Source organism: Ixodes scapularis, unplaced genomic scaffold, assembly GCF_016920785.2.
Source record: "Ixodes scapularis isolate PalLabHiFi unplaced genomic scaffold, ASM1692078v2 PGA_scaffold2__306_contigs__length_199485367, whole genome shotgun sequence".
Classification (NCBI taxonomy): Eukaryota; Metazoa; Arthropoda; class Arachnida; order Ixodida; family Ixodidae; genus Ixodes; species Ixodes scapularis.
In genome coordinates, this window is record NW_024609857.1 from 119,842,633 (window position 1) to 119,980,994 (window position 138,362).

Sequence of the window (138,362 nt, forward strand, 5' to 3'; positions counted from 1 at the left end):
AGGCCTCCGACCACTAAAACAATTTAGCAGCATCCGGTAACCCTCTTTCGAACCATTTCTGGGCTAGTTTTGGAAGCACTCTCAGGCCCCGCAACCTTCACTTTGTGCACCTGAGTAAGGAGTGCTGGCAAAACAACCCGAGAAGCAGCTCGCATTCGGATCACTCGACGAAAGAAACCACCGCTCGATTGGCTGACAAGCGCCGTTCGTTGTTCGGCAACGGTTTGGGTTCTTTGATTAATCGCAGAAAAATTGATTATCCTATTTTAATACGAAAATCGGTGGTGCAGGATTATAATGTTTAGATTCTTGGGATGCTAGAGCCTCTAGAATAACGCATGACCAAGAGTAGACTATCTCAAAAACCTCTTTAGTGCCCCTTTAGGGGAAACTCGCAGCGCTGAGCCGTTTATATTTGCAAATAATTATAACTTTTTTTTTTTAAATACTATTCAATTAAGATGACAAATTGAGAGCGATATTGAATGTATTATCAGAAATTTAAATTTTTGAGCATCCCTACTCGACATCAACTAATTATATTTTAGGCTGAAATAGGTAGAATTGGGCCTCCGACCACTTTACTCCTATTTCAAAGCAAATGTTTGTATGAATTATTTTCAGTTCTCCTTCCATGTTACACTACTTACAACTTGACAAAGATTGACAGGGGAGACTGCTACGGCAGGTAGTTAAAAAAACCTGATACATAAAATTTTCGGGAACCGCATGCACATTTCTAAAGAAATACCTCCGGACCATCATCCCTAAGAGGTGTTTTATATGTTTTTGCCATTCTTTTTGCCACCAAATCTACAGCAACCTCACGAGGTCGCCGAGAGAAATGCACGTCGTAACCGCGAACGGAACAGCCATTCTATAGATGCTACAAATGCACCGCACACTTAAAGAGAAGAGGTATATATATATATATACAGGGTGTCACAAATGAAAATTTACACGGTCTTTTTTACCGCAAAAATAAACTAGGCGTCGCCGAACGCTCATTCTCCGCCCAAAGGTAGAGCTAGAGGTCACAATCAGATGCCAAAGTTTCAGCCCGATCCGATAACTTAATCAAAAGTTATAAGTGATTTTCTGAAATTTTCAATGGGAAAATGGCGGCCGGCGGCGTTTTCAAACACATGGGGCTCTATGGCACCAGAAACCGGAAACAAGCGAAAATGGGCTCCATTTTCCCATTGAAGTTTTCAGAAAATCACTTATAACTTTTGATTGATTTATCGGATCGGGCTGAAACTTTGGCATCTGGTTGTGACCTCTAGCTCTACCTTTGGGCGGAGGATGAGCGTTCGGCGATGCCTAGTTTATTTTTGCGGTGAAAAAGACCGTGTAAATTTTCTTTTGTGACACCCTGTATATATATATATATAAATAAATTTCATGCTTTGATACTTACCATACATCTTCATGATTTGGGCTCGAAAATAGCCAGATTGGTGTCCTTCCACCACACGTCGTACCAACGGTTGGCGTTGAAGTCCGTAAGTCCAACTGCGCTCAAATTCTTTATATCGTTACACGGAATAACGACGTTTGCGTCGCCGTCCTAAAACTGGACGTACACATGCATGCTTCCGCACAAGTAGACAGGATACGATTGTTCCGACCATGGTTCCGACACACGTGTTACTTTTGTTTAACGTTCTTTTGTTGGCGGCATTAAGGACTGCTGTCAATTCGAAGTTTTGAAGGACGTGCAGTATGCTGCCGCTGCGGCGCCACCAGTGCGACAACTACCATCACGTGAATTCATCTGTTGGTACGAAATAATCTTAAAATATAATTTGTATTATAATACTTATTAACAAAATTTGCTATGTTTCAAATGCCGCCCTGCAGCCACAAGAACGAACGCCTGCAGCTACAGTTAAACCCGTTTAGAGCGAACCCACGTACAGCGAATTATTGTTGATATCGAACTCACAAAAAATTTAAATAAAAATGCGTGTAAAAAATACTTTGTATAACGAACAAAATATTGGTTATATCAAATTTTTCTTCCCGGGAAGGCTTCAAAAAACGCGCAAATAATCGCCTTTTAACCTGTCCCTCCCCCCCGCCACACACACACACACCAAAAAAAAAAAAGTAGAAAAGTAAGAAAATTCCAAAAGCTGAAGTTGTGAAGAAAAGTGAGCGAAGAGAAGCGATTCAGGAGGGGAGGTAAGCTAAAAGAACAAACTCTGCACGCATGCCAAAAAAAGAAAAAAAAAAAACTTTTCAGCGCATTGTTACAAGGCGGAAATAAAGAGATGAGAAAGAAAGAGAAGTTCTCGCCTTACAACCAACGCATCGTGAAAGTTTGTTGCAAATGGTATTTGCTATATCGAACTACTGCTATATCGAACTGATCGTAGCGTTTCTTACTGTTCGTTATAAACGGGTTCGACTGTAGGCACCAAGTGTAAAGGTGACAGGGATAATAGTCAATGAAATCCATTCTGGTAGCCACTTCTATCCATAGCCATAGCCATAGATCTTTCAACAAGAAAAATGGCGGACGATTCAGGTGGTTCCACGGCGGTTTACTCCTTGGATGTCTCGTTCACGCCAAAATGCTTGCTCATGCAAACGAGAAAAGTACTTAGAGCCTGGCGCTGTATACTGAGGAACAACAGAGCTACAACGCAGGAAAAGAGCAAGCGCTGCCGTGCCGCAGGCAAGCGCAGCGGCAGTATCGATATCGCAAGAATGTGCCGGCGACGGCGAATCCGGCGTTCACGGTCCCGACAGCCAAAGAGCCTACACATATTTTTTCTTGCAAATTTTTCTTCTCACTCTGCTGTTATTGGGCACAGCTAAGTTCCAATTTCGAACTTGCCTGTTATTTCTGGAACTCGTGGTTCCCGAAATTAATCAAATCTTCCAAACTTGCCTCATGACACACATTCAAAACTTTTATAGTACCATAGCTCCATGTAGTGACGTTTTTAACCCATCTTGTATATAGCGTTCAAGTGTTTCCTTAATTATCACTAGAATTTTCGTACCCCGTTTTGCTATATGTATATTGTACTTCATTACAAAGTAGAAAGCTGTTCATGAGCACAAAAGATAAATGGATGAATGAATGGTCCATCTTTGCCTTTTTGAGTTGTACATCGAATGAAGACAATTTGTTGTGAACATTCACTCTTATGTTTGATAAAAAAAAATTTACAATGCAGAAACTTCTGTTAGCCAGCTAGAAAGTATCGGTGGGGACCAGCTCACCTATAGACAATTAAGGTTTTCCACATCTAATAAATCTCAGTTATTTGTTCATATTTATTTGGTGGTGTCAAGTTTCAATTGTTCTAATATGCCCATTTAATATTGTAATAGAATAGCTGTGTTACAAGTAGTCTAATGAGCATTCCATTTGTTTAATAGAATATGTAAATTTGTCTAATTATTATTCTATAAAACTAACAGAATGCTTGTATTAGTCTATGAAACTTTATATTCTAATAGAAGGCATACATAACCCAATAAATATTTCTATTAGACAAATATAGTTTTGTATTAGTCTAATACACATCTTTACTCGTGTGATAAAGATGTCTATTAGTCTCATAGAGATTCCTATTGGTCTCATACAAGTTGCTATGAGCCTTATAGGGATTCCTATTAGTCTCATAGGAGTTGCTATTAGTCTCATAGGCATTTCTATTAGTCTTATAGGAGTTCCTATTAGTCTCATAGAAATGTCTATTAGTCTCATAGATATTCCTATTAGAATTTTCGCTAGGGGTTCGTCAATAAGTTTCTCGGGTTCATACCTGTCGATGCTCTTGTGGATCAATGGAAGGGGAGTCGTCGAGGCTGGCCAGCTGTTGCTGTTCCATTGCAGGGGCACTGCTTGGCTCTGCTGTCACTGCAGTTTCTTCCATGGCAGTGCTGGTGGACGGCTGCCCCGGCAGTTCTTGGAAGCCTTGTAAGAAAGCCACAGGCTGGCACTTGTCTCCCATAGCCAGGAGCCCCAGCTGGTGGCATTCGTGGGCCGAGAGAAGAGGAGCGTTGGGGAAAGTCCCTCCGTATCGGTGATGAACAAGGGCCTGGTGCTCGCAGAAGGCACCTTGCCACCCAACTGCACAGGTGCACATTCCCACGTCGCTGTACTTTGTACACCTTGCCATCAGCCATTCTGCGGGTACCTGGTAGGTATGGGTGTCAAGCGCTGTGATGGCTTGTGCAGCAGAGGCAGGCGTCCGGCTGAGCAGCCGGTCGTACTGCAGTTGGTGCATAGGTTTCCTGTTGTGGGCGTGTGCCAGGAGCTTTCTGCAGAAGTAATCCTCCCAGACGGAGGCGACGAAGTCAACGAGGGCGACAACATTGTACGCCTTGCGTCTCTGGAGTACGATATCTTTCAGTACCTGAATTGATGCTTCCGCGAAGTTGTTTGTGTTATGACCTCTTGTGGTGAGGTCACTGCGGAAAAGGAGCACCCATTCGGTCTTGCGTTTCAGGAAGCTCATCACTCGTTGGATATAGGCCTGGTGGGACTTGGCCTGCATGTCCTCTATGGCAGCCTCGAGCTTTTCAGGAGTCTCAGCGTACATGATCTGAAGTGCGACGAAGGAGTAAAAGATACATATAGTGAGAGTATTGCAGTTGAAAGAAGGGAGAGGCCACAGATATATGAAAACAAAAGACATATTGGCAGGAATAGCGCTCGGTTTAGATTGGGGATCAATTCAATTTGAGTGGGCATGGGAACAGCAACGCGATGCGGCTCGCTTACACTGTGCGCTTGCTTGTGCAGGTCGCAGCATGCATCCAGTTCCGCGGAGCCAATATGACCCTTCCTCGTTCCCAGAGCAAGTGCTGAACGACGCATGGATACAGCTGTATAGTTGTTCACGGTGACATCAATGTACTTAGCCTTCTTTCCGGCATCGACTACAGAAAGCTGCAGAGTGCCTACTTTGGCTTGCTTTTTCATGCAGGAGAGACAGACCTCTGCGAAGTGCCCTTGCTTACGGCAAAAGTTACACTTCAATTTGCGTGCGGGACAGTCATCACAAGGATGAGGTGAACGTCCGCAGAATAAACAAGAACCAGGCCTGCCCGTAGAGACGCGAGACGACTGGTCATGAGCAGCGTTGGTGGCGTTAGGCTTAGTGCCGCGGCGCTTGAGACGACCTGCGAGCTTGGTCGCGTCAGGATCGACAGCTTGACCTTCTGGAGTTTCAGATTCATCCGTGCCTGCCTTGGTTGCCTTTTCTTTGCCAGCGTCCTCAGTTTGGCGCGCTTGTACCCACGTGTCCTTGAGCGTGAGCTTCGGGTCACGTCCAAGACGGTCAGACAGCTGAGAGTCCCGAAGACCGACAACAAAACGATCCCTGACAAGACGTTCCTCGACCTCCGGGGTGCCATAGTGACAGCTCTTTACTAGACGCATCAGCTCCGCGTAGAACGCATCTACGGTCTGCTTGTTGGACCTACCGATGGAAACGCGACAATTCGTATACTTCGTTCACGGGGTAGGCGAAGTGCTCGGTGAAACATCATACCACGACGTTGTATGGCGCCTCAGTGGACAGCGACCCCGCAGGGGGCACCTGTGAAAGCAGGTGTTTGGAGAGTGGCGTCTCCACGGACCCCGAGCCATGCGGGTTCGCCCGCCCACGTCTGGCTGTGCGTGGCTTTCCCGTGTCCGAGGAAAAGGGCATCCTGGTGGTTGAGCCGAGCCCGGGGTAGGTTTGGACCCTTCGGGGCCCCCCGGGTGAGGCAATACACCACTTCGGCCCCTGCTTCTCGTAGACGGGAGTCCTGGTAAGGCCCGGCCAGGATGATTCAGTCTAGTCGCCTTTTCTTCTACTATCCCCTCCGATCTTTCACTTTTACCTGTCCTGTTTCCTTCTTTTCCTTCTCATTTCTCTTGCTCCTTTTTCTTCCCTCTTTGGCGGCAAGGGCTAACCTTGGGTGGCAATAGACCTCTTGTCTGGACCCACACTAGGTTATAGTGTCTTGGTAGCACTGATAGCGTAATGTCGTCAGCAAAACCCTTATTGCTATGGCGCATTACCTATCCCCATGTTGGGCTCCGTGGTGGGTGGTGCGCTACAGATGCCGAACGCCTTCCCATTTCTTATGGGTTCTAAACTAAACCAAAAACCTGATCGGGCCCTGAAAAGGGTCCGGACCGAAATACACGTCATAGAAGCATTTGCACCCGTGGAGAAGTTTCCCCGATTTCTCGTCATGCATTCCGAAACGGAAAAACCTTTATCCAAGTTATCCCCGTTCCTGGTCTCTAAGACTCTTGAATCTGTAATCGGAAAAAATTTTAAAGCAAAAAAAATGCCATCTGGAGATCTCCTCGTTGAAGTTGTAACCGCTCAACAAAGCTTAGACCTGCTGGCACTCAACGTGGTGTCTGACTACAGGGTTACTGTATCACCCCACCGCACTTTGAACACTATAAAAGGCATAATATCAGAAGATGACCTGCTAGAATCCCCCGAAGATGAAATTGTCGATGGCCTTCGTGACCAAGGAGTCATTGCTGCCAAACGAATTTCTTTTCGACGGGACGGCCAAGAGGTGAAGACAAAGCATGTCATTCTGACTTTTGAGCTGAGGGCGCTTCCGGAATCAGTGAAAGCCGGATATCTGAACTGTAGAGTACGGCCATATGTGCCAAACCCTCAGCGTTGCTTTCATTGCCAGAGCGCCCAGAGCTGCCGTGGGAAGACAACATGTGCCAAGTGTGGCAAAAATGATCACCCTGCAGAGAATTGCTCTAATGCACCTTGCTGTATCAACTGTGGTGAACCTCACCCTGCTTATTCCCGATCGTGCAAAAAATGGAAACAAGAAAAAGAAATTATAACACTCAAAGTGAAAGAGAACATTTCATTCCCCGAAGCCAGGAAGCGATTCTCCTTCCTGCAGAAGGGTTCTTACTCTTTGGTGGCACGTGCAGGGGGTGTGCCATCAAAGTCTTTGGTAGGAATCCAGGTCTGTCCTAATGACCTGGTGATTCCACCACCTCCCCCTGCCTCACAAAGATTCGCTCCACGACTCCGTTTGTCGTTGGAACCGAAGAAACCACAGGGGCCTCCAGATGGTGCAGAGGCAAGAGATGCCTCTGTGCCAATGGATGGGAGACAAGAGGAGAGGTGGCAACACCAGCCTCAGGGAGAAGGCACTAGTGCCTCTTCCATTCTAAAGGACGGGCCATCGAACGATGTGCCTGCCTTGGTCACTCGGACGCCTCCCAAGAAGAAGGAGGGTAGTTTTCGTTTTAAGGCTTTAGGAGAGGCCTCGACACGTAAGGAGGTGCCCGTACCAGCTGCTCCCTCAGCCGTTCCGCCTGAGGAGGAGCGGATGGAACTTGGTGAACCTCCTCCCCCTTGTTCGGTCCCACCTGATGACGCAAGGCTTATTAAAAAGTCATCCCAGAAAAAGCTCAATCCGCGAGTAACCCCACCCAAACCGCCCCAGGGCACTTAGGGCAGGTTTCCTTTTTTCTTGTGTTGTTACTTTAAACCGTTTTTAACATGAACTCGTATAGTTTTATACAGTGGAACTGTAGAAGTCTTCTGCAAAATATTGATGACATTCATTTCTTTCTGGATGAGCTACAGCCCATTGCTGTGTGCTTGCAGGAGACATATCTTAAAGGAGCTGTGCAACAATTTCAGGGCTTTGCTTAAATAATTGTGGAAGTTGCTGCCTGACACTTCTGAAGTGAACTACAGAAAACAGATTTTGCCTGGATACCGTAGTTTTTATTTAAAAAAATGAAAAAGATCCAGGTTTTTGCCGCCTCTCAACTCGTACATCGTCTTCCGGGTCACGTGCGCAGTGACGTCGCTTGGGTAGGCGCGGGGTTCCGGGAAATTCCTCTCTCTAACGCCGTCAGTGAGCGGCGAGAACTCGTCCGCTCACGACCACGTGACCGCGTCACCGCATGCTTGCGATCAACATGGCCACCGGCCTCTGGAGAGGCGAACTCAACGAGGTCGAGCTCCAGATGCTGGAGTACAGCGAGTCACTGGGGCTCGTTCCGTACGCGGGGACGCCGTCGAAATGTCTGAGTGAAGAGGACGCGCGGGCGGTGCTCGACGGAAGCCCCAGCCCGACTCCGGACCCAGATTCGTGGCGGCTGACCACGACGGCATGGTAATAATCGCACATGCTGTTTGCAGGTAGCTTTCGTCTGACACTGGCTTATTCTGATCTCAGGTGCTCGTGCAAGAGGTGCGGCATCATGCCGACGCCTAAAGAGTGCATCTGCTGCAGGGAGTGTCCCCCCGCGGTCGCGACTCGCCCGGGAGGGTGCATCACGGAGCACAACAACTTCGCACCGATCTGCCTCCAGCCCGGCGTGCTCGAAGTCGCGTTCTGGGCTCTGCAGGAGGCAGGTCGTCACCCGGCGCCGCGAGAACAGAAGTGCGTAGTTTGTTTGAAATTTCCTTTTAGGGAAGTGTTGCTCATTTGATAGACATGCTTCCTGCGCTCAGGGATTGCAGAACGCGACCCCGCTAGCACGTACTGCATACGCCAGCGCAGGTTTTCCCTTATAACCAAGAGAAAGTTATCTCTGGGAAACCTTCTCCTAAAATTTTGTTCGGTGATTTTATAAGTTCGACTAGAATGTAATAAAACGCCAGTGTGATGCACACGGCAAGTCTTTCGCGCACAGTACCGACCCCACTCCCGTCTGCAAATATGCATGCAATGACCATGCAGACGAGCTGTCCCCTGCTGTGTGAAGCTTTGCATAGTTAGGATGCTCACTGGAGTGGAACAAAATGCTTGTGGCCTACTCTGTGCAGACCTTTCTGGGATCCTTCGGAATGTGCTGGCCAAGTAAAGAAGCTCGAGTACTCAGTGGTCACGGAGCCTCTCCTTAGTCCAGCTTATACTTCCAGACCTCACTTCATACTAATCCCAAGCGAAAAGGAAGCAACGGAAGCGAGCGCAAAACTTTGGGCCTGCTAAGCACGCGTTCGTGAAGGCAAATCGTTGTCGAAGACAGCGCACTCGTGCCTGTAACATCAATTTCAGTCATACAAAAAGAAGAAGAAAAAAAAAAGGAATAGTTTATCAAGGTCTAATTTTTTGGGTTTTCCCTTTGTGAAAAAAGAAAAGGTATGCCTTATTTTTTATAATGCAGGAGTTTTTAAACATGCGACAGTCTGGGGCTGACAAAACATTTTGGGTGGCGCACACGCACGTCACCATGCAGATATTCCCATGGAAGAACACAACACTACGTTTAGGAGACTGCATCACAACTCTCTGAAGTTGCCCAGTTTATTTGAGCACAAGGTCTTGTGTAATAGGACAAAAGGCGGGTGTGCTCTGCATGAAGTGGCCCTATTACCCGCTTATATTGTTCAGCCAGAAATCGCAAAGTACAGACAATCAGTAAAACAAAACATTCAAGCTCGACACATGATGCTGTTTTTTTATTACATGCGGTCAAGTCTCCTATGTGCACAAGTAACATGGTCAGGCATTCATTGCATCTTATTGCACCGTCCAGCTTTTGAAAACATCACATCTCTGTAGTCCTGCGTTTCACTTAATTAGATACTCCAAAGTAAATCTTGATGTATTTTCATTTGTCACATGCACCTCAATTCCATAAACCTGCCCTATACTCGGAGTCCCAACTTGTGTGCAGTGTAGGCACAGGCACGAGCGCGTGGCTTCCAAACACACCCTCTGCGTGCAAGTGCTTGTGCACACAAAACACTGTGGAAAGCTGTGCCTGCACTGCACACAACTTGAAACTGAGTATAGTATCATCCAGATGTGTAGTGTGTCTTGGCTGGCACTTCAAACATTCGTATCAGTGGTAATTGACCAGCTTTGTCCTTATAAATTTTCCAGGCTTCGTTTTGCGGCCTATCACCAATTCGTGCGGTGGATGTGGCGGAGGCTGGGACGTCGCAATCGACGTGTTCTACCGGCCTGCGTGGTCAAGAGGATCCACGATGAATTCCCTTCGGAAACGTATACGGGGTTTCATGATGTAGAATAAAAATGTTGTAAACGCCACATTGTTTCACTAAAGTTTTTGCAAGCATACTACTTTATGCACCCAGACAACAAAACATTTCGACTGATTAAAACAAACATACAACTTCAAGCACTGATGCTGGTTTTCCCACAGCTTACAAAGCATTGCGATCAATTTTGCACTGTTCATGTAGTCATTCTACATTCAGTACTTCCTACAGCTTACGAAGCATTGCTGTTTATTTTGCACTATTCATGTACAATGTGCTGCAATACGAAGGACCCACTGGGAGAGCGTGACCGAGGCGGTGGCTGGCGGGGGCACTGCGGGCAATTTCATTCTGCTTCAAGGAGAGGATGCTCACTCGGGGCTCAGCACAAACTGATAAGCACATCGCACTTTAGCCGAGGCTTGACTCGAGTGAGCGTCCTCCCCTATCAGTTTGACACAAGACTTATTATGTGAAAAGGGGGCAGACGGGATGTAAACGAAACGTATCAACTAAACACACACAAAACAAGGCTGCAAGGCAAGGTCCCAAAAACATAGTGCATTTGCAGGTACTCAGATTGTGCTACATATGAAGTGGTACTCGCAGCTTGCAATCAGTGTAAAAGGTGATGTACGCTAGACAATAATGTGCCAACATCGGACACCCTGTTTCGTGTCCTTGATTTGACATGCACTAATGCAAGGAAGACGACTCCCCCCCATGAATGCTCTTGAGGACCCTTGGGGGTTTGTGTGAGAACTGCTGTATCCGAGTGTTGGTGTGCCCTGCATATGGGCACGCTGACTGGCTGTCCCAATACTGTAAAACCCTTTACTTTTGCAAGCCCTTAATTTGGTGAATTTCGCGAATTGAAGGATTAGTGAAATTTAGGAGCATGCGAAAGAAAACACTGGCCTCTAGAGGCCCTCAATTCTCACTTTTGGAATTCACAAAATTCGGGGGTATGTTCCTTTGCCTGAATTGCAAAAAAGTGGGGACTGTGAAAATAAAGCCAGACCAAGCTCATACTTCGTTCCCTCTCCTTCAACCTGGTAGGCACAAACCAGGCCATGCCTCTTTCGTCTACTGTACTGTAATGAACAGTTCAATAGTGCAGTATCCTAGGAGATTCTAACACATCCATGGACACATGATCCGAGATAGCTATGAATGTGTAATAAACATGTTTTGTTCCGAATCATAACCGGACGAAATTCATCCCTCCTAAACGCAGACAACGCTACAAATGGCCAAGAAAATGTGCAAGAACAGCATAAGGATCGCCCTGCAATGAAGTGGAATGGACCCCGACGCATCCAACAAATGACACCTGCCTAGCAAGATGGACTAAGGCGTGCTCCCCCCCATTTCCCTCCTTTGACGCTCGTGTCACTGATACCAATAATGTCGGCACTGAGTGGTCAATGTGGGTAAAACGGTTCGAGGACTTTGTGGTCGCCTGTGGAATCAAAATGATGCCAGGAACACCGCCTTTCAGTTGCACTATATCGGAGAAGACCTCTACGACACTTGCTGCATGCTACCAGAACCTCCAGTGACTGCGCCTGTCTCAACCGCAGCAAAGTTCTGCAGCGACACAACTGCTCTATACACAGCTACACGCAGGAAGCTCGACGTTTACTCCTACCCCAGGTAACTACGAGCTTCGAAGTTTACCGCTTTCAGCAGACGAAGCAGGTGGGAAGCGAGTCACTCAACCTGTTTTACGCTTGACTGCGGCAGCTTGCGAGGCACTGTGTGTTCGTTGGCCTGGACACCGAGATTAAAAACCAGATCCTCATCACGACAAAGTCCTCAAGGCTGCGCCGCTATACCATACAACACGACCTCGACGTACAAGGAATACTCAAGCAAGGCCGGCTATTCGAAGAGGCGAAGCACAACGTCAGCATCATAAAACAAAACTCTAGCAGCCCGACGAAAACAAAAGAAAGGTGCTCGCAGTGAACACCAAGCCGTCACCACCTCATCTGTCAAAGAACTGGGAAGTGTGCAACATGTTACCAGTACTTCCTAACCCTGGTGACAAAGGCTACACCGAGATCGAGGCACAACAAACAGATGCAGCGAGGAAAAGATACGACAAGGCATATGTCAACAAGTGACATTACGCACAAACGTACAACTTCATTTCAAGTCAACTCGCGCTCTGCAGAGAACAGCAGCACAACAAATCTACCCCATTTTATGACCCCAGGTCTTTCACTGTTATCTCATTCCGAGGATCCTGCATCAAGGCATCTCGAAACGGAAAAGTCGTCAGGCAAAATGCCAGCTTCCTCAAATACACAGTGCGAGCGACCAGAGCCCCACTCCATCTCATGTTACAACAGCCCCAACTGCAACAAGAACTCAACCAGCAAGTGGAGTGCGCTGGTATTGTGCTTGCAAAGCAAACCATTACTCCGTTGCGTTGGGCGCCTTCTTTCCAAAACGGCTGATTCTGGCAGCAACCAGATCCTCCTTTGGTGGTCTGTCGCAGCTCCGGTTCAGGTTTGGCAGACGCGGCGTCCTCGCATCAAGCTTGAAGACCTCCCTCAGAGGTCCGATGTCCTTGCAGATTGCCACGGCCCGAGCCACGAGCTTTCCGACGTAATCTGAAAAATTAATTTATCATATTTTTTGATAGCTGTAGTTTATATCAAAACATTTTACTTCCAGTTATTTCAGTTTCGGTGCAAAGTCGGTAGCACCGTGATACAACATATGCGCCTTCATAAATTTCTGCTCAGAATTGTATACTCTACACATCTATATCACATAAAACAGGTGTCAGCTCGCATTTAGATTTATACCCGCTGTCCCGGAAAGAAAAGTTTGCACGGGTGAAACCTTCTTCCTCCTCAGCTGCCTATTTTCCACCTTGCGTGGGTGATTATGGCCCTCATGTGAAATTAAAAAGAGGGTGCCTCTCATTAAATTAGAAGGTGCTGATGCCATGGAGTAGATGACATACTATCTTTTTGACGTATAAATCCAATGCCGTGGGGCAGACGACACATCTTGATGCATGGTGGTGTCTGATGTCAAATTCTGTGACTTTTCCAGATTTTTACCTATTTCGATAAAATACTCGGACTGTTTCGGCAACATTCAGCATGGCTTTGCTGATGTGATACCGTCGCGCCCTCTTCTGCGCCACTGTGACACTTTCATTGGTCATTTCCCTTGATTTAGTCAACTTTTTGATGATTTCCTTGATAATTCCCAGACTTTTCCTGATGACTGAAATCTTCTGAGAATTCCAGGTTCTCCCGGTTGGTACACACCCTGTGACTAATCAGTCATCAGCTGTAGTCACTACGTAAATTGATCTCCTAATAGTACAGGAATACCAATTAAAAAGACCACAGAGTAGAATTCTTTCAGAATACCATATGTGACTTTTGTCTTTTGGGGGCAGACAGTGTGATGCCCTTTCCTGGCCTTGGGCGATCTCACTGCCCACTGCCTTTCACCCGCCTTAGTAGTGGCCTGCTCCCTTTCGCTGTTCTCATTCCAGTGTAGCGCTGCTACACGGGTCCTGAACAAATAGAGAATGCAGACAAACAAAATGTGGTGCAGCTCCCACAAACAGTATGTGCTTTGAAATGCCGCCCGGTATGTTTTGATGAAACTTCTGCATTCTTAGGTCTTCCTTAGCAGTGGAGATAGCAGTCATGTCATTTGGGTCTGTGCTGGAACCTGCACACTGCCACGAATCCAACGAAGGAACGATAAACAAACAGGGTGAATGATAGATTTAATGGGGGTGAACCTGTGCCCAAAGGCAAAGAAACAAATTAGAATAATGGAACGTCGCAGGCACCGATATCGGCATGAGAGCAGGGTTGAGCACTGGTGATGAATGGCTCCATACTGTCCCGCCAACTCTTCTTTCATGTTACACTGGTTTCTTGAACATCCGAACGAACACGATCGGGCATAGAACTTTCTAAGTCGGAACTTACCACTAATTATGCAATCATTCTAGAACCTTTCAGTAAAGTAGCAAAATAAAAGCACCCATGGTTCCGGGTATTGAATCTCGGCCACCAGCGTGAGAGCCCAGTGCACTGCCCAGTAGGTCAACCAGGCTATACGTGCAGCTACATAGAGTTGCATATTTAGCAACTCCGCTCTATCTACTGAGAAACAACGGTGATTCTGACGGAGCAGGATGTTAAAAAAAAGAATTAGGCCACCATATTACACCCTCACACTGAGACTCTCGTCTTTCTGAAGAATTCCGAAACACTGAAAGAACTTAAAGGGCAACTCCGCTTCATTTTTGGTTTTGAAAAAACAATGCAGTCCTCTTCAGTATCGCCTAGGAAGACCACACGTGAAATGTTACGACGCAGTTCTGTCTAAATGTTTCTTAAACGGTCCGGCAAACTTTGCAACTCGCCAAGTTGCCGAAATCGGCTGACTTGAGCGGGCGAATTCAGGCGCAACCAACAGCGCAGTCAAGGCTACGGCATGGGCAGAGCCAACATTGAGCTAAATGTCATTATCATGGCCCCCTTTAGCTTGTTTTCACTTATCCGGGCGAGCGTAGCGCATGACGTCAGCAACGTTGCCTCTCGGCGCTTAGCGGTGTCCACGTGATTGGTGTAACGCGCCTGCGCAGCGCGTTTCTTGGGAGCCGTCCGGCCGCCCGCCGTGGTCCCGCCGTCTTCCGTGTCACAACCGCCATCATCGCCTCACCGATTGTGATTATTGTCTCTCGGAGTTTCATCCATACTACGGACACCACATAAGCCATAAGTCTGCACACCACATGTGCAGACTTATGCCGCAGTTGTGCAGACGTCGTTGAATGCCGTAGACACCAAAACGTGGCAAAGAGTGAGGTGCAGACGACACTCGCACCAGCCACACGCCCGACCCAATCCTGCCCGTTGTTGGGCTGAGGATCACGTGACATCTCATACCACGTGATGGTACGAGATGGTACCAACACTTGGCGGCCCGAGGCCAATGTTGCCGGGCGGAGCCAAAGTTTTGGTTTCGATTTCCGCTCGTGTTTAAAATTAGGTTTGAAAATATATATCCCATTTTTTGCGAAGCAAACGACGTAGTGTGTTTTACTAGGTCTTTTTAATTTGAAATTACTCATTATCCCGAAATCTTCGAAATTGAGTGGAGTTGCCTTTTAAAAGGGTTTCTTATTATTCTAAAAAAATAAATAACAGTGGACGAATGCCGAAAATGACAACATATCCTAAAACGGAAAGCAGTAAGCTGAAATGCACATCACAAATATATCACCTGCTTTCCGGTTAGCTATGTGGGTAGTCACCAACACCTCCTTTCTCTAACATTTCTCTATTTGTTCTGTGAGTACATACCTGGCGAGCATGCCTTTTGTGCGAAAGGCAGCCCACTTGGGTGCAAAGCGGTTGAGCACACTATGGAAAGATTCCAATCCATAGGTTTGTGTGTCAGGGGAAAGCTGGCGCAGGTCCTTGAGTAGGGACTTGCTGGACACGACGTCCACAAACCTGGCATGGGCAGGTGTGTCTAAAACAAACAGAAAGCAAGATTAAGGCTTGCAGCACGAAATTTTACCTGAGTAACATTTAGTCCATTTACATTGGAACAATAAACACGATTTTGAAGTTTTATTTGACGGTTATAATATGTTCCGGGCACATCCCTAACAATGTTGGTAAGTTTTAGGTGGAACTGATCCTTGTGTCAATTTAGAAATTCCATCAAACTTTGCACTAGGAGCAATGACAGCGACATCCCGAAGAGCAGGAGAAGCAGTTGGTAGGTGTGGGAGAAGACAAAAGAAGCGGCTCCTGTCCGCGCGCCAAGAGCAGAGACGTCGCACCCGACGTCTCTGCTTTGCTACCACTCGCCGCAAAAGTCATGCTTGACAGCCACTAAATGCTACCGAAACCGATTAATTCGGTGTTGACGTCACTTCTGATTTCGGAGGACCAGAAAATGAAATTGAGGATAGCTAGTTTCGGTTTCGCCAGTTTATTTGCAGGCATGAAATATGCGTCGCCGAATTCTATAAAACGTTGAGGAGCGTGTTCAGCCTCCAAGGAGTTCAAACACACTATTTTCTAAACCTTTTTTTTTTTTAATTGTGTTTATGGTCCCTTAAACATTACTGCATTTCATTTAAGTCTATATTTCTTTCATTTATACACTTTACTCATTCCAACTCAGTCTTTTCTTTAAATGGTTGGATAGTTACAAGTAAGGGTGCAGTCCCGGAAATCATACATTCAAGTCTATGTAAAATAGGTGCGGTAATTCAAAGTCTACAGTCAAACCTAGTTAATTCAAAGGCTTGTTTTGCATGCAAATATGCTGACTACGCCTAAAACACCACCATGGCTATTTGGCAACAAAGCTGTTGGCAGTTGAAGGTGTTTCGTATAACGGATATCTAGATGTCGACACACTTCATAACCTCTGGTCAATATTTTGAGAGTGAAACTGTGAATGGGGTCAGACATAAAAACTATTGCATTGCTTGTAGTTTCAAGCTGCCGAGTGCTGAAAAATGAGAAAGCTGCATTGCCTGTTGTGAAGTACTCCTTCAACAAACCGAACACTGATGACGTTTGCAGATACATTTGCGATATGCATAGTGTTTACTAAACTGCCAACAGTGGAGGACAAAAAAAAGTATTGTTTGAGTGCTTGCTCATAACTCGAAGGACATTTCATTAGAAGAATTTCATTTTTCCTGTCTGCTCCAAATCACCGAAAGTCAACTTGCTAAGTAGAACCTTTAGAGACATGTTAAACGTCTACTGACCTGGCACCAGCCATTCACCATCTTCGATGGGCTCATGAAGGCACTTGGTGTACATCCCGGGGTGGTCTGCATGGACGTCGACCACGTGCCTTGTCATGCTCGACCAGGCACCCACCAGCAGGTCAGGGTTGCCCCGGCTCGCCGTCGCACACCAGTACATGTGGTTGACCGCCGGCTGTGCCCACCCAACCAGCGAGCCACAGTCATGGCTCTTGCTGGCTGCGTTAAGGCTCTTCTTGACACCTGCAGTTCGACCAGTGTGCAGAATTAGCACTTGTCTAGTTTTTCGAACAGCTCATCTGCAAGAAAATATTCAACACAGGAAAAGGAAGCATCTCACTTGCAAAACATATTCACGCCTTTTTTCACTGCTGCCTTTATGTCAGCTGGTAATGCAAACTGCCCATCATATTTTAATAAACTAAAGAAACAAGTGATGTGCATGCGAAAAGCACAAGAGAAAACATCATGCTGCTAGAATCATAGTTTTAAGTCTGTTTATAGTTCATTTAATTGACATAATTTAGACACTACAAAGAGAAATGAATCATAGTCGAGATTGTGTAGGTGAAACCAACAGGCATAGACGGTTTATCCCAATTACAAAGCCACATCAGCTTCTCTTCAAAAGAGAGTCACAACACAAGGGTTGACTACCAACATATAAAAAGGCAGAAAGAAGTAGCACTGCTAGGCAACACGGCTTGCAGACATGCCAAGGGCATTTTGTCATCTACCTTTCTCAGGTTTTAAACATTGCCAACTGGCAACAGGTGCCCATTTATTACCAAGTGATAGTGCAGACGCTGGAGTCACCAGAACTTTGCTTCTGCCATGTCGGCAGTCAGTGTAGGTTGTCTGTTTATGTACGGTAATAGGACCATGAGAAATGCCATTTACTCTTTGACACATGCCAGATGTCGAAGAAGTGGAGGACAGCCGACTCTTTCTCCCTCATGTGCTTGGCGATTGAGCGGTGCCTGTCCGTGGCCAGGGACCGCACTGTCAGCTCCTTCTCCCTTGCAAAGGCCAGGGACCTGATCAGGCCTTCCTTCTCCATACTTCCACTGTTGGGAACCGCCTCACACTGTAATCAGAGGATAGTAGAACAAGTTATTTCCAGTTGCTCTAATCAGTACATCGTCCACTGCATGTATTGACATATCCTGCAGCATTACCGATTCAGCACCGGACGCCAGATAGAAATTTTGGTTTCAGAGCTTGGGATCAATCTGACCATTGCTGTATTGGTAATGCTGTCACGAACAGAAGCAGTGGATGTTAGTAAAACTGAAAAGCTGCTTTTTATAAGGCGAATCTGTGCCTCCAAAATGAAAATATTGTGCACCCTGCAACGGTGGCAATGGGCCTCGGCCGGACGACTGACTGTAGGCAGGCGCTATAAGTCACTTTTATAAACACGCTACCGTCTACCACATTCCTACTACACCCGTTTTCACGTGAAGAACACTAGTAAAAAAAAATCCGGCTTCTCGCTGAGCATCATTAACTTCCCCCTTTATGTAGGAGAATTTGTGGGTGAATTGTAGGTTAGATATATGTTATCTTATTAAGCCGTACACACTCCAAAAGCCAAAAGCATTGCTTTTTCCTCCGACAACTAAATCTCATAAGAACTACTTTGCGCTGCATATGAACAATGTGCAAAACTTGTTTTTTTCTTGAGGTGAAAACGGGTATAGATAGTTCAAGAAGAACAGATGTGCCAACAGACTAAAACAAGAACTTTCGAGATTGTTCTGGGTCCTCCCAGTACCCTAAATAAAATAAGAATTAAAAATGTGTCCGCTGCTGGGAATTGAACCCCACGCTACGGTGTCCAAACCATATAGGCAAACCGCCCGGCTATGCCTCAAAAGCTGCGAACGCATCAATACTATACAGTGTGGGCCCACTGAATCTGACCTCTAAACAGACCACAAAATTCAATGTATTGCACTGAGATTTAGTACTGGCAGGTGGTGTTTGCCTACTTGGAGGTGCTGCCAATGAATGGTGCAACCTGAGACACGAGGATGCAGCACCTTGCGACGCCACATCCCATACCAGAAATGGGGCTAAAACACCGCAGCTTGAATAAATTACAGACACATACTGCACTAAAGGACACATCAGAAGCTTTCAGAAGATTGTCTGTTATCTAGGCACACCCTCGATGCTTCTGACATCTGTAGGTAGCACATCCAAGTAGGCAAGCACAGTCTGCTAACACTGTCACCATAGAATGCATATAACACTGACAAACAGATTCATGCAACCTGTTTAGAAAGGCCAATTCATCGGGCCAATGCTATACATGTCTGGAACAAGAGCTTTGTGAACTCTGTGGGTCAAGTACTTCTGTGACATTCCGTAGAGACACATGGTGGGTGAAAGGGCAAGAAATGTTTGAAGCAGAAAAGGTCTACCGAAGATTGCGGGTGACCATAATACAAGAAACGAAATTTAATCTTTTTAAAAAAAACCCGAAGTATAAAAAAATAAAAGCTGCCTGCTTGTGTTTTTCAGAATCACTCCAAGTTGCCGAAAGCCACGACGACCTGGCTTTGGTCACAACAGTGCCAAATGACATTGCCAAACACAAAAAGTGCCAAAAGCATTAGGTTTAGTTAGAAGCTTTGCTGTGCAACTGAGTGTATTAATTCTGTTTCACAAAATTACATGTTATTGTAATGAGGACGATGGATCCCTTCCTTACCTCTCCTGCCTGAACCTGTTCTAAGTGAACGATCTTGTTCACGTGGGGTGCATGAAGAGAGTACGTCAGATATTTTGCGCTGTAGCCCGGGGAGTCGCACCTCCCGTCACCAGCAAGGTCAAGGGGTTGGTCACGGAGCTCTCCCAACAGCTTCTCCTGCTCCTCCTCCCACACCTGTGGGAGATAAAAGTAAAATGCTTGGTACTTTAGCAAGCAGTGTGGTCAAACACTGCATTGGGATACAAAAGCATGTCAGATAATGCTCATAAGATAGCATCATAATCACCTGTTCAACAGCTGGGATCAAAATTGCCCGCTGGTAGTTTGTGTATGTCTTCATTGAGATCACCACGATGTTCATTAGGCGGAGCAGGCGCAGCGTGATGGTTGGGGAGGCCCCCGTGAACAGGACGAAGCTGGTGATGAGGAGGTTCCCCAGAGGCCTGCCGTTGATGTAGGGCTGACTGTCCCAACGGTTCTTATGCCCAGCGGGGCAAGAGGTGTGCACCGTCAGGAGCGTGCCAATCGTGCTCAGTGACACACTGCAGGGGCTGTAGCACGTCTGGCAGACCGCAAACAACTGCCGCAGGCTGCTCTCAAACACGAGGAACTTTCGTTCTTTGTAGTCTGGCTCTCCGGACACAGTGGTGGCACTCCTGGAAAAGTTGTGAGTGCTTACTGATCAACAGTCACTTCTGTGCTTGGCTTACAAAAACTAAAGGAGCAATGCTGCCTTGTTCATTTTCTGAACCGTTCACTAATACAATTTCAGAAACATTCGGTCCAAGATGAACCCTACTTATAACAAACTTCCAAAAAGAATTTGCAAAATGGTTTAGTCAAGTTTATTTATTTGTTATTTATGGTCCCTTAAAATTCAGATTGATATTTACATAAAATAAGTTGGGATCACAATTTGATGTTGTCTTTTCGTATATTTGTTAGCATGTGAAACCATTGCAAAGCACTGGCAACTACCCCTACCTGTTCTTGAAAAGAAAAAAAAAATTCTGTGCTGTGAAACATACGACCCGAAAGGTTTGCAATCAATAGCAAAGCCACCACAGTCGTGTGGAACACTTCTCGTTCTTCTTGCTATGGCCTGCTCTTGATCCGTTGTATTGGTAAATTAAGCAGCAGTACAAGCTGGAACAAGGGTACTCAGGCAGGAGGCAATAATGCCATGCTAGGAGCACTAGGTCCCTTACTGCTGCATTGTGGTGTTTGGTTCTGTGACTCGGCATGCAAGGGGCAGCCTAAGCGGCATTTTGATCAATTCAGCTAGCACAAGACATGTGCCAGCACATATTGGTGCCAGCTGTAAATGTTCATTCATATTTAGCCTGCCTCATCCCAAGAGGAAACCATTCTTACTCGACAAAGCCTCCTTTGGTGGGTGGCTCCCACAGAGGGTCATCGTCGCAGTCGTCGCCGTCGTCGTCGTCCTCTTCTTCCTCCTCCTCCTCGTCCGAATCACTGAGGACAGGGCTCATTGCACATGCTGGGCCCGGTCTTCGCGGTGGCACTGCAGAGGTAGTGGTGGTGGAGGCGAAGGCTGCGGCAGTGGTTGTGCTGTTGCTGCCGGCAGTGGTGCTGCTACTGTCGGGTGTCTCCAAGTCCTCGGTCTGTACCCAGTGGGCGGTGATACCTTTGGCGTAGGCATTCCACTGCGTGCCTGAAGGGCAAAAAGAGGTTTACTTATCCGACTCTTCATCCTGTTTGACTAGTACAAGCCTCCACAAAATGGCATTCTAGCAGTAACATTTTTTTTCTTAACATTTAGAAAGTGGAGACACATAAGGGACGTCCCTTATGTGTCTCCACTTCCTAAATGTTTTGAAAAGCACCAACACGCTCGAATAGTAAAAATTTTTTGGTTATTCCACATTGAAATAAACGACAACCTAGACCTGGAGAGTGAAATACAATGGAAAGTCAAAGAAGGTGAAGGCCAACCAGGGCTGTGCATGCACACTGACTTTCGTGTTAGCTTTCAAGGTAACATGTGCCTTCCGCAATGCCGCCTGGATACAGGGCCCAGACCCCGGCCCCCTGCATCGGCTGCAGTTAGGCGGTGTGTGGTGTGGGCCTGGTGAGAGTATTGCGCCGGTGCTCGGCTGAAAGTGTCTCAGTCGCGCTGGCATGGCATTTGGGCTCGGCTGGAAAAAATATTCTGTTTTCCCGTCCCGAATGGTGCTGGGGGCTCCGGCACTGGGACTTTGTATCTAGGCGGTGTTACCTGCCTCTCCTTTGTTTCGTTATTTGTTTTAATTTGCATTCTATTGCTTCGGCTGGCTGGCTAGCAAACGCTGATAAGTAAGGGCTCCAGCCTATCTGTCTAGCTTTGCAGGTCACCTAGTGTACCGCTACCTTTGCTAGAGATTATTATTATTATCTAGTTACCTACAACAAGCAGCAGCACGTTTATAGGGTTTACCTGGCCTAACGACAAGAAGGAATAAGACTACATCCCTCATGTCCCAGTTAAATTAAGAAATAGTACAGTACTAAATTTGCGTAGAATTTATGCTGTTGCTGGTGTACCATCAAGTGTGTTCATATGTGTCATCTGAGGGCACTTTATGTGCTCGTTCGAAATTTGTCCACAAGTTCTGGGGGCAGTAGATGTCATGGCGTGGGCTAGTGTTACATTCTGGAATGCATTACCCCTTCCTCTCTTTTTCTTCCCGTAAACACATGAAAGGTGGAGTTTTGGACGCAATGTTCGACACTTTCCACAGCAAGAAGGAATTCAAAATCGTTTGAGCTCGAAGCAAAATGAAACCGCATAGAAAAACAAAAACACCATGCAAACGCGAAAAAAAAAAAAAAAAAAAAGCACATTCGCGCAGTATTGTCAATATTCGCGTGGAGTGCCGTCGGAAGGCACTTGGCAGAGCAATGAAGACCCTTCCTACAGTTTCTCCTGCAATATGACGTCAAGCACGCGAATACAGGCGGCTTTTTTTGATGCGTACCGGTAGATCGCTTTCCCAGCCATCGGTCTGTGCCCACAGAACTGTCCTTCGTGCCAGGCGGCCTCGGAGTCTGTGCGGGTCCCGGATTTTCATGCAGGTCGGCCTGGACCGCTGTGTCGCGTGTCGCCGGTCGGTGACGACAATGACAGCTGTGCTCGCGAGGTGTGGTCCTCTCGAAGCAATCCACCTCCACCGGCTCATCGTTCTGCAAAAGCAAAAATGTTCGTAAACCTGTGCTCGAAAGGTTCACGACCGTGTGCCGCTCGCGAACGTGCGACACTTACCTCAGTTCTTCGGCGCTTCGACGTTGGCACGGCTGGGTCCTTGGCAGGGGAGAGGCGCTTCGCAGTGGGGGGCAGTCGGAGCGAAGGAATAGCATCTGGCTTCAGGTAGACGTTCTTCATCGTCTGCCCGGCATCGCGAAGAACACTTGGCAGGCGACGGTAGTCGTGGTCGCTGTCGAAGTGTTCGGAGCACACGCGCACGTCTGCCTGTCCAGGGTCCCTTCTACCAATCCTTCCACACCACTCACTTCTGAGACGTTCTTCGCGTGGTAAACGATGGAACTGGAGCTTTTTAGCACGGACAAGAGGGCTTTGTGCAGTCCGGTTAGGACACAGGAGAACGGAGCACCCGGTCGGCATTGCCGAGCGGCGACGTTCGAAGTCGAGATCGACACGGCGGAAAACCAAACCAAAGCGCTCGTTCGGCTCCTCGTGCTAGCAGCCGCTGATGCTGCTCGAGCTGTCGGTTTTATTGACCTCGGGTAGATGGCGCCACTAAAAATTTCTGTAATTGATACTACGTTTTTCAAGCATTTATGTTGTTGGGACGGCAATATTTATGGAAAAGATACCCTTTATTGAGCAGGTATTTGCAGAACTTTATATCTTTTATACAGGCACCCAAGTGACGTCACGCGCGTGTTTCCCATGGCGGCCGCTCGCGGCTGCAGGTCTGGGAATATTCTAATTTTTACCTCGCGATTACGCGGCGAAATCGCAACATTTCGATGAAAGGGGGTGTGTTTTCTGTCATTTGTGACAAGGTGAACAATATCAAAAGCAGAAGATGCCAATTCTTTCAACGTTAAAATCGTTGCACAGCTCCTTTAACAACACCCATACAAATGTTTTTAATCGTCACCGCGTTTTTAGAAAGGATCGGGATTCAGACCACTCTTCAGGTGGTGTTGCCATTGTTGTACGGAGTGGCATAGCATGTGTGGAAGTTCCTTTGCGTACATCACTAGAAGCTGTTGCGGTACGTGTTCTTGCTGATCGTCTCATTACGGTTGTGTCCTTGTATTTGCCACCTCATCGTCAACTGCATCTTCATGATTTTAATGCTCACAGTCCCATGTGGGGCAGTAAGCGCCTTGACTCTCGTGGCGCTGTTATAGAAAGATTTTTATTGTCCTCAGACGTATGTCTTTTAAATAAGAAAGAACCAACTTTTTATAGTTCCACTCATAATTGCTTCACATCCATCGACCTCTCCATTTCATCACCTTCATTACTTCCCTGCTTTTCTTGGAAGGTTTTAAAGAACCCTTTTGGGAGTGATCATTTCCCGGTTGTAATTGAAAGCCTCGTTCCTCTGCCATCTATTTTAAAACGAACCCCTAGGTGGAAACTGGACAAAGCCGACTGGGCACTCTTTAAACTTGATGCAGTGCTTGACCCGTCAGTTCTAGCAAATTTGTCACCTGAAGAAGCGACAGTGTATGTTACGGAGCAAATCATAAGTGCCGCCCAAGACGCCATTCCTCGCACCTCCGAAAATTTACCCAAGAGGTGTAGGCCTTGGTGGAATGAAGACTGTGCCACCTCAAGGAAAAAGCAGCATAGGGCATGGGACACCTTTCGGAGGTACCCTACTCCTTCAAATAAGATAGAATTTAAAAGACTAAAAGCAAAGGCCCGATGGACTATGAGAAAAGCTAAGTGGAAGTCCTGGACCAGGTATATTTCCTCCCTAAATAGTTTTGTCTCAGAGAAGGAAGTTTGGGATAGGTGCAAAAAAATCAAAGGGGATTACCGTTGCTTTGTTGTTCCTCTATTTAGCTCCCCTGCTAACTCGCTGAAAGATGTTGCTAATGTGCTTGGACAGCACTTCGAGAATGTTTCCAGTTCCCGAAATTATTGGACGGAATTTAAACGTTTTAAAGCAAATGCAGAATGTCACCGTATACCCATGTCCGGTTGTAGCTCTGAGCCATACAACACTCCTTTTACAATGCAAGAACTAGAGGTGGCTCTGGGCTCCAAGAAGAGGTCGGCTCCGGGCCCTGATGGAATCCACTATGAAATGCTCCGTCAACTGTCTTGAGAATCGCTCAACACACTACTAGATTTGTTTAACTATCTGTGGGAAGCAGGCTACTTTCTTCAAATGTGGAAACAGGCGCATGTAATTCCTTTGCTGAAAGCTGGGAAGGACCCTTCGGACCCCCGTAGTTATCGTCCAATCGCGTTAACGAGTTGCCTTGGCAAAACCTTTGAACGCCTCATTAATAGGCGGTTAATTTATATTTTGGAGCATAACCACTTCTTTGCTAATAACCAATGTGGTTTTCGAGAAGGGCGCTCTACTTTGGACCACATAGTCCGCCTGGAAACAACAATACGTGAAGCTTTCATAAATAGGCAACATTGTGTCTCTGTTTTCTTCGACCTGGAGAAAGCATATGATACGACATGGCGGTATGGTATCCTTCATGATTTATATGCCTCTGGGGTGCGTGGTCGCATGTTGCGGTGTATAAGCAGTTTTCTCACAGGTCGCTCCTTTCAAGTTCGACTCGGCACCACACTATCCGACCAGTATGTCCAAGAAAATGGTGTTCCGCAAGTAGGTGTACTGAGTGTCTCCTTGTTTGCCGTAAAGATAAACTCGTTGTCAAAGGTAATTCCATTTTCCGTTTCATACTCCCTCTACGTGGATGATATTCACATCTCGGCCTCTTCTTGTAATTTGTCTAGCTGTGAGCGGCAACTGCAGCTTACCATCAACAGAATTAGTAAGTGGGCTGACGAAAATGGGTTTAAGTTTTCAGCTGAGAAGACTATCTGCGTGCCATTTTCTCTGCGTCGGGGGCTGTTTCTAGATCCAGAACTGACACTAAACAGGGTTCCTATTAGTGTAAAAACGGAGCATAAATTTTTGGGCATAACGTTTGATAAAAAGTTAAACTTCGTTTCCCACCTGAAGAACCTGAAGAAGAAGTGCCTTAAATCGGCTAATATTCTTAAAGTCTTAGCGCTCAAGTCATGGGGATCCGACAGAATATGTCTGCTACGCCTGTACAACTCCCTTATCCGGTCACGTCTAGACTATGGTGCTATAGTTTACGACTCAGGGAGGCCTTCTGCACTTAAAATGTTGGATCCTGTGCATCATCTCGGTTTAAGGCTCGCTACAGGCGCCTTCCGCACATCGCCCATTCCTAGCTTGTACGCTGAATCTAATCAGATGTCACTTAGGCACAGACGACGTTATCTTGCTGTGACTTATGCTTCCAGAATTTTGTCCTATCCAAATCACCCAACTTATGGTGCCTTGCAACATTCTCGGTTTGCTCGTCTTTTCGAACATAAGCCCAGGGTTGTACCGCCTTTAAGTCTTCGCCTTGAGGGCATTTGTACATCTCTTGACCTCACCCTTGACGAGACCGACCTTTTGCAGAAGGGTGAAAATGAAGCTCCGTGGAGTACGTTGCCCGTCTTTTGTGATTGGTATTTTACTAGATTTAATAAACATAACGTCCCCCCTGTGGTGATTCAACAAGAATTTCTTGAGGTGCAGAAGAAGTATGATAACTACTCCCAATTTTATACCGATGGTGCTAAATCATCGCATTTTGTAGGATCAGCAGTTTACTCTGAAGGATTCAGTAAGGTTCAGCGTCTCAAGGAATGTGCAAGTATTTACACGGCAGAGCTCTATGCAGTGTTGATGGCCTTGGAATATATCCTCATCAGCAAGACGATGAAATCTATTTTATTCGTGGACTCTCAAAGTGTGCTCACCACACTTTGCTCAATAAAGGGAAGTAAAAATAGACTGGCACAACTTGTCCGATCTAAGGTACAATGTGGTCTGCAGCTTGGCCGAGACATAAAATTCTGCTGGGTGCCTAGCCATGTGGGGATCCTAGGTAATGAAAGAGCAGACGAATTGGCCACGAGCTCTAAGCACCTACTGCCAACCACCTCACAGATTCCATTTCAAGACATGAATCCCTTGGTGAAATCATCAGTTTTCCGGCTATGGCAATCGGAGTGGAGTCTGGAATGCGAAAACAAACTTCACAGGATTAAACCAGCTCTTGGTATATGGGAGAGTGCATCCCACAAAACCCGCCGCCTTGAAGTTCTTTTGTGTCGTCTTAGAATTGGACATTCCTTCCTCACCCACAAACATCTGCTCAGGGGGAAGCCCCACCCCTGTGTGATGAATGTGGGGAGCGTTTGACAATTTTACACATTTTGTGGCTGTGCCCAGGGCTTGAGCAAGAACGACGTACACATTTCCCCGAGTTTTTTTCCCACCAGATTCCTTTTCACCCAGCGCTGCTAATTGGCGAGACTCCTATAGTACCATTTGATCGTATCATAAATTACTTAAGAAAAACCGGCTTCCTACTAGAGTTGTAATTTTTACTCTATGAATTTTAACCTTGTCATATAAACCTCTTTTCGATAATTCATATAAAAAAGACCTGAGTATGTCCCAACTAAACAAGCTTGGCGCAGTATGGCCATAGTAGCTTTGCGCCATAAAGCCCGTAATCAATCAATCAGTGGACAGTGAAAAGGACTGCAGCAAGCGTCGGGCCTCCGATCCGATGCAGTAAAGTAGCAGACCTACCTGAACATCTTCAGGTGCCGAGGAAAGACCCGATGCAAAGGCGTAGTCTTCATACTGCGATAGCCAGGAGGGCCACAGTTCCATGTTCGAAAAGTCGAAGCTGTCAGGCTGGCGTAAAGCGATGCCTCTCCAGGGTGTGGAATCGGTTGTGCTATCAGAGTTTGCCATATCCCACCACGTGCTTCTGACACCATGTAGGATTCAGAGCCTACCTCTCAAACCCTGTGAGCCAGAGCTCAGTAAAAGACACCCGACATAGACGGCTGCTCGTGGGGAACTCCCCTTCTAAAGAACACGCACGCCCCTCCGTCTACACTAAGAGGGTGCCACTAGCATGGACCAACTCACAAATAGCGACCACTACACAAGCGAGGGCCCTGGTCAATTCCAATAGTTTGTCCTAAGACTCCTCACCATGCACACCTTCCTCAACATCACTTGGACAGGTTGCTGGCCATTTAATTGAGACTTTCTACCTTTTTGTCCTTTTTGACTTAGGGCTCCCTTTGACCCTCTTCCCCTCTGTCCCTCTGGAGCTCTCCGGCTACGATTCTGGGTTGATTGCAATCCGGAGGTAACTCACTGGGGCCATGGGGGTTGGATGCTTTTGCACATGACTTCCTTTTCGTAGTCGTCTTTGGGCTCTTTTGTCCTTTGCTTCCTCCATCCCTCAACCGTTTCCCTGCTACGACTGTGGGTTGATTGCAATCGGTGGGACTCTCGAGGGCGTGGAGGTTCGGTCGTCTCAGCGGTGGAGGCCTTCCTCTCCTCCTGCTTCCTGGCTTCTGCCACTATTTCTTTCTGTTGCGGATTTCGTCGACGGCACGTACCTGATAGCAACAAGGGTGCAGCCCGGGAAAGATGCATTCAATATCTTATTGACGCCCTTCACCCCACCCCCGCGCTCTTTGCGCGCTGACCTCTCCCGTTCGAGACTCACTTTGAGGGCCGCGAATCAGTTTTTTGCTCGTCACACCACCTTGCCTTCTACCGGCTGGTGTTGATCGAGGTGTTGTACCCTTTCGGTTGGGCATGCCTGACGTGGTGGCCAAGGCCTTGCTTGGTCCGGGAGACCTTAAAGCAGCCTTCAATGCTGCATTGAGTCATAGGTACTCGCATTGTTTACCCGCGCTTTGATGAATCTCTTCACGTTGACATTCAGATCACTGTGCAGACTCAAAGCGCACCATGCTTTCCTAATACAGTCTGGATTATGAAAGAGTGTTGTACTGGGGAACTAAATTTCCCCTTAGGTTGCCGCGCATTGAATGTTATAAGCCGAAGGGCAAATCACCTTCCCCTTTCCAACAACGGTAGAATGACGAGAAGCCCGTACGAGCCATTCAAACGCAGCCTAACCGACCTTCCGCGCGACTTGACCGGAAAGCCACGGTCCGCCGAGTCGACGGCCCCGAAGCCATCTACTGAGCTGCAGCCAAAGCTCCAGCTGTTCAAATTGTTTTTTAAAGTATTTGGAGCTGCTATTAATTTTGAAATGTTAGGTTATAGAGTAGAGTTATTTTTCAAGGGTGAAAATATGTTAAATGTCTAAATTAAGTGTGTGACTGCTGTGCCACTCAATGGTCGTCGTAGTCCCTAGCTCCTGGGCTGCGAATCGGCTCGTGTGGCCGCTCTTTTTGTTTGCTGTGTTACTCTATGGCCTCTCCGGAGCCTTGCAGGGGGCACCTGTGAAAGCAGGTGTTTGGTGAGTGGCGTCACCACGGACCCCGAGCCATGTGGGTTTTCCCGTCCACGTCTGGCTGTGCTTGGCTTTCCCGTGCCTAAAGAAAAGGGCATCCTGGTGGTTGAGCCGAGCTCGGGGTAGGTTTGGACCTTTCGGGAACCCCCCGGGTGAGGCAATACACCACTTCGGCCCCTGCTTCTTGTAGACGGGAGTCCTGGTAAAGCCCGGCCAGGATGATTCAGTCTAGTCGCCTTTTCTTTTGCTATCCCCTCCGATCTTTCGCTTTTACCTTTCCTGTTTCTTTCACTTCCTTCTCATTTCTTTTGCTTCTTTTTCACCCCTCTTTGGCGGCAAGGGCTAACCTTGGGTGGCAATTGATCTCTGTCTTGGCCCACATTTGGGTATAGTTTCCCGGCAGCACTGTTAGTGTGACGTCTCCAGCTAAGCCCTTCTTGTTATGGTGCGTTACCTAACCCGTTGTTGGGCTCGGTGGTGGGCGGTGCACTGCGGATTCTGAACACTCTGCCCTCTTACTGCGCCCCACCCCTCCAAACCCCGTTCAGGGCATGCCCTTAAAAGGCACTGCCCTGAACAAAAACCATCGACAAAGAATGTGAAGTAGAAACAATTGCAAAGTTTTTCATCATTCATTCGCTGGATGAACAAAAACCTTGAAGCGTACTGAGCTTCAACTAATTTATTTACACTATTTACATTATGTTAAATCTGAGACGTGACGAGCCGATCTTGCGGGTGCCGTTGTTCCTCGATGTCTGTCTTGTCTCGAGCGCCGAGAGAGGCCGTGATCGCGAGGGCACTTCTTTCACTTTCGCGCTTCGCTGGGAGCAGCTACATGGTTCCCCCCCCCTAGCGAGGTTGTGGGTACCATGTAGCGGCTCCCAGCGAAGCGCGAAAGAACTGAAAGAAGTGCCCGCGCGATCACGGGGCCGCTACATGGTACCCACAACCTCGCTAGGGGGGGAACCATGTAGCGGCTCCCAGCGAAACTCGAAAGAAGTGAAAGAAGTGCCTGCTTGTAGCTTGCCCGCTACAACCTGTTTCAAAGCTCTCACCTTTTATCGTAGCAAGGGTGCTAGAAAACCTTGTAGGGTTTTCCTACAAGGCTTAAAAACAGCACACTGGAGACCTTCTTGTTGTGGAAGTGAACACAAAAAAAAAAACAAAGTGACGCACTCCTTAACTGACTATCATCATTGATGTGAAGGTGTCGGTGACTAAATACTGTCCGTGGAGTCCTCTCCGAGGACGACCTCTTGCACACTAGTGAGGATGAACTCCTCGAGGGACTCCAAGGTTTCGGTGTCGCTGCCGTAAGACGCATTATGTTTAGGAATGACGGCAAACAAATTCCTTCGAGACATTTTATTCTGACTTTTGAAAGGCACGCTCTCCCTGAGACAATCAAGGCAGGACACTTAAACTGTCACATCCGCCCATACGTCCCCAACCCCCAGCGGTGCTTCCTTCGCTGGCGTTTTGGTCGTGGAACATGCAGCTGTCGAAGGAAGGAGACGTGTGCGAAGTGCGGTAGTCAAGGTCACGTTTCTGATACTTGCGAGGTGGCTGTGGCCCACTGCGCTAATTGCGGTGGACCACATCCTGCTTATTATTGTACATGCCTCTCTTGGAAGCTAGAAAAGGACATCCTTACTATCAAAGTAAAGGAAATTTACATACCGTACCCAGAAGCCAAGAAGCGGTTCTCCTTTTATCAAAGGGGAGTTTTGCCGAGGTGGTGCTTGGGGATCCTGCACCACGCTCGGAGTTGAGGGCCACCCAGGTCTCTCCCGAGATCTTGGTGGTCTGATAAGAGTTACAATGAATTCCTGGAACTGTGTGAGGACATTGTTTGGGCTATGCCTCACCAACTGCTTCACTAGTTTAAATACCATGTGGAGCATGCTGCAGTTCGGGAGCCCAGTGTAGTATTTTGTCAGCTCTTCGTTATTTTGAAAGGTTTCGTCCGTGATGCTTTTCCTCTCCAGATTTTCACATAGGAAGTGCACTTCCAGTCATAGGATGTTAAACTCTTTCTGGTATTGTACTGAAGCCCACCAAAGACCCCTCTTTACTGACGACCCAGTTAAAAATAATGATTGGGTACGATTGGACGTTTCAATTGTTACCATGCATGTGAAAAGAATGCAATTCAATTGAAACTGACTCTGTCAATTGTTCATTCCAATTGGATTTATTTTTATAATTGGTCATCCCAGTTGGCCATGAAACCCAATTGACATTGGCTGCACCAATTGGTCATTTCAATCGGATTTATCTTTCACAATTGGTCATCCCAGTTGATCTCAATGAAACCCAATTGACATTGATGGCACCAATCGGTAACCCCAATTGGATTTATTTTTACAATTGGTCATCCCAGTTGGCCTCAGTCAAACCCAATTGCCATTGGCTGCACCAATTGGTCATCCAATTGGATTTATCTTTTACAATTGGTCATCCTAGTTGATCTCATTGAAACCCAATTGACATCGATAGCACTAATTAGGCCCGCTTCAGGCGGAGCAATTTCACCCAGCAACTTGACGCCGCAACACCGGCCGCCCGCGTTCACACGCAGCAACCAAATTGATCCGACTTGCCATCATCATCATTAAATTTGATTCTTCTTTCACTATTTAGACGCCCAGCTACGCGCTAGAAATGCATTCTGATATCTTTGAACGGCGTTGAGTATACTAACTCATTTTTCTGAAGCTGTTTATTTCCAAAAACGATCCATTCCCAATCAAAACTAAGTCTTTAGGTGTCATCATCACCACCACAGGGGTGTCACGTGAAAATACCGCGTCTCTGATTGGCTGCAGCCGCTTCAACTGTCTTCGAATTGCTCCGAGTTGCTTGCCTTTTCGAGCCGGACCCGATCTCAGCAATTCGTGTCGATCTAGGGAAAGCTAGGGAACAACCCGCCAGCAACCTCAAAATTGCTGGAAAAGTTTCCCCGTCTGAAGCGGGCCTTAGTAACCCCAATTGGATTTATTTTTAAGTTGGTTATTCCAGTTAGGTTCAATGAAGCAAAACTGGCAGTTACTCCACCAATTGGTTATTTCAATTGGAATTAACTTTTGAGTGGTGATCTCAGTAGAGCTCAATAAATCACTACTGACACTGAATCAATTGGTTGCTTCAATTGATTTTCATCTTTTGAACTGTATATATCAATTGTACTTAGTTGATCTCAATTAACTAGCATCGAGTTCACCAATTAGTATCCAAATGACCTGCTTATCTCCGATTGGTTATGTTAATTGCTCTCTAATTCTTGTGAACAGATTCAATCAGTGCCTGGCCTACCAACTGGTAACTCCAATGGAAATAAATATTAAGTGGGATAAACAAACAAATTTCTTAGAAACCAGAATACCCTCGTCTCCCAAGTAATACTTCAATGTTGCAGTGAAACTTCAAAGGGTCCAGTGGCAGTTTGATATAACCTTACCCGACTCATCAAATTTCTTAAGTGTATGAATGATTGTCGGGCTGCCCTGCACTTGTAGTACACAGACAACGCTTGTCACTCAAAAAATGTCCATTGAAACTGAGACATGTCTGGTTTTCACAAATTAGGTTTATGTGAACAAATGTTTTTTACACGAGCAGGGGGATAAGCGAGACAATCAACAGCATATCAAAATCAATGGTATCTCAGAACATATGCACAAAGCTGAAAGCAACATACTCAACCATTTCTCAGAACTTTACAGAAGTCATAACATAAAACTGAAGTCCGTTATACAATGACTGCATGTGGGCTTGATACAACATTGGCAGTTGATAAAAGGGAAACTAGAAATGCCTACCTGACAACAGAATTGCTAAGCTTACATAGCAGAAAAAAAAGTCAGGGCAGTATATTTTTTATTTAGAAATAAATGCCGTACTATACACAACTCATTTCATAAGGTTATTGCTTTCCAAATTTCAAGAAATGCTGCTGTCTTTTTTCTCAAAGTTCCCAAAAATAAAGTTTTCATGAAAATTTGGTTGTTTCCAGTAACCAATAAATGTCAGTAGGAGTTCTTTCCAGTGCAGCTCACAGAGAATGGGTAGTTAGCCCCCCCAAAAAAGCCTGCTGATGAATTGACACCTCTATTGCTAAAGAAATTAAAAGAGCCAAGTATGCAAGCTTGAAGTTCCAACAGAATCAAAGCAACCGCAAAAAACAGCTTAAAATAAATTGGTTATTTAAACATTTATACAGTGCAATGTCAGTCTGTTATCCAGAGAGTCAACTTGCCTCTGTGCTTTAGATGAGAAATTTTGCCAGTGCTGTACAACTAACTGCTGACCTAGTCTTAAAGGGAAGCTACAGAGCTTCTTGAAAAAAAATGAGTTAAAAGTGATTTCTAGTGTATTTTTACCCCGTGAACCCGAATACCCAAACCATTTGCTGCGCAGGTATTGTTCAACGCGAGAAAACGCGAAAGACAGTCGCTGTCTGTGACGTCCTCGACAGCTCTTTTGGCTGCCCAAGGCTAGGGAGGCGGGGCTTCAGCCCTATTTTGAAATTGCCCAGATTGCTCTCCGGCGGGTCGCATTGAACCATCATTGTGATATCTGTTATCCTAAAGGCCAAACGAATGCATTTCAAGTGTTTTTTTCTCAAATGCAGAAGTGCCCCCTCTTCCCTTTAACATACAAAAAAAATAACAGCTTAAAATGTAAGCGCACTGGGCTACATAGATGCCGTTAACGACCATGTAAACTACTGCACTCAATATTTCTGAAGACTTTGCAAGTTGAAGGTGTCGCTGTTGTCCCTCTACCCTGAACAGAGTTGCCTTTGACTTGGAATGAAAAGGGATGCATTCCGAAGGCTTCAAAATCAAGAGGGTTGACTTTTTATTGAAAACAATTTTCTCAATTACTCCGATGACACCATCAGTCAGTTTCACAAATGAGCTGTTGCTTTTCTTCTGGCCAACAAACAGTTGTAAACACCGTTCCTCCCTTCACCATACGCTGATACTCAACAGCTTGAGGAGAAATTGCCTGAGGATCAAGCAAAACACCCAAAGAGTCCCGAAAGAACCATCCTTTTCCTAGTAAACACACTCCTTCTGTGGAGAGACCTAGACACTTCTGTGTTAAGCGGGAGTTGAGAGATGAACAATAGCTGGACGTGGGTGCATTAGTAACAAGGGTTTCTAACTCCAACGCTACACTCTCTGCTGCCATTACTCTGCAAATCTGATGGGGAATTCCCTTGGCAGCTTTTATGCAGGTTTTCATTTTGCCGTTACCTGCTTCAAAAGGAAAGGCAGAGTGTGCCCACAGTGGTCCCCACAGACAAACACTTTTTACAAGGTGCTCCATCTGATGTACGTTAAACGTCATGCTCTCTTCTCCATAAAAGTGCTGAGTTTTCACAACAAACTCCAGCATGAGAAGATCGCAGAGGTCAAGGTTTCTAGCAGAAATCGTTTGCTGAAGCATCAGCTGCAGAGCTTCCACCAAGAGAGCCCAGTGCACAACATACTTGTTAGGATAAACTCCGTTAAGTACTGGGATACTGTAATACAGCACCCAGCTTTCTAGTTTCTTCGCTTTCCAAAATGTCCGCTCTTCCAGGGACCTTCCATGGCATTCTTCTCACATCTCTTGGAGGCTTTATGGCTAAAAGTCTACTGTCCATCGTGCCAATCTCTCGTCCAACATAAAAATTCTTGTTACAACTCTCGAGCCAATACTCCATGAACTGCCTTGCTACACCCAACAAGACGCAATGCATATAGTCTGGGACAAAGCCCCAGACGATACGGAAGTGTTCTAGGTTAATCAGCGGGTTTACAGTTTTGACCCCTCACACTACGGTACCAGTCTCTAAAGCTTCCTGCATGTCATCACGCATTTGCTCGTCGGTACGTTCCTCTAGATCTATAGTTTGAACAGGGTACTTTAAAGAACTCCCTACCCGTATGCCAGGGTGCAAGCACCAGTTGCAACCATAATAACCATTGAATTGCATGATCCCCTGCATCGGGGCTCGTGCAATGGAATCAACTGCAGAACAGATAAAAAACACTCTGAATGTTTCTGTTTTCCACTCTTTCCTTACACACAGATATCTCCTTTATGGGGAGGATCCACCAGTTTGTGAGCACTGTGGAGACAATCTTACTATACTTCATATTTTGTGGATCTGCCCGGAATTCGACACCGAACGTCGCGCTCATTTTCCTGAGTTTTTTAGATTTTGTATTCCATTTCATCCCGCTCTTTTGCTGGGAAAGCACCCTCTTGTTCCTCTTGATCGAGTTTTATCATATATTACTAGTACTGGCCTTATACACCAGATCTAGTCCCAGTTGTTTTCAGGATCATCTTTTTGTAATGAGGTAACTATAGGAGTTTCATTAGTTAATTTAGTCTGGCGCAGTATGGCCTCCGTTGCTGTTGCGCCAAAAAACCCGCAAACAACAACAACAACAACCTTTGAAGTTGAAGGGGAATCCAGTGTCTGAAAGGTTCTGCATTATGTCAACAAATATGCCTTTTGGAACATATCCATCCGTGGTTTGCTTTTGCCAAACCAAAGAGCTGCCAGCTTAAGGTTGTTCATGCGATCCTTTGCAGGAATTTCATTAACTGAGAGCTGGATAGGTCATATTGATGTTGCAGAAGATTTGAACACAGGGGCACCGTCCGCATTTAAGGTGACACTGATCCTGTGCCTGACACCTGCAGTCTCATTGACAAACGTGTGAAACATACTTCCATCTGTGATGTCACACAGAGGGCTCGCATCCTGCAGAGTAGCTGTCAAATCTAAAAAACCTGAATTTCCCAGGACTCTCTGCAGCTGTGACGCAACGTCAAAGGTAATGAAATAAGGTGGCTCGGATACACTTGACACTTTGCACACTTGGCTGCAATGTGAGAGCTGGAAAGAAGTGCTGTTGACATCTAGTTTACCAACAAAGAAAAAACAGTGAGGGCAGTCAAAGTGGAAAGTGACCCCGCCATTGCCAAACGTTTTGTCAAGGAGGTAGCGTGACTGGCAGAATAGGTTTGGAAAAAAACTATTTACCATCTTGACAAGATTTGTAAAGGCAGTAAATGACAGGGTATTGCTGGCAATATACCTAAGTATCAGCAAAATGTTGCCTTTGGAGACAACCACACGCCAATGCTTTGAAAAAGCTCTACAAATGATCTGGCAGCGTATGTTGCTTGCAGATCGGTCTCTGCACCCTCATCTGGAGTATCTTCATCCGAAGACGGCTGAAAATAAACATTGCCATTTTGAGAATCGATGGGGTAAAAATATAGAAGTCATTACCAGTTACAAATCACCTACATTTTATATTGTGCAGCACTCAAAAAGCAGCAATGCCAGCTGTGCAGTTACGTTTACGCTCTGCTTTTATCAATTTTTTTTTCTTGAGCACAAATATTTTAATTAGAGTGCTTGAAAATTTACCCTACCAGTGAGCATGTGCGAGACCTCGCATCATTCGAGTAGTCACCTTCAGAGGGGTCATCTGTGGAGAAGCCATGCCCTTGAAAGTATTGGGGGGGAAATTGACCGATTACAAATTTGGCAACTAATAGGCACAGTAATTGCGCACATGCCTCCGCTACCTGTCAAACAGCATTATCCCTAGGCATATTCAGTTTTCTTGCTCTTAACATCTTATTCCACTATAGTTATTTCAAGTTCTGTAACTTCATGGCTTCTTATCCCAATTGCATGTGCTAAACTGAAACAGTCTAGTTTTGGCTGATGATGCAACCCCCGCAGGGGGCACCCCCCCGCAGGGGGCACCTGTGAAAGCAGGTGTTTGGAGAGTGGCGTCTCCACGGACCCCGAGCCATGCGGGTTCGCCCGCCCACGTCTGGCTGTGCGTGGCTTTCCCGTGTCTGGGGAAAAGGGCATCCTGGTGGTTGAGCTGAGCCCGGGGTAGGTTTGGACCCTTCGGGGCCCCCTGGGTGAGGCAATACACCACCTCAGCCCCCGCTTCTCGTAGACGGGAGTCCTGGTAAGGCCCGGCCAGGATGATTCAGTCTAGTCGTCACACCTACTATCACTTCCTAAGTAATATTTATTGCAAGATGCAATACTAGATGGTCCGAAAATGGTCTGTATTCTCACTTATCATCCTCGTCACCTTGACTCTGTTACTATCCTTTCCAGTGGTACCGCTAGAGTGGTGTACACTCAAGGTGCTGGCTTACGGATTTCCAGTCAGGTTCGAACCCAGACACAGAAAAAGCATGATGTAAATAAAATTTTGGTTGCGCTTCAAAAGGTCTCCAGGTAGCCAATGAATCCTCAGTCCTTGTGGGGGCATGCCAGATATGTTTACATTTTTCATGTCACTAAAATTTAGGTTACTACTTGCTCAAACAAGTTTGTGCTGAAAAGCTGATGTGCAATAGAACTGCTTGTGATTTGAAGAGAAGGGCATGCTACAGTTTTTTACTGACAGCTTTCATCCCATGACTCATTTTTAACATTTACAATGTTGGAGCGCTAGGAACTGCCACAACGAACTTGTTCTGCAATGTAATATAGGTGCGTACGTTTAAAATTTCAGAAATAGAAACAACTTGTGAACACATCTTATCGTCCGACACTCAATGAAGATTATTATTTTGAGACTTTGGAAAGCACGGTGTTTGCAAACATTTTAGCTGCGTCAGGACAACAAAAGTGGAGCTGTCATTAACAGTCTTAAGCTTGACAACAGAGTTGCTTTCTTGTTAACACTGTAGGAGGAAGTTCTCAGTATAAACTGGTTAAACAGCATGTGTTTGGATTCGATAGCCTGGGAAGAAAATTCTCTAGGACTTTGAAGAGGACCACAAAATTTTACATATGCCAAAAAAGTCCACTCCCTCCTCAGACATAGATATTGTCTTTTGTGTTAATTGTCTGTGTGTCAAGTGAATTGCAATACTCCAAGACCCTTCTGCTGCTCGTCAGCTCGCTTCGTTTCCATACTGCAGTTTGCAATGCCAAGGGTCGACAGAGTTGATGGGGAATACCGTTCTACGCTTTTACCCGAGCTTTCAGATATCCATTTCCCCATTCAAATGGAAAGGCTGAGTGAGCCCATAGTGGCCCCCGGAGACTAACACTTTTCACGAGGTGGCTAAGCTGATGCATGTTCCAGGACATGCCCTTTTTTTCATACAAGTGCCGAGCAGTGACCACAAACTACAATCATTATGTCAACAGCATCAATGTCCGAAATGGATATCCTCTTCTCCAGCATTACATGTAGGGACTCCGCCAAGAGTGCCCAGTGACGAAGATGACGATCTGGCAAAAAGCCCTCCAAGACTGCTATACTATAATACAGTAACCAGTTCTCCAGTTCTTTTGCCTTCCAAAACTTCCTTTCTCTTAAGGGGAGACGCGGGTCTTAAAATGGTAAAAAAACGCAAAATTTCACGTTTTTCAAAATTCACATATTTGGATTAATTGTAGTCTAAGGTACCTGCCCGCAAAGTTTCAATGTCGAATTCAATATCTAAGCATGAAAAAAATGATATTTACAATGTCCCCACAGAGCCCTAACACAGACGTGGAAACCGCAAAAAAGGTGGACGCTTAAAAATGATTGCAGGGCCCCTTTAAACAACTTCTTTGAAGACATTGTAAATGGGCAAAAGTACAAGTCTTATGTAGAAGCTACAGGCCACTGTGGAAACAGGGTGAGCATGACGCCAAACACAGATGGTGCTCCTGTGTTCAGTTCGTCCTCAACTGCCACATGGCCCATTTAGCTCACAGTAATGAACGGCCCTCAACAACTCGCATGAGCAAGCTCGTCCTGCCGGCCCTGTGGTTTGGAAAGAGCAAACCAAGGATGGACATTTTTCGAAATGTCATTGTTGAGCAGATGAATGACTTGTCTCTGGAGGGATTTTGTTTGCAGCATAAGGGTGCCGTGAAAGTTTTCAAGGCATTTTATATCTGCTGCGCTGTTGATTCAGTGGCTAGAGCCCCTATGCAGGGTATTTTACAGTTTAATGGTTACTTTGGCTGCCATTGGTGTTTGCACCCTGGGAAGTACCATGAGGGCTCTGTGAAGTACCCAGCTCTGAAGGATGACCCTCCAGAGAGTACAGAGACCCAAATGGTGGCAGATAGAAGCTTTTAACACACAGAAAGTAGTTAGGGGAGTCAGAGCCATATCTCCTTTAATCAACCTTGAGCACTTCAACATTGTGTGCGCATTTGTGCAAGACTACATGCATTGTGTGCTGCTTGGGGTTGTATGTCAGTTTCTTGCATACTGGCTCGAAAGCCCAAAGTCTGAGTTCTATGTTGGGAACAAAATAGCAGAGTTAGATGAAAGACTCCTTTCAATGAGGCCGCCAAAGGACGTAAGGCGAATGCCGAGGTCCTTAACACCATTCATGGCGTCCTCTCCGAGGATGACTTCCTTCATACCAGTGAGGATGAACTTCTTGAGGGCCTGGAAGGCTCTGGTGTCATCGCCGTCAAACGAATAATGTTTAAAAAGGATGGTGAAGAAATTTCCTGCAAGCATGTTATTTTGACTTTCGAGAGACACACTCTACCAGAGACAATTAAAGCAGGGTAACTTAATTGCCGCATCCGCCCTTATGTCCCCAACCCACAGCGGTGCTTCTGTTGTCAACGTTTTGGCCACGGATCACGCAGCTGTCGAGGAAGGGAGACATGTGCAAAGTGTGGAAGTCAAGGCGACGTCTCCGACATTTGCGAGGCCGTGGCCCATTGCGCTAATTGCGGTGGGCCACACCCTGCTTACCACCGCAGCTGTCCTTCCTTTCAGCAAGAAAAAGATATTCTTGCCCTTAAAGGGGCAGTGCAACGAATTTCAGACTTTGGCCAATTAACTGCGGAAATTAATCTGCGTCACCTATAGAACGAAAAACAGAAAACTGCATTCTTTTGCGAGCGCTAGTTCTTATTTAAAAAATGAAACAAACCGAAGGTCGAAGTGCCTTTCAACTCTCCCCGATGTCCATGTCGACTTTCAAATGACGTACTCTGGAGGTTCACATATCCCTACCAAAAATAACGGTTTGAAATTAAATCGGAATGAATCCGGAGTTTCAGACCGTCATATGGAACCGGGAACTAAATCGGAGACGACCAATTCGGAAACTTAACCGGAGACAACCAATCCGGAGGCCTAACCGTACTTGGTCAAATCGGATGTGGCCAATACGGAGAATTTAACCGGAATGAATCACACCGGAGATTAGGCCGTACCGGGCCACTCCGGACAAAAAAGGAATCAGATTAATAAAGAGCTAATGCTCAGTTTCACCTTCTGGTGTACTGAGGCTGATGCTAAGAGCCTTTTGAGTCAGTCCAGTGCTTGAGAGCATGTCATCCGACTCTCTGGCAACACCCAGCGGCACGGAATGCGTTGAGCCATGCAACATATTCACTGCGCTTGGTTGGTAGGAATGGCTATAGCATCTGCTGCACTACATCAGAGGTAAAACAGAACATAGTCAGTGTTGGTTAGTCATCAATATCACTGCAAATAATGAGGTACGACACCACACAGGGAATTGTGAAAAAAACGAGAAGATTCATTTATATAGTCTGAAAACACACAATCGCATAAAATCTGAGGAATGATACATTTAAAATTTCGTAAAACATTTAAAAAAAATATGTTTAAGGCTCAAAACTCAAACATTTCACACCAGGGTTCGTACAGGCTTTAAAGAAAAAAATTCAAGGGTTTTTAAGAACTTCTAAGGACCTGTAAATATACATTGAAATACTCATCTAGTAAATTTGTAATATATCATCTTTTTAAAATGCACTGCGAAAATTCTTTATTGCACAATACCTAGGAAAAGGCGTATTTGCCGAGGAGGTGCTAGTTTTCAAAAGGACCTGCGCACCACGCACACACAAAATCCTCTACAAAAAAAATCAAGAAAATAAGGCAAAACCACATATATACAAGAGAGCCAACTAGGTATACAGAGGGGTTTAAAGCGATAAAGTGGTATTCCGTTCACCAAGCAAAACTGACCCCCTCTTGGCTGCCGCCATGTTGTTTGACCACTGGACACATGACCGTACGAAATACTGAGGTTTTTACGCAAAACTAAGCCGAGATTTTTATTGCGATTGCAGTAAAAACGTGATAAACTATTTTTTTAAATATATTTAGCCCCAGAGATCAGTGTCTAGCTTTGATAAAAAGCCAAAATACAGCACCACGGCTGACGGCACCTGGCGGAGGCATTGCGAAGCTGCCCAAGTTTTTGTCGTAAAAGCATGTTTTCGATTTAAAACAAACGAAACAACTTATCCCGTCAGTACCATTAACACATTCAAGACTGAAAAATAATTAATAAATCATAAAAAAAATATAGCTTTGTAAATAAAAATACATATTGCACAAGGTTCTTATAAGTATAATGCCAAAACACAATAAAAATTTAAAAAAAAAAAATATTGCAGCAAAAAAAAAAAAAAAAAAAGGACGAAAAGCGGAAGCGACTGGCGTTTAGGGTGGGGGAACTGCTAACGGAGATTCGTGGTCGTTCTTTGTGTTCTTCTTCGCCCTCTCCTCTTCCCTGTTCTTATCGACCAAATAGTCACCTAAGAGCTTTTTCACCACGTCCCTGACGGACGGCTCTTTGCCTTTCTTGGGACCTGGCTTGTTGCTGCCGTCCTCCTTGTCTTTCTTGCCGTCCTCCTTGTCTTTCTTGCCGTCCTCCTTGTCTTTCTTCATTTTGGCCTGCTTTTCTGCATAGCAGCCAAACGCAGCTGCAAAACCAGAGAATTGCAGCGTGTTTAGTTTTTATTGTCTGGAGTTCAGACAATAAGAAAATTAAAGTGTGTTTTAAATGGAGCGCCAATCGGTGGCAAAAGCGTAAGCTTGGTGACATCCTGTCAACGGCACAGGCAACCAGACTGGCTGGAAAAGTGCACGTGACATTAATGTGCATGCCTTTTGCCAAGTGGTTTTTGGTCCCACCTTCACCTGAAGCACCCGCTAATCCACATGCCATTCACATCTTCATAAAGAGATGTTCCAACAATTACGAACGCTGCTGGTTCTGGCTGCACCATCAACTACTGTGCCATCACCAAAGAGAAAAGGTAGCTGCAATCATGAGTTCATTTCACATATTATATTCTGAGTAGCACAAATTGGTTAAAAAATATATTTTACTGTGTTACTGAAGTCTCATATTCGCGACTCCAGCAAAATGGACGCCACCAAGCAGGAAAACCGGGGACCAGCCGGACCAGGTCGCTCCGTGCCCCTCCGCGTCTCTGGTGGCTTTCTCAGACGCGTGTTGTCGGCACTGTGGCGAACGATGTAATTTGACGAAGGTCCGAAAATTTCTTGAGTTTGCCTGAGTGTTCATTAGTGTGGTGAAGCCTCAGTTGATTGTTTCCTTCCATCACGTGGTTGAAAGTCCGTTTACTCCACAACACACGGTCGTGTGCTTTCGATTTCTTGGTTGGGGAGGAATCACGGAAAAAACGTTTTGATTTCTTGTCTGTCTCTAATCACATTCAAAGTGACGACTACTTGGTAACTGATGTGGTTTCTTTATAAGGATGTAGAACAGTGAACTGAGGACGACAGACGAGGCATTTCACTGGAGGGAACACCAATGTGGCAGTCAAGTGAATGGGAAGGTTCGATAGCTGCTTTTCTGGAGTTTGGTTGTGTTCGATTAGCTTCAAGTTTGAGCCACCCACGCCGGTCGGTGTGTTGGCTATTCATCTTGGCTGCTTTTCGCCAAAAAAGCCTCTGTACCACTCTGAAGGAGTTGGGCTGACTTTCGCACTTGATTCAGGAAAACCTGCTCGCTGCAAATGATGAATGAGGGAAATTATCTGTTTTCAAAAGGTGGGGGACGCGTCTCGCAACGTTAGAAGCTGTCACGGCATTTTGATCTATCACGCCTCCAATATTGAAATTATACCCCCATCAAAGCCAGCAGCAATATACGTCTACGTTGATCAGGTTGACCGGCGACAAAAAATGCTCATTTTCATAGTTCAGGATTCGAAGCAAAGTTCAATGCAGAGAGGTTCTGCGTGAATCTCCAATGAAGACTCTCTTCAGTTTGTCTCCGTGCTGCCGGCTAGAACCATTTGGCTAAGTTTAAGTAGTATCTCTCTGTCTGTCAAATATACTTTTATTCAGCAGTTCACCTAATAGCTAGTCAACTAAGCCCATATTTCAACCCGAAGAATATACTAAGATCGCTTTAGTGGGACATAATACGTAATATAATACATAACCCGCTCGACAAAATGACTTCTCGATTGCTACTAAAACCTGAATATGAAATACGAGTATCAGCTGCTTAGTGGGGTGCCGGCGGGTTAACATGCTCCTTGGCTCGAGAAGCGCTTGCTTAATTTTCGTAACTTTCCTGCAGCCTGTGTTGTTGACCGGGCAGACGACTGGAGCTGTTTCCTAAATGTGGATACGCACAAAAGCTTGATTTCGCCGACAGATAAGTCGCATGGTCGAGGCATGCGAGTTAGCTGAAAATTGCTCTTGGTGGAACAATACTGTAGTAATCGCCGCTTTCCTTAGACGACCAAAACTGATTAGTATAATACCGTCTCTCCGGAGCCCATAGTTTCGGTTTTGAACGAAATCTCTGAAACAAAAGTTTAACAAGGAAAGAAGAAAAAAAAAAAAAAAAAAACGGGAAAACAACACTATGCTTTGCAAGTTTATGTGCACCGGCTACACTTAACCGTCTCAGTTCAAATACCTATAAAATTGGGCATTAAACAAAACAAAATCTGTTAAATTGAACGCGCCACCTGTTCAGGCGGCCCGGCCGAGCCGACACGACCTGGACTCAGCCACCATGTTTGTTTGGTGGTGGCGCCCCCTATAGGTCGCTGGAGTCGCGAGTACTAGCTTGGGCGTAGGTTATGCACATACAAACCTAGTTGGAAACCCGTGGCAGGGTCCCTTAAATGAATAATCCACTCACCAATGACGGCATCAATCTTTTCTGGGGTGAGGGGTGTCTTCCCCACTGCCCCATTTTTGAGAAGGCGCCTGCAGGCTTGTCCGGTGACGCTCCGGTCAAACAGCGCTGCAGGCTCCCAGAGGCCTCGACTGACCATTCTCACGAACCGTCCAGGAGTGGACGCATGGGTGAGAGCGTGGGTCATCGTGGCCTCCGCCAGAGTTATGCCGTGGCCGAGATGAACCTGCAGCATGACAGGCAGTTTCAATATACAAGAAGAGGGCTCTCTCTATTCCCCTGTAGAGCTGCTGTAATTTTGACCTGTATGACTTAAGTTTAAAAAAATCGGTACCCCATTGCTGATATCAAAATAAGCAGTAAAAAAGGGAATATGCAAACAAAAGATGGGTTTTTATTGCTCTACAGTACTCGTAGCATAATGCTATTCATCAGATGACAAAACCTTCTGTAATCACCGTTTGTTAAAACTAATTATTTTAAAGTGGAAAAGAAAGACCACGTATGCCACACACTAGTATATTACTATAGTAATACAGTAGAACCTCAGTTTATTGAAAATCCAGGATAACTAGTAGAATTTCTATGGTCCCATATAGTATCAAGTGTAAATATGACCAAATAATATGTATGACCAGAGCGCACCTACCCAGTTAGTTTCTGGACTTTCGTCGGCCCGGCTCATTTTTTACATGCTAAGTGGCACAAATCAGCACCCAAATGCAATAACATGGCGAGTTTTCGTCATTCCGTTGCCTGCTTGCATGCGAATCCATGCATAAAAGTTATTTGTGTGCTTTTCTGCTTTTTCCATTGTGATCTGGGAGTCAGTGATGTCAATCTCATGTGCGATTGTAGTGCGGAGGGAACCTGCTGAAGCACAAAACCCTAACGCCGCGCCAGAAAGTGGGCCTCATCGAGAAAGCAGACAAGTTTGCATTTTCGAGAACGAAGCTTGCCGAGAAACATAAGCTGCCTCTCGACAAGGACGACAATTCTCTAGGCCTGCAACAAGACACTCACCAAAGCGTTCACTAATTTGTCTTCCTACCTATGCCGAGGTGGAAGGCGCCTTGATCACCTGGCAGACATGCTATGCAAACACTGAAAGTGATATTGCTGGGAGTGTGGCTGTTGAAACCCAAAATGGCAGCGACTACGAGTTACCCGTGCCTTTGCTCTCGGAGAAGTCGTGCAATTGCTAGGGGTTGTCTGCAGTTTTTTAGAGTATGTATATACGGTGGCTGTACGGAAACATTTGCCCAATCGTCATTTTTGAGAACACGATAAGTATCACCAACCACAGGAAGCGTTAAGCAGATTGACGATTACTTCATGTAACTGCATCATGTTTTGCAATAAAAAGTTTTTTAAGGTTTACCCGCACATGATTTTGGTTCTTTTATTTTTTTTTTATTTTTCGTATAATTTTAAATCCCGCTTAATTGGAATATCTTTCTCAGTCCAACAGACTTCGAATTAACGAGATACTACTGTATGTCCAGATACCATCAGCTATGCAAAACTTGTAAATGCATCGTATGTCAAAAAACAACTGCAACCAAAAAAAAAAAGAACTTTTTTAACAGTGCGTATACCACACGCATGTTGCAAACATGCATTTTCCTTGAAGAAACGATTTAGCTCACTATTTATGCTGCACAATGAAATTTACATTAGCAGTCTACCTCTCCACTCCTCTCTGTCGCACTTGTTTGCACCATGTTGGTATGGTTACAGTAAAATGAAAGAGGATACATGAAGGAAAACACAGATTACTGCAAAATTACTCACACCCTGAATATTGTTTTCATTTTTCTCCATGCAAAATAGATTTTTGACACAACTTTTCTATCCGGGGGGGTACAGCATCCCTCTTACTACTTGCATTTTTTATAAGATTTATCCTCTATTCTTTTGGCTTTATTCTTTTAACCAGGCAACAGTTTGCCACTGTATCACCAGTAATGTTAGCACTGGTAATGAATTTGATTAGCCCCAAAGTACCAGATTTAGCAGGACGCATGGTTATTAATTTTGTGGACTGGTTAGTCACGAGTTCTCAACCCTAACAGTACAGATTTTCAGGTAGTAGAGCTTTTGGCATTTGTCTGTGGTGTGACCGAGTAGAAGACACAATATTTTGTTACATGGAGCTGGCTGCAAGCACCCTCCGTTATGCCTATATAAGTGGTGCACCGTGCTCTCAAAAGCCCTCGATCCAACTTACCTAGTGCCGGCACTAAAAAATGCAAACTTATTTAATTAAGCTTTTCCACACCACATATTGAACTGTTTGCCACCTGAAAAAATAATAAATGCACTTCCACATCTACAGCAAATACCCATTCTGATTGGTTCATTAGACAATGTAGACATACCATACTATACTAAAAGATAGCCACCTCAATTTAAGAGCAAACTAAGTGAAAATAATGGGAAAGCTAACTTTTAGAGCTTGATAAAAAAATATAAAAATCTTGTTGCAACAAAGCCAAGAACACATACACTTTTAACAAACTTTAAAGCCTGCGGATTTGCAGTTGAGTTGGCAAGATGAACTACCTACTAGTGAATTACATTATGCTATTTTAGATGCAGTGGGCCGTCAAGCCTGTTATGGCTGCAAGGGTTAACTGAATGAAGGATAACTGTCGTTTCCAGCCCTCATGGCTTGCTCACCTCCCCTTGTGGCTTGCCCCGTTTCTGCGGAGGTGACCATTGGACTACCTTTAGGTGGTGGGGCATCTCTTAGGATACTAAGATGCATACGTAAAAAGCTTGCCTAGGTATTAGCTTTGTTAATATAATCAATAACACTTTTGTTCCGAAAACTGTCCTTTCAATGAAAACATTTAACAAAATCTTTTGTAGGCTCTCATGCATACTTGACCATCCAGGACAGCAAGAAGCGGAGGATAAGGAACATCCCCAGACTCCCCACAGCCAGCAGCCCCGGCATCACCTAGAAGTGCAAATTGAAAATTCTCAACATCAGCAACTTTAGAAACCTAGCTGGCTTTATGAAATTAAGGAGTTATATACAGAAATGAAGGACAGTCTACCCCGACTGTAACTTTACCTGCCACTCCAAAAATGTAAGAGTGCAGTTAATTTAACTTGAATTGCAAGCCTCTGCAGTCAGTTTCTGGGAGCAAAATCAAACTTTTGTGCTTGAAGCGACACAAACGTCTGTGCCATTAGGCAGGGACGCTAGGTACTTCCATGCCTCCATGGAGCTGGTCTCGTGAAATAAAATACCTGCGGCTAAGTTGGCCGCAATTGGAGCAGCAGCTGCGAGATGAGCAAACCGGCCCTGGGTGGCGATGAGAATCAAAGAGCAGACCTAGTGACCCAAACGCCGATGCGTTACTTTAGGGCTCCGAGGGGGAGCGGAACCAGCTGGGCTAAGGATGACTAGGGCGCCTCTATGTTCTCCTTGCATTATTCTTTGTAGTACCTGATCAACAGCACATACTCTTGGAGAGAACACAAAGGGATAGCACAACACAAATGCTGCTGTAGTGCAGGCAAAATATGAGCTCAAACCTGAGACACTCACGTGCTCCAGAGCAAACAGAAAGAAGCATTCCCAGTTCAAAATTCCCATTAAGTTCCAATTGGAATTTTCTTATTGGTACCAATTGGTGACTTATTGGTACCAGTTGGGTTTTTGGACAACCAATTGGTCACTGCCAATGGGAACCAACGGGAACCAATGGGAACCATTGGGAACCCATTCAGGTTCCAACTGGAAAAATAATTCCAATTGGTGAGACCCATTGGCCAGTGTGGTTCCAGCTGGAACCCACTAAAACCAATTGGTTCCAGTTAAAACCAGTTGGAATTCCAATGGGATTTAATGGGAATTTTCAGCTGGGTTGCAAAAAGTCAAATTCACAAACTTGTGTTGCATCCAACCGAGTGCGACTGCAACCACTTGCAACGCTTAAAACAAGATGGCGGCATCTGTGAGATGGCACCAACGGCAGTGTTGGGAACGCACTTACTGTATCAAAATGCATTCAGACATAACCACAGATGCCATTCACTGCATTAAACAGTAAATGTGTTGGTAACACTACAGTGCTTGGAACGCGTCTTCGACAGGTGTGTTAAGGCGTCCTCATTTTGGTCCCTCGATTTACACCTTGTGATGTCACAAAAATGTCATGCTGTTGCTGGTCGTGATCTTGGCGGCGGTCCAACAGCAAAGGTACAGTTGGCAGACGACTGTTCTACCTTGTCTGACTCTGCTGCTCAACAGTTGATGGAAACTCAAGTGAACATGAGACGGGACATTCCGATAACAGCAACTATTTATGTCCGCTCATCTTGTTAGCCGGCGCCCCTAATGAGTCGACAACCAACCGCAAGGATTGCGACACCCGATAGCATGACACTTTTAGCTTTTGTGGCAAATTTTATTGCCACTTCCGGACCATTTTGAACGCAATATGGGGGGGGGGATATAGGACAGTAAACACACCAATCGAAAACGCGTTCCAGGCACCATAGTAACACTGCCATTGGCTGAACTGCGCAGACGCCGCCATCTTGTCTTAAGTGCCGCAAGCGGTTGCAGTCGCACTCGATCAGACTCAACGTAAGTGTGTCAACCAGCCTTAAGAGGGGGCGCACCTCAGAGCCCCATAGAGAATACATGAGGTTTTTCACCAAATTAAAAAAATTCTCACATAATAACGGCTGCGCGGATCTTCTTGAAAATTTCGGCTTTAAAGACATTGAGTCATTATCGAGACACTAAATGCAACAGATGTTTCGTCATAAATTTAATTATATTCTTTAAAAAAATCATGAAAATGGTCAAAATCGGCTAATTCGGCACTCTTGCGTTCGGAGCGAATTTACAGAATTATCTAAATTCAAACATAAGAAGAATTGCGTTTAATGTCTTCTAAATTTATTACGGAATCGAATAATATTCAAATTATTCATGTAAGTCGATTTGTTCCGTAACTACAGCAAATATAAAGAACCAAGGTGTCGGTGCTTGTTTTCGTCGTTTTTAAGGTACCTCTCTCTCCCGTGCGGTGGCGCTCGCTGTCCACGAAATGCGAAATCGTCCGTTCGGAGATCGGCCGGATCGGCACTGTGCGAGGTGTTCTTCCGCGGCCGTGTTCCGCGCCCGTATCCTGTTTCATTCTGCACGCCGAGGCGTCAGTGTGCGTGTCTTGCTTTCCTGGTTCTCGCTGGGTAGGTCTCCGTGTTTTCGCAAGTGGCAAATTCACCTTGGAGCTATGGGTCGAAGACAACCGTCCTGTGGCAAGCGGACCGCGAGGTGTTCCACAACCTCGCGGTCCGTCAACGCGTTGTGCTTGTTTCTACTTTTTTTTTTCTTTTAAAAACGGGCTTTTTTTTTTTTGACGCAAAGTTTTATTTTATTGTTATCCTTCACACAAACGTCCTTCGGCCTTGGGGTCGTGGAAATTGGGGATGAAGCGTGCACAGAGTAGATCGTTGTTTGCCTCCTTTTTATTTTTCACGGACGTCCTGTGACCTCCGTACGGTTCGTGGTCACCACAATCTAACGCGGGGAAAAACGGGTCGCCTGCTCTGTGGTCAGGGTATTCCTAGGGGAGGGTGATAACTCGCTGTTCTTCTGGAAATTCACATATCACCCAAAAAGGTGACATGGGTAATGATTACGGTATGTTTTTTTCCGGTGTTTATTTTTGAGCGAAAATCGGTGCATGTTTTTCGGTGCTTATTTTTTAATCACCAGTGTATTATGGGTTGAACGTCTTGTGATGACGCTAAAAAGCGTTGATAACCAAAGAAAAATGCGATTGGACAAGAACATTTCAAATTTCCAATTCTATTCACATATCCATTACGCTCTTCTCGTGGGAGCATCTATCCTGACGAAAAATGCCAAAGTCATTGAGCTGTGAACGCATACTCAGTGTACAATCTTTCGGCCTAGAGAGGTATTGCGCACGCTCGAACGCGCTTCACAGCCCAGTAGACGAAGTTGGTGGCACCCAGAAGGCGAGTTCTTGAATGGTCTGTAGTAGGCAAAAGAAACAAATAACAATCAACGCATATCAGCTCTTCAAGCGAAGAAGCGCGTTTCTAAGGTCAATGGTTCCGGACGGCACTAATGTTGTTGGCGTTGTCGTAAGATGACGTCAGTTCATACGAACTGACGTCATCTTACGTGATGACGTGACACAAACACGTCATCTTACATGATCTCGTTACACGAAATGACGTCATCTTACGTGATCACGCTGCACGAAATGATGCCATCTTACGTGACCACGTAACACGTCATCTTGTAAGTCAACCTCTCCACACAGCAGCGCTTTCTGGGCCCGTGCAGTGCTGTAGTCGAAAGCAAGCTCCCTATGGCAAGCGAAAGCTTCTGAAGTCTCACATTGAGAATACTCGCTAGCGACCGTCTGTGGAAGCTTCGCACGTTGAGGTTTTTGTCGAGATCGAGCCATCGTGTTCCATTAACTATAGTTGAAGTTATCGTTCAATAAAGCCCTAAAAAATATGAATGTAGTTGGTGTAGACATCAAGATCTAATCAAAAATGCGGTTTGACGTCAATTAACGTGCATATACAAGTGTAGAAAAAAATGAGTTATTTGTGCATAGATGTTTAAAAAAGTGTTTATTATTCGACATAGGACTTTGGGAGAAGGATGTGTTCAGATTTTTCTTCATGAGCGCAAATATACCTGACGCAATAAATAGTGACGATTTCATCGTCCCAGTGGTGAGCAGGTGATTTCTTGCTCGAAACAATGATGCCATTTCATAAACCAAGTTCTGTGACATATGCTTTTCCAATGTCTGGTCACTATTTTGTAAACCTTTCAGTCCAAACGAGTATACTTCTGTTTGTTTTTGTTAGCTTAGGAGGGGGTCACAGAGCCTATCTCTTTGTCTTCCTCTAGGACAGACGTACAGAGTTATACCGCAACACGCATCTGTGGAACACACAGAGCTATCGCTCTCCTGTTGGCGGTACAGTAGCAGACGACACAACGCAGCTCCGTAGTCTATCGAGGGCACGGCTAGCCGCGGCCCGTAGCGCGACCGTTCAGACTTGGGAAATGGTTTTGAAGAACCGAGAAATGGTATCTTGTGTACAATAATCACATGTCGTTAGTATACTAGTATTCTACTTGCTAACCCAAATAAATATTTGCAGCTTGTGAGAATATGTTTGCGTGACGATTTACCGTTCACACTCCTGACGGATGTTAGCGAGTCCTTCATGTTCGTGGCTCGCAGTTATCGCTACCCCCTCGGAGTGACTTCACCATATATATTTTTTTCTTGCTTGCAGGACATCATAAAAATCACAAACACGCGAGAAAAAAAAAATCTTATGAGTACGCGTGATTTTGAGCTTCGCAGCTCTAAAGATGCCCGGTAAATGTCGTCCAGTCTGTTTTGTCTATACTCCGTTTCACCGTAATTTGGCAACCCTCAGTCGCGGAGCAAAGCACGTGACAGCTACTTTTACGAGCAGCACTATGGCACCTGCAGCGCGTCTCCGACTGGTGTGGTTAGCGTCTTATGCTGGCCATACATCAAAAGTTGTCCCGAAGTGCAACAAATGACGTCACAGAAGACGGAGTGTCACGCTGTTGCATCTCGCGATCCTGGCAATTCATCGTAGAAATGCTGGCGAAAACCACGAGGGAACACGAGTGTCGCTGTCGTCATGGCGTCCCAACGAAAAGCAATTATACAATTTCGACGTTTTTGTAATTCGGTAATTTAAATTACTGTATATAATTTTTAAGAAAGTAAAGACATCATAACCAAATAGGAACTTCCGTGCCAAAACATGCAGTGCGAAGTGAAGACAACTACTATCTTTTTTTTTTTTTCTTGATGTCCACAAAAAAAAAAAAGGCTATGCAGCATCGATCCTACCGTTTTTTTGTTGTTTTTTTCGCACATTATGTGATGTCCTCTAACACGAAAGTACCGACGTAAAAGCGCTGTAGAGACGATATAAAAACAAAAATTTAAGGGAATCGAGCTTTGTAGTAAACGGAAAAAAATAAATAATTTACGACTTTTTACGGTAAACACTTCACCTCTAAGTAGAACTTCAAAAAAGTGACGGTTACGCGCTTTCATGCCCATTTCAACAAAGTTGGGAGAACGATGTATTGCATCTTGTGAATAGACATGTGGAGCAGCATGTTTATGTTAGAGGCATTGTGTGTAATCGCTGCGCAGTACCTGCCAAAAGAAGATATTATTTGGGCAGTCTCAACCGTTTCCGTCTGTGTGTGCTACGAATACAGCAACTCTTTTCGTAGAAGAAGTGATGAGGAAATGGCGTGCCCTTGATGATACGATTGTGATTATGAAATAAAATTTTTAATCAGCCAATAATTGCGACCTGTCCGGTCGCCTGGAACCCCGACAACAACTCTCGTTCTCTGGAAAGTTCATTCTAATATTTACACGTTTTGTGGAGTTCATCGAGCGAATAAGAATGTTCCAACGATGAGCTAAACCTACACGAGTTCCCCAATCCAACTCGGCGCTTTTGAATTTTAGCGCCGTAGATAGTTCTGCGAACAGAGTATACTTCTGTGCAAATATTCGTCTAACAGTTTTGCAACGTTGGAAAGCATCGGAATGATTCAGAATCATTGCGGAGTTGATCCTCGGGAAGATAAGACGGGCACTTGGGAGAAACGGACCGTGGCATTTGAGACAGGGGCACAACCGGGGGACAAACGTGCTACAATCGCATACCCTTCCAAGGTCATCGCTTGGGCGACCGCGCGCGCGCCCAAGAAACCTTTCTTTTCTTCTTTTTAGGGGTGGGGGGCGGGGGGGGGGGGGGGGGGGGGAGTGGAGGGGAGTGGTGTAGGCGCTGATTGTCTTCCTCCTTTGTGGCTTTTGACAGATGCACAACGAGACTGGCAGAACAAGCGCATGATTCATTTCTTTCGATGGAGGCGTTCTGTCTGTGTATGCGAACATGATTTTTTTCCCCTTTTAGTAGTTAGTTGTTCTTGCCTTGACTCGGGTCCCAGTGGGTGCGTTGTCGTTGTATGCCCACTATTTTGTTTTTAGTTTATGGTAGTTTTTGCGCTGATGGGGTATCAAGGTAGACAAAAAGTAAAAAAAATGAAATAGCGCCTCGACAAAAAAAAAAAAAAAAAAAAAAGTTGTTGCGATCAGGAACGTTTTCAAAGCCATTTTAGGAGCCTGCGGTGTTACCACAGGTGCAGGATTGAGAGCGTAACCCACGCACTTGAAGAGAAGGGGAAGCTCTCGTCTTATTGGAACTCTCTTTTATGGGTTTCCACGTCGCGATTGTCCTTCAAAATCAACTGTCATTTATTTATAATGCAATTAAATGCAAAGGTGCAAGCGAGCTGGACAAGCATGATGAAAATAAACCTTGGAGAAGGGGATGAGGACGATTCGTCACATGCGCATTCGTCACAGGACGATTGGTCACAGGTTTATTTTCGTCATTTATTTCTCGCTCGTGGCTTTCAAGTACTGGAAGCCACGACCCGAGCCACAATAGTTTTGCGAAATCAAGGTTTCGCTGAAATGGATAACTCACGTACAGTTCGACGCGCAATACCTTTGCCGTATTGACTCGCGAGAGATGCCCCCAACACGGCTGAGTATGGCGGTGCTCCAGACCTAACATCTAAATTTTGTTGCCTTACCTGTTACTATTTCGCGCCCATTTTGAGCCATATCAAAATGAAAGCGCATGATGAAATAAAAGTCACACTCGTTTTCCGCTCGATGGAAATTTCACGCCAGCTCGCTGTCTTTGCTGGTACCTTGAGCGTTTCCCAGCAATGCGGAGAGTTAAAAAAACAAAAAAAGAAAAAAAAAAAAACGTACGATGGCATCCTTTGCGGGATGAGGACGATTCGTCACATGCGCATTCGTCACAGGACGATTGGTCACAGGATGATTCGTCACATAGGAACATTTGTCACAGGATGACTCGTCATGCGGGCAACTGGTCTCATTGATCGAGCAGGGGACGATAGTAAATTGTAAATTTCAACATCTGCCTACATACCCTGATGAGGAGTTTCACAATTTTCCACTGTCACGTAAACCAATGGTTATATAAACTAATATTACAATACTCATCCGCTTTTCCTTTCATTATATTACGGGTCTTCAGCAGGTTGATCTCAGTTGCAGGCTTGAACGAGCAATAATCCGACTGGCAGCCAAATTAGTTTTTAGTTTTGCCTTGCATACACCTATTCGACAAAACCAACAAGTATCGGAATTCCTTCTGCCGAATGTGTACGAGTACCCCTCGTGCAGCATCATGGCTCTCTCTGTTGCGATCACCTCCATCCTTTTGAATGTAGTTAAAAAATAGTCGCTCTTCTATGGCCTCCGCATTCACCGTTCAGGACGGACCCAGATAGCTAGAACGTCTGTTACAAATTCTTTGACCTCGAGAAGCGAAAGACATGCTAAGATAAGAGGTGACCGACTTTCTGAGGCCCAACCAACATTCAATGTTCGGGACCGAATCAGAAGCTAAAACGTTCCTTACAAATTCTTCGCCTTTGTCCGCCCGAACCAAATTGAACAATACATTTTTGGGGGGACGAACTATTGTGAGACCGGTTGGCCACGTGACGAGTCATCCTATGACGAATGTTCCTGTGTGACGAATCGTCCTGTGACCAATCGTCCTGTGACGAGTGTGCATGTGACGAATGGACCGTATCCCATCCTTTGCACACTCATTACTTCTATAACACTGAGCCACCTCGTATCCTTTTGTTTTTTCTTTCATGGTACTAATTTCTTTCTGTGCATTACGGCTGTTACGACGCTAAGTCTGTCTGCCCTTCGAATTTAAACTTAGGCTCAGATCAGGGACGAACCAGTTTAAATCAGGAAAATATAATTAACACTGTAGTAAAGTAAATCTATCATATCGATCGGAAATACGATTTGGCACATTCCATCTGAACACATATTGTGCACAGCGAATGCAATAGCGAGTCAGCGTGCAAAACGCCGCCACACTGAGCTACCATAACATCTCAGCGATTTTTGCATAGCACCGAGCACGGAAAAGAGAAAACAGTTATTCATTCACATAAACGAAGCAAATTTATTTAAAGCCCGGACACTCCGTACGTCCAATCTAGCTAAGGTTATCAATAGACTCGACCATGTCATTTGTCGAAACAGATAAAAGACGTTGGCAAAAATGATTAGACTGAATAAGTGAATCTAACGTACGTATTTTACCAACCGACGGTCGCGCGCCTTCAATACCCTTTCCAATTGTCATTGCGCACCTTGGACACACTTTGGGAAGCAATGCATATTTACCTCGCCGCCCGAGGTCTCCATTAAACGTGTAGTGCTGACCCAAATAAAATGCTAACCTGACTCTCAATCGCTCACCGCAAAGGACGATTTCGAACAGGCGGTACTGTAGGTCACTTGAGATAAAAAAAAAAAAAAAGAAAAACAAGCCATAGAAACGAGCGTCGTAAAAAAGGGGACCGGCATTTTTATTCCTACCTCCGAACAGAAACGAGCGCCACCCACTGCATCACACAGCGCAGAGGCCGGATTCGGTCACCGCGCGTACATACCAAGCGCGCGCGAGGGATGCAGAAACTTCCTCCGCCGGGAGAACACGGCAGATTTCGGGATCTATTTCACGCAGCGGATAACGCGGGCCTTTTCACACCTCGATACTGGCGCCATCTAGAAGTTGCGCGTTCAACCACGTTTCGAGCCGCGCGCCATCTGGTGGCTGAAACGGACGAATAAATAGAGGTACCGCGCCCTCTTAAGAAACTGCTTTGATGTCAGTACTCCGGAACAGATGCATACACATAGCAGGTGACTGATAGCACGCACAGTTGCCCTGAGAATGATTAATTGCAGCTCGGCACATGATCCCACAACTGCTCATACACTAGACTTCTGAACGAATTTAAACTTGTCTTGATCATTCTGATAATATGAGGAGAACATGAATGTGTTGTGCATGGAATGCCTGCATGAGTTTCTATCTGAAACATCTCACAGCTCCTCGTAACTGAGCATACCCAATCATACATAATGCAGGCGTAACGCACACACCAGACATTCTATGCTTCCCGAGTTTATCGAATGATCAAGGGAAGTTTGACTATTTTTTGTTTTTCTAAACCTCGACAACTGCACCGAACGAGAGATACTCGAGCTGTCTGTCCCTGATAATTAGGCAATGCCTAGGTTCATCAGGTCTCGTTACTGTTTTTGATAGAAAAAAGGGAGCCATTAAAATACTTCAGTCCTGTTAATAGGCTCATAACAGACCTACATCTCTTTCCAATAGCAAAACAAAACTTGGAGACAGAGAATCCCTCAGCTCCATTAGAAAGAAATAATAATTGTGCAATTGCAGTGGTCATACTGGCCTTGTATAGTGACATGGATGTTGTTGCTACACTCTATGTATGTTAGTACTACGAAATACATTCCTCTTTGGTGTTTATACGAAGTTGACCCACACATTATTTATGAATGAACTGTAGTTTTTCATGTTCAGCTAATTTACATTGTCAGCAAACTTACTGTGTGGTTCAGCGGGAGGAACCTCCTCAGACTCTGTAGCCTCCACAGGGAGCGGGGATAGGTTCCCTGCAGGTTGCAGATGGGAACACTCCTCGGAGTCTGTCAATTCTTGCGTGCTGCCCGATGCCCCAGTTGTGCGGTACAGCATTGTAGACACACCTGAAAACAAAAATTCCAAGGTCAAATTTGACTGATCAAAAAGCGATCAAGCGTGTAAACCCCAAAGGGAATACCTGAAAAGGGGCATAAAAATATTCTGCAAAAAAATACAAACTTATTTATTGTAATTGAGCATGGCAACCAATTCAAAACGTAGCATAGCAAGTGGCACACAAAGTATGGATATAGCTCATTGTACAATGCAAAGTATCTCAACCTGGTCGACACACAGTAAAAAGGGATAATCCAGGTGTGTGGATCCTCTACAAACGAAACAAAACAACAAGGAAAGGTGGAAAGCGGCTATAATTATCACTTTACACAACAGTGAAAAGGCAGGAAGAAGAGGGGTTTGCACCAGAGTGACGGTGGCCACCCGTTGGGCACATCATAATATTGGTTTTAGTAGGGAATTCAGCGTCACCTTGATGCAATACAGTAAATTCTCACTTGAGCGAACTCAAGGGACCCAAGGAAATAGTTCACTTATCTGAAAGTTCACTAAAGGCGGCTGGCATCGAGGCTACTTGAAGGATTATACGGCGTGCAAGTTCGTCTGCTTCCTGTGCACGTCGTGCTTAACTGAATATCTTCACTAGAACATAGAACAGCATAGGGCACAGCATATATTGAGTCAAAAGTGTGAAATGTAATTTATGAAGTCATGTACATTGATATATACAAAGTGCATAACAGTTATGATGCTGCCTTTCTCATTTAAAAAAAAATATAATTTTCATTTGCACCGGCGCTCTTAATGCGCATGAAGTAACTAGGCTGTCCAGAGAGTCTCTGTTTTTTTGCACTTCCTCGAGAATAAAAATAAAGTTTATTCTCTCTCTCTCTCTCTGGCACAGCTTGTTGCTGCGACAAAGCCATACCACAACAATATCATCCACTGACTGGAAATATCCCGTGCAGAGTCATTTGCTATTGCCATTGAGGTGCAGTTTCTCCTTCAAGCTTTGACTTTTGCTTCACTATCGTTCACAACGTTGACGGTGGAATCTCATAGTCCTTCGCAACGTCCACTTGCCTTTATTCATTGTCCAGACACTGAGGAATTTTGAGCTTGTGTGATAAAGACAACCACTTCCGTCTCGTGCTCGTTACGAAAGTGGGTGCACAAACTGCCGTCCTACTGTTGTTACCCACAACAAAGATGGCCAAATGCAACCGACGAAAAGAAAAAACAGACGCACCACATGGTTGATTTTCGTCTACCGCACCGCCGCTTTGCTTCGGCAGTACTGTAAAAGCCAGCGATAATAGGCGGGCATCGGCTACGCCAGCACTGCAGAGCACAAAACTTCAGTGAACTGATTGCAAAAATAATCCTGGGACCATCGATCAAGTTTGTTGAACTGAAATATTTGCTATTCAGAATGTGTTTTTCGTTAAACTGAAACATTTTTGCATAGAATGCATAGGAGAAGCGCCGGTGATTTTTTTAAGGTTCAATATCCTGAAATATTTGTTAAGTTGACGCTCGCTCAAGTGAGTTTACTGAATTTAGGCTGCTGTCTTATTTCGTGCCACTAAAGTGATATCGGCCATTTGTTTTCGTTTAACTTCTGATCGGAGTTTCCCTTTGGCTTCATACTTTCAGCAAGTTACATACTGTAAAGTAATGAATATTGCGAGTCTGATATGAACCAAGAAAGCATGTCTACTTTACCTCAGAGCACATGAACAGCCAGTCACTGCCATGTACAGAAATGGCCCATTGATTGACAATACACTGATAACAGATATACTTGAAAAAATCATCTGTGTCAAGACACTCAACGCTGTCAACACCTTGTCATTCGCTGCCCTTCCTGCGAACAGCAGTGACGCTATTCACATGATCTGCAGTAAAGTAGACATGCATTCTTTTTAGTATCTTGCAGTACTTTGCGCAAATGAAAAAGTATTTCTGTCCTCATTTCTTCACAAAATTTAAAGAATTTGTAAAAACTAAATTTTTAAAAGTGAAAAAAAAAAGTGTCTGCAAACCATGTTAAATACATGACGCCGACAAATGTAGCACATAAGGAACATCTCATTTTTGTAGGCACATTTGAAACCTTGGATCCTTTTTTTCCATGTAACTCCTAAAGAAAAGCTAACTTCTGAAACAATATCTACATCCACAATATAACAGCAAGAAGAAACTTGGGAATTAATTAATGGAAACTGAAATTCAGCTATCCTGCCCTTACATCCGGCCTCTGTCATCACACGATCAGGCACCGAAGTAGGGACAGCAACGGGCACAAGGACAGGAGCAGCGACGGGGACAGGGACAGGAGCAGCGACGGGGACAGGGACAGGAGCAGCGACGGGGACAGGGACAGGAGCAGCGACGGGGACAGAGACAGGGACGGGGACGGGGACAGGGATGGGTGCAGCAGGCACTGACGTTCTTCCCTGCAGCTGGTGAGTGGCCTGGTGACTGGCCTCTCTGGTGATCTCTGGAGAAGGCACAGTGACCATGTGTCCATCGATAGTCACCAGGCAAGCAAAAAATTAGGCCCACTGCAATGGACCTTTTCCGAGAAGCGTTCTGCGCACGCGCGAGCACCCGATGCTAAGCGGCGGAAGTCAGAACGAAAAATCGAGGAAATTCGGAAGGAGGCCGTATATCAGCGAGCACAACACGTAACTGAAGAATATATATAATTGTGTTACATGAAAAGAGAATGTCGACGGAAAGGAAAACACGACGTTTAGGTGGATGCCACAGATGCCCCTCTTTGAAGTCGCGTAGGGCACGCGCCGCTGCTCGGAGAGCGAAGAAACTGGTAGCCTAGCTCCCTATATCGATTGGTAGCGCAGGTAGGTCACTTCCTCAATTTTTAGTTTGTGCAGCCACCGCCTGGTGCCGTCGGTATGTGGAAAAGGTCCATTGTTAGCCATAAGGGTGCATAATCCTAAAGCACAATTGCGAAACATTCAAGTAAACATGACGGGTAGCTTACCGATCTTGTCGAGGACGACACGCATGAGTCGAAAGTTGGAATCCTCTACTTCCTTTAGTTTCTTTTGAAGCTCCTCAATTTTTCCAAGAGCTGCGTCATGTTCGGCTTTCGACACAACGCCTTCGGCGCATGTGGCACAAGACTTTTCCTCCGCCTTGCGGAGCCTCTTCCGCAGAGATCGCAGAGCTTCTTCAGCCCTATCTAGCTCCGACTTCGGCACAACTGCAGGGTCCTCGTCGTCGGTTGAGTCTCCTGCTAAAGGCCTCTTCTTACTTAGAATGCTCGCCATCTGTTTCCTCTTGGCAAGAGCCTTGCGTTGTTTCAAGTTCTTGTTGGACGCAGAACCTGATGTTGATGCCTAAAATATACAAAATACAATACAATATTGTGGAAGTGCCCGGGTCCGCTCAAAGTGGAACCGTTTTGTAATTGCCATTTTCCACTGCCCTCTTTTGTGGAACTTCGATCTTAAACAATTTATTTTCCACCTCATAGGTCTATCTACTACAAACTAGCTTTCCTTTATTTTTTTCGCTGGCTCGACAAAATACTTCTAGACATCCCCAAGACTTCTTTTCAGGTTTTTAGCATTACAAATCGCGAATAATGACTGAAGTAAGGTATCAAATGTCATAAACACAATAACCAACTCGAAACAAAAGTCTGTGTCTGCAACAGACCCACTTACTTGCACTGGTTCCTCAAAAATGTGGGGAATAACCAGTCGCTTCTTGTGGGCCATCTCCTCGAGAAGTGCCCTCTTCGATTCTGGTGAATAAAAGATAAAAACATGTTAACAGAGCCACAGAACAGATAGGTCAGTCTGACATGACAGGGTCAGGCATACTGATGGCATATCAGCCACTAGTGTTAATTTAATGCTATAGTAATTTTACACCACCAAGCTTGAACTGCACAGTTTGCAAGAAGTAAAACAACCGCCAACACTGCAGAATATGTCACGTGCAAGCCACATATAAATCCATGAATTCAATGACAGCATTTCAATTATAAGAGAAAAATAAGAAAAGTTAGCGGTCATGTGATTGTGCTGTGTTATGCCCTGTACTCTGCTGATAATCTCTGCCCAAAACATTACAATTATTTTAGTAAGTCACTGGAAGCTGCATTTACGTCACACATATTCTTCCTCTTAACAAATGCTTCAATTATTTGTAGGTGCTCAGACTACCAATCCTTGTGGCAGTTGCATCTTTTTTAATTTCAGTGAAAAAATTTAGAGTGTGCACTACCAGTGTAGATGCACTCACATTCGGTTTAAAGGGAAACCGAAGTGGTTCTGTATATTTGAAAAAACACATGGATCATCTTCTTTGGCCTCTAGGACCATGAATATCGAAATTATTTTTCAATCTGATGTAGGAAGCCGTCGCACAGCATTTTGAAAATAGCACCGAAGTCCCGCCCTCTTTGAGCATGACATCACACCCAGAGTTCTTGGAACCTCCGCTCTCTCGTGCCTTATTGAGCACCCATCATAGTCATGCTCGCACTCTTGATATTTTCAGAAAGGTCAGCAAAAAAACATCACAAATGGTGTCACGTGTGGGGGAATATACCTGGTAAGCTTGCAATTGCACGTGCTACCCACATGAGCGACATAGACTTGGTAATCAAAAGATTTGGCGGGAAATTTTTCGAGTTTTCTTGTGTTCAGTTACATCTTCAGGGAAAACGAATGTGATATTTGGATTCACGGGATAAAAATGTGCTACAATCTGGCTCTAACTCTCCTCAATGGCCAGCGACTCGAGGATCTCCCTTCCAAGCTGTTTCCGGTGTTGTGCGACGACAGTGATGTTTGTGAAGTCAGGAGCACATTTGCATTCCCGATAATGCGCCGAAAGGTGGCCCGCCGACGTTAGTGTGGCCACAGAGGCTGCATGTTCTCTGGTGCGGTCGTTTATGCACCTCCCTGTTTGCCCTATGTAGCTTTTGCCACATGACATGGGGATATGTGATATGTGAGAAGCTTTGTAAGCAAGTGCGACATAATCCGGAGAAAAATGAACCAACGAAAAAGAAACCACCAAAGCCTTTCGTAGTGGTACCATATATACACGGGATCACTCATCGTCTAAAAAAGATCGCTGGCCGACAAGGCATCCATGTTGTGTGCTCAGCCCCCAACAAGGCATACGCCACGTGCCGTAGGGTGAACCGGAAGACCGACCAGAACGTGACGACGACCTGCGGCACTGCGCATTGAACACCCTATGCCCCATGTGAAAAAGGAGTCGTATACAATACCCCTATGTCATGTGGCAAAAGCTACATAGGGCAAACAGGGAGGTGCATAAACAACCGCACCAGAGAACATGCAGCCTCTGTGGCCACACTAACGTCGGCAGGCCACTTTTCGACACATTGTCGGGAATGCAAATGTGGTCCTCACTTCACAAACATCACTTGTCGCACGACACCGGAAACAGCTTGGAAGGGAGATTACTCGAGTCACTGGCCATTGAGGAAAGGGGGGAAGAATGCTTAAGTGTCGCCTCCATTGCGCTCTTGCCTAAAAAAAAAATATATCCGCAGGGAGTGGCCCCTCGGAGCAACCAAGTCGGGACTATTTGAATGCCAAGATCCGACAGAGGAAAAAGAAGTTGACACTACCGAAAGTGTAGAAAAAAAGAAAGTTTTGTAAGATCCGACAGCTGAAGAAGAGGTAAACTCTACGGTTAGTGTCGAGAAAAAGGAAGTTTCAGTCTAAGATCTCACAGATGAAGAAGAAGACACCTTTTAGGATAGTGTTGAGGAAAAGAAAGTTTTATTAAAAGGTTGATAGTCCAGTAGTGTGGTTCTTTGTTTTTTTTCTCTCCATCGCTTTTCCTAAACGTTCAACTGGTATTCAAGTAAGCATAAAAAAGATATGCCGCAAATATTGCCAAACGCCTCGACAAAACAAAATGTTCGAGAAAAAAAAGAAAGTGGGCCCACACCGCGGATCGAACCCGCGCCCACTTGCGTATGAAGCAGAAACCTTGCCACTATGCTTTGCCACCGCTTATTAGAAAACTTTTAACTATTCGTTTTATACGAGTTTCGCGTAGTGCGTACACCCTTTTCCGGTCGAGGTGCAGGCCGGAGTCCGAATAACTTTACTCATTAAAAGTAGTTACGTCGGAAGTAACGCTGGATATTGCGTTTACCACAATCGTATGTTAAGGAAGTACGATTTCCCAGTATTGCAATCGAGTTCTGAGCTACACAAACCGCACACACTTCCTTTGAGAAAACAGATCAGCGCAGGGCAAACACAGAGGAACAGCAAAGGCCAGGTACTTACTTGCAAGAAGGACCACTTTCGCCTCGTAGTAGCCTTCTTCAAGGCCGGCCTCGGAGTGCCAATACGCTTGCACCGGTTCACTAGGGATGTCAGTCTCCGTTTTTGGATTATAATCCTTGATCAGGCACACAGGCATGATCGCCTTCTCTTTGTCGGCGGGGTAATGTACGTACGCGTAGAACATCGCGAAAACAGAAGAAACATACGAAAAGAAAGTCAAAAGAATAAAGCAACGCTTGCTGGGCTACCAGAAAAAAAAAACGCACAACGCACAAAACGAAGTGCACAAGATAGAACGCAGTAACACAAAAAGGTGAAAACAACGATACCCAAATCAAAGCAGAGGTCCTGTTAGGACTAGGAGGCACAGGCAAGAGCAGAGCCAGAAAGGAAAGCCGTTCGGGCAACTCCGAAAAATAAAGGTGGATTGGATTGGATTGGACGGGATTGTAATGAGCCTGGAATATCTCTCTTGAAAACAGAAGTGAAACTGCTGTAACATGATGGTATCTTATTGGTGTTTATTCGTTGGAAGAAAATCCTAAATATCCTCAAGGCTCATATTAATTATTAAAAATAGTAGAACTTATTAAATATTATTTTTATGACCTCTGAAACACCATACAGCCGTCGATTTAACGAAAACTTGGAACTCGCGAAGTCGTCGGAAGTAAACCCCTCACGACTGCGAGCAACTCCCGAATTCTCGGCGCGAAAAGCTCACACACACACACACGCACGCACGCACAATTCCTTAATTGCAGGGAAGCGAATTTGCGCGGTGCTTCGGGGGCGCTAAAAATTAGATTAAAATGTAACCAAACAGCGTAGCTTCGACGCTGGCCATCGCCCTGGCTTATTATAGATTCGGTCTTCGGCTCTGACTGCGTCTGCTAGTTTGTCCCACCGCGGTGGTCACTGGTCCGCTCGGCTCAGTGGCTCGGCTTGTTCCGTTTCTCGGTTTGCATTGTTTACCTTGAGGTTGTTCGTTGTTCCGCACAGTGCTCTCAGTTTCGACGCTCGGCAACTCGTACTTGTTCTTCGTCTTGGAAGTGTGGTCGGGTTTGTGTTTCTCCCATTGGCTCTTCTATTAATTGCTCCGTATTTACGTGGACCATTTTTAGGCGGAGTATTTGTGCGTGACTTTCGCTTTCGTCGTCTGCGTTACTTTTGATCGTTCGAAACTCGAACTGGTTCTTTTTTATTATTTATTTTTTTAATTTTATTTTGTGCGTCAGTCGCGTCATTTGCGTCATTCTGCTTCTCGCTCCCCTCTGTTCCTCAGCAATTCTACATTTTTCTTTCCTGTTGCCTGTTGTTCGTGCGCGTGTTCACAAGCCTGGCTTGATGGCTGCGTTTGCTCCGTGACTTGTTATCATGGCTAGTAGTGAAGCAACTCGGCGTCGACGATTTGTTTACTTAGAGAAGGGCGCGTCTTTCAAGATACCAAAGTCCACTCTGTCTCGGTGTAAGAAGGCTGTGCCAAGCGGGAACCAATCAGCAACAGCCGGTTCTCCCGTCTATGATGTCCCCAGCGATGGTGACGAGCTCGAGAGTGACTGTGATTCCTGCAGCAGTGACCCTCAGTCGAGAATCACTGCGGAAGACGCTGACTCTTCAGAGAGTAACGGAGAGGAGACTATGACTCACCAGTCACATGCAGATTCTTCAACCTTTTGGGAACAGACCGAGCAACCACCACATATGAGTGAAGAACATGCACTGGCAGCAGGCTTACGAGCTTTTGGAACCCAAACTCTGCCCCATTCGACAACTACCAAGGCAGCAGCTGTTGCGATGATTATGGCGTTTGTGGCTGGTGAAGCCTTAAGCTGGCAGGGCCTTGACAACCTTCTTTTGATGGTCAATGCATTCTTTGCTCCAGAGCAGTCTGTGCTCCCACAAAGCAAGTACCTGTTCCGAAAGCTGTTTGCAGCCGAGGCGGAGTCCGCAGCTGTACGACATTTCTACTGCCGGTCATGCAATGATCTCTTGGAGGTTTCCGCTGAAGATGGCGTCTGTCCCACCTGCGAGACGTCTAGCAACCTCAAAGATGCAAAGAAAGATGGGGCTTTCTTCGTTGTTCTAGACATCGGCAAGCAGCTGAATCATGTCATTCAGAACAACAAAGCAGCCCTTCACGAAAAGCTGAACCAGATTGCCAGTGACCGGGGTGCTACCACCAGTGTCATCGGTGACATCACTCAAGCCAAAGCGTACAAGAATCTGCAGTCATCGGGGACCCTGGGGGACAGTGACCTCACGTTGACAGTGAACACTGATGGAAGCCCCGTATTTACATCTTCCGGTGCATCCGTCTGGCCCATTCAGTTCACTGTCAACGAGTTGCCAGTGCCTCAACGATTCCAGGTTTCAGTGCTTGCTGGACTTTGGTTTGGGAAGGGACACCCCAACATGACTTTGTTTTTTGGAAAGTTTGTAGAGGGTGTCAAGAGCATGCAACCCGTCCCCTGGCAGCATGAAGGCACACAGCACTCGTCTAGAGCGTACATCTTGTGCTGCTGCGTGGATGCCCCCGCACGCGCATCTGTGCAGAATATGGTACTGTTCAACGGGTACTACGGGTGCCCATGGTGCCTAATCAAGGGAGATTACGTTGATGGTACGTATCTATCTGACCTTTGGATGTAAACGTTCTACCACTGCAAGTTTTGTATAGTCATTTCAACCTCATTTTCAGGGAGCCTCAGATTCCTCTCCTTTGAGGATGCACGTGGGAGGACGTCAGCAGGTGTCCTACGGGACATGAAGGTGGCCCTGGAGTCCTCCTTGGTCATCAACGGCTACAAGGGTCCGTCTCCAGCCGTGAGCCTTCCAGACTTTGACCTGGTGTGGGGGTTCACGGTGGAGTACATGCATGCTGTACTCCTGGGCGTCATTCGCCAGATCACGGAGATGCTGCTGTCGTCTGTAAACTCCAACGAGCGGTTCTACATAGGTAAGATGGCAGGAATACTCTTAACTTTTAGTAAAGGTTTTCATGGGAAAATTGTTGATCATTTCACTATCAACCGGGTTCTATAAATTCACAAGAGGATGTTGCAAACGATGGCTATACAAGCCATCATTTGCAACATCAATCACTATATGCATTTATAAAACTGGGGATAGTGAGATTATTGACAATTGACATAACATTCACTATCACATTTTTTGCAAATGTGCCTGTAAAATACTTCGATTTTATGTATATTATAATCCTACATTTTAAAATGTTTGTAAAACATTTATGAAAGATGCAACAGTTTATTTATTGACTATTGCAAATGTTAAGGCTTTTGTTCTTGTATTTAGCTCTATATTTGCTCAGTTACCAGACATTGTGCTCAATGTTCTGCACCAGCCCAAAGGGGGAAAAATGAATCTTGAGTTGCTAATAGGCAAACTATGCAACCTGCATATAAATATGAAGTCACCAATGTTTGATGTGGTAGGTGGGCCTAGGGCTTCAACGTTTTCTTGGAGCCAGCCTTCTGTACCAAGGATACATTCAACATAGCAAACAAACATTAATTTGTTTATGCCCGCGTAGCCATCAGCTTCAAAGGAAAGGGAAGGAAGGAACAAGACAAGCGGCTCTGATAGAGCATTTAGTTCATTGGTGAATCGCAACATAAGGAGAGTGTCAGGCAGTTTTTTAGTTACTGAGCTTTGAACTATATAACAAAAAAAAAGCAAAAAACAATTGTACTGTTACAGATCAGGCATCTTTAGTTCAGAGAGATGTAGAGGCATATGCACCGTGTGGTTGTTGAAGTTTAAAGGGAGACTTAAGTGGTTCTGTATTCAAGAAGAAAAACACTTTGTGCCCTTCAGGATCACAAATATCTAAATTATTTTTCAATCTGATGTAAGGAGCAGTCGTAACAGTGCTTTGAAAATAACGCCGAAGCCCCGCCCTCTCTGAGGCAAGTGAGAGGCGTGATATCAGATGACATTATATGCAAATGTACGGCTTGTCTGCTCATCTCTGCTTTGTTTGCTGCTATCTCCATTTGGTTTTCTGTGACTGCTCGTGGTTTTCTGCGATTGTGCGTGGTTTAATTTTGTTATTCGTTTTTGTTGTTTCGGTCTTCTGTACCATGACAGTCTCACGATTATGCCGACCCTGTGTGCGGCTGTTGGCTCCTCTAAGGCAGCATGATTAGTTATACCACAGTCCTTAGTTATACAAAGTATTGAACTAACTATTGCTTTTTGCAAAGTCGGATGTCGCAAAATCAACATGGTGAAGCAGTAAGAATGCTGGCTTGCTCAATCCAGCATTTGAGCAGAAACTGGGTGAAAGAAATCACTGCCAAGGCCCAGTGCACATGAGAGCTGAAGTTATGGTTCAATATTTGTCTCCGCTTGTGAGCTAACCCTGCCAGTGCTTTTTTTCACCATGCAGTCTCGGCTGAAATGCTGGCTCGGGCAAGCCAGCTCTGGCCGACCTCCACATCACTTTTTATAAGCTTGACGTAAATCGGAAGCCATCATGAGAGGCTAATCACGGCAATAAATTGGAGAAAGGAAATCACGCCAGCGTAAAATAGGCCAAGCAAATAAATCTGCAGCGAATCATACACGGATTTATGCATCTGGTAAGTTCTTTGTGAAAATAATAATGAATGCAACACATCCATAGCCGATATTCACCCCAATAGGAAGCATTCAAATTATAGAACGGAATTTTAGTGGGGTCAATATTTCGTAGATCTTGCAAAGTGTGCAAGGTTAGAAGCTTTTTGCTGTTAAAAAATTTTGCGATTCTGAGTGGTATGCTATGTATTTGTTACCGTTGGGTAAGATATAATCGTGATCTAATGAGGTTTCCAGGAAATTGAATCATGATGAATGTTCACAGACTCACCAACAGGTCTGTGGACGTTTGCCCGCTAGTGCCATTTGGTCAGCGAGCAAGAAGTGGCAGTCGCATGGCAGCGCCATAGTCGCGCCGAGCAAGTGCCACTGCCACTTCATTCAGCACAGTCCCACATTCTCAATTTTCTCTCTTGTGTGTTCTGACGCAACCTGAAAAGATTAGGATACGTACCAGTATGGGTTGCCCACACGTGCATAGAATGCAATGCCGCTCGCCTGGGGCTGCAAGCATTGCCACTCCTCTGGACTCGAAGCCCCCCCCCGGATGTTTTCCCCACACTTCGCTAAGGGCTAAAACGCATATGGAGTCATGTAAAGAGCCCTCTATATTTGTTAAACCTCAGGTGCTTAACGGCTCGCCATTCTTTGTGTATACAAGGTGATAAGTGATTATCAGGGTCGCCATTTGAACCTGCGAGCATTCAGGAGCAATACGAAATGACCGCATAAAGCTCTGCATATAACGTAGGGCCGATTCAGCCGATGCTGACCGGCGCTCGTTTTCGTGCTCCTTTTGCATTTAGAGGAATACTTTTCGGCCAAATGGTTGACTTATCCGAAATCAGCGTGTAAAACTACGCTAGAATCCACCTCTAACTCGTTTTTTGTTAGAACATCTTAAGTTGCCCTTTAACATACTACTGTCACTACACTGAAGCCCTTGGAACAAGTCAAAGGTGATGTCATAGCGAAATGTTTTTTTCTTGTTTGCTTAATATTGCAGGCAGCCCCTCCTCTGTTGCTGCACTAGACAGGCGCCTGCTTTCCATCACGCCTCCCCACTGTGTCACAAGGCTGCCGAGGTCCCTGGCAACTCGCACCAACTGGAAGGCGTCCGAGTGGAGGCATTGGCTCCTTTACTACTGTCTCCCATGTACACTTGGGATCCTTCATCCAAGGTACTGGAGCCACCTGGCCAAGCTTGTTGAAGGAGTGCACCTTCTCCTGAGAGAGGAGCTCACTTCGTCCTCAATTGACCGTGCAGGTGAGGGCAAACATGCTATTGCACTGTTACTACATGCAATAAACTGGCTGTGAGCATATTTTGCTCTCAGTCACAATGCTCATCCTTATTTTATTGAAGTCAGATCTGGGTGACCATTTTAAACTTCAAGGGGACATTATAATCGTTGAGTTTTGTTTACGAATGGAATGCATGCATCCTTTCTCATGATGGAAGCACTTTACCTGAGAATACTTCATATTTTGTTTATGTTGGTGGAAAAAGAAACCTTTGGGCGCTTTTTAGCTGAAGGCTAAGAAGCACCCGCAATAAACATAGAAGATTCCACAGATGTTTGTAATTGTTTTTGTTATTGCATTCAAGTCTAGATTTTTTTTCTACTTTCTTGTAAAATGCCCATGCTGCCCCTCAGCGGAACATAGATAGGGATGATGATGATAACCACAGAAAAATTGGCAGTCCAGTGATAACTGACAACACGGCCAACACAACCGCTTCTCTGCCTGTCTCCGTCTAACATTGTAAACAAAAGGTGGGCCAGATACAATATCCGTATCATAGTTTTCGTTTTACTTCGTACATTATGTCTCCCCAATAGTGCCCGACCTAATTAGATAACCCACAAAAGCCAAGAATTCACGTATAAGCTGTAACTTACCTTGAATATGTCTCCGAGGTACATATTTAGATAGTGTCAACTCCCACTACAAAAAACTTCCACCTACCACTGTCTCAATGACAATATTAAAGACGTTTATACTCCCAGCGACTATTGGCTCCATATTGGTACAAGCATTTATTTATTTATAATCTCTGTTGTGGGATTTCAGAGTAGATTTTGATAGGTAACTTGGATCAGTAAAATATGTATTTGAGAAAAGTCACAGCTTCACTCTTCAAGTCTTTGATTTTTGTGGGTCATTTTAGGTTTGAAATTTATTTTTGGGAACACCGGTAAAAAAGACTCGAGGTACATCTAAGCACTTACGAGTTGAGAATGCGGAAGCATGAATGTCATTCTTCGTGCCACGGCCGCTTCTGATCCCCTCGGCACCAAGGCTGCTTCTGAACCTCTCGGCGCCACAGCCGCATGTAATCCTTTCGGCGCCTCTTCCATTTTTGCCTTGGTGCAGGCACGCAGTGCCATGGGGTGGTCCAAATTGAGATTGACACACGTCAGCTTCATATCATAGCCGTTTTGCATGACTTTTTGCATAGTTTCAGAGCTGGGATGGCTCAGATCACGGCTTCAGGAATTTATCTGCCGTTTGGTGCGGCTGATGACGTCTGCTCGCTCCATGGGACCAGTTAATGCTTTCACATTAATACCAAAGTAGCGCCCACCCCACTTTCAGTAAAAACTTGGTTAATCTAGAGATGGGCACTTGTCCGGTCAAATCAGGTGCTTAACGCATGATTTGCAGTATCCCCAAGTTTGGGAAGTGTTAATGGTGGGCGCTTGAACGAAGTGGGTGCTTCCACGGTATTTTTTGGTACGTACAGAGTGCGACACTGTTAGCACGAACGAGCGATCGCCGGTTTTTCCAGTTTTTCTCTTTGAAACTAAAGGGCGTCATCCAAGTTATTGCTACAAAAAGAGCTCATTTAGATCTTTAATGTAAGCAATAAAATTTTGTGCTTGCTTATATTATTTAGAGGTAGAGTGCGAAAATGCGCCGATGTCGTGTTTGCGCTAGCAGTGTCGTGATGTGTACATAGTACATAGAAGTTAAGGCAATTGGCATTGAAATTGGTCTATGTTTAAACTGAGCTAAGGAACAGAAGTCTACCTTTTGGATAGACCGGGACTATAATTCTAATTGAGGTAAACCTGGATGATTGTGCCAATATGGATAACACTGGAAGGTGTAGAATATTGTAAAATGTTTCAGGCATTGCTTAAGAGCCATCAGAATATTGCATGCTAAGTGTCGAAAAGTCTTGGTATATTATTCTCAGTAAAGGTCCGAATAGACAGGGTGTCAACATCTTTTATGCATTGACGCTACATAATGCTTACTGCACAGCCAAGAAATTAGTTTTTTATCACTTAATACCAACCACCTTTTACTTACAGATGCTCTACTGCGGACCTTTGTAGCCTCCACAGCGACACTGTACAAGGATCAAGCCATGACGTTCAACATTCACCAGATGCTCCACCTGGCAGAGGCGGCTCGGCAGATGGGGCCGCTCTGGGGCCACTCTGCCTTTGTATTTGAAAGTGGAAATGGCCGCCTAGTAAAGCTTGTCACTGGCGCCAACGCAGTCCCCAGTCAGATTGTGGAAAGGGTGTTCATGGCACAACAGTTAGATTCTTTCCTGGCCTCACCACTCGTGCCTGATAGCGGCAAAGACGTGTGCCACAGAATGCTGGGCTATCCCAAGCTGGTCAACTTCGTTTCCATAGGTGATGTTGGCTTGCTTGGGTGCCCTAAAAAACTCGTTTTGTCTCCAGAAATCAGGATGGCACTTGCAGAGTATGTTGAAGAGTGCCCTGCCCTTGCTGCCGAGTACCAGAGATTTGTCCTCAAAGGGCAAATCTTTCGCAGCAGGGCAAACAAAAAACTTCTGAAGTCTGACTCATCTGTTATCCAGACACATGGCCTAGACTATCGGGTTATTCGAAAGATCCTGTGTGTAAGTTCGAAAGTATTCCTTGTTTGCGACGACATCGTGATCAACGAAAGCCAACTCCTTCCGCACCACATTAAGGAATGCTTTATATCTAGGGTGGGTGCGGTACGTGTTGTTGAGCCATCGGATCTCAAGGCATCTTGCCTTTTCTTCCAGTTTCGGAACCAAGGTGCAAGCGTGTCGTATGTTTGCGACCTGGCGAACAGCATTGAACGGGATTGAAGCAAGCTTGCTTCACCTCTGTATAGTTGCAGACTGATTTTTCGGACTCGAAAGGATTCCCCTAAAAATGTCAGAATAACCAAGCAGTTTGAAAAATTTATGTCAGCCTACATTTGAAGATTCCATGTAACCGCCATTCGGTATCGATGGCAACAAGCAAAAAGTTTGACGGCGTCCGCGATTTCTGTCAATGTTATATATTAGCTGCATGGGGTGAGTGACGTCGTGTAAAAACATCTGTGATTGGGCACGTTCCCAATTTCTACGTCCGAAATGTATATTTACCTAATTTACTTTCTGTATAGTGATGCCTATGTGGGTACCATTTTGATTTACAGTATCTGATATTTTTGTATGAGACTTGGATCTTATCACGCTGTTACTGCTCCGCCATATCCAGCCTTGTAATTAAAGCTGTGGTGGCTAACAGTATGCATGGTGTATGTAAATATTGCAAAGAATGTTTATTTGATTCCGCTCTTTTATGAATGTTATTTTTAGGGCACATCTACTACAAAACTGATGATTGTTTAATTGCACTACTCACCAGAATGGATTTAGGCGTCTGCTAACTGTACTAGTGGTTCAAATATTGAAAGTGCATTCCAAAATGACAATAACTGCTTTAAGTAGTTTTAATAGATGGTAATGCAGCAGGCATGCCAATGCAAACATTCATACTTTTTTTTTTTATTGTTGATGACCTAATTATTTGTTTTATAACTTTTGTAATTATTCTTACTAATCAAATTCAAGTAAAAAAATGTCATGTATACGTAAGCTCATCTTGGGAGTAGAAATGCATGCGTGCATTGCTCAAATTGTCTATTGTATGTCTTTCCATGTCTGAGAAGTCGAAACAACATTACCGTGCGTGAAATGCAATAATGGGCACCGACACAGACTACCTGTCATTAACCAAACTAAACACGACTATACACAATCGGTATATCAAGTTGTCTGCCGGTGGCTGAAGTTCACAGGAATGTTCCAATTTCTCAGACATGCTCCATGTTCTATGACCTGCTCAGACATGCTACATGCTCTGAAAACTTGATTAAAATGTGAGCTTGCTACATACTATTAACTTTTTCAGGTCATACTGCAGCCTTTGTATTTATGCTTTCCTGTGTATGTGTGCTTCTTTTAGGCTTTTTAAAATGTTTGTAAATAAATATGACTCAACAACTTGACTGTCAAAAGCAATAATGCATTATTATTTTCTAATGTCTTTGCATGCTCTTATAGTGAAGTCGTTTAGCACATGACAATCTTTATACTGTTAGTGAAGTTCATTTAGCACATGACAATGTTTATGCTGCTAGTGAAGTTCATTTAGCACATGACAATGTATATGCTGCTAGTGAAGTTAATTTAGCACATGACAATAAGTCTGCTTCCTCTCATATTTAATGAGTGTATTAGTGGCATGTGGTAATTTAATGTAAATTAATTAAATGTTCCAGGTTAACAGCGATTCTACACTCGTGAACTTGCTCATGAACCATATGTGTGTTGCCATACTTCAGAGGCTCACCAACCCAGTTGAAAATTCTCATCAAGTTCTAATTGGAATTATCTTATTGTATGTATTGTATGTGCGCATACTGACGACGACGACGAAAATTCCGCAAACGAACAATTAGGTTTTTGGGACAACCAATTGGTCACTGCCAATGGGAACCAACAGGAACCATTTGGAACCCATTCAGTATCCAACTGGAAAAATAATTCCAATTTGCGGGACTCATTGGCCAGTGTGCTTCCAGTAGAGCCCACTGAAACCAATTGGTTCCAGTTAAAACCAGTTGCGGTTCCAACTGAATTTAATGGGAATTTATAACGGGTTAACCTTGTTTAAAAGGCATTGAACTTCTAACTATACTAAATCTGCCGTTTTTATAGCTTCATTTGACCGCTAGGAACATTTAGCACGCAATGCCTAGGGTATCGAACAAAACGAGGCAGACATACACTATTTCAACTGGACTTGTCAATGTTTGGCTTGTGCGAACCGGAGGGTATACCTGTTCACAGACTTGACCAGTTACTTTTACTTCAACTGATTTTGTCAAACGTTTGTGGAAACGGGTGATTTTCAGTTCAGGCATTCTCCAGAGTGCATTAGAACTTGAGTTGTTGACATCCGGTTTGTGAAAACCGGATATTGTCTATCCGGATTTTCTCCGGTTTGACTTTAAATTGGAGTCGAAAAATCCCGATTTGAGCAAACCGGAAATTGTTTATCGGATTTTCTCCGGTTCGACTTTAAATCGGAATCGAAAAATTCCGATTTGAGCAAACCGGAAATTGTATATCGGATTTTCTCCGGTTCGACTTTAAATCGGAATCGAAAAATTCCGATTTGTTCTAACCGGAGATCGTCTATCCGGATTTTCTCCGGTTTGACTTGAAACCGGAGTCGAAAAATCCCGGTTTGTGCAAACCGGAGTGTGTCTTTCCGATTTGATTTTAAACCGGATTTAGATTTCCGGTTTGATTTCAAACCGTTATTTTTGGTAGGGATAGTTTCCTCTTGAGCCCTCTCTTCAGAGACCGCAGCCGCTTCCTCCGCGATTGTCTACTTTTAAAGGATTAGCCTCGTCGAATGTCGCGGCGAGCGATGGACACAAATAATGGTTCGCCCCGGGGCTGACAGCGAGTGTAGCAGCGGAGGGGGACAGCGTTTGTTGACTTCCGCGTACCCCCAGGGACGTCGTCATTTTAGTTTTCGTAGCCGCCACAGGCGGCTGCAGATTGGCAAATAATTTGCTTTTGGCCTTGTGATTACGCAGCAGAATAGCAGTTTTTCAAAGAAAGATGACGCGTTTTTGGTCACTTGGGCTTGTATAAACACTATAAAAAATGCTAACTGCCAATTCTTTCAACATTAAAACCGTTGCACTGCCCCTTTAAAGTCAAAGAAAATATCACATATGTAGAAGCAAAAAAGTGTTTTTCCTTTTTGTCAAAGGGTGGTTATGCTGAGGCGGTGCGCAGGGGCCCCTCACCGCGCTTGGAATCAAGGGCCACCCAGTGTGACAAGCATGTAGCACCTTCTCCCGTCCACCCGTCAATGGCCATCAGGCTCGGCGGGCAACATTGGTCACCGCACCAATAAACGCCGTGGAGCGCACGCCGCCCCGGTCAGTCATCGTTCACCCTCACAACCAGGCTGAGTGTCGTCTCTTCTCGGCGGGTGCTTCGGCGCCCTTCGCCCACGTTCTATCGTGACACCCAGGTCTCTCCCGAGATCTTGGCGGCCGACCTTAGGGCCCCGGCTCCCCGACCAGGGCAGCGGCAGCTTCCAAAAGCCCCTGGTGGTAGCACGCAGGCTGCCCTCCATCCAAAGACAGGCCGGCAGCAGCCGCTCCTGCCCCCTCTCCTAGGTCCCCTCCTAGGGAGAGGGAGCAAGTTTTTCGCTCCTGCTCGCTGGAGACGGCCCCCCTACCGAAGGAGCAGCATGGTACCCAAGCAGCTCCTGTGAAAGGAGGTGTCAAGACGAGCTTGGGTGACCCCTCGCCCAGTTCGTCCGCCACTCCTCCATCCGGTTGTGGCTGGGGTTTTCCCCCGCGCGTGCCAGGCCGGACCTGCTCCATCCATCAGACACTTCCCAGGACATGGAGATACCAACTGATCCCTAGCAAAAAGTCCGATGGAGATTTCTATGAGACCAAATGAGATTTGTATAGGACCGATAGATATTTCTATGGGACTGATAGAAATTTCTATTGGTCCCATAAAGATTTGTATTGGTCCAATAGAGATGCCTATGGGACCGATAGACATTTCCATTGGTCCTATAGAAATGTCTATGGGACTGATAGAGGCTTCTATAGGACCAATAGAGGCTTCTATAGGACTAGGGATGCCGCAAACTTTTTTCGAATCGAAAGTTCGATGATTGAATCAAGCGGTTCGAAAGGTTCGAAAGATTTCGAATTTTTGAACTTTCCCTGTCAAGAATTTCGACGGGAGTCGAATTTTCGAACTTGCTAAAGTAAGAAGTTCGACGCTTTTGGAAATTTCGAACTTATTACGCTGCAAAATTCTATGCTTGTCGATTTTTCGACCTTGATAGACTAAAAAATTCGATGATTTTCGAACTTTCGGATTTCTTGCACTAAAAGGTTCAAAGCTTTTCGAACTTCCTACGCTAAGAAGGATTTTAAAGGGGAAATGAGTGCCTAAAATTTCTGAAATGTGCCTAATTTCTTATCCTCTAAAATTATATAGACATCAATCGGCTTCCCACCTATAGGCCCAAATGGGAGATACTACCAATCGATGAGTTTGGCCACATATAAAAAAGTCTGTCAAGTTTCTTTTCAAATATTGTGGAAATATATTTGTTGTGCTATTTTCTACACTGAAGCAGTTTTCACATAGCGTAAGCAAAAATGCAACATTCATCAGCTTTATTGAACAGAAATATAAGTGAATTTTACAATGATTGCTGCATTTGTGAATGTGCACCTGTATTCAAGAATGCATTGCAAAGGATGTAGTCATAGTTAATTTTGGGAAACATAAAAAGGCTACTATAAAATGTTTAATAACTGAAATTTCAAGCTTACAAGAAATAATTAGGGTCCAATGTTTTCAGTTTATTTCTCTTCATATTTGGGAGTGTTTTTCCGGTGTTTTTTTTCTCCCAAATTGGGTGTATTTCGGTGTCTATTTTAGTGTCGACCTGAAATTGTGAAATCAAATGCATATTTTTGCAAAACAAAATACTATATGCACTTTTTATTACTAAATTGGGATGGAAGAACCACTCGGTAATTGTCTGTCGAAGAAAGAACATATAAACCGTGGCAAGAGCTGGCCGTTTTCACTGCTCCGAAGGAACCAGCCATTCTGCGTCCGTGTGGTATGAACGCGAGATGAAGAAGGGCTACTAACTAGGCAACCGTGTCCGCCGTACTTCCATGCTAACTCGCAGAAAGAGCATGAAAAGCGAATGAGAAAGCGATGCAAACTGGGCCCGATAACGCTATCACGTTCCACTCTTAAAGGCAAAGCATAAGCGTGTCAAGTTTTAATGTGAAAGCATTAACTGTCTCATGGAGCGAGTGACGTCATCAGTTTGAAGTGCGAAAACAGCTCCTAGTTTCCGCGACCGCCTTCGGTTCCATTGGCAGGCGCATGTCGACGGGGCTCCCATTGGCTGCTGCGCCATGGCCGCCGAGATCCCGAAGCGCATGCGCGCGCTAGTACGCAGCAGACGAGCAGACGACAAAGGGAGTGGACGAGTGGCTTGCATGCTTTCGCACTCACAACTCATGAGAAATGCTTAGGTGTACATCGAGCTTCTCGACTTATTAGCGATTTCGAGAAAAACTGTTCAGGGATTATGTTTTGGTGTTTATCGGTATATAAAGAAAACATGGAATCCTTGAACCAAATGGGAAAACATGGGCTGAACTCTGTGAAAATTAATCTCTGTGTTTGCAACAAACTCTCAAGATCAGTATTTAATTCCAACATACAACAGCATAATAAGAATTGTGCCTAGCTTAAGTGCCTTGTCAGCCAAGCCTTTCTTGCTATAGCACATTACTTACCTCCTTGTTGGGCTCCGTGGTGGGCGGTGCATCCGGGCACTGAATTTGCTTCCCATCTGTATGGGTTCACAAACTAAAAATCCTGTTCGGGCCCTGAAAAGGGTTCGCACCGAAGTACCGTTTCAATTTGAAATGCCCCTTGTTCCCGAAAAGTTTCAGAGATTTCTAGTTTTACATTCTGAAAATGAAAAGCCACTGGGCAAACTGTCCCCCTTCCTTGTAGCCAAGGTACTAGAAGGCGTTGTTGGTAAGAACTTTTATGAAAAAAAAATGAAAGCCGTTTACAATTCCCTGTAGTGCCGGTTGGAGCGCAGCTCTTGAGGAGGAGGATGGAAGCGTACTGAGGGATAGGTGACTCCTTGAGGTCACGTGACCTTGGGGGAAGGGGGTCACGTGACCTCAGAGGGTCACGTGACCTCAGGCGGCCACGTGACCTCAGGGGGTTCACGTGACTCCAGGGGGTCACGTGACCTCAGTGGGGTCACGTGACCTCAGGGGTCACGTGACCTTGACAATGACGATTTGATGACGTCATCAGTAATGATGACGATGCGGATGCCAATGACGTCACTGATAACGTCATCAGGGATGATGACGATGCGGATGACGATGACGTCATCAGATTGCATGCAACCTGAATTGCATGCAACAGGTTGCATACAAATCGTTGTATGCCAGTTGCATGCAACCTGTTGCATGCAACTCTCGAAGGAACCCGAGGTCCTCCCGAAGGAACCCGAGGTCCTCCCGAGGTCCTACCGAAGAAACCCGAGGTCCTCCCAAAGGGACCCGAGGTCCTCCCGAAGGACCTCGGGTTCCTTCGGGACGACCTCGGGTTCCTTCGGGAATCCTCGGGTCCCTTCGGAAAAATTTACCCATAATGCACCGCGCGGTTACGCCGACGGCGACGCCGCTCAAGCCGGAAACGGGCGCCTAAGAGCTGCGCTCTAAAAAATGGCATCCGGAGACCTCCTTGTAGAGATCAGTACAAAACAGCAGAGTGATGCCTTCCTGGCTCTCAACTGTTCTGGACTACAAAGTCACTGTTTCTCCGCACCGCAAACTGAACACTGTCCAAGGAGTTATTTCCGAAGACGACCTGCTAGACACATCTGACGCAGAGCTAGTGGAGGGCCTCTCTAGCCAAGGAGTTGTCGCCGCGCGTCGAATCAATATTCGTCGTGATGGCAACGAACGAAAAACAAAGCACATCATCCTAACCTTTGACAGCACCACTCTCCCTGCGACTGTAAAGGCAGGCTACCTCCAGTGCAGAGTCCGACCCTATGTGCCGAACCCCCAACGGTGCTTCAAGTTCCAGCGGTTCGGTCATGGGTCACGTAGCTGTCGGGGAGCCGACACATGTGCTAAGTGCTCAAGCAAAGAACATGTTGCCGACAACTGTGACAATGAGCCAAAATGTGCGAACTGCGAAAGTAACCACCCTTCATACTCGCGTTCCTGCCCTCTCTTGAAACAAGAGAAAGAAATACTGACGCTGAAAGCCAAAGAAAACATACCATACGTAGAAGCAAAGAAACGATTTTCTTACTTATCGAAGGGTGGATATGCCGAGGTCGTGCACAGGGGACCGGCACGACTAGTGACGGCATCGACGGGAACCCAGACGTCTCCGGATGATCTGCGGCTCTCGTTGAAGTCCCCTCCTAAACCCACAGGGGCGGTGCCAGTGGTACCGGGTCCCAAGCCCAGGGTGGATGCTGGCTCACTAGCATCCACTTCAGAGCAGGGGAAGGCCCCCCCCTGGTCGGGGCCGGCCACCCCGCACCTCTGGTCCAAATAGGCCTGGTGAGCCGTCACGGCAGTCGACCCCCGAGGGGCGGCCGTCGGCGACGCATGAGGAGCCCATGGACGAGAGTGGGCCCAGATCCGACGAGGAGGCTCCCTTTTCAGAATCGGTGTTCTCTTTCTCTGCCCTCGGTGACTCCATTGGGAGGCAGGCAGGCACGTCGAAAAAGAATAACGCTCCTCGTGTAAAAATTGATTTTAAACCATAGTGATGTCATCATATGTTTTGTTCTGTTTTTTAGTTTATTTTTTATTTTTACCTTTCTATTGCTATGAGTAAACATGGGTGTCATGCAATGGAACTGTCGGAACCTTCTTCGTAATATTGATGACGTGAACATGTTGATGAGCTCCGTCCCGTGGCACTCTGTTTACAGGAAACTCATCTCAATGACAATCATACACAGATCTTACGTCGTCACCAAGTTTTTAGGAAGGATCGCCTTTCCCCCACTCCTTCCGGTGGTGTTGCAGTAGTAGTGCAGAATGGTGTGGTGTGTGCTCAATTACCTCTTCAAACACCGCTTGAGGCAGTGGCAGTTCGTATCCTCTTTGATCGCCTCATCACCATTGTATCGCTCTACCTTCCACCTAACAGTCCATTGCATCTTCATGAACTCCAAGGCCTCGTAGATCAGCTACCCAAACCTTTTTTAATCTTAAGTGATTTTAATTCCCACCATCCTTTGTGGGGAAGCTTTCGTCGAGATTCCCGCGGTGGAGTTATTGAACGGCTCCTATCGCTATCTGGACTCTGTCTTTTGAATAAGAGAGAACCAACCTTTTTTAGCTCTGTTCATAACACATTCACATCAATAGATCTTTCCATATCATCACCATCTTTACTTCCATGTTTTTCGTGGAAGGTTTTAAATAATCCTTTTGGAAGCGATCACTTCCCCATAATTTTAGAAACAGTTATACCTCTTCCTTCGATTTCGACCCGCCTTCCAAGGTGGAAGTTTGAGAAGGCTGACGGGCTCTGTTTGGTTCAGAAGCTGTGTTTGACCCCTCTTTATTTACTAGTATGTCTGCAGAGGAGGCGACAACTTATGTCACTGAATGTTTAATTAATGCTGCTGCATCGTCTATCCCACAAACCTCTGGTAAGCTCCCCAGGAGATGCAAACCCTGGTGGAACGATGAGTGTACAGCCACTCGAAAGAAACAAAATAGGGCTTGGGGAATCTTCCGCCGATATCCGACGCCTCTTAACTTGATAGAATTTAAAAAAAGCAGAGCCAAGGCTTGATGGACGAGAAAACAAGCCAAAAAGACATCATGGGTTAAATATATTTCAGCCCTAAATAGCTTTGTACTGTTAAAAGAAGTGTGGGACCGCCTGCGGAAGGTCCGAGGAGATTACCAATCCTTTAGAACTCCTCTCTTTTCCTCCTCCTCTGTATCACTCAAAGATCAAGCAGACATTCTCGGCGAACATTTTCAGCTTATCAGTAGTTGCTCAAATTTCAGCGCAAAGTTTAAGAAATTCCAGTCTATTGCTGAAAAGCAGTCAATATCCATGTTAGGGTCTGCCACTGTTTCATACAACAAACCATTCACTAAGGGTGAACTCAAAGTAGCACTTGCTACAAAAAAGCAGGCTGCACCAGGCCCAGATAAAATTCATTATGAAATGCTTAGACACCTGTCCCCTGTATCACTTTGCCATTCGCTGACTTTTTTTAATCACCTATGGAAACAAGCGGCGTTCCCTCAGTGCTGGAAATGCGCTCATGTTATACCTCTCTTGAAACATGGAAAAGATCCCTCCATCCCCACAAGCTACCGCCCCATCGCACTCACTAGTTGCCTGGGGAAGACATATGAAAGGCTCATTAATTGGCGTCTTTATTTTTTGGAGGCTGAAAACTTTTTTGATGTTAACCAGTGTGGATTTTGAGAGGGACGATCAACCACAGATCACTTGGTTCGTTTAGAAACCCTTATTCGTGAGGCATTTGTGCACCGACAACATTGTGTTTCGGTATTTTTGATATGCATGAAGCATATGATACCGCATGGAGGTATGGAATCCTTCGAGATCTGTACAACTGCGATATGCATGGATGATTGCTTCAGTGCATACAAAACTTCCTAACCAAACAAACCTTTCAGGTTCGCTTAGGTGGCACACTTTCAGATATTTTTTGCCGAGAAAATGGGGTCCCTCAAGGAGGAGTTTTAAGCGTTACCTTTTTTGCTGTTAAAATCAAGTCTTGCAAGGGTGATACTGCCACCGGTATCTTATTCTCTTTATGTAGACGTGCAGATCTCCTTCTCTCCATGTAACCTTTCCAGTTGTGAACGGCAACTACAACTCACTACAGTAAAACCTCGTTATAACAAAATGGGATATAACAAACTAATGGATATAACAAAGCAATCATAATTCCCCTTGCTTGCTATTGTCACGGGTAGTGACTAATAAACAAGAAATAAACAGGAATAAATAAACGTTTAATGTGGCGAACTTGTGCCAAAAATAAAAGGGTACAACAGAAGGATAACAACAGGGCGTCGCGGGCGTCGAAGGCGGCGAAGCAGCACGATCAAACGCTGAGGCGAGACTGCCTCGACAAGGTCGCGGGCGGCCTCTTATCTAGAGTGCGTCGCTATCGCGAAGATTCGGGGAAAGCGGCTCGAGCGTCGCGTGATCGGGGCGAGAATGAACACGCACTCTCTAGAAAACAAAAGCAGGGATAAATGATAGAAGCTACGTGTGGTACATGAATAAACGGGAACTTTCTGGAGGTCCGTGACCGAGCGTTCCTTTCTCAGCCCTGCGCGCGGCATTACTCCCCCCTTTAAAAGTGCATCGCCCCGATGCAGTGTAAAACAAAACAAAATAAAAAAGAACGATAAACTAAAGAGTCTTTTGGAGCACATAAGGTCCTCAGTCCTATCGAGCGTAGTACGGCTTCAGGCGCACGACGTGGACGACCTCAGGTCGTGGTGGGCGGCGTGACGATGTTCGTGTTCCGTCGGGCATCACCTCGTAGTTCAGCTCGCCGAGGCGACGAAGTACCTTGTATGGTCCAAAGCACCGTTTCAGCAGTTTCTCGCTGAGGCCGCGGCGACGGATGGGCGTCCAAACCCACACCCTGTCTCCGGGCTGGAAGTGAACGTCCCTGCGACGAAGGTTGTAGCGGCCCGCGTCGACGCGTTGCTGGTCTTGAATCAGGAGTCGGGCGAGCTGGCGGACTTCTTCGGCCCGTTAAGCAACCACCTGGGCGTCGTCGCTCTCACTGTCAGCTGGCTCATGGGGCAGCATCGCGTCCAGCATGGTCGTTACTTTGCGCCCATGCACCAGTTGAAAGGCTGTCACTCCGGTGGTCTCTTGTACGGCCGTGTTGTAGGCAAATGTGACGTACGGCAACACCTCGTCCCATGTCTTGTGCTCCACGTCGACGTACATGGAGATCATGTCGGCGATGGTTTTGTTGAGTCTCTCCGTCAGCCCGTTGGTCTGCGGGTGGTACGCCGTGGTGCGACGATGGCTGGTGTGGCTGAGACGAAGGACTTCTTGCGTCAGCTGGGCCATGAATGATGATCCACAGTCTGAGATCAGGACTTCGGGAGCGCCGTGCCGGAGGACAATGGACTCGATGAAAAACTTGGCGACTTCAACAGCCGTTCCTGATGGAAGGGCTTTTGTCTCGGGGTACCGCGTGAGATAATCGGTTGCGACGATTATCCATCGGTTTCCTTGCGTCGACGGTGGGAAAGGTCCGAGTAAATCCATACCGATTTGCTGGAATGGGGCAGATGGCGGCGCAATAGGCTGAAGAAGTCCTGCCGGTCTCGTCGGTGGCTTCTTCCGTTGTTGACACTCGTGGCAAGATCGGGTGTAGTGGTGTACTGTCTTCGCAAGCTTGGGCCAGTAGTACTTTTCGCGTATCCTCGCAAGAGTCCTGCTGTAACCAAGGTGTCCCGCCGTCGGGTCATCGTGGCAGGCTTGAAAAATTTCTTCTCGAAGACTGGAAGGGATCACCAACAGCCACGCCGTGTTGTTGTCGCTGAAGTTCTCCTTGTACAGTACGCCTTGTCGGATGGAGAAGGTTGGCAGTGTTCGTACAAGACCGCGGGGAACGGCGCTTCCTTGTCCCTCTAGGTGCTCGATGAGTGCTCGCAGCTCAGGGTCGTCTCGTTGGAGTGCTGCCATGTCGCTTACATCCAGAGCGCCGAGGAAACACTCATCGTCGTCCTCTTTGGTGCAGGCAGGACCGGCCTCGACTGGAGCCCTCGACAGGCAGTCGGCGTCATTGTGCTTCCGGCCGGATTTGTACACCACGGTCATGTCGAACTCCTGCAGTGGTAGGCTCCACCGAGCGAGGCGTCCGGAGGGGTCCTTCAGATTCGCCAGCCAGCAGAGCGAGTGGTGGTCTGTGACCACGCGAAAAGAACTTCCATACAAATATGGGCGAAACTTTGTTATTGCCCATACGACAGCGAGGCACTCCTTTTCGGTCGTTGAATAGTTCCTCTCCGCTTTAGATAGAGTCCGACTTGCGTATGCGATAACTCGCTCGGCTCCGTCCTGCACTTGGACTAGTACCGCACCCAGTCCGGTGTTACTGGCGTCGGTGTGGATCTCGGTTTCAGCAAACTGGTCGAAATGGCCAAGAATCGGGGGTGTCTGAAGTCTTCGTTTGAGCTCGTCGAATGACCTCTGGTGTTCTTCTGTCCACTCGAACTTTACGGCGTCCTTCGTGAGGTGTGTCAGCGGTGCGGATAGCTTGGCGAAGTCTCGAACAAAGCGCCTGTAGTAGGCACAGAGTCCGAGAAATCTTCTCACGGCCTTCTTGTCAGACGGCGGCGTAAATGCAGCTACGGCGCGGGTCTTCTCGGGGTCAGGTAGAACACCCTTGCTGTTCACGACGTGGCCAAGGAACTTTACTTCCCCATAGGCGAACCGACACTTTGTTGGCTTGAGTGACAGGCCGGCGGTCTTGATGGCTTGAAGCACGGCTCGAAGTCGTCTGAGGTGTTCGTCGAAATCTCGTGAGAATACCACGACATCGTCCAGGTAGACGAGGCAGCTCTGCCATTTCAGACCTGCCAGCACGGTGTCCATGACGCGCTGGAAGGTGGCTGGTGCTGTACAAAGTCCGAACGGCATCACTTTGAATTCGTATAGTCCGTCGGGAGTGACGAAGGCAGTTTTCTCCCGGTCACGTTCGTCGACTTCAATCTGCCAATAACCACTCTTCAGGTCCATCGACGAAAAATATCGGGAGTGGCGCAGTCGGTCTAACGCAGGGGTGGCCAGGCTGGCCTGGCCTAAGAGCCGCAAACAAAACCACGGAACTTCTAAGAGCCGCGGGGGGGGGGGGGGGGAGGACAAATTTAACTTTTGTTCACAGTCTGACGCTACGCATGGGGGCACAAGGCTGTACGTATGGGAGTACAAGGCTGTCAAAGTGCAAGCGGCAGTGTGCTTTATTCTGAAATCCTTTCTTTTTTTTTTCCTGGGGAAACGCGAAAAAGAGGGGGGGGGGGGGGGGGGAGGCTCCCCTTACGAGGGATTCGCGAGCCGCACATGGACCAGCAAAGAGCCGCATGCGGCTCGCGAGCCGCGGTTTGGCCACCCCTGGTCTAACGTATCGTCGATGCGGGGGAGCGGATAGACGTCCTTCTTTGTCACGGCGTTCAGTCGACGATAGTCCACGCAGAACCGCAGGGTTCCGTCCTTCTTTACAAGGACGACTGGGGACGCCCATGGGCTCCTTGAGGGTTGAATGATGTCGTCGTCGTGCATCTCCTGGACTTGATCTTGAATCACTTTCCTTTCCTTTAAGGAGACTCGATACGGCGACTGGTGGACAGGAAGTGCGTTGTCGTCGGTAACAATGCGATGTTTCGCCATTGGTGTTTGGCGAATCTTTGATGTCGTGGCAAAACAGTCACTGTATTCGGCAAGGAGATCAACCAGTTGCCGGCGCTTCGTAGCTGGGAGCTCGGGGTCAATGTCGAGCGGCGGCGGCGTCGTGCTCTTCTGCTGTGGCGACGAGGTTTCCTCGGAGATTGCGGTTACCACCGCTGGCGCTTGAAGCTCCTCGACGTGGCCCACGGTGGTACCCTTCGTTAGGTGCTGCGGCTCCTCTCGAAAGTTCGTCATAAGAACAGTTGTACGCCTTTCTTGGAGATCCGTTACGCCTCTTGCGACGCCAATTCCTTTTTCGAGGAGCAGTTGGACGCTGCCTTCCAGAAGAGCTTCACCGTGCATGGCTGCGTCGGCTATAACGGTGACGAAAACACTCGACCGCGGCGGTAGGTTCACATGGTCGGCGATAACTCGGATCGCGGTTGATGTCGTGTTGGTCTCCACCGGCGGTAAAACAGGTTTTCGCAGCGTCAACTGGTTTGCCCCGAGGTCGATGACGGCGCCATACTCGCAGAGAAAGTCCATTCCGAGGATAACGTCCCTCGAACAGTCTTGCAGAACGACGAACTTCACAGGGCACGTTTCACCGTAAATCTCGACGCGAGCAGTGCATCTCCCGACTGGCATGATGAGATGTCCTCCGGCGGTTCGTATTTGGGGTCCATCCCACGGCGTCATGACTTTTCGCAGGCGGCGAGAGAGCCTCCCAGTCAAGACTGAGTAGTCTGCTCCGGTGTCCACGAGTGCCGACGAGTCGAGGCCGTCAATAACAACGTTTAAGTTGGTGGACACCGAAGCAGGAGCGTCGTTGTGATGCGTAGCGTCGGGAGAGTGGGAGCGCTCCGTCGTTCGTGGAGGCTCTTTACGTCGGTCGTCTTCGGCAACTCCACCTCCAGGGGTTGCCGCCCCTAGTTTCCCCGGCGAGGAGCGAGGGGCGACAGGCTTTCGCGTCGGGGTCGGTGCATCGGCGAAGCTGGACGTCGCGGTGACGGCGACCGGAACTCTCGGCGGGACGCAGGCTCGGGGGACTGGGGTCGTCGCAGGTACTCGTCGATCTCCCGAGGGCGTTCACCATACCGCGGGCGCGGGTCGCTTGGGTGGAATCCGCGCAGCCCGAGTCGTCGGTATGGGCATCGGCGGTACACATGGTCAGCTTCCCCGCAGTGGTAACACAGCGGGCGTCGGTCGGCCGTCCTCCAGACGTCTGTCTTCCTCGGCGCAGGTCGCTCTGGGGGAACGTGCGCCTGATCTTCCTGTCGTCGGGGGTACTGCGGCGTTGGGGCTTCCCTTCGGGGCGGCGGCGTGGCTTGGCGGGAAGCTTGCAGCGGTCGTCGGGCCATGGCGGCGTAGCTCAATGTCGGTTCCTCCGGTGCCACCGTGGTGACGGGAACCTCTGGTTGGAGCGCCCGATGCACTTCTTCTCGGACAGCCTCGGCGATGGAAATGGTTGGCGGACGGCTGGTGGTTGGCAGCAACCTTCGCAGTTCCTCCCGGACAACTTTCCGGATAATTTCGCGGATGTCCGTACCAGGCGCGTTTTCGCCGCTAAGCAGCGCGGTTGCAGTGACGCTTGGCTGCCGCTGGTAGTGGGAAGCGCGCGCTTGGAGGGCGCGCTCGATGTTTGTCGCCTCGCTGACGAAGGCGTCGACGGTTGCCGGCGGGTTGCGGACGAGGCCTCCGAAGATGTCGTCCTTCACGCCTCGCATCAAAATGCGCAGCTTCTTTCCCTCTGTGGCCTGAGGATCGGCGCGGGAGCTCAGGCGGAGCACGTCTTCCACAAAGCTCGTGACGCTTTCATTGGGGCCCTGGGTCCTGGTTCGCAGTAGGTCCTCGGCCCTCTCTCGGCGGTGGTGGTTGACGAACGTAGCCTTCAGGTCGGTCTTGAAAATGTCCCACGACGTGAAAGAGGACTCATGGTTCTCGTACCAGTGCTTGGCGGTCCCCTCTAGCGAGAAGTAGACGTTGTGCAGGCGCTGCTCGTCGGTCCAGCCATTGTGGCGGGCAACGCGTTCATACTGGTCAATCCAGTCTTCGACGTCTTCGTAGAGTTCACCGTGGAAGGGGGCAGCCGTCCGCGGTGCGACGGGCATGTAGATGACGGGAGAAGCGGCGGGGGCTTGCGACTGGTTGGCCATCGTCGTCTTCTGCGGCTTGGGCTTGTCCAGGAGCAAACCGTACTCAGGATCCTCTCCCTTGGTGCGGCGGCTGGTCCGAGTTTCAGGTGCTGCGGTGAGTGGTCTTCCCACCGAGCCGGGAATCGGACTTGCACTGCGGGCCCTTGGAGGGGAACGCTGCACGGGCATGCAATACCCCGCACCTCCACCAAAATGTCACGGGTAGTGACTAATAAACAAGAAATAAACAGGAATAAATAAACGTTTAATGTGGCGAACTTGTGCCAAAAATAAAAGGGTACAAAAGAAGGATAACAACAGGGCGTCGCGGGCGTCGAAGGCGGCGAAGCAGCACGATCAAACGCTGAGGCGAGACTGCCTCGACAAGGTCGCGGGCGGCCTCTTATCTAGAGTGCGTCGCTATCGCGAAGATTCGGGGAAAGCGGCTCGAGCGTCGCGTGATCGGGGCGAGAATGAACACGCACTCTCTAGAAAACAAAAGCAGGGATAAATGATAGAAGCTAGGTGCGGTACATGAATAAATGGGAACTTTCTGGAGGTCCGTGACCGAGGGTTCCTTTCTCAGCCCTGCGCGCGGCACTATTAGGGAAGAAATGGACATTGGCTATAACAAACTAATGGTTATAACGAAATAATTATGATCGCTCCTTCAACTTTGTTATAACGAGGTTTTACTGTATCAACGAGATGAGCAAATGGGCAGATGAAAACGGTTTCAAGTTTTCTCCCAAAAAACCTGTTTGTGTTCCATTTTCGTTGCGCCGGGGACTGTCTTTGGAACCCACTCTGCACCTCAATAACATAGACATATCTGTTCAACAGGAACACAAATTTCTCGGTGTAATCTTTGACAGGAAGCTTTCTTTTGTGCCACATTTGAAGGAGTTGAAACGCAAATGCTTAAGTTCTTTCAATGTTCTCAAGGTGTTGTCCCACATTTCGTGGGGATCGGACAGGCGATGCCTCTTACGATTATACAACTCCCTAGTTCGGTCTCGCCTTGACTACGGTGCAGTCGTGAATGATTTGGCACGATCCTCTACTTTGAAGATGCTGGATCCCGTTCACCACTTAGGTCTCAGACTTGCCTCCGGTGCATTTCGCACATCACCTGTGTTAAGCCTATATGCCGATACACATCAGATGTCGCTTGAGAAACGCAGACAGTACCTGAGTCTTTGCTATGCTTATCGGGTCTATTCTAATCCACAGCACCCAGCTTACAATGCCATTCATACCTGTCGTTTTTCTCGACTTTTTGAAAACAAGCCGAGCATTATACGGCCACTCAACTTTCGCATTCAAAATTTCACTGCTTCCCTTCATGTCCCACTTCATGACGTTGCCGTGCTAAATTACAGGGACAGAGTTGCTCCTTGGGACGAAGTCCCAATCGTTTGCGACTTGACACTTACAAAATACAGTAAGCGGGTTACCTCCCCACGAGTTCTCCAGCAGGAGTTTCTTTCATTGCAGGAGACTTATAGAGGTTACACTGAATTCTATACCGATGGATCGAAATCCTCTTCTTTTGTTGGCTGCGCAGTATATTCTGGTTCCTTCATGAAATCTCTTCAACTTAACTGTGTGGCAAGCATCTTTTCTGCAGAGCTTTATGGCATTTTACTATCTGTTGATCACATACTAAGAAACAATATAAGGAAAGCTATTCTCTTTGTTGATTCTCAAAGCGCATTACTGGCTGTGTCCTCACTGCTCCCTACAAAGAATCTTCTTACCTTACATACATGTATGAGGTAAATTATATGGAGCCCTCCGACTTGGACATGACAATAAATTTTGTTGGGTGCCGAGTCATGTCGGGATTCCAGGGAATGAGAAAGCCGATAGATTGGCTGCATATGTCATGGATTTAGTAGCAACTTGTGGATTACCTCATCAAGATTTTAAGCTGTTTTTGACGAAATCACTCTTCATGTCATGGCAGTTGGAGTGGGACAGAGAGTACGACAATAAGCTTCGTGTCATAAAACCCATTTTGGCCCTGTGGGAGAGCTCGTTTCACAGGGAACGGCGTGTAGAGGTTCTGCTCTGCCGCCTAAGACTCGGCCACACACGCTTGACACACTTGCACCTTCTTTGTGACGAAAATGTGAAGCTTTGTTCCCTTTGTGGGAAAGGACTTACAGTGTTACACATTTTATGGCATTGCCCTTTTCACCATCAGTTACGCCGGTCTAGCGTCCCTGAACTTTTTTTAGAGGTTATCTTCCCTTTCATCCAATGTTTTTACTTAGTGACTGCCCTTTAGTGCCTTTTCACCGTGTTCTCGACTACCTAAAGAAAACTGGCTACCTCTACCAGTTGTAATTTTTTTTATACTGTTATCTTAAACCGTTTTGTTTAGTGCCAGCTAAACAACATTGAATTGGCACAATATGACCTCCGTTGTCACAGCGCCACTAAAACCCTAATCGTCGTCGTAGCTCTAAGTGCCAAAGATTATATTGTATGAAACATGCCTGTATTACCTTTTTACTACAATTATGAATATATATGAGCATAGTTTTCTTAATGCTAGTCCACAGCTGTAATGTTATGATTAGACTGGTTGTTTCTCAGCATATTTTTTTCATGTGTGCATTGAGTTGTTTTTTGTAATTCAGAGTGTCTAACGATGGTTCCAGCACTTGTCTGGTGCACTGAGTAGCAACACATGAATATGAACACTGTGGCAAGAAAGATAACAACTTCAACCATAAAAGAGACAAAAAGCACTCAATAGTGATTGGACAGTAAATCGTGAATAGCAATACATGAATATGAAAATAGCTGTAGCAAGAAACCATTTCGTCGTTTACCCTGAGACGGGGTTTTTTTGAAGAGCAGAAGTAACAGAAAAAACAGACAGTTCTCAAACTCAGCTACAAGTTTATTTCAACAACCTCCTCTTATATAGTTCGTTCTCGTCGTCATCAACCAATCACATACGACTTGTCCTCTGCACCGTGACTTTACAGGTTCCACTCTATCACAAAAGAAGCGGACACTCCCTAGCGTTTCCAAGTGAAAAGGTTCTAGCAGAAGATATGCCTCACAAAGACTTCAAGCAACTCTTTTGTGTCCTCACAATAAACAGGACAACAGCCCACAACAACATCCCACTCAAAACCGGTCACCTCCAAAATTATAGAAAACAGACAATACCCTCTAATACACACCACAGACAATACACACCAAAAAAGCCTTTCAGGATGACTAAAAAAAGAAAAAAACACTTAAAGCTGTAAAAATTGCTTGCAGCGGTTCCCTATTTGCATGGAAGGTTGACTAATGCAATTTCCCAACGATCTAATTCTAATTGTTTCTCTCACCACCCTTTTAATATCGTTGCTTTCCTTAACAACTACATCCGTTCCAGACCAATCCGTTGTGCAGTTCCTACACTCCTCCAGATGCTTAGCCAACTCCGAATTTGCTGCATTATTTTTAACATTCCTTTTGTGTTCTGTTAAACGATCGTTCAAACACCGAGAGGTTTGGCCTACATACTTAAAACCACACGCCAAAGGAACCTCATACACCACGCCTACGCTACACGGCACCGACTTTTCCCTATGCGCCTTCTGACAGCACCTCTGAACCGTTTCAAAAGGTGTCAATCTATCTAACCTAAAATCCGTGCTGAATACGACATCCACGCCATATTTTTTTGCACATGCTCTAAGATTGTAGGACACCTTGTGAAAATACGGAACCACAGCGTACCTATTCCTGATTTCTTGCGTCTTCCCCTTTTTCTCCCTGCACTGAAGGGCAATCTGCCTTTTGATGTACTCTTCCCCATAGCCTGCCATTACCAGTCTTTCCCACTGGTTTTTTAGTGCCTCCGGTCCGAAATGTATGCATGATCTCACCAAAGCATTACGAATCAAAGATCTGACTACCCCGGCTTTTACATTTTTCGAGTGACAGCTACTCTTTGACAGAACCGGTTTTGGGTTTTCCTTCCCATACTCCCAATAAAGACCTCGTTCCAAATGTAAACGCAGGTCGAGAAATTGTAGGACCTCGCCCCTTGGCCTCTCTAACGTGAATCTCAACTCTGGCGCTGCTGACCTTACTACTTGTTCCAAAACTTGGTCCAACCCTTCCTGAGCAGAGCAAACTAAAATATCATCCACAAATCTTTTCACAAAACACTTTGGAGACACCTTCTCTACCTTGTCATACACTTGTTGGTCCACCGTGTTTAAGTATATTTCCGCTAACAAAGGCGCTACAGACGAACCTATACAGACTCCCTCTTTTTGCACAAAATTTCGACCTTCGTATTCCAATACCGTTGACTTTAAATAAAGGTCTAGCACCGAAAGAAAACTATCCACCGCTAATCCTGTTCCTGATTGAAACTTAATAAGGTTCCCTTCCAAGGCAATCCTCACTCTATTCATTAGTCTGTTTTTCTCTAAAGAGTAATATAGGTCCTTGATGTCCATGGAGAATACCGCGCACTTCCTTCCGTGAAACTTTTCCATTACTTCAATCAACTCACTAGAGTTCCTAAAGGCAAATGACTTCTCCAAATTAGCTAACTTCAAACCCCGCTGTAGGAAGCATGAGACCACCCTCTGCCACGTCTGTAGCAAGAAATATAGTAATTTCAAACATTCCTCAAAACATCAAAGACAAAAACATACTCAATAGTAATGAACCTTGAAGGCTCAAACTACTATGTGAAAAGTAGATTTTCACTTCCACCATCTAATCTCGCTCAATCATATTTGGGATAGTAGACAGATAGCCGATATGAGTCATTGACACACAGAGTTGGGACACCTGACTTGTCATGATTATCTTCATACGCGAAGTCCTGTGTACTGGAGAACATCTAAAGAGGTGGGCAACTCTCGGGTCCTTCTGGCAGGAATGTGGAGAGCAACATAGTAGATGTTGGCCACTTTTCACCTCCCAGATCTTCTCCAGTACATAGTGCTGGTCATCAGTAGCCGTGAAAACCGAATACTGGTTTTCTTAGGTCGCCTGTATGAGGCTGAATGGTACTGCTGACCACATATGGAGATGCGCTGGTGCTCCACAGCCACAACAGGAATCCGTCCTAGCTTCTCATGTTGGGCAACTAGTTCTGACTCACTGAAGGCTATGGACATTTTACCAGTTCCTAGTGTGTGCGTCGACATATCTCTCGAAGGAGCAGCCATCACAGTACAAAAAGCAACTGTCGCCTGGGTCAGCTCTAGCCTGCTCGAGATCTTTTTGAGATGCTGCTGCATCACAAAACGTTCCAGCACTTACAATGGAACGCCATTGCCTCCACTCACAAGTTTCAAGAGGTGTCCATTCCCCGACTCAAAAATAAATGTCGAGTGTGACCACAGAGGTCCTAGCTTGTGCACACTTTTTGCCAAATGTAGGAGTTGGTGCACGTTAGAGGAATTGCGGCTGCATCATAGAGCAACTGCATTTGCACAACAAACTCTGTGAGCTGGTCAGATGCCGTTGAGATGTCCTGGATTGTCACAGCATCCTTCAGGAGGAGGAACACCGAGTTGACCAGCAGGCAGAGGTGGTCCAAGTACCTCTAAGGCAGAATGCCCCTCAAGCAGGTGACCACATAGTGGAGAAGCCGACCTCTCCACTCACTGGCCTTCCAGTACTGCTTATCTAGCAGTGATCGAGGCAGCCTGGTGAACCATTGTGGGGGTTTCACCTGAACGGAGGCGTCTGTCGATCCTTGCCAGAGTTGATGGGGCCCCAACATAGAACTCCGACCCTGTTGAGCTGATCCACATCTCACACAGCTGCTTTACAGTGCCCTCAAGGACACTGTGCATGTAGTCGGGGTTCTCGCCCCAAACGAGGTCAAAACCTGGCAGGTTCATCAGTGGCGTAGGCCCTTTGATGCCCACGGTGTCCCTTGTTGTAGGGCTGTGACCATGTCCCGCTTGACGCCCTTTGATGTCCTCTCAGGCGGCATTGCTTGATTTGCAATTACTGGATACTTCATCGAGCCTAAAAACAAAAGGAACCTATTATTTTCTACTTTTTTTCTGAATAAATCTGCTGCCTCACAATTTCAGAAATGGAATGAAATAATACCCCAGGGTATTAAAATGCATTAAAACAGTTACTGAGGTTTACAAGTTTACACAAAATATCCAGTTAAACATAAAATTTTAGGCACCCCTTAGGTTTGCACATCTTGTGGTGAAACTGCAAAGAGCAAGGGCTCGGGAAAACTTTTTTTTTAATTTTGATTTTTCGCAATGCGTCAGGCATCAGGACATATAGAACTGGAGTGTCAGAGGTACTATTAATCGTGAACAATATGAGCATGAACAGAAGTCTGCAATTTTTTTTACTCATCTACATGTTTTAAACAAGTTATTGTTGAGACGAAGGTTAGAGATACAAAGTTTAGACCCCCATCTATGTGCAGTCCGAAGGTTGAGAATTATCAAAAAGTATGGGAGCCGGAGACATAGTAAGAAGCCAGATCAAGCGTTCCTTTTCAAATTGTTCCCGGTAGTACATGTGAGTACTTTTTGTTCTGCATTATTGTTATCGAAACTTCAATCATGTCCAGTGCCCCATGAAGAACGCATTTTACTTACCATTAAGAAAAGTTCCTTCTTGTAGGCAGTAGCTACCACCGAAGTATCCGTTATACTGCTTGGCACTCAGCACTGCTGCACGTGCAGGCGCATCGACACAGCAACATACAACTCTCACTCTTGACTGGATAGCTTGCCCTTCGCAGTCCCCCGTGATGACGCCCACCTGTCCAACCTCTTGCACAAACTGTTCAAGATACATAGTCATGTCTGGGTGGCCAGGCCCAAACCACAACCCACAAAGTAGAACGTTGCTCCACCGTAGAGCAATTGGGAGCTCGTTCACAACACACTGCAGTGGCCACAGGGACGACTTAGAGGAGTTGAAGACTCGTGCCCCATCCGTGTTCATCGTGAGAGTGAGGTCACTCCATGAGCCTGCTGCCGCTTCTTTCTGGTATAGAGTGCCATCCACAATGTCAGTCATTGTGCCATCCACACATTCTCTTGAGTGCAACAAGCAAGCTCTTCGCAGTTGTCTTGTTCTGAAGGAGGATCGCTATCTGCTCCTTCAGGTCGACAGTTGTAAAAAGATTTCCCTGCGTGAGATCATTTCGAATGCTTTCACTACAGCTCGGACACTTGAGGTCTTCTTGTGGCTTACCAATATATGCGTTACACACTGTGCAGAAGAGGTGGCGATGGATCATACGACCTTTCAGACTCGACCAGGTCTTGCGCAGGAGATATGTCGTTTCAGGCAGTGCATCTTTGCCAACCAAGAAGTTTGACAACTTCAACAACCCCTCCATTTGGGACCAGTTCAGCCCGGACTGCGCGCCGTATGACACAATACCTATGATTGCTTCTGCCACTGTGAGTACCCCATTGGGCAGGATCACAGTGGAGTACTTTGCAAAGAAGTTCTGCCAGTCCCTGTCACTTTCGTCAGGGTCGCAATCGCCGTCTTCACCGTTGCGAGTACCGGTGTCATCAACGCCGCGGGAGTCGTTGAAGTGGTAGCTCCCGTCACGGTCGCCACTCTCTTCACGGTCGTGTGTTTTGTTGCTCGCACCACCGTTGGCGTCCCCGAGGCCTTCATGTAAAGCCTCTTGCTCTTCACTTTCAGAGCAATCGGCCCGCGCATCGCCTTCCCCGCCATCTTGAGTCATCTGCATCTCATTGTGTTGCACGACTTGGGCGGCAGAAGCAGACTCTGTTGAAGCGGCAGCGTCAGCAGCATTGTGCTGTTTTCTTTGAAACAGTGCAGTTGTTCTTGGAACATTGTACTAGTCATTTCCAGGTTCAAGGTATTGTTTTCTTTTCACTGAGCGAGCACTCATATTTCAGCCACTCAGCAGAATCGCCATATACCAGCACGAAGCCCCACCGATGAATGCTTGGATTGGATTGGATTCTAACATGTAGACGGTAGAGTTTACTTCTGACATTGTTGCCAAGTGAATGAGTAACAAATTGGTAATTAATTATTTAGATTCTTAGTAAAATTAAAATGTGTACATATATAACCATTCTACTAGTTTCTTAAAATATGGCTTCGCTGTATAACGTAGTAGGTGATTTGCCGACATACACATTACGAATTTAAACGGAACAAAATGTGGAACAAAGTATTCGGTGTCTTCAGAATTAGATAAGCAGAGATCAGTGTTCTGAATATGTGTAGTATATAAGGGATCTCGGGTGTGCTCTAGAGTGCAGTCTAGGGTTTGGAACCGCCGGTACATACAGAGTGAACTCGGACTGCAAGAGCGTTCCGCTCATGTGCACAACATGTGGCGACGTGGCCTAGAGAAATGCCATTTGAGAGGCCAGTTTACGATAAGGAAAGAATTACTGGCTCGACTTCGCCTCCTGAAGCTCGAGGGAGGCGCTCAACCATCTACAGATGTTAGACCTCATACTTTCACCTTACGCCAGTATATCTTGATTTAGCATGTGGGCCTGCACACCATGCGGCATTTTGTCCCGTTCGGATGCTACAGCTCATACCGCCGATCAACCAACCTAATGAGAAAGCTGCTAAATATAGTCAAAAAGATCCCTCTCATTGCACTTCTCGGTACACCGTAAAATAAACACGACTAAATAGCTTTTCAGCGCAAAATACGCAATAGGTTCCGGCTTGGCCTAAAGCTGAAGAATGTTCAGCGAATGACGGATATATGTCAGCTCGCTAGAGCTAAGGAGATTCATTCGAACTAAAAGGCTTTATTCCACTGACAGCATAGGAACGGCACAACAGGCTTGCTACAATTTAGGACAGCGACTGAATTACTGATGACATTTCACGTACGTGCACGAACACACGCCGCGGTTATGACTTAGTTCGATGCCCCCAGATCGTAATCTTCAGCTGGTCGGCGATGGCATAAACGCGCAACCGGCGCGCTCTACGCGTCTACTGCACTGTTTAAAAAAATTCACCATGAAATATGATCATTCACTATGTTCATGTCGCGGAAGCCGAGCGGCGTTGTCAAGCTCGTTTTAGCGCGACCAGTTTATAGAACCTTAAAGCTTCGAGAAAATGGCGGCCGCCGGCATATATCCTCAAATTTAGCAGCCCAGCTTGCCGAGTACTCTTGGCAATGCATGCAGTGCACGCTCGAGCTTGAGATGACATTTATCTTACCAACAACGCCGTTTCAACGAAGCTCGCTTTAGCGAAGAGGCACGTTTTATCGAAGCATGGTTTAGATAATGCAGAGCCTCAGTTTAGAGAAATGCGGTCTGCAGGGCAAGCTTAGGTTCCGAATGGACCTCCCTTCGCGTCGCTCACTATTGACTGGCGAAAGCTCGCGCTGCAGAACCCAGAAATCCTGGGTTCGAGCCCCACCCCTGCCCATTTTGATCTGGATGAGCATCGTACCAGCGTGCGGTCCCCGCAGGGGGCACCTGTGAAAGCAGGTGTTTGGTGAGTGGCGTCACCACGGACCCCGAGTCATGCGTGTTCGCCCGCCTACGTCTGGCTGTGCGTGGCAGTTCCGTGTCTGCATCCTGGTGTTTGAGCCGAGCCCGGGGTAGGTTTGTACCCTTCGGGGCCCCCGGGTGAGGCAATACATTACTTCGGCCCCCGCTTCTCCTAGACGGGAGTCCTGGTAAGGCCCGGCCAGGATGATTCAGTCTAGTCGCGTTTTCTTCTACTATCCCCTCTTTCTCTTTTCTCCCCTTCCCTCTCCCTCACTTTCACTTTCTTTGGCGGCAAGGGCCAACCTTGTGTGGTGGCAGATACCCTTATCCTAACCACACTTGGGTATAGCACCTGGGCAAGTGCTAGTAGATCAGCGGTTCCAGCAAAGCCCATTTTGTTATGGGCTGCTGACCACTCCCTAAGTTGGGCTCGATGGTGGGCGGCACACCGCAGGTGTCGAAATCTTTTTCCCGTTCATATGGGTTCCAAAACTAAATCTTTCCTTGATCGGGCTCCGAAAAGGGTCCAGACCGAAGTGACAATATCGACAAACTCTACCCTGCCAGTCAAATTTTCCTAAATTTTTAGTAATGCACTCGGAGAACGAAGATCAACCACTTGCAAAGCTTTCCCCGTTCTTGGTCGCAAAGACTCTAGAAACTGTGATTGCAAAATCTTTTAAAGCCAAAAAAACTTCCATCTGGTGACCTGCTTGTGGAGGTCACAAATGCTGAGCAAAGCAAAGCACTTCTGGCACTCAACCAAGTAAGAGATAGCAAAGTATCCGTGACTCCACATCGCTCACTTAACAGCACGCAGGGTGTCATCTCTGAAGATGATCTCCTTAGAATATCTACCGACGAAATACTTGAGGGACTACAAGATCAAGAGGTGGTCGCTGTGCGACGAATCACTATCCGTCGCGACGGTGAAGAACGGGACACAAAACACATTGTGCTAACGTTCAACTCGACGACGCTCCCCTCCACAGTTAAAGCCGGGTATCTCAACTGCAAAGTTCGCCTCTACGTCCCCAATCCAAGGCGTTGCTTCCGCTGTCAGCGCTTTGGACATGGGTCACTAACCTGCAGAGGAAAAGCCACCTGTGCAAAATGTGCAAGCACTGACCACCCTTCCGACAACTGTGGCAACAATACCCATCTTTGCGTCAACTGCCGAGGGACACACCCAGCATATTCTCGCAGCTGTCCCCTGTGGAAGAGAGAGAGAAGGATATTCTCTCACTAAAGGCGAAAGAAAATATTTCTTACCCAGAGGCATGCAAAAGATATTCTTTTATTTCTCAAGGCTCTTATGCCGAGGCCACGCGCAGGGGACCGGCGCGATCGACGGCATCAACGGGAACGCAGACGTCAACGGACGACCTGCGTCCCCCCGCTCAGCCCCCCTCAACCTCGTCTGGAGTGGCACAAAGCACTTCAACCCCAAAGCGAAAGGTAGATCCTATCGCTTCGGGGTCCATTCAAGCGCAGGGTTCTCCAATCCCTGCGCCATCCAAAACCCAGGTGCCTCGAGGTCGAGGACTTCCTTCTCGTCCCTCTGAAGGCGCCCGAAAACCTGGTGAGCCGTCGGGGTCACAGGTCCTTAGGGATCAGCCTGAGGCGGCCCCCGATGAGCCGATGGACGAGAGCGGGACCAAGTCCAAGGACGACAGGCCCTACTCAAGCTCAGAGTCCTTACCTTCGACCTCCTGTGGTAACACAGATAGGCCGAAGAACACATCTAAAAAGAAAAATGCACCCCGCATCAAAATTGATTTTTAGGTCTAAATGAGTGGTCTTTCTTCTAATTCATGCATAATGGCAGCATTCCTGCAGTGGAACTGTCGAGGGTTGCTTCGAAACTACGACGACGTGCGCTCTCTGTTAGACCAGCATCACCCTATAGCATTTTGTCTTCAGGAAACACACTTAAACAATAGTCACTCTAATATCCTAAGGCGCTTTCAGGTTTTTTGCAGGGACAGACCTCTTCTGTCGCACAGTTCTGGTGGAGTAGCTATAGTTGTCCAGCCGTCTACCCCATGTGTTGAGGTTCCTTTGAATACCACTCTGGAAGCCGTGGCAGTTCGTGTTCTGTTGGACCGTATAATAACCGTCTGTTCGCTTTACATTCCTCCAAGTTATCCTGTATCCCACGAAGAGCTTGAATCACTTCACGACCAATTACCCCAACCTGCCCTAATTCTGGGTGACTTCAACGCTCATAATCCTCTTTGGGGTAGTAGAAGAGGAGATACAGGTGGCTCGATGATAGAGCGTTTTCTTTCCTCGACAGCTATACGTGGAACCAAGAAGTGAACAATAAGTTGCATGCCATAAAACCTTTAATTCAAGAATGGGAGAGTGCACGTCATCGTGAGCGATTTTATGAGGTGGTATTATGTCGACTCCGAATTGGTCATACACGTCTTACCCATGGGCACCTTTTGCGAGGGGAGGATGCTCCAGAGTGTGAACACTGTCACATACCATTAGGCATCCTGCACATTTTACTTGTATGCCCTTTGTATGACCAAGAACGCCACAGACACTTTGCTTAGGTTTACCAAGAGCATACGCCATTACATCTCGCCCTTTTACTCAGCGATGAGCCGTTGATTCCACACAAGTGTGTTTTCAACTTTCTTAAGGATGTAAGACTCCTGGACCAGCTATAATTTTAATAGTTCGCCGTATTCATTGCCACATCTTATGCGCTTGTACTCTCATGATCATTGTTTTATCAAACTACAAGCTACTATAGCTCTTTCTTCTCTTTGACCTTGATTTCAGCAATAGTCCTATTTTTTGGCGCATTATAGCCTTGGTCGCTGCTGCGCCATTAAACCCCAATCAATCAATCAATCAACAACGGATACTTTGGCTGCTCCTGGTGCCTCCACCCTGGAGTATGTATCAAGGGTAAGAAAAATATTTGATTCTGCTACTTTTGAAGTAGCGCAATCAAATTATTAAATATTAGAAATAATAATTTCTAATATTAATAATATTTTCTCTATTTTCCAACAAAATTAATGTTAAAAAAGAAAAAAAATATTAGAAAAGAGCTTGACTGGCCCTAAGCCACCAAAATACAGCAGCAGATCATCTCAAAATCTACATTTATAAGTAACCAATAAAAAAAGAAATGGTGAACTTGCACAACAAAATATGCACATGGGAAAAAAAAAAGAAAACTGCCATACCGTACAATACCGCACATCTGCTTATTCCCAAATTTGCAAGATCTGAGAAAATATGTTCAGTACATTTATATGTAAAAGTGGTTACCGGACAAGTGCCCACCCCCCATTTTCTTTCTGATTATCTCCGAATTTTAAGTGGGCACATGCTCAGCATTTGACAGTGTGTTGTCAATTTAAATATTTATGGCACTAAACTTGTTGAGAATGGTCAGAAGAGAATTATTGTATGATGGCCATAATTTCTTCTAGCAAATAGTACTTCCCAAGGCTCCATTACCATATATTGAAAATGAATATGCATTCTGGTTAAATTAGTTTTTTTTCATGCTTGTTTTTAAGGGGGGGGGGGGGTATATCTAGCATATCTATACAAATAATACATTTTCATGATAGGAAGTTGACCAAAGTAGAGTATCTTTTGTACGTTCAGTTCCGTCCAAGAAAATGCTCTCGGTATCATTTTCAGTAATATGAATATTGTGGAGGGTTGTGTGAGTAGATGTACCCCATGCTAGGTTACTATCATTTCTATGCACATAAAATAATGAAATATAATTAATGGCCTTATCTTAAATGGCAGAGTATATCTAGCAATATGTCAGCCCATCTGTATTGGATCATTTTGACATGAAATTAACGTGATTATCCCATGACATGGACACCGAAAGAAAACAGTAAAAAACACCCAGGGTTATAAGTGCTGCAACAAATTTTATATCTGCATTTATATTGCCTTGTTGCTTTTCCAATAAAGTAAGACTAGTTAACTTGGCTTCAACAATTTTGTGCTATGTTGTGAAGACGAATAGTTTCTGCAGTACTCTTACCTTGTCAAAGCCATTTTCTGCGAACACATGCAAATGAGACGCAAGGCGAAACCACATGCTTCCACTGCAGTGTGTGGCCGCTGCACTGTGGAAGCAACACTAGCCTTGGCAATTAGCACAAAAGAGCTGATGCATAGTATTATTCACATTTAATTTCAAAGAATAGTTTTTGCTCCATACATCATTTTTTGAGTGTTTCATTTACATATTATATAAGTTCTATGGCAATATCACCAGTCTAAAGTAAACTAGTGTCATCAGCTTTTATAATACATTTTGTTGTGAGGCTTTTATTTACATTATTGTTGGTATACAGATTGAACAAAAAGAGGTTCATAATACTTTTTTGGGGAAGGGCTGATATAATTTATACTTATGTTAACGTATGACCTATGGAAAAACAAGTACAATTTAATAAAAGGTGATACCTGTCCATAGAAGCCATACATGTTTATCTTTCTAGTGAGTAAGTCTCATTATCAAGATAATCAAAGGCTTTTGTAAAGTCTAAAAATAAGCCAATAGTAAGAATAAGTTTGTTTATTTTCTGTGCAAGAAGAGCAAGTTCACTGGGAGTGTTGTTTATGTAAGCTAAATCTCACTGTTGACTGTCACTCGTGCAGCCTGCATCAAGTACCCTGTGAGCACCGGAGCCGTGAACGACCGCACTGAGCACGGGATGGTTGCGGACATGGCGGAAGCAGCACAAACCAAGCGCACGGTTCGCGGCGTGAAAGGGCCTTCACTACTCCTCAACGTGCCTGGCTTCAACATAGTCTTGAGCTTCTGCCCAGATTATATGCATTGTGCCCTGCTTGGTGTAACGCGCCAGTTTGCAGAACTCTGATTCTCCAGCGTCGGTGAGCAGTTCTATATTGGGGACCCTGCACGACAGTCAGTTGTGAACAAGCAGCTGTGTAGCCTGAAGCCGCCACAATGTTTCAATCGAGGACCACGGGCCTTAAAGCTCCGTAAATATTGGAAGGCAGCGGAGTGGCAGTGCTGGCTGCTATATTACTGCCTGCCTTGTCTAAAGAGTGTACTGCCAGTGCAGTACTATGAGCATTTCGAGCTGTTCGTCTCTGCCCTGTACTTGCTAGCAAAAACAGATGTTGAAGCCAAAGACATTGATGTGAGCACAGAGAAGATCACAGAGTTTGTTATGCTGACTGAGTACTTGTATGGTAAGGAGCACATGAGCTCTAACCTTCACACACTTTTGCACCTTCCAAAGGCAGTGCTCCTTCATGGCCCACTATGGGCACTGTCTTGCTTTCCTTTTGAGTCCAATATGGGACATCTTTTGAAGCTTGTGTCTTCTTCTAATGGAGTTCCTTTTCAAATTTTATCCCGCACTCTCCTTCGAAATAGTTTTTTTGAACTAGTGAGCATGGCTTCGAACGAGGTGCAAGAGTACCTCTCACTGAAGAAAAGGCGGAGGCAAGATAACTTGAAGCTTTTAGGTAAGCCTAGACAGCTGCCCGAGCATCTGTATGAACTTGTTGAGGAGTTGGCCCCAGAAGGCACACTGGAGCTTAAGGAGTATGATCGTGTGTGTGTGGCTGGGCACACTCTCCACAGCACTCAGCACAAAGCTCCGTCAAAGCGGGACTCCACGGCCTTTAAGCTAGGAGATGTGTATGGGAGGGCCGAGCACATACTTTCTGCTGGTAGCGACGGGAGCCAAAATGTGTATGTAGTCTCACATGGTTATGAAGTGACAGACTTCGGAAATGTAACGCACCTCAAGCTTGCACGTAAGCAATCTGTAAAGAAATTGCATAGGCTCTCTGGGCAAGTGCGCCCTTGCATGTACCTAGATGTTGACGGTGGTGTTATTTTTGCTGAACTGTGCAATAAGTATGAATGGTCCTAGATGATTGAATCCTTAAAGGGACACTGACAGGGTTTTTTTTTTCTTTTCGCCGAGGTTTTTAGTTGTACGTGACATATGAAATCTTAACTACTCGGAGCAGAATTTGCAGCTCGAAATTCGGTTTCTTTCCGCCCGAAAACCGCCGATCGAGAACTGGCCGGTTTGAGTCGCGCTCACTCGCCTTTTTGTAGTCATGGGCCATTTTCTAAGGTTTAGACACAACCACCAAATTTAATCAAAGTCGTGGGTCGTTGAAAGCACACGCTCAATATTAAAAATATAAAAAAACTTATTTTTTGTGGCTTCCAAAAAGCTGCAAATAAATTGATTGAAAAAATGTTGGAGAGAGAACCGAAAGCATTCTGTGCGTTTACTACGTAATTCTCAACATGGCATTGTATCTCGTATCGTGGGTCTCGCGGGCTGGACGGCGATGGCAGCGGATGACGGACATTGGACCTCTACTTCAGAACTGTCGTTCATGGTACCGGCGAATCTGTCTTCATTCGAAAGAGAAATTTTGGACCGATCAAAAGAATTGGTGTTTATCCCGTACGACACGCCCGAACACCAAGCCAATTTGCATGAAGACGTTGCCGAGCCGTTGCCCCTTCTCGTGGTGGAAGACATCGCTCGTGCAAATGTCAAGCATGAAGTGCGTACTTCGAGTTGAATATGCATGCGTATGATTTCTTTACTAGGTGCAAATGTGGCCAATGCGTGGTGCTGCCTGACTTCGGGCTGGGAGTGCCTTTGCTGGAGGGAAATCGGCAGCAAATTTTCCGACCTACAGTAGACTGGCTTCATTACCACGAAGAGTTCCTCCAATAGCTCAGTGGAAAGATGTCTGCTTCACACGCAGCGGTCCCAACTTCAATCCCTGATGTGGGCATACGTTTTTTCTTTTTTTTTTTTTGTCAGACATTTTGTGATATTTACATATCTTTTTTTTTTTTTTGCAATTATCACTCAACAAAAAAGAATGTGGACGACACATCGCTAAACTAAATGGTATGGGATTTCTTTTTTGACACTTGCGAACTCAATGTAGTCTCCTTGCACAAAATGCAAGGAGCATATGAATCGGGTGGCGTCCACTTTCCGAGGTGCTCGGAAACGTGTGCAGACTCTGGCGCACAATGCCACTTTCAGATGCAGGACACGCGAGGCAGCACTTCACGCAAAATCTGGGGGGTATTCTTTTTGGAGCCGATCACGGGAATTCACTATGGGTACTCGCTACTCATTTCCAATTCTTGAATGTACAAAACAACTCATCTTGAAGTACAGAACAGCGAGCAGAACAAACATGACTGCAAAGGAGAACAAACATGACTGCAAAGGAGTTGCATGGTAAACAATTCCCGCTACGCATTTTGTCTGCTGTCCGCAGAAAAAGAAAAAAAAGCGCACTGTTGGGTGTAGTCATGTGACTTCCGGCTCTCTCTCATTCTCTATATTTCTCCGTCCTCCTTGCAGCGGTTTCGGTTTTGAGCAGTTGCGTTTTTTGGCTTTATTAAAATAATATGTGACTCGGTAGCAATATATTAATTGGGTAGTCTTCCGACACCGTAATGAATCGTCTGGCAAAAAATGAAAAAACATTTTCTGGGGGTGTCAGTGTCCCTTTAAAGGAGGTGGGCTGCTTACCATTTTCAGTACTTGCTTTTAGTACTTGAACGTAATAGGGAGCCTTTAAGCTCCAAGTACTAAAAGGTAGAAGTACAGGTATTAGGTGTACTACAAACAAATTTGAATTCTCTTTTTAGCCTATGCTGGTTTTTGTTATTTTTGACCTACGGACATGTAACCTAATGTATGTTTATTATGAATTTTTTGCTTCTCATCTTGCTGTATAGCTGTGCCGAAGATATTTTTGTGTTTTTATCTCTGTCCGCACACTTTATACTTGGATTATGTTAAAGATATACCATATCTTCCAGACTATAGTCTGCATTATACATGTTGAAATGTTACAATTTTACTTGGTGCAAATTATACTAGAATTTGTTTTTCCAGATTCCTCATTATAACGAGACATGACGAAGTTTGATTGACAGACCATGTTAAGAATTGTATATAATATCACCAGCTTTGCAAGCTAAAAGCAAGCGTTTGCCCAGCTATTTTGTGTTTTCGAATTTTATATGTGCAGACTAAATGCTAGGTGCAAAACCATGCATCAGATGCGAACGACCTAAGGAATAAATTTTATTGTTTGAACCGAAATGTGGCTCTGCGGGCTGCACACGGGGTGTGGGCTATAGTCTGAAAAGTGTGGTATTCCGTGTGCGAATTGAATGTGGATTGGAATTTCTATGAATTTATAAATTGTCCATTTTAATATTTTTCTAACCTGCAAGTCTCACAGCTGTACAACTGAGACACATACAATAAACAAGTTCTTATTTTATTTCTTTTTGCATGGCCTTTGCTTGTACTGCATTTTATTCTAGAGTGGAAATGTCCGTCATAAGGGCCATCTTTGCCTCACTCAAATTTTGCACATTACATACAAACAGAATATGCAGAAGTTTTCACGTCTGCTTTATTTTAGCATCGAGATTCAGCTTCTGGAGTTGCTGACCTGAACCAAAACATTCTACACAAAAACGATTGAAATTTGCATGGCATATATCTGTTCACATCTTGATTTCAAATAAATACCTTTTTTATATGCAGTTGCTCTTGACTATTGTAAAAGTGAGGAACAAACCAGACTGATGGAGGTAGGAAATTGCATGTCAGTCTAATGAGGTCGTCAATATTTTCAGCAACCCCAATGTTTTGTGCCAAGCTAATAGTGACATTTATAACCATTTAAAAGTTCATAGCCTGCCTTTGATTTATGGACATCATTATATTAAATTGCAAAGGTTGGTAAAATAAAAAATGCCTCCCGCACAACAGCAAAGCATAGGCAAAAAGCAAATTTCAACAAATAGGTTGAAAACCATTTTTCTATTTGCAGAAACATCTCAACAATCTTTTTATAAAGGCTGTTGAGATGTGTGCTTCTACAAAGCAGCACTTCTTTCCCCTATTTTTCATATTTTCCAAAAACAAAATAAATTCAATGTTCTCTCCAGACAACCTTAATCGAAACATTAATTTAAAACAATCACTTGTGTTATAAGCCTATCTTGATATGTAGTGAAAAATTCAGTGAAAATAAAATAAAAAAATGTTAAACTGCAAGTGGGACCACTTGGCTTAAAGTGGGAAAAATCGAGTGGGAGAGGAACCAAAGTGGGACCATTTGAAAGTAAACTGGAACCAGTTAACCCTAAAAGGGGACTAGCAAGTGGGAGTTTGAACCAAAGTGGGACCATTTGGTTGTAAACTGGGCACCACTTTGAGGTAAAGTGGGACCAGTTGCAGATAAAGTGGGACTAGTTGGAGGTAAAGTGGGACCAGTTGCAGGTAAAGTGGGACCAGTTGCAGATAAAATGGGACCAGTTGGAGGTAAAGTGGGACCACTTAGAGTAAAGTGGGACCACTTGTAAAACCACTTTGAATTTTCACCTGGGTCATTGAGCCAGACCCCTAGATATTTGTACTTTTGTACGTGTTCTATCATTGTGTCCTGTATCTCCAGGGGTTCCCCCTTCTCATCGTTGAAAACTAATATACCCGACTTGTCCCTACTGAATTTTAGTCCTGAACTGTCCCCTTCCCAGCTGCAAATCCCAATCAGTTCCTGTATTGTCTCACGGCTTTCTGATACGAGTACACTGTCATCTGCATACATTAACCCTGGTAATAGTTGATTTACCTTACGTCCTTCCTCCATGTAATTCAGGCCAAAACCTAGGTTGCACTGTTCTAATCTTTTTTTTCATCTCACTGAGGTATATCATAAAGAGCAGGGGAGACAATGGGCAACCCTGTCTAAGTCCTCTTTTTATTGCTGCTGGTTTTGTGGTTTCGGCTTCCCATTTTATAATCGCCCTATTCTCTGTATAAACCCGTTCTAGGAACTTAACCGTGGTTCCCCCTAGGCCAAACCCTTTTAGTTGTTCCCAAAGTTTTTCCTGATTCACATTGTCATATGCCCCTTTGATGTCCAAAAATGCTACCCATAATGGCCTTTGGCTTGTCATTGCTATCTCTATGCACTGAGTGATTATGAACAAGTTATCATCTAATCGTCTATCCATCCTGAAACCGCTTTGGAGCTCCCCCAGAATCTGCTTTCTCTCTGCCCATTCTTCCATTCTTTTTACGATTTGCATAGCTAGTCTGTATGTTACTGAAGTTACTGTGATTGGTCGGTATGATTTTATACTGTCTTTGTTTCCCCTGCCCTTATATAATAATCTCATCCTGCTCAATTTCCAGTCATTGGGTACCTCCCCTCCCATAAGTATCTGGTCAATCACCTGCCTTAGTTTCAATTTGCTTGTTTGGCCTAGAACTTTTATCAGTCTCATTGGTATGCCGTCTGGACCTGTGACAGTTCCAGCCGGAACCCTTCCTTCTGCTTTCTCCAATTCCCCTATGGTCATTTCCTCTCCTTCACTATGATCCTCCTCTTGTGTTGTGTAGATGCTATTATTCCTTATGGCCTGATCTGATTCTAACTCCGAAAATGCTGCTTCGATTGTATGTCTAATGTATTCCCTTGCCTCTTCCCCCTCTACCTTTGCCCCTTCCTGTGTGATTAGTGTCTGCTGGTACCCCTCGGTCTTTTTTTCACTGTGCACTGATGTGTTCCCAGAACCTTTTTGCCGCATTTCTATCCTTTTGGTTTATCTCTATCATCCACTGGACCCCTGCCCTCCCAATTTTGGCCTGTATTAATGCTGATGCCTCCCGCTTTCGTTCCTGAAAGTCCTCCCATTTTGCTGTCACTTCGTCTGGTGTGGCCCCCTTATTTTTTGCCCATCTGTGTTCTCTAGATGCCGCTTGGCGTCTCGATATTGCTGCCTTAACCTCTTTATCCCACCAACTTTTGAGCTTGCGTTTGTTTTCTTCCTCCTTGTCTGGTTTGATATTTCTCTAATCCTCTTTTGAAAACAGTAACTAAGTCTTCATATGTCCATTCTCTTTCCGGTAGCTTGGATACTATGTTCTCGATCCGCTTAGATACCTCCTGTAATTGTTTATCATTTAAGTTATTTCTACCCTCTTGTTTTTGATATTGCGTTTCTGATTTTACTGTGCCAAATCTGATCTTGATTCTCTTATGGTCGCTCCCCAGACTTTTTGTGCTTTCCTCATCTATTTCCATACCTCCAAGTCTGTTGTATATCTTCCGTGGCATTAAACAGTAGTCAATAGTCGAGTGTGAGTTCTTTCTCTCCCATGTTATTTTTCCATCACATTTTACCTGGGCGTTAACCAATACCAGCATCAAGAGCTTCACAGAGCTCCTCTAACATTCCCCCTGTTATATCCGTATGTCCATCAAAGTCTTCCAAATGTGCATTCATGTCCCCCAGGATAATTATTTCCTTGTTAGTGCCGATTTCCCTAACGTCTCCCGTTTTCCTCCCCTGCATCACTCCCTGTTTTTAGATACACAAACCCAGGATTGTGTCTAAACCTCCAATATTGCCTTTGATCCACATGTGTTCCCTGCAGCCCTCTCGTTCCCTTTCTTATTCCTGACCCTTCACTAAAATCCCTAATCCGCCTCCCTTGCGTTTCCCGTTGGCCCGGTTGCATCCCATCCAATGATTACCCGGTATGTGTGGTGGTTCTTCCAAATCCTGCAGCCGCGACAGGGTTGGCAGGTAGTTTCTAGCTCAAACCGCCAAAAGCCAGACGGTGTAGCCCAAAAGTAGCCAAATGCAAAAGATTTACGTAGCCCAAAAGTAGCCATATTCTGTTGAGCCCAAAAAATTGTGCGCTCGAATGTGCGAGCTGAATTCGAAAGCACTGCGTCTGCATATCAGGGTGTAGGAGCAGCTTGCAAGATCTATGACATATTACAATGTATCGAACATTTTATTTCAAACACAAAAACGCGCTTTTTTGCAGTCACATAGTTATGGAGCACCTGCTCGTGCCCGGCTTACTCGCCTCGTACATGGTTCCGTGTTAAAACGGGTAAAAACTTCTTCAGTAGGGTTGATGTCCTTACAGAGCTCGTTCTTCCCAAGAAAAGCAAACTTTACATAGAGGACGTTTTCAAGAGTTGGAAGATGCATGTTCTTCCTTAGGCCTGACTTGGTAAGGGACACGTGACTGAATACTCTTTCCACAGAGGCTTTCGACATGGGCAGTGTCGGGAGCGCGATGGCGAGCTCGGATAACCGCAGAAACGGGGCTGCTCCTGCACTTTGATCTTGGCCTTGTTCTGAATATTCACTGTCCCAAATCTGTTGTCTTTTGTTATGGCTTATTTGTACTTTAAGAAACTTCCATGTTTCGCGGAAAAGCCTCCTTTGTTATATCCAGTGCAGCACGCGTTTACGAGCTACATCAAATTCTGCAGGATGTCTTGAGTTGCCTTTAGTATCATTTTTCCTCGGATGAGGTGCTTCCTGTTGGAGTATGGTGGGAAACTCAAGGAAATAGGAGACGGCAGTAGGAGGCAGAAAGAACTTGGGAGCATAAAATAAACCACAATTACTACAAAAGCGATGTTGTCAGAGCTGAATCTAGGTCACGGTAGCTCACTTGAGCTAACAGGTTCTGGCATCACGCCCACGAATCTTCACGCAGAAAATCCCTTAAAGCGGGAATCCAGAAAGGGTGGACTGTCGCTTTGTGTCCATCAAGGAGGTTATAATGGGCAGGAGGTGGCGTCCCTATCCCCAATGCATGGAGCAAAGTGTAACGGAAGTAGGCGTGGCCACGAGCCGCAACGAACATTTCTTGACCAATGGGAAGCCTAGTGAGTGGGCGCCGCCATTAATTTCGGTGCAAACAACCGCGTTGCGATGACATTTCCGTGGCAACGCGACTGTGTGCACCGAAAGTAATGGCGGCACCCACTGTTATTTGAAACAGCGCTTAACGGGAGACTTTTAAACCGGTATGGTCGGAATTAGATGAGATTATTATAAACGAACGCCTGGTTGCCCAGCAGAGAGTAAGTGATTAGAATTGAGACGCTCTAGACGACGCACCGTGAAGGACTTGGCGGTGCGCAACGCATTTTTTAATAAACAGCAGCAGCAGATTGCACGAGCGCGCATGCAAGTCAGGAACGCACAGAACAACGGGCTCGCGCTTCCAGTTCTGACTTCGCTCGCACATAATGTGGAACTAAGTATAAACACTCACGCTGCAAAGCATTTGCATCGTGGACGCTCACGGCGGACGCCGACCGCATCGAAAGCTAGCCTCGTGAAGCACACGCCGGAGCAGATTTAGAAAGCAGACGAACCGCCGGTGCGCTACCGCACGGCCTCGGAACGGGGTTCGCAAGGCAGTCTGGGATTAAACGCCTCTTCCGGCTTCACTCAGGCTGACGTCATGCCGGGTCCTGTCTGTTTAAACGTCCTTGGTGTCCATGCTGAAAGAGACCATGAAATGATTTTAAAATAGAATTTCATCCACCGCACGTCGTAAAAGGTGTGAAAAGAAACACAAAAATATGAAGCCAAAAAAAATTATTTGCTATAGAACTTTTAAAATGAAAACTGGACTTTTTTGTGCCTTCTTTCCTTCGCCTTTTCACTACGATGCATCCGCGGAAACGGAGCACGTCAGCCGAATCCACGCCGCCTATCGGGTAAGAGCATAGAGTTACTATAATGTACGCTAGAGGTTCAACTGGCGCTAGTGTCTATGCGACTTCCGGGAGGCAAATTGAAGCAGACAGCAACCAGTCTACTTTTGCGGTGCTCCTGTGCATTCCTATGGGAAGACGCGCATGCATTTTTCCTCTTCGCCGGAAAATAACACGGAACACTTTGGTTATTTGGGTCGTACCGAATAGTATGTACCTTGATTAACACTATGAAAGTGAAAATCTTTTAGTTGGCGCAATTTTTTTCATCAATGAACGATGTTTAACTTCGCTACATTTCAGTCCCAAACGTGTGTTCCGCAGCAGGTGTGTAAAAACAAGCCACGATTCAAAGCAAAATTACAATCGAAACGAATATAGAGTGGGTTCAAGGCTCGCCAGCATTCCGGTGACGATTGTATATTGATAATATGCCAGTCCTGTCACTATATAAAAATGATCCCATCGTGCATGAGCGGATAAAAACCTTCAAAACGTAGATAATAAAGTCCGTGGGCTATGAAAGGTGTCTCTTCGTATTGTTTTCTCTGCCGGGCAGCTTTTATCGCGCACTTGTTCTCATTGATATCGAGCGCGTGGGTGATATTTTGAACGTAGAACAAGCAGCTTCGCTCAGGGCAGAAAGTATAAAGCGGTACTTACTTATTTAAAATTGGAATAGATTACGTGACTTTCAATTTATTTTGATCGTACATGCACTGCGAGTTACTGATCCAGTGTTACTGCGCAGTTCTTGCCGCCGCTCTTGATTTTCCAGATGTCCTCCGTTCGTTTGGCATGTATATCCCCCATGCTGGAAATCGCCGACGCCGCGTTCGCGCTAACAGTGTCCGACAGTGCACATAAATACACGTACGAAGCCGTTTTAGCACCGTTTTTAATGCGATGAATTCGAAAGAAAAACGCCGCAACTGACCAATTCTTTCCTCGGCCTGACTGAGAAATGTTCCAAACTACCTAGTACGTACGAATTATTTGGGATATTTGCTCTTATGATCGAGCGCAGGGAGAAAATACACTCACTTTTTCCCATAGAAATGCATTACCGGAAGTCAATTTTCGACTATCTGCTGTCTGCTTTAATTTGCGTCAGCACACTAGCGACACTTGAACCTCTAGCGTACATTATAATAACTCTATGGGTAAGAGCCTACCTCACCAGCACCGCGATCGTAAACAATAAATAGCCGGCGAATGTTTCCTAAACGTTTTGTTAAATAATATTCAGATCCACATTTTGTAGCATAATTAGAGATGTGTTGCGAAAATTGCCAAATTTGATAATGCTGAGAGCCAAGCGCCAGCTATTGTGTGGTAAACGAAGCAACTACTGCGCGTGCGCAGTAAGGCAGGGCCGACTTCAGTTACTTGGGTCGCGACGACCGAAAAACGGTTATTTCCTTTGATTTCCTTCCTTAAAACTCTGACTGAACGTTTATTTATCTATGTGTTCTTCTCGCGCGTGCCGACTTCAAGCAGCAAGAAAAAAAGTACTTAAAACAGACCACGACGAACAAGAACGCTGGATCCACAAACACCCGAGAAAAGCGACAACAGCGACGAATCCACCAACTCCGACGAAGCGAACTGCTCCTAGCAGGCACTCCGACTCGACGCAGCGTTGCTTCGTTGCAAGACCATCTGCCTACGACCGGCTGGCGTGCTGAATGGAATATGCCCGCGCTACCCTTGTGGACCCTTCCCGTATTATAGTTTGATCGCTGACCTCAGTTTTAGGTTAAGAGGTGAGGTCAATCTCTTCCCCTTGTTTTCCGAGGCAGTGTTGACGAACACTCGTCGAAAAGGGACCCTCGTCGATTCTCTCCTTGTTTTGTGTGATATAGAGCTGAAATAAACGCCGTATGGATTACCTTCGTAACACGCGGTATGTACACTTGGTATGCCATTTTTGGTATGCCATTTTTATTCTGACAGACTGCACGTCACTGTCCAGCTATAACAGTTCGTGGGAGGTATACGTGCAATGCCGGTCCAACCTTTCTTTGCCGAGTGTCGCGTCAGTAATCGCGTTGCAATCGTAAAAGATCGGTCCCGAAGCGCTTACCAACAGCGCGAATACAGCACTTTCATCAAACGCGCGCGTCCGCTTCGAGTGTGAACAGGTATTTACGCGGCTCTTGCTGACACTCGTAGTTCAAACGTATCTTTTTTTAACGTCGGCTCGCTCCTGCATCTCCGAGGCCGCGAAAAACGCCGCGGCAATTTGTTTCCATCGACGTCGCTTTGCAAATGACTGACACGGGCCGCCTTTTACCAACAGTGACAGTTGGGTTGACTTCTGGAGTCTTCACCGGAAGACTCGCTGCACTTCCCAACAGGCATACCGGCGTATAGGACTAGTCCCATGCTGTCGCTGTAGCGCAACATATCTCATTGAATTTCGCTCAGCTGCGATGCGGCGATGAGAGGCGCCGAGTCAGAAAATACGTCGGTGACATCAGTGCAGTAAAACCTACCGGCGCACCCCAACTCGTCGCCGCTAACGCTCCCATTCTCCTACTGCCGAGAAAACTTCCGGTTCCGGAAACAGCGTACGTCACGGCTTGTTTTGCGGTTAGTTGGAGAGAAAGAAAAAGTCGATATTTGATTAATTTTTTGTGTAGAAGTTAATAAACCGAGACGAAAACTGATGCCTGTTCAGCATTCAGTGAACGTTGACGGTTTAATGTAAAAGTTATCTGGAAAAAGTAAAAAGGTCATTTCATGGTTCCTTGAAGTGTTTTTTCTACATCTATTTTAAACAAATCAAAAAAAAAAAAAAAGATGTGCCACGCTAGGATTTGAAATAGCCCCATAGCCAACCGCCAAATTTCGACGCCAAATGCATGACAAAGTAGCCCAATTTGGCTATTAATGGGCCAACCTGGCAACCCTGAGCCGCGAGCGGCGGCCATGAGAAACACGCGGCGGGACGTCACTGGGGAATTTTGTAGAAAGATAGCAAGTTGTGCGAATACCTGCTCGATAAAAGGTAACTTTTCTATAAATCTTGTCGTTCCAACATATACATATATGCGTCGAAAACCTGGTATCATCGACAAAACTCATTATACGGAGTTTTAGTGGCGCCATCTATCCTAGGTCCACAAAACTATCAGCTCCATCTGCTACCGTGAACAGAAGCCGGAGGGGGAGGGGGAGAGAGCCCAACCTCCTTGAGAGAGCCGGACGGGTATGGCCTAGGTGGTGTTGGTATGGCCGTACCCGGTTGAGACTTTCCTCCTTTCACCACATAGTTCGCGCTGCGCCCGCCAGCACGTCGCCACGCGGTCGCGAGCGGAGGAGTTCTTGCTGCTCACTGATGGCTCTAAAGAGAGAACTTTTCCGGAACCCCTCACCTACCCCCTCAACGTCACTGCGCACGTGACCCGGGAGACGACGTACGAGTTGAGAGGCGGCAAAAACCTGGATCTTCTTCATTTTTTTTAATAAAAACTAAGGTATCCAGGCAAAATCTGTTTTCTGTAGTTCACTTCCGAAGTGTCAGTCATCAACTTCCACAATAATTTAAGCAAAGCCCTGAAATTGTTGCACAGCTCCTTTAACTCGATAACTGCTGTCTTGAAGTATTGATTACCTAGGTTTCTCTGGGTGGGCTTTCTTTCGAGATGGACCGCGGTACGTAAGAGAAGTGAGGTAAAGCAAGGAAGGGAATGTCTTCATGCTGAATCCGCACAGCGCGCTTGTTTGTCTCGAGTTCAGTTGCACAAAACGCTCCAAAAACTTTTTGACTCTGGCTCGCGATGTCTTTCATCGGTGCGCTCAGGTTCTTTTTTTTTTTTTTTGTGCGTGTGTGTGTTTAGCTTGTACCTTGTTTGCCGCCCTGGCAAGCACGCACTGCTGGACTGTTTTTATTTGATTTTGTTTCATGCTCGTCAGTTACATTTTGCATACGATTTTGGGAATCAGTTTGCAACGGAGCGGAGTGGCATGGTTTTGGTTTCAGTCGAATAGCCGTTGTCTCCGCTCGCGTGACGAAGCACGCGCAACTGCAAGCCTGCCGAAGTTGCGGTCACGTGCACGCGGATTACACGACAGAGGCACCAGCCGTCCCGGCTGGTGCCTCTGTCGTGTAATCTATTGTTTTACGTTTGCTCACTTCTGACTAAAATCTCGCATGTCGAGAACCAGTGAAACGGTGGCGAGCGGTTTTTCGGAATTTCTCGTCAATGTCCACAGCACTGCACACTTGTGGGATGTCTCAGCAGTCAAAATACAAGCAGCGAGTTCCGTCACATCAGAACGCAACACAACACAAAGTGCCCTTCGTTTGTACAGCACTTAAAACGAACATTTTTTTTTAAAGAATATCTACTTTAAAAGCCACTTTTGCTGCTCCAGAGCACTGTTTTGGGCCCTATTTGCTGCTCCAAAACACTGTTTTGCTTGCTCCGAAAGGTGCTCCAAAATGGCTTAGGCCAATCGCATCACTGGTGAAGGCTCCGCGACGTCGTCGCGCTTTACGAGCCCCGTTCACACTACGCGGTAAATAAATGTCGCACGCTGAAATCTGCTACGTGCTTGCAGTGTGTTTCCCTTTTTTTTGCTTTCGCGTATCTTCTCCCAGTGACTATGACAGGTTTTTCGTTTGCTTGCTTGACGAAGCAGTTCCGAAGTACATTTAAGAACTTGTTGGCGTAGAGGTCAAGGCAGTCTTCTTTGGTACGCCAAGGTGCCAAGGAAGCGAAGTGTCGGGTATTTTTATTCACGCTGCAAAACACTGCACATGGTTGTTTCTTGCACGCTAAAATAAATTACTCAAAACCTCGTTTCCAGGGTTAGGAAAGGCTACTTCAATATTGCAAAATAGTCATAAATATTTAGAAGTTTATTTGTCAATGTAACTAGTGGAAGAAAACTATTTGATCATTCTTGCTGATGTTAAAATCTTTATCTTTTCTCAAAATAAAATTAATTTATGCATACGATAATATTTTGTCCACTCTGTAAACCAGCGAACCAAGAGCTAACTTTATTGTCGACCCCTTCAGATGCTGTGGAATGCGATGCTTCGGGAACAGCGAGTCATTGCCCGCGGTCGGCGTCGTCCGTGTTTTGTGTGTGGAGGGGGGGGGGGGGGGGGGGGGGTCCTGAAGGGTGCGACGAGCAATGGCCTATTGGCTACGTTGATTCCGATTGCCCCTGTGGGACAGAAAAAAAAAAGTTCGTCAGAGGTTAGGTAAAAAAAAAAAAAAAAGCCAGGAGTGTTTCAGGCATAGGAAGTCCGCAATTAAACCTAGCATTAAAACGGGGGAAAAAAATCGGAGCCTGTACACAGAAAGCTTCAACTTTCACCAATGTGCAGTTTGGTGTTGCATTTCTTTTGGCAAAATTTCAAGACGTAGCTCCCTTTCTGTGAAAAAGAAAACCAACAAACTTTCCAGGGTGAACGTGGAAGTCCTTGCAGTCACAGCAATTTCATCCATAAAACGTAATATTGGTTACAAGACCACCATAACACCTCAGAAAGCAATAATATCTTGCGCAATCATTGTGTTAAATTACACAGGTATTAAACAGCGCAAAAAAGACGGACGCAGAAAAGACAAAAACACAAACGGGCGCTAACATTTAACTACTGTATTCAAGATTTTTGTCAAGATATTCCTCGGCTTAACCTGTTTACGCCGCCGCAGTAAAGCTTAAGACGTGTACGCTCTCCAACTCATTTTATCAAAATGTTGGTAACATCAGTTGCAAATTAGAGCCCGCTTCGACGGTGTCTGTGTGCTAGTAGTGCACAACTGTCGATAGTCACCAGAAATTTGACTATCAATAGTAAAAAAAAAAAACCTATCGATAGTACTATCGATAGTCGACTATCGAAAACCTACGGATACTACCAATTGTCGACTATCAAAAATTATCGTTAATCGACTATCGGGAAACTATTGATAGTCAACCTCCGGAAAATTATCGTTATTTGACTATCGGAAAACTATTGATAGTCGACTATCGTAAACCTATCAATAGTACCGTCGACGGTTTACTATCGATAGTTTAGCGACACTAGTGGTTTGCGTCGCGTCCTCTTCTCTTTTTCTCGCTTTATTTTTTCGAATGGGACACCGACTTTGGTTCAGCCTTCAGTGATGACGAAGACGGGAGTCTGGGTGAAGAGACGAGGAAGGGAGGCAAGGCGGCGGTGCGGCAGCTGTGTTCGCTCTAGTGGTGCAAAACTATCGATAGTACTATCGATTGTCGCCAGAAATCTGAGCATCGATAGTAAAAAAACTATCGATAGTTCTGCGGCACTGTCGTGGCAGAGAGGGTAAAAAGAGAAAAAAATGCACTCCCCCTCTCACCCCGCATGTCGTCCGCTCCGCCGAGTGGGCTGTAGCTAGCGTCCGGCTGGCGTGCAAACTCAGTTTAAAATCGCGTCATTTTGGAACTTTCAAGCGCAGATGCGCAGATTTTGGTATGCCAGTTGTCGCGTATTACTATGCTAGAGAAAAAAGACTCACAGGGTTCAATTGCGCTGTTACCTGCGTGCAAATAAAAAAAAAAATAGAGAAAACTGTCAGATTGGCCGGTCTCTTTGGCGAAAAGTAAATCCGCTTGCTGTACCTTTTTACTATACAAAGTTCGTACTGCTGTAGGCCTTTAGCGACCATGAGTGGAAACCTGAAATAATAAATAAAACGTGCTCTCCTGCCGCAATACAAGCAGTAGTTGAGGGTAGTACTGCCTGCTGACTCAACTGCTATTTAAGTAACGGAAAAAAGATATGCTAGTTGATCATTTAGCAAAATAGAACAACAGAGAGATATTGGCTGATTTTGGCGTAGCCGCAACTATTCTAAGAACTCGAACCACTTCACAACGGCAGCCACGAGCGAGAGTTCGATGTTCCGTACTGCCCGCCGATACAGTCCAAAGATGGAGAACGGCAACCTCCCGGTTTGTCGTCTGCTATCGGAGTCGGTCGCGTGCCCTCTCTCGTTTTACCCCGCCGAACCTGCTGAACTTCCCGGATGTGTGGAGAGGGCGCTGCAGTCGAAGAAAATGGTGCAACCCAGAGAGCGCTAAATGGAATGGTCTATAGATAGTCAATTTATCGATAGTTTTGCATCACTAGTGTGTGCGCGTGCCACGTCATCTTCGCGCCGTGTGGTGTCACGCGACGAACAGGGTGAAAAGCGCTTTGCAACGGAATTCAGAAAAAACGTAGAGCAAGAGAAGGCTGGGAGCGAGGGGAGTATCTCAACACGTCCCATTCGCATTTGAACCTTGCACATTTCGTCCCATTCTCATTTGGTCTTTCTCGTTCGAACCTTCTCATAAGATCCGAATCGTTTTTTGTTTTTTTTCGCAACTGGGCGCATTCTCATTTTGCCCGTTATCTGAAAACGTCCCATTCGCGTTTTGACCGTCCGCATTTCGTCCCATTCTCATTTAGTCCGCCTTGTTTGAACCTTCTCATAAGATCCAAATTGTATTTTTCGCAACTGGACCCATTTTCATTTCGCCCGTTCGCGCTACGACCGAATGGCACTAGTTCTGCATCCTTCTAACGTCGTTATGCCTTCGCGGCTTTGTTGATGAGATTTACCTTGCTTGGGCCCCCAACATACCATCAGATATAGGTTATGTGTACAGGTACGCACTGAGAATCGTACAATGACGCCTACTTCCCTTCCTCTAAGCAAATGAAAAAAAAAAAGAAAAAAATCTATGAACATTTAGTTTGGAAACTTTGTTTGAACACAAATAGCAGACATTATACAAGTGGTGGCATTGTTCCAAGTCGAGAGACCTCAACCAATGTGACATTTTGGAATATGATCTGGCTGCGATAAATAGTTGGTCTATTTTATTGCCAGCTAGTAGCTTTTCACGACGACCTCGGCGCACTGCTAAAATCCTTAGCAGAGAAAGTATGCCGGTAGCGTGACACACACACACACACACACACAAAATATATTAATGTATTTATTAATATTACCCGAAAAGAAAACGATTTTGGTATGGAAAGAGTCAAGTGCGATGGGTCAAATCCAGGGATGGGCAGTATTTCAAGTACAAGTATTTAAAATACGTATTTTAAATACTTTCTGTATTTTGCCTTTGTATTTAATTACAAATTGGAATATGTATTTGACGTATGTATATAAATACTAAAACATGGGTATTTCAAATACAATTATAATTAAATACAATTTTGCGGGCGAAAATACATCTTGTTTTTATGCATGTGGTTGTCTCCATCGTTTATTCGGCCATGGGGCTTTTATCTTTTTCTCCTCCGGCTTTATTTTAAAGGCACTCCCCAGAGCAGGAAGAAAACTACGTTCTGCACCGAATGCAGTGTCTCTCAATCAAGCACAAGCGTTTAGTGACTTTGTGATTACGGTGCTAGTCCAGGGCAGACTGGCTAAATAAGTGCCTGTGACAACTTGTGATGCTTTCTAGCCTGATTTACATCCATATTTTTGCCTGGAACATTCTAAATGTGCGGGTCGTCCAGATTTTCGCAACTGGTGCGAGTTGCAACAATAAAAAATTCTCTAACTAGTGCTGCGCGTCTTGGTCGTCTCGGTTCTTTGTTGGTCTATACCAAAATGTAATCGACAAAAAAAAAAAAAAAGCAGCTTGAAACTCTGTACCTTTTTCACCTATTACGTCCAAGCTGATTGCATTTTTTTTGTGATTATATTTCTATTACGTTACTAGAGCCTCGCACACTAACTCCCGAGTGTGCGATGCAAAATTAAATTGAGATACCCAAAAACCCGTTGCAGGTGCCCTGAAGTGGCTGACGCAAATTTTGAGGAAGGTATTTGGAAAAGTATTTGGAGGAGACCAAATACATTGGGTTGTATTTGTATCTTGTACTTAAATGCTTTTTTGGAAATGTAATTAGATTTGTAATGAAATACATTTTTGACGAAGTATTTTGTATTTGTATTTCGATACATATTTGCAAGTATTTTGCCCATCTCTGGTCAAATCCAGATGTTTCAGAGAATGGCTGTTTTGAAAAGGGCCAGGTGAGAAGGGCGAAACGAGAACGGGCCCAATTAAGGAGGGTTGAAATGCGAAAGAAAACGGGAAAGGACCAAATGCGACGGGTCAAAGCAAGATCTTTTTGAGAATGGTTGTTTTGAGAAGGGCCAGGTGAGAAGGGCGAAACGAGAACGGGCACAATTGAGGCGGGTTGAAATGCGAAAGACAAAACGGGAATGGACCAAATGCGACGGGTCAAAGCAAGATCTTTTTGAGAATGGTTGTTTTGAGAAGGGCCAGGTGAGAAGGGCGAAGCGAGAACGGGCACAATTGAGGCGGGTTGAAATGCGAAAGACAAAACGGGAATGAACCAAATGCGACGGGTCAAAGCAAGATCTTTTTGAGAATGGTTGTTTTGAGAAGGGCCAGGTGAGAAGGGCGAAACGAGAACGGGCACAATTGAGGCGGGTTGAAATGCGAAAGACAAAACGGGAATGGACCAAATGCGACGGGTCAAAGCAAGATCTTTTTGAGAATGGTTGTTTTGAGAAGGGCCAAGTTCCAGCATTGAACTTCGTTAATGAAAAATCACAACGTACGCAGTTAAAATCCCATGGTGCGACCGTCCTTGCAGCTATATCAACTGGGAGCTTACTATCTATACCAAGACTCTGCCAAATTCCGGTTTCTCATCGCAAATGAAGGCGTAATGCTAGGTTTGTTTTCGAATGTCTTCTGATATTTAGTGCCCTCCACAGCCTCCCGGGCTGGATGCTGAGTGACTGATCGTATCTTTAAAGAATACATAAATTCTAGGGAGAATCGCCGTTTGTCAAGGGACATCTCATTTCCCTCAGCATAGAGACTGAGCACAGGCGACGTTCTGAAAGCTACAATTGCTAAGCGAAGTCCCTGATGATGGATGGGGTCCGTGCCTTCAGAGCTGATTGCCTAGCAGATCCATATACCAAGCTACCGTAGCCCAGACGTCAGCAAATCACGGAGCGATAAATTTGTAAAAGACATAGACGATCAGAGCCCCATGTTTTGTGGGACAGAACTTTAAGGAGATTAAGAGATTTCTGACATTTTATCTTGAGATTTTTATGTGCGATATTGCCGCGCGCCAAGTAGACAGCGCGGCCGTAGCCTAACGGTTATCGCGCTTGCCTCCCACGCGAAGGGCCAGGGTTCGATCCCTGGCCGCGGCTACGCATTTTTGTTGACACTGTAATGTGATGTTCTGGTGAATTCGAGAACCGTCTTGTCTCGAGCGCAAGCAGTGATCACACCAGTCGCGAGATACATTCTGTTTAACCTGCCATCGTGCAGGCCCTTTTATAGCCGAACCCAGGTGGCAGGTCCAGCCAGCAGTGACGTCATGTGATGTCATAACCGATACATCTTCCTTCTTGAGACGGAGTTCACGAGTTCTTGATGGAAGTTTTCGTCGTAACTCAGCCTTGTCGGGGGGTGACGCCGTCTTGCTGACCTGCGGAATTGTCCATGGACGTGTCCATGGTGTGTGTTGGGATAGCTCGAGGCAGTTGTTTGGCTGGTTGGTGTTGGCTGTGGCGGTGATGTAAGTGTTCTTGACTCGGGTGCCTGGTACAAAGGGTGTCCGTCATCTTCGTCGTCGTCACTGTCGCCGTGTAGGCAGAAGGATTCTTGAGTTTGTTTCAGATGCTACCTGTTTCTACGAAATACGCGGTTGTCTTCTGAGATAACGTCATAGGACCTCGGCGCAACTTGACGGAGTACTTTCGCTTTAACGATCCAGCCAGTCGGAGATGACACTCTGACAATATCACCTGGCCGGAGAGCGCGCAGACAATGCCCACCATCATTTTGTTTGTGCTTCCTCACTTGCGCTCCTGGCATCCGAGAGAAGTCTGGCACGCGGGATCGCAGCCTTCGACCCATAAGGAGCTCCCCCGGAGTCCGGCCATCTTCTAGTGGAGTTGTTCGATAATTAAGGACAGCCAGCCAGAAGTCTTCTTCCCCTTCGGTGGTTTTCTTCAGAATACGCTTTGCTATTTGGACGCCTTTTTCGGCCAGCCCGTTTGCACGTGGGAACCGAGGACTTGATGTTGTATGCTGGAAATCATAGAGAGCAGAAAACATCTTAAATTATTTTGACGAGAATTGTGGACCATTATCTGAGCACACTTCGATGGGTAGACCGTGCCCCGCAAATGTGGCACTTAATTTCTGAACCACAGTTCGCGCTGTAGTGTCATCAAGTGGCTCAACTTCGAGGAAGTTTGAGTGTGCGTCATACGTAATCAAATATGGCTTGCCTGCATATTCAAATAGGTCTACGCCAACCCGCGTCCAGGGATTAGGAGTCTCACGCATTAGCAGTGGCTCACTAGGTTGAGAATAAGCATGTCGCTGACAGATGCTACATCTACCGACCATAGACTCTATGTCCGCATTTAGGCCGGGCCAAAAAACAAGGCGACGAGCTTTGGCTTTGCATTTAGAAATTCCTTGGTGACCATCATGAATGCGCTTTAACATTTCAGATCGCATCAACCGAGGAACGACTACTCATTCTCCTTTAAACACAATGCCTTTAAAAACAGACAGCTCTGGTGTCATGTGTCGAAAAACGCCATCGATCGTTTTGTTGTTAGTGATTGCTGTAACCACCTTCTGCAGTACAGGATCTTGTGCAGTCGCTTCCTGCGGCCTCTTGACGGTCGTTAGCGACACTCTGTCGAAGAGTATATTGGTGGCATGTATCTCCACATCGTCCGAAGCATCCTCGTTGCTTGTTGTTTTTGGGGCTCTGGACAGCGTGTCGGCCAATATCAGCTCCTTTCCTGGAACAAACTGGAGATTGAAGTCGTATCTTAGCAGGCGAAGAAAAAAACGTTGAAGTCTGGGTGGCATCTCCCCCAACGCCTTGCTGGCGATCTGAATGAGCGGCTTATGATCAGTTTCGGCTGTAAACTTGATGCCATAAACAAACGGGTGAAATTTCTCGCAACCAGAGGTTAGGGCAAGGGTCTCTTCTTCAATCTGTGAATATCGGGACTCGGCATCTGTCAGAACTCGGGAAGCGTAGGCAATTGGTCGCGAGTCTTTACCATGACACTGAAGCAGCACCGAACCTATTCCAAATCTGAATGCATCCGAAGACACCTTGGTGGGCTTTATTGGGTCAAAAATGGCCAATTGGGGATGTTGTGATAGGGATTCTTTTAGTTCTTCAAATTGTTTTTGGTGACTTGGAAGCCATTCAAATATAACGTCCTGTCTTGTCAGCTCTCTGAGTACTTTTGTATTTTCTGCTATGTGTGGTAAGTATTTGCTGAAGTAATTAATCATGCCTAAGAGACGCTGGACCGCTTTCTTGTCTTCAGGCGCCGGCATGTCCAACAAACTGCTGATTAACGCAGGGCTAGGCTTGATGCCCTCGGAGCTGATCACGTCGCCCAGATAAGTGACTTCTGTTTGGGAAATTTTGCATTTTTCTGCGTTGAACGTTAGCCCGGCAAGCTGGGCTACTTCCAATGTCGTCCTTAATCGAATGTCGTGCTCCTCTTGGGTGTGGCCCCAAATCAAAAGATCATCAATATACACATGCACTCCTTGGAGTCCCTCGAAAATTTCGCTTAGTGTTTTTTGAAATACTTCGGGTGCCGATGAGATACCAAAAGGAAGGCGCAAGTAGCGGTATCTGCCAAATGGTGTAGCGAACGTGCAAATTTTTGATGTTTCTTCGTCCAGGGGGATCTGATGAAAACCTGCTTTGGCATCTAATGTTGTAAAGAACTTCGCTCCTGCTAGTTCTGCCTCTATGTCTTCTCTGCGAGGCAGCTGATTGTGCTCGCGTTTAATGCTTTCATTTACCCTTCTAGGGTCCATGCATACGCGTAGACTTCCATCTTTTTTCTTAACAATTACGAGAGGACTCACCCAGTCAGTTGGTTCGTCGACTCGCTGGATAATTCCTGCTTTTTCCATCCGTCGGAGTTCAGTGCGGAGGGGCTCCCTTAGCGCCAGGGGCACTCGTCGAGCAGGCTGCACGGATGGCTGGACATCTTCCCGAAGAACCATATGGTAATGGCGCTTCACACATCCGGTTCCCACAAAAACTCTGGAAAACTCGTCTGCAATAGATGGTCTTGCGTGAACGGTACATACGCGCGACACCAGTCCAAACACCTCACTTGCCTCTAGTCCTAGAAGTGGCTGGCGACCATTCTTCACGACGAAGAAATCGACGTACGCTTCTTTTCCGTTGATCTTGAGCCGAAGTCTCGTCATGCCGAAGTGTTTTATCAGTCCGCCATCGTAACTACGAAGTGCAGCTCGATTGGGCTTTAACTCTGGTGCTTTGTGCTGCTTAGCGTACAGTGAATAAGGCAGCAAGTTTGCCTGAGACTCCGTATTCACTTTGAGCATGATTTGCCCTCCTCCCGCGATTGAAGCGCGTACGATCCAGTCCGCCTGACTTTGTGAACTCTTGACGCCAACATTCAGAATATCAAAGTCATCATTCTCAGACAGCTGTCTGCTGTATTCACCGTTGCTGTTCTTGCTTATACAGCAGTTCTGCGTCTCTGCCACTTGCCGACCCGCCAGACAGCACGCAGCAAAATGATTGCTTTTTCCGCAGTTGTGGCAGGTTTTCCCTGAGGCGGGACACCGTTGAAAGTCGTGAACGAAATTGCAACGACCACAGCGGTTCCTCGACTTGTTCCGCATCTGTCCCGCATTTGTCCTTCTGACTGCATCGGCCTGCTTCTCGTCTGTTTCCCAGGCTTGATTCTGTTTTTCTGAAACTTCTGCAGCTTGGCATATTCGTGTCGCTTTATCAAGCGTGAGGTCAGCTTCCCGTAGGAGCTTTGTTCGTAATTTTTTTTTCAGAAATTCCAAAAAACGATTTGGTCCCGCAGCATCGAATCTGTAATGCTTCCGAAATTGCATGACTGGACTTTGGTCTTTAAGCCTCGAAGGAACTGTTCAAAAGGCTCACCTTCTTGTTGCTGCGTGACTCTGAAGACATACCGCTCGTAGGTCTCATTCTTCCGTGGAATGCAGTAGGCTTCAAACTTCTGCACCAGGGCCATGTACGATTCTTTGTCCTCTCCGTCGAGAAATACGAAGTTGTTGTAGACCTCGATCGCTTCTTCTCCGGCGACATGGAGTAGCAAGGCCGCCTTTTCGTCTTCCTTCTTCGCAAAACCCGTGGCTTTCAGGTACCACTCCAGCCTTTGCTTGAACTTGATTGAGGTCTGCTCGAGGTTGCCCGAGAGTCGCAGTGGCTCGGGAGGTTTCAGCGTATCCATTTCGGTCGTCGGAAGCGCTAAGCCTAATTGTTCCAAGATCCTGTCGGCTGCGCCATGTCTCGAGCGCAAGTAGTGATCACACCAGTCGCGAGATACATTCTGTTTAATCTGCCATCGTGCAGGCCCTTTTATAGCCGAACCCAGGTGGCAGGTCCAGGCAGCAGTGACGTCATGTGATGTCATAACCGATACACGTCTAGCTGATTCGAGTTTAGAATGTTCTACGCGTCGAACCTTCTACGTCGAATGCTCCAGAAGCCAACGCGTGTACAAAAGCGGCTCCGCGTGACAAGCCGGAGTCAGTTTCGCCCTAGCGTTCTACTGTGCTGCTACGCCGACTTCGACGCCCGCGACGCTCTGTTATTATCTTTGTACCCTTTTAGTTTTGGCACAAGTTCGCCGCATTAAACGTGTATTTCTTTCTGTTTATTTATTGTTCTTTTGGTCACCACCCGTGACATTTTGGTGGAGGTGCGGGGTACCGCATGCCCGTGCAGCGTTCCCCTCCAAGAGCCCGCAGTGCAAGTCCGATTCCCGGCTCAGTGAGAAGACCACTCACCGCAGAACCTGAAACTCGGACCAGCCACCGCACCAAGGGAGAGGATCCTGAGTACGGTTTGCTCCTGGACAAGCCCAAGCCACAGAAGACGACGATGGCCAACCAGTCGCAAGCCCCCGCCGCTTCCCCCGTCATTTACATGCCCGTCGCACTGCGGACGGCTGCCCCCTTCCACGGTGAATTCTACGAAGACGTCGAAGACTGGATTGACCAGTATGAACGGGTTGCCCGCCACAATGGCTGGACCGACGAGCAGCGCCTGCACAACGTCTACTTCTCGCTTGAGGGGCCCGGCAAGCACTGGTACGAGAACCATGAGTCCTCTTTGATGTCGTGGGACATTTTCAAGATCGATCTGAAGGCTACGTTCGTCAACCACCACCGCCGAGAGAGAGCCGAGGACCTACTGCGAACAAGGACCCAGGGCCCCAATGAAAGCGTCACGAGCTTTGTGGAAGACGTGCTCCGCCTGAGCTCCCGCGCCGACCCTCAGGCCACCGAGGGAAAGAAACTGCGCATTTTGATGCGGGGCGTGAGGGGCGACATCTTCGGAGGTCTCGTCCGCAACCCGCCGGCAACCGTCGACGCCTTCGTCAGCGAGGCGACAAACATCGAGCGCGCCCTCCAAGCGCGCGCTCCCCACTACCAGCGGCACCCAAGCGTCACTGCAACCGCGCTGCTTAGCGGCGAAAACGCGCCTGGTACGGACATCCGCGAAATTATCCGGGAGGTTGTCCGGGAGGAACTGCGAAGGTTGCTGCCAACCACCAGCCGTCCGCCAACCCTTTCCATCGCCGAGGCTGTCCGAGAAGAAGTGCATCGGGCGCTCCAACCTGAGGTTCCCGCCACCACGGTGGCACCGGAGGAACCGACGTTGAGCTACGCCGCCATGGCCCGACGACCGCCGCAATTAAAAAGCTTCCCGCCAAGCCACGGCGCCGCCCCGAAGAGACGCCCCAACGCCGCAGTACCCCCGACAACTGGAAGATCAGGCGCACGTTCCCCCAGAGCGACCTGCGCCGAGGAAGACAGACGTCTGGAGGACGGCCGACCGACGCCCGCTGTGTTACCACTGCGGGGAAGCTGACCATGTGTACCGCCGATGCCCATACCGACGACTCGGGCTGCGCGGATTCCACCCAAGCGACCCGCGCCCCCGGTATGGTGAACACCCTCGGGAGATTGACGAGTACCTGCGACGACCCCATTCCCCCGAGCCTGCGTCCCGCCAAGAGTTCCGGTCGCCGTCACCGCGACGTCGAGCTTCGCCGATGCACAGACCCCGACGTGAAAGCCTGTCACCCCTTGCTCCTCGCCGGGGAAACTAGGCGCGGCAACCCCTGGAGGTGGAGTTGCCGAAGACGACCGACGCCAAGATCCTCCACGAACGTCGGAGGGCCCCCACTCGAACGCTACCAGAGACCGAAACGACGCCCCTGCAGCGGTGTCCAATAACCTAAACGTCGTCATTGACGGCCACGACGCATCAGCACTCGTCGACACCGGAGCAGACTACTCGGTCTTGAGTGGGACACTTTCCCGCCGCTTTCGAAAACTCACCACGCCGTGGGATGGACCACAAATACGAACCGCCGGAGGGCACCTCATCACACCAGTCGGGAGATGCACTGCTCGCGTCGAGATCCACGGTGAGACGTGCCCCGTGAAGTTCGTCGTTCTGCAAGACTGTTCGAGGGACGTTATCCTCGGTATGGACTTTCTTTGCGAGTATGGCGCCGTCATCGACCTCAGGGCAAACCAGCTGACGCTGCGAAAGCCTGTTTTACCGCCGATGGAGACCAACACGACGTCAACTTCGATCCGAGTTCTCGCCGACCGTGTGAACTTACCACCGCGGTCGAGTGTTTTCGTCACCGTTATAACCGACTCAGCCATGCACGGTGAAGCTCTTCTGGAAGGCAGCGTCCTACTGCTCCTTGAGAAAGGAATTGGCGTCGCACGAGGCGTAACGGATCTCCAAGAAGGACGTACAACTGTTCTTGTGACAAACTTCCGAGAGGAGCCGCAGCTCCTAACGAAGGGCACCACTGTGGGCCACATTGAGGAGTTTCAGGCGCCAGCCGTGGTCACCGCAGTCTCCGAAGAAACCTCGTCGTCACAACAGAACAGCACGCCGCCGCCGCTTATCGACATCAACCCCGAGCTCCCAGCTCCTAAGCGCCGGCAACTGGTTGATCTCCTCGCCGAATACAGTGACTGTTTTGCCGCGTCGTCGAAAGTTCGCCAAACACCAATGGCGAAACATCGCGTCATTACCGACGACGACGCGCTCCCTGTCCATCGGTCGCCGTATCGAGTCTCCTTAAAGGAAAGGAAGGTGATTCAGGATCAAGTCCAAGAAATGCTCGACGACGACATCATTCAACCCTCAAGAAGTCCATGGGCGTCCCCAGTCGTCCTTGTAAAAAAGAAGGACGGAACCCTGCGGTTCTGCGTGGACTATCCTCGACTGAACGCTGTGACGAAGAAGGACGTCTATCCGCTCCCCCGCATCGACGATACGTTAGACCGACTGCGCCACTCCCGATATTTTTCGTCGATGGATCTGAAGAGTGGCTACTGGCAGATTGAAGTCGACGAACGCGACCGGGAGAAAACTGCCTTCGTCACTCCCGACGGACTGTACGAATTCAAAGTGATGCCGTTCGGGCTTTGTACAGCGCCAGCCACCTTCCAGCGTGTCACGGACACCGTGCTGGCAGGTCTGAAATGGCAGAGCTGCCTTGTCTACCTCGACGACGTCGTGGTATTTTCACGAGATTTTGACGAGCACCTGAAACGACTTCGAGCCGTGCTTCAAGCCATCAAGACCGCCGGCCTGTCACTCAAGCCGACAAAGTGTAGATTCGCCTATGGTGAACTTAAGTTCCTTGGCCACGTCGTGAGCAACAAAGGTGTTCTCCCGGACCCCGAGAAGACCCGCGCCGTAGCTGCATTTACGCCGCCGTCTGACAAGAAGGCCATGAGAAGATTCCTCGGTCTTTGTGCCTACTACAGACGATTTGTTCGGGAGTTCGCCAAGCTGTCCGCACCGCTGACGCACCTCACGAAGGACGCCGTAAAGTTCGAATGGACAGACGAACACCAGCGGTCATTCGATGAGCTGAAACGAAGACTCCAGACGCCTCTGATTTTTGGCCATTTCGATCAGTTCGCTGATACAGAGATCCACACGGACGCCAGTAACACCGGACTTGGCGCGGTGCTAGTTCAAAGGCAGGACAGGGCAGAGCGAGTCATCGCATACGCGAGTCGGATGCTGTCTAAGGCGGAAAGGAACTACTCAACGACTGAAAAGGAGTGCCTTTCTGTCGTCTGGGCAATAACAAAGTTTCGCCCATATCTGTTTGGAAGTCCTTTTCGCGCGGTCATTGACCACCACTCGCTCTGCTGGCTCGCGAATCTGAAAGACCCCTCCGGACGCCTCGCCCGGTGGTGCCTACGACTGCAGGAGTTCGACATGACCGTTGTGTACAAGTCCGGCCGGAAGCACAATGACGCCGACTGCCTGTCAAGAGCTCCTGTCGAGGCCGGACCTGCCTGTATTGAAGACGACGACGATGAGTGTTTCCTCGGCGCTTTGGACGTCAGCGACATGGCAGCACTCCAACGAGACGACCCTGAACTGCGAGCGCTCATCGAGCACTTAGAGGGACAAGCGAGTTCGGCTCCCCGTGCTTTCTTAAGAATCCTGCACCCTACTAAAAAAAAACATTTGAAATTCAAACGGGTGGCAAACCGGTAAATCAAACGGGTGCATACTTGTCGACCCGTTTGGATCAAACGTGATTATGGGATACGGGTAGCAGTTTGAAACGGTACCCGCTCGAAACGGTACCCATTTGATACAGGTGCCCGTTCGACCTTGCACGTGACCACACGTTTGAACGTGCCATTCGAATCGGGAAATTATGAGCTAGCCCTAAACGGGGATCGTATGGTAGGTTGGTTATCTTAAACTTACTTAAGACGTTCCGAAACTCATAAACCTATTTATAACATGGAGGAAACACGTTGAACAAATGTGCTCACGTAGGTGCTTGCAAATGGAGAGGAAAACAGACACAAAAGATTGTTTTCAATTCTCCTCAAAGTTTATTACGTCTTCTGTAGACAAGTACAAACGTGCAAGCGATCTGTGAAATGTGAGAGGCACTCCAAGCTTTTATACAACTGAGAAGATAGCAAACCAAACAAGAACCGAGGTAATTCTAGACTATGAAGGTAGACTTTCGGGAAATTATTCGCCAGGCTGCCGCGAGAATAGTGGCTGCATAATTATATAGATAATCTGGAAGAGTACGAGTAGAAGAACGGTCAATCGTTGCCAAGAAGTACTGTCGTGAGCAAAAGTCTGGATAACACGGGAGCGCCGACCGAATTGCATCGCCGCGCTCCCTGACGGCGTGGCGCCTGGTGCCGAGACCCGCGCAATGCGCACGCGCGTCCTTTCTTATCTGCGGGCCCACTCGTTCGCTCGCTTCAACGCGATGCGCTTCTGTGCGATTAAATGGGCGCTAGGTGGCGGCCCAGGAACCAAGATTCCGAAAGCCTCGCTCACCGCTCTGGACGAGCTCGGGTGCTCCGCGGCACGCGCCGTTCGCGCATATCTTTCCCGCGACTCGGCGGCGCGTTAAAAACTGTCCGTTGATGCAGCCGCAATGAATTGTAGAACGTGTATTCGCGTACTCGAGGCAGCCTTGGGCTTCCTTATGAGTTATCATGCACGCGTGGTAAAGTGAATGACGAGCAAAAAGAAAACGCCAAATAAGAAAGAAATCTTTATTGAACCCCCCTGCCAAGAAAACACAAGAAACAAAACGGAAGGAAAAAGAGGCGCTGGTTGAGTTTGGGTGGCTTGTAATTTTTATATTGTTGATAGCGTCAGAAACAATCGAAAAAGCATCACTTTCCTGCAAAATGTTGCAATTCTGTTGTGTAATCGCAAAGCAGAAATGGAAATATTTCCCCCTCTGCAGCCGTGCGCGGCGGCCACGGGAAACGCGCCGTGACGGCGACGCGGGGACCGCTGCAGCTCAACGCCTCACGAAAAGCAGTAGCGAGAGAAAGAGTAAACATCTTTGGGGGAGAGCGCACGGAAACCGGTGCATCCTTACGTCGGCGTCACTGAGCACGTCATTTAGAGAGTTGAGGGGTGCCAGAAACTTGAATCCTTGCTATTGTTTAAAATTATAATTTGGGGCACACAGACTAAATTGATTTTCTGTTCCTTACTTTAGAAGTGTCGGAGAACAACTCCTATAATTATTTGGCCATTGTCCGGAAATCGTTGCATAGCCGCTTTATTTTATGGCTTCCTTTACAAGTCATCACAGCTGATGTCAAACTGAACATTATAAGGTCACTTCGCGAACAACTATGCTGAGAATTTGTGGCCAGTACCATGTATTTTTTTCTCGTTGTTTTATTGACTTCTTGACCCTTTACAACGCGTGCATAATAAATTGAGCAGCAGCTGTTTGCATTGTAGCCGGGGCAAATTTAGGATGAGAAGCTTAAAAATAACGAATGGAGGGAAGCGACAGTTTTTAATAGCGAGTTCGTTTCACACGCACTGGCACCGTTCGAGTTCTCTCCCAGAATGCATCGCACTCACAGAGTGTTGCACGGAAAACTGGACTCAAACGAACTCGCATAAAGTCTATTATTCCCCTCTACTACATCAGACTCTTCTCACTCCGCCAACCTATTCATCCTCTAGACTAGATCATCCGAAAAAAATAGCCCGGCCACGATGTTTTTCCACAGCTCATCAAAACGCCCTTCTCCCCGACGCAATTGTGGACTGGAATGGCCTTCCCGGTGACATCGCAGCCATCGAGGATTCCGCCGCATTTCGCGAAGTGATTCATCAATATTGTATTACCCACTCCCCTCTTTAACGCCTCACGGCCTTGAGGGTATTGTAAATAAATAAATAAATAAATGCACCGCGTGCAGAAGACTGATGTTGCCGCCATCTATGTTGTAGAAAAGGTACCGACTTCAAACCGAAACTAGCGCCCTTCTGTTCGGAGTGATGCGTGGGAATGCGAGAATGCAGTCGGCTACCAACGTTTATCTACAAACTGTGGTCGCTGCCACCTGTAGTTTATATTTGCGATGACTTCAAGCAGCTCGGCTGCCGTAGAGATAGTTACAGACGGCGTAAATTTTCGCACCCAGTTTTATACAAAGCAGCTGGTTACGATCTTTCAATTCTTATAACCGTTTACACTGAAGAAAACTGATGATGCTGTCCGAGCAGAAGCTTGATCCGTTTGAGCATGGTATTATGCGTGAACCACTGAAAGGGTACGGCTTAAAACTAGCCTGTTGGAATATCCAGCAAAACTGGGACTTTCGATTTGGATTGTCATTATAGGTGGATCAGAAATTAGCCTTGGTGAGGGCGTCAAGAACGAGAGCTTTCTCGAACAAAATACGACGGGGCAAGTTAGCTGACGTAGGTAAATGTTAAACATGATGATGTTGCCCAATCCTCGGGTAAAGTTACCATCTTTAGCTTTCTCTGATGCTTATTGGGCTGACAAAGGTTTCTGCTGGGGGAGTGTTGCCGACAAATGTTAAATTTTCCACCCGCACACGGATGATGATAGACATATCGGGGGCTGCTGTTACGTTTGTTCTGAGCATTTCTTTACACACTGGTATATTTCAGCGTTTGTACGGCAACAGAACGATTTAAAACCTGCAAATAAATCACGGGTTGTCAATTGCTTCCTTCGGGAAATAGCAGACGCTCACAATTCAAGCTCGCGTTTGATTTCGTGGCCCGCGGGACGCGATTTCTATTAGAAAATCTACCTTTTTGTTCCGTTCGGTTCCGCGACACATCGTAGCAGACGAACCCTCGCCGCCTGCTTCCGCTCCTCGCCGGCCCCGCCGGAGCGAGGCATGACGGGATTGCATTTTGGCGCACTCCCGGTTTTCTCGGTGCAGCGAGTGCATGCACGCGTGGGGTATCAGCGCTGAAACGAACTCGGAGAGTGCAACCACTCGTGGAGTGCCGGCTGAAACGAACCCGTTCCACGCTGCGAGTGGGCACGCGTGGGCACGAGTGCCGTGAAACGAACTGGCTATAACACATCGCCGAGTCGCTGGAAAGATATCCGCGAACGGCGCGTGGCGCGGAGCACGCGAGCTCGTCCAGAGCGGTGAGCGAGGCTTTCGAAATCTTGGTTCCCGGGGCGGCACCTAGCGCCCATTTAATCGCTCAAGAGCGCATCGCGTTGAAGCGAGCGAACGAGTGGGCCAGCAGATAAGAAAGGACGCGCGTGCGCATTGCGCGGGTCTCGGCACCAGGCGCCGCGCCGTCAGGGAGCGCGGCGATGCAAGTCGGTCGGCGCTCCCGTGTTATCCAGACTTTTACTCACGACAGTAGGTTGCAGTGCACTTACCATAAAAATAGCGGACTTGAAAGATGTAATCCGTGATAGTTGTCGACACGGTCAAAGCAGGACAACCACACAAACACAAATGAGAGGGAACGGCTTCTTGGAAGTTTCAACACGATGTGGCGCACAAGCTGTCAGTTGCCGAACCCAACCAAACCGCAAGAATTCCTGACTTCTTTGGAGAATCGCAACGAGGTAGAGGGGCTTAGAGCGATAAACCGGGGTTCCGGTCTGCACTCGAAAGTGACCCCCATAGGCAGCCGGCAATGGCCAGGCGGCGCCACGAGAGCGACTGCATTCAGCGCCACAAGCGGAGGCGTCTCTGTTAATGGGGCGGCCAGTTTTCCCGTCGGGCCGTTGCGAGCGGCGGCGACACCGATTTCAGCAGTCCCCGTGTGTACCTGCGCCCCTGGTTCTATTATGCGGTTTTTTAATCGGGAGCCTCGCTAAGTCCAAGTGCTGAGAGAATATTCTAGAGTCGTCATTTGGACACCAGTTTGAGTTACCAGCTTGAGTTGTCTTCACTACTTGCGGCCGCCCGATCGGTCTGTGCTTCGCGGCGTTTCCCAGGAAGTGACACAATACAACAAGAAGGCAGCGGATGGGTTTATTGTACATCCCGGTTGCCCGTCTTCGAGAGCCGGCACTCCGGACCCGCCGTCCCTAGTTGTCGCCCGTCGTTCAGAGCTCACAGTCGGAGCCCTTGTCCAGGCCTGCGGATCGCCCTTCCCACGCCAGTCCTGCGTAGGCTAGCTGTTCTGGGCTATCACTGCCAGAGTCTCGCTGCGGAACCACTACGGGATCGTCATGGACTAGGCCAGTATGGTCAGGGTTCGCCGCTTCCGCCGGTCCTGATCCGAACTACGCTGGTGGAATGCTCCCGGGAATCGCCATGGGCCAGACCAGCCAGAACGGCTCTATCGTTCCTGCCCGGCCCCAGCCACCCCAGCCTCGCGCAGCACGCTCTTCCTCTTTCCTTGCCGGCTGGCCCCCGCTCGCGCCTCGCTCGGTCGTCCTCTCCTCCCGACGCCCACACGCACTAGAATAAAATTTGGGTAATTAGAACCAAACTCTGCATGCTACAGAACCGTACGCACATCGCAAAGCCTGGTGTAAAATGGCGACAGGCAACAAAGTGTACGCGTAAGGATATTTACCCTTCGCATGAGATTTTCTAAAGAAAAACTTTAGAATCCTGCTTTCTGCACGCCGTCACATTTTGTTGCCAGACTCAGCATTAAGTTTGGTTGCTGAAACAAACAAAACTTTGTGCTACAAAAATCCACTATTCGAAAACTCGCAGGTTTGGAAGGTTTTGGTTGCGACCACGCGTGCCGAACGGCATTAGGAGTGCCGGAACGGGCCGACGGGCCTTTCGCTTGAAGACCTGGTCGCCCGATTCTCGACGCCACAGCGAAGCAAAAATCGCCCCGATTGTTCCTATCGTATTTCCCTAATGTGGCTGTCAAAGCGACTCGTAATACAACTTGTATAAATATGTTATTTTGCCGAGTAGTCTGCAAAATGAGTTCGTCCGACCACTTTCCAAGCCTGCACATATATTTTCGTTCACTTCCCTCCCAACTGTTTCTGTAAAATTCACTTACTTGTTGCGTCGCACTGCAGTAATCCACTTCCGTCGCCATGTCGCTTCCCAAGACCTCGAAGCGAAGCTGGGGAAGCGGTGAAGTTTGATCCTTGAGTCACCTTCGCGACTGTGGCCGTCTTTCATGCAGCAGTAGCAATGTTTATTTTTTGGGAGAACTTTAGGAGGGTAGGCGAGATGTCACGGGAACCCGGTGAGGTAATAGAGACGTGAAGTTGGGACTTACTTTTACGAAAAACGGATCCAAAAAAACTCACGCCGATCCGAAATGCAACGTTCACACGTGGTTTCTGGATGCGCCCGCCCGCAGCCCCCGCGACCCGCGTAGTCCTGGCCTACCCAGTTTCTTTATTTTGCAGCCGCTAGATGGCGCAACGTGTAGCGCCAAACTGCATTGCAGGTTGCCTATAAGGCGGCTGCCATTGTACGCAAATTTGACCACACGTCACATGACCAAACCAAATACGTGACGTCACAAGAAAGATGGCAGCGCCCATGCAGCGGCTGGCCCCAGCTGGGCCGGAGCTTGTCGGATGCTTTGTTGGTTGTCGTTCGTCTCGGCGAGTTGATTTCAGACGCGGAAGCCGTCATATGAGGACGGTCGAAAGCGAGTTCAGAGTTCAGCGTGGTGTTTGACGTAGGTATAACGTGAAAATACGGAGGAACGGTGTGCATTTCGCTGGTGACCAACCGGGATATTGCCACGGAAGAGACAATCTGACCTACGTTGCTCGGACCTCGGATTGATTCGGATACCGCTAGGATAAAATTTAAGGCGACGTTTCTGTGCGCTCGTTGGCCATAGGAATCTTCGAGGTTTGCAGTGAAGCGTGTGCAATATATTTGGATACACAGTTTAGCAACGGAAATTGCGTGAGTCGTGCTTGGCGGTGTGCAATCGTGGTGCAGCTTCGATCAAATGACCGAGGGCTCACTTCTGTTGTGCGGCGCACCTGAAGGCTGCCTTGAAGCTGGTAGTTCCTGTGCCGTGCTGAATGATGCTGTGCTGCTTACAAATTGTTCCGGCGTAGAAGTGCACTTTCACGGAGCACAGGTGTGCGGCGCACCGAAGAGCTGCCTTCAAGCTGGTAGTTCCTGTGCCATGCTTTAGGTGATGCTGTGCTGCTTCCGAAATTGTTCCGGCGTAGACGTGCACTTTCACGGAGCACAGGTGTTGCAGTTGGTATTGATCCCGCTGGTCTGTCGCACGTTTCGTCAACACAAACGTTTCATCCACACTCGTTACGCGAATTGCAAGCTGTCCGGACATTTCATAGAGCGTGTTACGTACCCAGCTCACGCCGCTTTGTGGCAACAGTCTGCAATGGCTCATTACCAGAAAAGTGGTCAGTTCAGTTCGTCCACGGCAGTCGCCAAACCTTGAAGGAGAGGATTTATTCGGACAGAATGCCACTAAAGCAATGCAACTTCCTCAGTGGTCAGGATAGATTCTCTTCTGCGAGTTTTGTTATACTGTCACGGATCCTTGTTGCAGTCCTATCATCTATCAATATTCACTATTCTGGGACACTGCAGGTCATGCTCAGCTGTTATCGTATGTTCTGGTAGAGGTGCTGGGCACTTTACCCATAGCCCTCCACTCTGTGTGAACCCGGCGGCTCTTCAGCCGAGTTACCCGATAATGGGACACGACTGGCGGACTATCCTGCGTCTTATACCCCCGTCGAGCCGTAAGCAAAGTCTTGACCCGAACCTGGCAGAACAACCGCAAGACGACCGAGTACCACAAGGAGTAACCTCGGAAATACACCACGAAGCACCTGAAGTCCGAGCCAGTTGCTGCTACCAGGAAAAACCACCGGAATTCGGTCTCCTGTCAGGAAATTCGAAGCTGACTAAGCTAACAACGACAAACCTGTAGCAGCAAACCGAGTCCCCTCCCACCATTGTTTGCATGCCCGTCGCAAATCACACTCCGACGCTTTTTCACGCAAACTGTATAAAGACGTAAAGGACTGGATTGAACAACATGACAGTGTCGCCCGCCACTTTGGGTGGACAGACAACCAGCTCCTGCAGAACCTATACTTCTCGTATAAGAAACTGTCGGCCCTGGTCTGAGAATCATGGATCCTCCTTAACGTCATGGGAAGTTTGCAAGATCGAGCTGAAGCGCGCATTCGTCAGCCAACATCAACGAGAGAGAGAGCCGCATTCTTGATTCTGTCCAGGACACTGCCCCAACGAGAGCGCCACCGCACTCGTGGAGGATGTTTTGCGCTTGACCGAGCACCCACGCCCACGCCCACGCCGACCTTGATGCTACAGAAGACAAGAACCTAAGAATCCCATGCCCCTCACGTGAGGGACAACACCTTCAGCAGCCTTGTCCGCAACCCCCCAACAACAGTCGAAGTGTTCATATCACCGAGGCTTCCAACATGGAATGTGCACTGCATGCCCGAGCCTGCCACTATGAACAACTTCCCGGCGTCTCGACACTCGAGTTGTCCAGCCACTACTTCGACGCCAGCCTCCCAGGCATCCACGACATCATCCACGACGTTGTCTGGGAGGAGATCAGGAAGCTACTTCCTGCCATCAGTTAACCAGCTTTTATTTTGATTGCCGAGATTGTTTCGGAACAAGTTTGACAGGTATTTCAACCGAGACTTCTGCGAGCGAAGCGGCATCTGACAAACCAAGGGCAACAAACGCCACAATGGCACCACGACCGCCACCGGCTGCCCCTTAGTATCCAATGCCAATTCAATGAGACACTCTAACGCCGAAGCATTCCCGACATCGTGTGTAGGTCTGTGCTCAACAAAGTACACCGAGGAAAACGTAGGTGATGCGAATGTGCGACCGAAAACCACTTTGCTACCACTGCATGAAGCCGACCATGTCTACCAAAGCAGCCCGTACCAATGAACTGGTCTGCGAGGGTTTGTGCCAAACGACCCTCGATTACGTCTCGAGGAGTGACCACGGGAGATTAAGGATTACCTTTGGCGACCTTTGTCCCTGACGCCGAAGGTGCTGAATCGAAGATTCTGAATCCCTGATTACCCTGAAGCTCCTCATGTCCATCACCTCAACAAGAGGTAAGCATGACAAAGCAGGTGAACGGCGATGCAGTGACAGTGGATTTGGTGTCGGTTGTCGTCCAAGGATAATACCTAAAAATTTGCTCACACCAATTTTCTGTGTCCACTCCACGAAGCACACCATTTCAAACTTTGAGGGAGAATGCCCCTGAGTGACTTGAAGGAATGGAATGGTTGGTTGCTCTCAAAAGTGAACTGCAAGCATCACCAGACTTGGATAGCAAACAAAAATTGTTGCCAGCTGTCAAGTCAACGGTACAGCAAAAGGCACAGCCACGTAAGCAATACTATGCCCGAGCCTGCTGCATTGATGACAAAAACTACCAGGAAAATTTTCGGATTAGAAGCCAGCCCTGCAGCTTCAGTGCATCAGACGTCAGTGGCCGCACATGGCGTATGATTGCAAGACAGCATCAGCCGGTCAAAGTTGCCACTCGACGAAACTGAACACCGACGTGCCAGGAGCGTCATCCGACAACAAGGTCCACAGGTACTACGACTAAACGCCTGACACGAGAGTGTCGCAGAAAGAACTCGTTATGGAACCATTTCCTAAGAATCAACAATTATGTAATCAAGTGGAAATAAACATATTTGATACACTAACCAGATAAACATATTTCCGCTTGCCTTCATGCCTTGAGAGTCTACACACCGAGAATTGTGTCCACTGCACGCTCTGGACCTTACGAGGACACTCGCATCTCTGACCCTTTAATATTAATTAAGGGGTCATACCAGACTAGCAGACTTCTTGCAAGGGGCTGCACTCGTTCAACCTTTCCTGAACATGTGGTGCATCCGAAAACCAACTCCAGTGATGTGAAAATGTTATTTATTATTTTATTCCTTCCGGGGGCCTTCGTAGGCATTGCAGAGAGGATACTTAAAACTACACACATGATAATAGCATTAAAGCACACTGCTGTAACTTGTTAAATGGAAAAACAAATACACCTCTGAGCATATAGTTTAATAGTATGTGTTGATGCATTGTTATATAGCATGACACTTCCTATATGTATGACACAATAGACCCTTTGCAGAACCTTATCAAGCAACACAAATGTCACCATTATTTTTGGCGTAAAGCACACGAATGGGCCCCAGTTCACGTCGAATGCTAATGCAGCATTCGAGTCCAATAGGTGCTGAGCCGAATTCACAGGGATGGCGGACATAACATTCTTGTCGA

The 138,362-nt window shown here is 46.6% G+C and overlaps 7 protein-coding genes and 2 pseudogenes across 8 annotated transcripts; 2 read left to right on the forward strand and 7 right to left on the reverse strand.

Annotated features, from left to right (window-relative positions):
* Positions 1 to 3,779: 3,779 nt before the first annotated feature.
* LOC115322789 lies at positions 3,780 to 4,661 on the reverse strand. The gene has a single exon (XM_040215680.1). It carries the CDS (start codon positions 4,659 to 4,661, stop codon positions 3,780 to 3,782), a length of 882 nt encoding a protein of 293 aa, XP_040071614.1.
* A 3,075-nt stretch (positions 4,662 to 7,736) lies between these two features.
* Positions 7,737 to 10,023, forward strand: LOC120844056. Of its 2 annotated transcripts, none has more exons than XM_042292000.1 (3): positions 7,737 to 8,136; positions 8,200 to 8,406; positions 8,793 to 9,018. In XM_042292000.1, exons 1-3 carry the CDS (start codon positions 7,925 to 7,927, stop codon positions 8,956 to 8,958), a joined length of 585 nt encoding a protein of 194 aa, XP_042147934.1. In that variant the 5' UTR covers positions 7,737 to 7,924; the 3' UTR covers positions 8,959 to 9,018. The 2 variants fall into 2 exon arrangements, with proteins under 2 accessions (XP_042147934.1, XP_040071587.2); XM_040215653.2 differs by lacking the exon at positions 8,793 to 9,018 and adding an exon at positions 9,856 to 10,023 and having other exon boundaries at positions 7,749 to 8,136.
* A 1,940-nt stretch (positions 10,024 to 11,963) lies between these two features.
* LOC121047540 lies at positions 11,964 to 17,489 on the reverse strand. The gene is made up of 4 exons (XM_042291524.1): positions 17,426 to 17,489; positions 16,765 to 17,007; positions 15,332 to 15,503; positions 11,964 to 12,595 (listed from the first exon to the last, which is right to left on the reverse strand). The coding sequence occupies exons 1-4, from the start codon at positions 17,487 to 17,489 to the stop codon at positions 12,517 to 12,519; spliced, it is 558 nt and encodes a 185-aa protein (XP_042147458.1). The 3' UTR covers positions 11,964 to 12,516.
* Positions 17,490 to 17,626: 137 nt separating this feature from the next.
* Positions 17,627 to 23,177, reverse strand: LOC120844076. The gene is made up of 6 exons (XM_040215681.3): positions 22,746 to 23,177; positions 22,462 to 22,666; positions 20,858 to 21,158; positions 19,770 to 20,139; positions 19,484 to 19,657; positions 17,627 to 17,851 (listed from the first exon to the last, which is right to left on the reverse strand). The coding sequence occupies exons 1-6, from the start codon at positions 23,103 to 23,105 to the stop codon at positions 17,627 to 17,629; spliced, it is 1,635 nt and encodes a 544-aa protein (XP_040071615.1). The 5' UTR covers positions 23,106 to 23,177.
* A 10,661-nt stretch (positions 23,178 to 33,838) lies between these two features.
* On the reverse strand, positions 33,839 to 35,102 carry LOC115330432 (annotated as a pseudogene).
* A 2,354-nt stretch (positions 35,103 to 37,456) lies between these two features.
* On the reverse strand, positions 37,457 to 39,057 carry LOC115330433 (annotated as a pseudogene).
* A 2,478-nt stretch (positions 39,058 to 41,535) lies between these two features.
* Positions 41,536 to 60,423, reverse strand: LOC120844054. The gene is made up of 6 exons (XM_040215650.2): positions 60,409 to 60,423; positions 59,721 to 60,078; positions 56,599 to 56,757; positions 46,894 to 46,970; positions 44,009 to 44,231; positions 41,536 to 41,798 (listed from the first exon to the last, which is right to left on the reverse strand). The coding sequence occupies exons 2-6, from the start codon at positions 60,007 to 60,009 to the stop codon at positions 41,536 to 41,538; spliced, it is 1,011 nt and encodes a 336-aa protein (XP_040071584.1). The 5' UTR covers positions 60,010 to 60,078; positions 60,409 to 60,423.
* Positions 60,424 to 64,407: 3,984 nt separating this feature from the next.
* On the forward strand, positions 64,408 to 71,737 carry LOC115311196. The gene is made up of 4 exons (XM_042291525.1): positions 64,408 to 65,989; positions 68,639 to 68,899; positions 70,956 to 71,518; positions 71,672 to 71,737. The coding sequence occupies exons 1-4, from the start codon at positions 65,797 to 65,799 to the stop codon at positions 71,735 to 71,737; spliced, it is 1,083 nt and encodes a 360-aa protein (XP_042147459.1). The 5' UTR covers positions 64,408 to 65,796.
* A 22,000-nt stretch (positions 71,738 to 93,737) lies between these two features.
* Positions 93,738 to 95,082, reverse strand: LOC120844055. The gene is made up of 2 exons (XM_040215652.3): positions 94,336 to 95,082; positions 93,738 to 94,270 (listed from the first exon to the last, which is right to left on the reverse strand). The coding sequence occupies exons 1-2, from the start codon at positions 94,847 to 94,849 to the stop codon at positions 94,155 to 94,157; spliced, it is 630 nt and encodes a 209-aa protein (XP_040071586.1). The 5' UTR covers positions 94,850 to 95,082; the 3' UTR covers positions 93,738 to 94,154.
* Between the last annotated feature and the right edge of the window lie 43,280 nt (positions 95,083 to 138,362).

Bases quoted from the DNA above. Each gene is read 5' to 3' on its own strand.
- LOC115322789 (XM_040215680.1), bottom strand. From the start codon at position 4,661: ATGTCTTTTGTTTTCATATATCTGTGGCCTCTCCCTTCTTTCAACTGC.
- LOC120844056 (XM_042292000.1), top strand. From the start codon at position 7,925: ATGCTTGCGATCAACATGGCCACCGGCCTCTGGAGAGGCGAACTCAAC. The intron at 8,137-8,199 runs GTAATAATCGCA...TTCTGATCTCAG, and splicing joins CGGCTGACCACGACGGCATG to GTGCTCGTGCAAGAGGTGCG. The intron at 8,407-8,792 runs GTGCGTAGTTTG...TACTCTGTGCAG, and splicing joins CCGGCGCCGCGAGAACAGAA to ACCTTTCTGGGATCCTTCGG.
- LOC121047540 (XM_042291524.1), bottom strand. From the start codon at position 17,489: ATGCCCTTGGCATGTCTGCAAGCCGTGTTGCCTAGCAGTGCTACTTCT. The intron at 17,008-17,425 runs GTTGGTAGTCAA...GTCGAACTGCAG, and splicing joins TTCTTTCTGCCTTTTTATAT to GTGTCAAGAAGAGCCTTAAC. The intron at 12,596-15,331 runs GTATGTACTCAC...TTAATTTTTCAG, and splicing joins ACAAAAGGCATGCTCGCCAG to ATTACGTCGGAAAGCTCGTG.
- LOC120844076 (XM_040215681.3), bottom strand. From the start codon at position 23,105: ATGCCGACCGGGTGCTCCGTTCTCCTGTGTCCTAACCGGACTGCACAA. The intron at 19,658-19,769 runs GTGATTATGATG...TATCTCCCACAG, and splicing joins TGATCCCAGCTGTTGAACAG to GTGTGGGAGGAGGAGCAGGA. The intron at 17,852-19,483 runs GTAAGGAAGGGA...CTCTGATTACAG, and splicing joins AACAGGTTCAGGCAGGAGAG to TGTGAGGCGGTTCCCAACAG.
- LOC120844054 (XM_040215650.2), bottom strand. From the start codon at position 60,009: ATGGCGAGCATTCTAAGTAAGAAGAGGCCTTTAGCAGGAGACTCAACC. The intron at 46,971-56,598 runs GTAAGTTTGCTG...TTGCACTTCTAG, and splicing joins TCCTCCCGCTGAACCACACA to GTGATGCCGGGGCTGCTGGC. The intron at 41,799-44,008 runs GTGAGTGGATTA...CTGGTTTTGCAG, and splicing joins AAAGATTGATGCCGTCATTG to CTGCGTTTGGCTGCTATGCA.
- LOC115311196 (XM_042291525.1), top strand. From the start codon at position 65,797: ATGAAGGTGGCCCTGGAGTCCTCCTTGGTCATCAACGGCTACAAGGGT. The intron at 65,990-68,638 runs GTAAGATGGCAG...TTAATATTGCAG, and splicing joins CAACGAGCGGTTCTACATAG to GCAGCCCCTCCTCTGTTGCT. The intron at 71,519-71,671 runs GTAAGTTCGAAA...CTTTTCTTCCAG, and splicing joins TTATTCGAAAGATCCTGTGT to TTTCGGAACCAAGGTGCAAG.
- LOC120844055 (XM_040215652.3), bottom strand. From the start codon at position 94,849: ATGCAGATGACTCAAGATGGCGGGGAAGGCGATGCGCGGGCCGATTGC. The intron at 94,271-94,335 runs GTAAGCCACAAG...GATCTCACGCAG, and splicing joins AGTGTGTAACGCATATATTG to GGAAATCTTTTTACAACTGT.